This window comes from Momordica charantia (assembly GCF_013281855.1).
Source record: "Momordica charantia cultivar OHB3-1 chromosome 8 unlocalized genomic scaffold, Mcharantia_2.0 BLBB01000008.1, whole genome shotgun sequence".
Taxonomy (NCBI): Eukaryota; Viridiplantae; Streptophyta; class Magnoliopsida; order Cucurbitales; family Cucurbitaceae; genus Momordica; species Momordica charantia.
In genome coordinates this window covers 5,314,054-5,423,011 of record NW_028275166.1, presented here as the reverse complement: position 1 = coordinate 5,423,011, position 108,958 = coordinate 5,314,054, and the positions used below count along the sequence as shown (strand labels likewise).

Below are 108,958 nucleotides of genomic sequence, written 5' to 3'. Positions count from 1 at the left end.
CATTTGTTTATAAGTTGTAAGTTTTATTTGATAGAGTGAAAGTTTTAATACTAAAGTAAGACTGATCAACTAAATACCGTATTAACAAATTATGTCAAATGCTCGTAATAATTTGTAACTTTGATGGTTTGTAAATTGATTTATATTAGTATCAAACATGTTTTCTTTCCATTTTGTTCTATATTCCATCCTAACATACTTTTAGATGTAATTTTTAATTTTATGCTAAAATTTTCAAAAGTTATATTTTTGAATCATGGAGAGATTTTTTTATGGTTGTGGTTGGAATGCATTCTGTAAGCAATAATAGAAGGCAAAAGGAGGAGAATCTCAGACCATGTGGACATATATTACCAACAAAATAGGCTATTTTTGGGACAATAAGAAATATTCAACTCGAGAAATTATAAGAAAAGACATATTTATAATGGATAAATTACAAAATACATCTAACTTATATCAAGTAATTATTAGGAGGATATAAAATTTCCAATATGCTTCCAAGGGTTAGAGGATAGTTACACAGTGGTTGCTTCATTCAACATGTGAGGGTGGAAAATCGAACTCATAACCTCTTAGTTGAAGATATATGTCAACTACCGTTAAGCTATGCTCACTTTGACTCATTCAAAATGGGTTAGTACCCCATCTACCAAGTAAAATATGATATAGAAAATTTGAATTTATTAGAGAATATTTTATTGTTAGTTTATAGTATGTGTGTGTGTATATATATATATATTTATTGCAAATTATCTTTTATAGTTCTTTATAGCTTACACATGAAAATGGAGCCATGATGTTTTTTATTCTAGTCTAGCCCCCTACCCTATTTTCTAATTTGGAAAAATCTGGACTGTGGTTGGAGAATCTTCCTTGAAAATGAATTCTTGCATTGTATTAGCTTTTAATTATTTTTAAAGTAACTAATTAAATGTCATTAAATCTAATAAAGGGCACTTACAATTATAAAAAAAAAAAAATGAAGAACAATGGTACATTTACTATCCACGTTTAAGTTTTATAAATATAGCAAATTAAAAAAAAAATAAAGGTACTAATAATAAAATGTCAAATATACTACGAAGGTCAATATATACTATATACCTGCAATGTACTGATCTACCTTATTGATTTACCTTTCATCTATTATACTAATATAACTACGATATCTATATGCTGATATATCAATATATACTTCTGATATAACTATCTGATTCTAATATATCTCTGATATATCTGTAACATGTATGTATTGATGAAAGGTAAAATTGGAATTATAAAAATTTCAAAAATAAACCTTCAAATTTTTTTTGCTATAGTTGCAAAATAAAAAAAATATTGACATTCGTGTAGATATCGATAAACTTTTTGCCCTCATTGCAAATTTCCTATTTCATTGAACGATGTAGCAACAAATTTTTCTAAAGAATATATATTATTAATTTTTAAGCCTAATACCATTTATTAGATTTGAGGAGAAATATCAATTCGAATATATGAACTATTACAATCGAAACCTCTAAATTTTCAATTGAATGAATCAACCCCTGAAGTTTTACGATTAAACCCTTAATTAAATATTTTAAAATACATAAATCACCCCACCATCAAACTCTCAAATTATTAGAAAGACATCTATCTTCAAATCAAAATGTTGTGTGTTCGAATTTATTAAAAAAAAAATCTCGAAGTATAGAATTGTTTTTTTTATAAATTTTATAAAATTTCAAAAGTATAATATTAACCATTAAAAAGTTTTTGTTTTTAAATCAATTTTGAACTTAGGTATCGATTTAAGATGACAAAAAATTGAGGTAAAAAATTTGGATTTGATTATAAGAGCTTAGTTTGAATGTTTGATTAGAACAACACTTATAAATCAGGTTGTTTGTGCTTTTTTTTTTCGATTTGTAAGTGTTTAATTGCAACAATTTTGTAAGTTTAAGAGACAGCTGATTGATCATGATGTAATTGAAACAATTGTAATAGTTTATAAGTATTTTTATATTTTTCCCTAGATTTTATTATTGTATTCTTATTTTGCCCAATGACAACTACTTTTGTCCACAAATCTCCTATCATCAACTTTACTTAAATCAAAATTAGTCGTTCCAATATAATCACGTATGTTTTGGTCGATGTACTTTTGAAAACTAATCGTTTTGGTTAATGCGTTTGATTTTTTATTTGATTTTTTTCTATTACAAAACAAATACTAAAGTGATCGCTTTTTAAAAGTATATAGGGATTAAACTAGACATTTTGAATATACAAATTATAATAAACAAAAATAAAAAATATAGAGACAAAATCAGACATTTTAATAATATAATAATAAAAAAAAAACTAAAGTTAAGAGTTTAAGGACAAAAATAGTATTCAAACCTTAATAGCTGTTATAATATTTCCTTTTTATATGAATAGATCCTTACTCTAGGTTTAAGTCTCAATCCAATTATTGATTTCAAACACAAAAGAATGTTTGAATCCAATTATTAATAAATGTCTTTAACTCAAATAAAATTAGTAATCTCTTTCTTTTCTTTTCTTGTTTTCACAATATCAATCTCAACCATTTTTTCCTACTCAAATAATTTTTTTTTATCACTCATATTTCAAAATTTCAATTTTACCGTAAATACCATTTTCTTTCAGGAAAAATAATTAAAATAATAACAAATATCACAGAATTTGTTAGATAAAGGATAATGAACCAAAAAATAAACAAATATTTTTTACCATAAAATAATTAAATATCAAATAATATATAATAGTGAAAAAGTAAAACTGATTATTATCCTTAAATAAACTTGAAAATTCTATATACTGTGCGTGAAATATAATAAGATAAACAAATAAATTAAAACATAAGAATTATATATATATTAGTACATAAAATTTAAAACAATATAAAATCGACAAACGAGTTTTTATTGAAAAGAAAACTTCCAATTATATTTTATGTGATTACTTGATCTTTTCTAATGTGAAATGTTTTTGTCTATGGAGAGAGCTGGGAGGCTGCTATTTCATGCAATGGGTTGGGCCAAGATAGTAGATTTTTAGGCCCATGTTTCATTTGTCTGTTTTTTATTTTTATTTTTTTTTTAGAAATTTAAGTATTTGACAATTATTTATATTTTTTATTTTTTATTTTCAAATTTATTAAGAAATTCAAATTTTTGATAAGTTAATTGTTTCTCAATCAATAACAAAATTGTATAGAAATTTTAGAAACGATAAAAACAAACTTCTTGTTTAGGGTTCACGTTTTTAATTTGTTTCAACAGAAATAAATATTTTGTTTTATAATTCTTTAATTTATAAGTGTTGGAGGCCATGTAGTTATATTTTTTATTTTGTTAAAAAGAGAAAACAAAAAGAAGAAACGGGACGTTACCAAGTGGCTCCAATTTCTTATTTTTTATTTTCGTTTCTAATTTATTATAAAATATAAATAAAAATATAATTTTATCATTCTTAAATAGGGTCGAGTTCATAAAATTCTATTTTTCTTTTATTAAATAGGGGAACATCAACAGAAATTACCAAATGGGCCTAGAAAATCTTGAGTAGTGGCCCAAATTCATAGAATGGGCTTGGGCTCTGGCCCATTTCACTTCGTAATTGGGCATGCCGCCGCCCGGACCTGGAGGCTCCGGCGAAAACTTCATCGTCTTCCTCCCGAGTTTCCAATATTCCTTCTCCCAACAAAAATGAAGCAATTTCATTTCACGCTCGATCCATAAACCTAACAGCGGATTGAAAACCAGACGACGAACTTCTCTTCTCTTCTCGCCATGTCCATGTCTTCTCTCTCCGCCAGGCTCACCCTTCTAGCTCTTCTCTCTGCCTCCACTTTCTATTTCTTCTACAAGTCCCGCCGTCTCAGAAAGCTTAAACTCTCCTTAAACCCTACTGTCTGTTCACGTAGGGCCAAACTTTTTTTCATCTCCGAAACTGGCACCTCAAAGGCCCTAGCTCATCGCCTGCTCAACGTTTTGAACTCGAACGAGTTGGCGTTTGATCTTGTTGATCCTGAAGACTACGAGCCGGAAGATCTTTTTAAGGAGAGTTTAGTTTTGTTAGTTGCTTCTACCTGGGAAGATGGAGGGCCGCCTCCCCATGCTAAATTCTTCGCGAATTGGCTCTCCGAGAGCGCGGAGGATTTCAGAGTCGGTTCCTTGTTGCTTTCTGAGTGTAAATTTGGAGTGTTTGGCGTTGGGAGTCGGGCGTATGGGGATACGTTCAATGCGGTTGCGAGGGGTTTCTCCAAGCAGATGAGGGCATTGGGTGCGAAGGAGATATTGCCGGTTGGGGAAGGAGACGTTGACGGAGGTGATATAGATAAGTGTTTTGATGATTGGAGTCAGCAAGTGCTGAAGGTTTTGAAGGTTGATGCGGTGGGGAGTGGTACGGATTTATATTCTGCGATTGCTGGGGACAGCGATGCTGAAAGTGTTGAGGATGATGAAGAAGATGCCGACCTTGGGGCGGAGGACATTGTTGATCTTGAGGATATTGCGGGAAAGGCTCCTTCGAGAAAGTCGACGAATGTAGTTGAAACTAATGGGAAATTGAATGGGAAAAAAGAGATGGTGACCCCGGTGATTCGAGCGAGCTTAGAAAAGCAGGTAAGTTCGTTGGCTGTTTATCTGCATGTTGTTTCTCATGCTGAATTGATGAAGAAAGCGTTTGCGGAACATTATCTGTAATCATATTAGCGACTTTGTGATGTGACAATTTCTGAAATGGCTAGTGGATAATCAGTATCGGTACAAACGTGGATTGGCTTGATAATTTTTCCTTGCAACTGTTTTTGTTGGCGTGTGAGTAATTAGAGAATCCTTGCCTCTTTGCCTTGTGTTGTTTAATTGACTCTTTGAATGGCGTTATTTCTGCAGGGATATAAAATTATTGGCACACATAGCGGCGTGAAAATATGTAGATGGACAAAGTCTCAGCTTCGAGGACGAGGGGGTTGCTATAAACATTCATTTTATGGCATAGAAAGTCATCGGTAACGTCTCAAATTGCATTCTATTTTTTTCATGGTCATTAACTTGTAAGGTTACTCCTGATCGCCTTAGCCTTTTTGGTTTCTATTATTACTTTTTACTTTTTTTATCTTTTTTTATTTAATGGCAATGCCATAGAGCTTCCTCCATCCACAGTTCAGCTGGCATGCCACTTTGCTTTGGTAAAAAGAAATTTCTTTTCTTGAGGAGGTTTGATGATAGAGTATGAATAAATACTGGCTATGTGAATGGCAAAAATAAATATAAAGTGGCTTTCAAATGACGGGAAGTTGCTACCCAGTTCTAGGGCCATGGAAGTCCTTCTGGTTTCCTTTTTTTCTTTGGTGGCTGAGAAATTTTTATCAGATACTCTTTGCTTTTGCAAATTTAACATCCAGTTCTCAGCTAATTATACTTTGCAAGTCTTTATTGTTTCCCCAACATGACTCATATCTTAAATTTCCATAACATTAGCAGAAAGCTACATGTTTTCTTTTCTCTCCTCCCTGCCTTCTTTTTATGTAGTCATGATACGAAATGTGTGTTCCTAGATCCTTTTGGTCCGTCATTTGCATTGTGAATTCTTTAAGTTGTCTATTTACTTCCTTTCACTCAACAAGATCCAAAGCTCTCTATTGATTAGTGCTGATGTTTATATGAACTTTAATTTTGAGATGCAACAGATGCATGGAGGCAACTCCTAGTTTGGCCTGTGCCAACAAATGTGTTTTCTGCTGGAGGCATCACACAAATCCTGTTGGAAAGAGTTGGCAGTGGGAGATGGATGATCCATTGGATATTGTGAATTCTGCAATAGATTTACACACAAAAATGATCAAGCAAATGAAAGGGGTTCCTGGTTAGTACTCCTGTCTTGCACTGGCTGATTAATTTTGTTGAAGACTATCTTTTCTTGGATAGACTCGATTGTTCTCGTGATTTGATTAGTGTATAATCTGAATTTTTTTGGTGAATCATCAATATTATTACTTTTGATTGTTTCTCTTAAAACTTCTTGTGTTGTAGAAATGTGTTGCCACAAGTTTTGTGGCTAAATAGAGCCAAAAGTAGAGAACAGTTAGAGAACCAAAAGTAACCTGCATTTTTTAATACGAGTCTCCCTGAGAAAGTCTTAGAGGTGTTTTAAGGAATTTCAAATGATACATGGTCTGAGATTCTTGCTTATTTGGATGCTAAAGAATGTAAAATACGGCATTTTATTTTACCTTAGTTATCAACGAGAATCTCCCACCCATTGACAATGAGAAGTTTGTGAAGATGCTCGAAATGTAAGATTGTTGCTTTTGTTTTGCTGTAATCCATTAAAATGTAATCAATGAGCTGATCTTCATGTGAACTAATTTTGAAACACAATGACCAACGCTTGAATAGTTATGTACAAAACTTGCTTCATTATTAAACTAGTCATAAAGCTGATTTTAGTAGTTGAGATCTACTTGTATTGATAATATGAAATTTAAAAGGTCATGCATAATGCTAAAAATTAAAACTAATTTTACAAACATGAGTGCCTTAATGTGTACAAGCATATTTTCATTTGTTGGTTGTCAGGAATTTAGTCATGAAGCTACAGAGTCACGAATGCTTGTTATCTTGTTGATAAGTTATGTCTTTCTGCAGGTGTTACACAGGAGAAATTGGCAGAAGGCCTGTCTCCAAGACATTGTGCCTTATCACTTGTTGGTGAACCCATTATGTACCCAGAGATCAATACACTCGTTGATGAACTGCACAGAAGGCGGATTTCAACATTTCTAGTAACAAATGCTCAGTTTCCCGATAAAATAAAATCGCTGAAGCCAGTCACCCAGGTTTGCACGCTTCAAAAAAAAAATTCTTTTCTAAAAAACATCAAATTGTCAGGCTCATACTCTTGATAACTAGATTACCTATTTGAGTTCTATGACACATGCAGTTGTATGTAAGCGTAGATGCTGCGACAAAGGAGAGCCTGAAGGCAATTGATAGGCCACTTTTTGGGGACTTCTGGGAGCGATTCATTGTAAGTTTCCCACTCTCACCTCTTTCCTTGCCTGTCTCCTGAGCTTGATTTCATCAGAGTTAATGGGAAAACAAGGGTAAATCCTATAAATAAACATATTAGAGCAGAACTGTTTAGTCCCGCCTCAAAACTTCATTTACCTGAATCTTTTCACCCACACCGTGTACTCAATAATCAAATTCATTTGCCTTACAATCTTATTTACCTGCCAAAGTAAAATTAAACGACAAATATGTTTCAAGGGAGAAAAACCTGAAGGCGTTCCTTCTTGGATGAAGCGTAAACATTGCATGATGAAGAGAGCAGATATTTTTAGCAATTTTCCTTTTGCCAATAAAAATTTGATTAACTGGTGCACATATTCAGTTATATTATCGTGCCCCAAGCTTTCGTATAAAAGGCTCCAGCATCTAGCATCTGGCTTCAATTACTCATCTTGAGTAATGGCTTGTATCTAAAAGCATGTTCTCCTATTAATTTTCATCCTGCGGCTTGCTATCAATAATTAAGATAAATTATTTTTATTTTAATAATGTAATTAAAATTAAGGATTGCGAGAGAAGTTCAATGCATTTGATGTTTAATTGATTACTTTGGATGATTTGTGACTTGTGATGTGTTTGGTGAATGTGATTATATTGTTATAAAGGAGCACATCCTCTTCCTAGTGTTGGTTCTTCAATACAGTATTTTTAATAACAAGTTTGTAAGTAAAATCTTCATAGATTGTTCTTTCACATCATAGCTCTTCTAAATATTTTACATAGATAAAAAAGAAGATGACGCAATACACAACTTCATCACGTCATTGTTGGTTCTCATGTTGACAGCTAAAAGTCTTTTACACCTTGATGCTTTGTTACTGTTATCCTTAGTGGTTATACTTTTCTCCTTTTTCATGTAAAAACATTGATGACTTGCTACTTCGTTCTTACCTACGATAAGAATCCCAAAAGACATTCTACTTTATAGAGTACATTGCCAAAAAGGATAGATAAGAATTACATGTTTGTTACTTGGGGGAATCAAGACTCGGGTTTATTGTCATCACATTAGAACTTAAGTTCAGATTTTCATACTGAATCTTGCTGCAGCAAATTCTGTGGACCAGAGGTAAATACTCTGTGAACTACTGATTTATGTGCTTCCATAATGTTTCAGGATTCCTTGAAAGCTCTTAATGACAAGCAACAGCGAACAGTTTATCGACTGACATTGGTGAAAGGGTGGAACATTGAAGATATTGATGCATATTCAAATCTCTTCAGCATTGGTAGACCTGATTTTGTTGAAATCAAAGGCGTCACATATTGTGGATCGTGAGTATTTATTTTGTTTTATTGTGGGTTAGGTCGGGAGGATATTGTATTGAAAATTGTTGGAGCTTAACGACTCTAATATTCCTTTTGTAGATCTAATACTTCAAAGTTAACGATGGAGAATGTTCCTTGGCATTCTGATGTGAAGTCCTTTTCTGAGGCCTTGGCTGCAAAAAGCCAAGGGCAGTATGAAGTTGCTTGTGAGCATGTGCATTCATGTTGTGTTCTTTTGGCTAAAACTGACAAATTTAGGGTCAATGGCCAGTGGTTCACTTGGATAGATTATGAGAAGTTTCATGACCTGGTTCGTATTGGTGACGGCTAATTTCCCAGGAAACCTGAAATTTTTAACCCGCCTCCCATTAATTTTATCCTTTTCACAATTTCAGGTGGCCTCTGGAAAACCTTTTGATAGCAAGGACTACATGGCTCCAACGCCATCATGGGCTGTATATGGCTCTGATGAAGGTGGATTTGATCCTGATCAATCTCGGTATCGGAAGGAACGACATCATAGACCAAAACCCATGTCTTCATAGTTTTGAATGTCCTGGTCAGTTTTGTTTAATGGTTTAATCGATCTTTTTTTTTTTTTTTGACATTTGTAGTTTATACGACTCTCGTGTAAAACTGCCTCGCTTGGCACTTCTTATTTAAAAAAATAGCCTTGCTTGGCATCTATTCATATATACTTGTGTTAATTAATATATGTAGAGCACTCGAGCAAATTTGGAAACTGTTTCCTAGTTTTGGGAGGAAATAGTTTTTATACTAAAACTTCATTTCCCTGATTATTTCTTAGAATTGTTCTTGGGTGAGGACTGAAAAGTTATCCAAGAATTAAAGCAAGGTCTTGTTTTCCCTTTTCCTCTAGTTTAGTTATATGCTTAATGAATTATAGTTTTTTGGTATACTTATGCACAGTTGTGTTTATTTTGATAGATAGAAACGCTCGAGGGAATCCAAATCAATGTTATTAAATAATTAGGTTACTTAAAAGAATATAAGAGACACCGGTAGAGGTTCATACTTTTTGGGATTGTTTGTCTGTTGTCACCTGCAAGTTGCTCCCAAATTTGTGAATCTGCTCAACAGTTAATCTTTATTTGTTTTATGTTAATGTTTTTTGGAGGGCTGGGGGGTTGCTAACTTTCAAGAATCTTTCCAAAGTCACGTCGCCGTCCAGTTAAAGGTTGTCTAGCGGAAGATGAATAATTTTCAACTTCAGAAAGCTGGGACGGGCACAATGGCTGGACCCATCAGTAGCTATATAGTTAGTACGTGAGGATGGCAACGGGCCCTGCCATGTTGCCATCCGACTCTATCCTAAAATAATGATTGAACCTTCAATATTTACTTGATTCAACCTTCAGAATCAAAGAGTAAGTCCACTCAAATTAAGATTTGTGTTAGTACTTAGTAGTGGTAGTAGCTTCTAAGGTTTCTCTTGATATACAACTGGCCTTGTGGATGTTTTCCCTGCCATAAAATGTTAAGCAGATTCCTTATACAGGATTCTTCCCAATCTGACCTTGTCATTTGCAACTCTAATGGATCGATCGGGCTGGGTGGAATGAGTACCTGTATTGGTTGGAACTTGGAAGTCGGTAAGGCAGAGTCTTGAAATGTTTCACTCAGCACTAATGTCAGAACTCCAAAATTACTTTCATGAACGCAACTTTTTGAAGTCTGAATTCTTGATGACTTTCATGAACGTAACTTTTTGAAGTCTGAATTCTTGATGTACATCTTAACGTGTATCTCTTGCATTAAAGAATGATTTGTATTACACAGAGTCTTCAGTGCTATGGCTGTTGGTAAAGAACCCGAAGCCGGGGTAAATGATGGAGAGACAAGATCCTCATCTGCTGGTCATTGTCGCCAGGTAAATTTCTGTGGTCATATGTGATTGATTAGAGTTTGACTGGTGGATTGGATTGAGCTGTAATGGAATATGGTTTCTTCTATTACTTTGACGTTTGTTTTTAGGGAATCTAGACATTAAGAACCAAAAGATCAAGGATGTCCATGAATTTTGATATAATATGTGAAATTTACATGGGTTTGACTGGTGAGTTGAGCTAGAATTGGGAAATTGGGATTTATTACCCCTCCAATCATTCATTTTGGATTTATGATTTTTTTTCCCTCTCTCACCTCTCCGCCCTGTTTGTTGTCAATTAAATCTCGGTCATTTAATGCAACACTGGTCCAAAATTTATGACATCTTGACTTTTCCTTTTTGTAATTAAATATGGAAAAACTTATGCATTTTACTCTTGGATCATGCAAATCTTGTTTTCAATGGAGGGGTCACAAACTAGTTTTTTTTTCAAATTGGGTCATAAATCCAAAATGAATGATTAACCATCAATTTCAATTTTCTGAGGTTCTGTCTATGAATTGAGTGGATAATTATTTTGGTTCTTTTGTAGGATTTGTCCATAATTTTTTTTTTATATTCGATATCCTATTTTAGTTTATATATTCATACTTTTTTAGTCATTGCCATACACATATTTGTAAATTATTTAATAAAAATCTAACATATTCGTATCATTTATTTATCTACCTTACAAGTAGATATATCTAATAAAAATCTAACGTATTGTATCATTCAAATTAATGTTAAATAGTTAATAGAGAAAATTAATTGTAATGATTAAAATATTTTGTATACAAAGTTTAGGGATTAAAATATAGCCATCGAAATTGAGAAAATTAATTGATTAAAAAAATGTGAATTTAGGAACTAAGAAGGATGTCTAATTTTATAGAAATTTTCAACAAGGGTCTTATTTTAAATTAAAAAAATAATGGTCTTATGTCACCTATAAATCAACTATATTTATATTGAATTGATATCAAATAAGGATTTTCTTGTATTCATTTTTTTTTTCTCTTCCATTTGTATGCTAAACTAAATTTAACCACAAACTATTGATTTTTCTTCAATTTATTAGTTTTTAACTTAATTTATGTCCACTCTTCCCTGAGGTCATAGAATCAAATTCCCACATTTCACCATTGTTGTAATCATGAAAAAAAAAAAAAAAAAAAAAACTTGAGTCTGTGAAGTTGATGTTCTGTCTTGATAACCCAGGTAATACACACACACATATATATATATATATATATATTATAGCATAAATTTAATCTGTATTTTTTAAAATGTCACAATTTTTCATTTTTTTCAAATATAACATAGATTTGACTTTTCCCAGTGAGTTTTTCTATTTAAAAAAAGTTCAATTTAGATGGTAAAATTTCAAACTTTATGCCATTCAATTTATGTTATTTAAATAAATACTTTAAAAAAATACATATTGGTTTAGGTAAGAAATTTTAATGAGTTGGAAGTGCAGTTTCGTCAAAATTGGGTGTCTATCCAAATCCATGGTTTTCCATAGGTACCAAAAAAAATGGTGTTAGGTGAGTCCAAGGCTATTTGACATTCTCGTGAAACCGAGGTTGGTTGGATTTCTAGTAAAGTTTGCAAATTTAATATTATCATGTTTAGTTGGTCGTGTATATATATATATATATATATATATATATATATATGTTGCCTCTTTATTTTGTAGTGTTTTCTTCTGTGTATTTTCAATTTTTTAAAAAGTTGAATAATTGCATGTTTAGAGAAAAAAATTGTGTATTTTATCCTTAATGCTGTTGTTAATGCTAGTAGGGTGATGGTTAAAGTGAGGAGTTTGTTTTTTATTTATTAAATGTCAACTTTCTTTTTAGTATTAATCAAATGGAATGGAATTTTAGGAGTAACACATCCTCTTATTGTTATATGTCTTGTAAAAGTATTTTAACTTATTGTTATATGTCTTGTAGCAATTTAACAAAAATAAAATAGTAAAAGTGATAGAAAAAAAACAACCTAAAAGACGTGGAGATTCGAACCTACAACCTTTAACAAATTTTACTAATACTTTGACCAATTGAGCTATGCTCAAGTTGGCATTACAAGAATGTTATTTTTAAAAATATTATAGAAATTTGAATTTATGGCAGTGAAGAATTGAGGTTATCCTATGCTGCAATTTCATGATTATATCTGATAACAGATTGGTGGACCCCACATAGCCATATTATAAATAGGAAGGGAATCTGTGACGTTTGAGTAGAGAGGAGAGGTGCATAGATGAATCGGTACAACATCTGAATGAGAGGGGTCTTAAGATCATGGAAGCATGATTAACAAAGGTTTAAAAGAATATAGTCACTATCTATAATAAAGCGTACACGTTCCTTTCTAGTGACTCAACCATAAGAACTCTAAAGTTAAGTGTGCTTGGATTGGACCGATATTGAGTCGGGTCATCTCCTAGTTGATTTACTAGGAAATATGTGAGTGAGGACAAACTAACCTTGAGAGCATGTTTGGGAATGATTTTGATGGAGTAATTTTATTGAAAGAGATCAAATGATTTTGTAAAAGTGATTTCTATATTATTTGTTTTTCAATTAATTTTGAATGATTAAGATTTTATTTCAAAATTGATTTTAGAATCACGAAATTAATAATATATATATTTTTAAAATAATTTATCAAGTAATTATGATGAAAAAAGCCTGATATATATAACTAAATAATCAATCTCAATCATTTTAGAAAAGGAGACAAATTTTAGAGAGAAAAATAAACTTAAAAATAGACTGGGACTAAAAATTTAGATAGAGTACACAAATTTGAGGGATAACCTATAAAATTAAAGATAAATAAAGTTAGAGAAAAAACAAAATTTTTCAAACATAAAGGTGAATTTGAAATTTATAACTATTTTAAAAACTAATTTTTTATTAATTATTTGATCAAAATAATCGCTTAGAAAATCATCTCTGAAGTGATTGACTAAGTATCATTAAGAGAGATTTTGAATTTTTAAAAAATCACTTTAAGAATCATTGTCAAACATGTGCTTCTAACCTCAAAATCATTCTCAAGAATATCCTATACATGCTATAAAAATTTTGAAAAGTATTTTTAATAAGATAAAACCAAATTGTCGAGGCGCGCTGGTCTGGATACTCGTAGAAAAAAAATCACAAACTCACCATGCCTTAAATGATTAGTAAAAGATTAAAAATTAAACTAATTTTGTAATGGGTGACTTATAGCATAACAATTAAAAACACAAGGACCATAATTTTAAAAAAGAATAAAAAAAAATTAAAGCTTTATTTAATAATAACCACTTTATTTCTTGTTTTTTATTTAAACAAAATTAAGCTTTATTAAAACTCTTTTTTCAAAATCTAAATCAAAATTTAAAAACTAAATAAGAAAGTAATTTTCTAAAACCCGTTTCTTTAAAATTTGGCTTTTCCACTCGAGAAGTAAATGAAAAAAAAATAAAAAAAAATAAACCAAAACTAAAATTAATTTGGATATTTTTGGCGTTGTTAAGTTAAGTAAGAAGACAATATGGAGTGTAAAACGACCTGTCGTTTCCGTTCGGCCGACTTCGGTCCTTGGAAAAGCAATTGATTGAAATTCCCATCAATCCATCGTCCATCGTCCCTTTCAAATTTCCCATTTCAACTCATTGTCTCTTCCACTTTTTCTGAGACTAAAGAAAAATTAGTAGTGGATTGGATAACCCTTTCCTTCCCAGTTCCTACTTCTAATTTTTCGCTTTCTCTTTCTCTTCCTCTTCTTGTCAATAAACAGTGGTTGCCCAGTTGGTTTTAGAGGCAGATAGAGATGGTTTTGATTCAAGAATCTCTGGATTTTGTGGGGTTTTTTTTGGGTCTCTGATTTTTTTTGGTTTTCTTTGATGGGTAAGAAGAAGACCCAGAAGACGAAGGAGATTGCAGTGGCTATAGCGGAAACCTCCACCTCCAAATCCGATCATGGCGCCGCACAATCGGTGCAGCGCAGAAAGAGGGGCAGACCTCGCAAGGTCGTCGATGAAGCACAAACCGAAGAGAAGAACGAGGAACTTCCGCCGCCGGAAGTTGCAGAAACACCGCCGGAGAAGAAAGCTAGAACCACCGGAGATGAGCAGCCGACGCCGCCGCCGCCTGCCGTGGAAGGAGGTGAAAAAGAAGAACCCAAATCAGGGGACGCTTCGAGAAGCAGAGGAAGGCGGAAGAACAAACCCAGAAAGAGTAGCTAACCATTACTGGGTTTCCATTTCTTTTTTACCTTCTTCTTCTTCTTCTTCGATTAGAAATCTGAAAAGGCCTCGAGAAAAATCTCTGGTTATTTTTTTGTGGGTTTTGTTCAGAAAGAATCGTTTCGTCGTCGATCGCAAGATAAAAGGGGAAACGGAATTGTATTGATGGGGGATTTCAGTATTCGTTCTGGTTTTTGTGTTCATCTGGGTGATCATTCAGATTTCAAATCCAAAGAATTTGCAAATCTGGATTGGGAAAATTCATTTCAGTTTCCGAAGTTAAATTCAAATTTGTGTGTGGGGTTCCTCCCAAATCCTTGTATTCACTCTCTTCCCTTCATAACTTACTCAAAAACTGCAAAACAGAAACCAAAAAAAAAAAAAAAAAAAACAAAACTAAGATTGAGTTTATCACACAATTTTTAGAGGTTCGGGGTGATTGAGGGGAATGAGTTGAATCGGTGTGTGGAGGGGGCGAGTTGGGCGGAGCTGGTGATTTTGTGGCGCGTGAGGGGCACGTTCCAATAACCAGCTATGGAATATTAATTAGGTTTTACTGTTGCATTGACTGCGGATTTGGCACACTTGAAAGGCGCGTGGAGTTCACGGTGTTCTTTGGCGAGTGGTACAAAATAAATGCATGCCAAAGACTGAGGGCGGACGTCGTATTGTGGACTATGGGGCTAGTGGTTCTCTTCCTCCTTCCTTTAGTAATAATTTTTTATCCAATTTCTTTCCACTTTCAAAAAATTTTAAATTATATTTTTTTAAATAAATAAATATTTATTTTGGGACAATTTTGTCCTTCAAATACCTATTCGAAGCTTCATTCTCTCCCTCCCAAGTCACCCCTCGATTTCTCCTTTTTTTTTTCTTTTTCATTTCTTCCAAACTATTTTATATTTATCGTTATAAATTCCACTTTTCTCAAATTAATAGAAATTTTCTCTATGTATAGCTTTGTCTCTTGTTTCTATTAATTAATTTTAAAATTACAACTTATTTTAATTATTAATTAATTAATAATTTCTAAAGTTTTGTAATTTTTTATTTTCTATAACTACATAAAAGAAAAAACTCTTTTTCCTAACTTTTTTCTCATTAAAACGTGATCTTCTTTTCTCTTTCGGTACGTTTTCTCCTTTAGTTTGTCTTGTATTTTCATATATTTTAATTATATTGTCTTATTTAACGTTTTTTTCAATGCAATGTTAATAATTGTTATTTCAAACAACACTTGATTACCTAATACCTACAATATATAGGTAATTTATTAAAAAGTTTAAGAGATGACTTGCTTGAAGTTTTTTTTTTTAATTATCTTTTTCAATGAATCAAATAAGAAATCAAAACAAAATTCTATTTCATTGTATGTGTTAGGAATAAAAAGGGATGAAAAATTCATGAATATATGGTTTTTTTAGGAAAAATATTAAGTATCAAAGAAGAATATGTGTTAAGGTGTTTATTTTGCTTGTTGTATTTTACTTATGAAAAATTTTCAAATAATTGACAATTCTCATTTTTTTTAGACACACCGGATTAGTGGATAATGAGAATTATTGGAACTTCAAATTTATGAGATAAATATGAAAAATATATAAAAAAAAAACAATTATGAGATAAACTTTGAGAGATAAAAGAGTCAAATTATATTAAAAATTTTAACTATGTAATTACTTTTTATATTTTTAAACTTTAAAATAAAATTATGAAATTTCACGTGCACTGCATGCAGAGTGCTCAAATAAACAAACTCTTTGATGAGCTGATTTTTTTTATTACAACACGTGGGAGGAAATTCGAATTCATAACCTCTTGGTTGGAGGTATATGTCAATTAAGACTAAACTATGCTCAGACATTCAATGAGCTGAATTTAAGTAATGAGAATTTAGGGATCCGCATCGAAATCGCCCCTCGCAAATGAATTGGGGGAGGAATCTAAGAGCAAGCCATCACCATAAAATTGGCCAAGAAGAAAGTGTATATTACCTAATTTTTTTTTCTAAAATTCATTCCATAACATAAATTTAATAATATATTTTTACAATAGTATAAATTTATTTTCTTAAAATTATTTTACGGATATGTTTTGTAAAATTTTGATCTTTCAAAATACATCATTTTTTATACTATTTATGTATTTGCTTTTCTAATTTTTTTTCTTTTGGAGAAATAGAAAATACTCTTAAACATTAATTTTTTATAAAAAAAAAAACAGAAAATTCGATTTTTTTTTCATATATACCAACAACAAATTTTTACATTAAGAATTTCCATAATATCTATTTTTGTATTAAACATTGCAATCACGCTTCTCTGCAGGATTAGTTTAGGTTTAAATTTAATTTTCTCCTAGAAATTTTTAGATTATTTATTTTTTAATTTTAACTCTTAAAATATATATTATAATCATTCAACTTCAAAAGAAAAAAAAAATCATGTTGCGTACCATATTTGTTGATGCACTGAATAATGTAATTTTATTTTGTTATTCTTCTAATTAATTTGGTTATCTTCTTCTTACTCTTTTTTTTAAAATGTTTGATGCAATTGAATGGTTTTTTTTTAATAATTTATAAGCTTAAAAATCTAATATTTGTATTATTATAAAAAACATTTTGGAAAATAAGAAGATTAGAGAAATATATAGAGAAAAAAAGATCCACAAGTAATGTGTTTAGATCTAACAACTTACCCAAATTTGTACTTATATTGAAACTAGAAAGGATGTCAAGTAGTAAAAGAGATCAAAGATGTGATTAAAATATTTTTTATCTTGAAGTTACTTGAAAACAAAAGGAAAATATAAATAGGAGAGTAATTTGATTAGTATGATAAAAATCAGGAAGATCCAACTATTTTATTAAACAAAATTTGACTTGAAGAAAGAGAAAAATTCATTCAAACTCCTATAACAATTCCCAAAATCCTCTAACAAACAAATAAGTCTCTATAAAACCCTCAAAACCTAAGCCATATTATTCAACTTCACAAGCATTTCTACTTCTTTCCATCCTTAAAAATATAATGGCACTCCAATGTCTCAAACTCTTCCTCTTCACTCTCTTCCTCACCTCCATGGCAAGAAACACGGTATCCATACGCGATCTCCACTCCCACACAAGTCACTCTCATCCCCATCCCCATTTCATTTCCCTCATGAGCATCTTCAAGACTCACGAAAGGGGCGACGGCGACACTATATAGAAGGAATCCACAACTTAAAGCTTTACCTTGGTTACTTAACCAATCTTCCAACATATGCCCACAACACTTTCGACGACCCTTTAGAATCAGCCCTCAAAATATACCAAAAAAACTAGCACCTCAATGCCACCGGCATTTTGGACGTCGAGACGCTAACACTATTGTCGATGCCCCGTTGTGGGCATCCCAACATTGTAAACCCCGATTACGTCATTTCCCCCGGAAGGCCCAAATGGCCACCCACCAAATACCACCTCTCCTACGCATTCATCAACGACTTCCCTCCAAACTTCAAGGAGCCAGTACAATGCTCTTTAAACACATGGACGTGAAAATCAGCTTCGAGAGACGGGACCATGGCGATGGGGTGCCTTTTTGTGGGCCCATTTTGGCGCACTCTTTCTTCCCAACGGATGGGAGACTTCACTTCAATGTGGACCAAAATTGGGCGTGGGGGGTTGTGACTGGTTCAGTGGATGTGCAGACAGTGGTTCTGCATGAACTTGGACATATTTGCCTACATTTGTCCAGGAACCACCAAGTGCATGAGTAAGGATGATATTGATTTATATAGCAGTTAGGTAGTTAATTATTAATCCTGCAACTAAATTCATCTTAGCTTAAGTAAGGTATTTTGCATTATATATATATTTAGAGAGATGTGTATGTATAATGCGCAGAGAGGTAGTAGTTGTTAGTTGAGTAGTTAGAATTTGTAATTTTGTTATTGGTTTCCGCCTGTTTACAGTTTGTTTCTTAACGAGGTGGTATGAACATTCTCAAAGAAACATTTTAACATGATAAAACTCATTTAGTTTAATTTAACAGATTTTAGCATACGTTGAGAATGGTTTTAGCAAAACAAATTTAATGATACGTTACACTCAAGAACGTTCTCATAGTCCAAATATTTTTCAAGTGATTTTGAATGAAAATTTCTCAAATTTTAATGCAGAAACAAAAGGTGAAATAGTAAAAACAAATTTAAATTTTAAAATAATAGCCATTTTAAAAAACTAATTTTCTTTTTTTCCTTTACCACAAATGGATTGACGGGAACCATTTTCAAAATCACTTTAGAATTATTGTCAAATATATCATTATTTTAAAATGATGTGATTTTGACATGAGTGAGAGTGATTCCAGGCATATTAAAATCATTTCCAAATATACCATTACTGTATTTCACATGTCATTTTCTTTTTTATCATTTAAATGATATATTGGTTCATCAAATATGCTAATAGATAGCCTAAGATTTAGTTAATAGCTTTCCGATGTTTGTTTTTATGGTGTTTGCAAAGAATATTAATAGAAAATTAATAATATTTACCATTATTCTTAATGACATGTTTACCACTAATTTTAGTAAAGTAAAATATTTTCAAATAAATGCTTCCCATTAAAAGTTTTCTTATTATAAGACATGATTTTATTGTTTAAGCTATGGGCGATGAAGGCTGGAATATCTTTTAAAAGTGATTTGATTTTGGAAGATTTTCACAAACTCCCACACCCTCCTTATCCAACCGACCTATAAACTATAAAGGACAATTCATTTAATAAAACCACTTGAAAGGATCAAATTTTGGCTATCAAGTCAACATTAAGCAATCCATATTTCAATAAAGTTTTCCATAGTTTTGACCCAATAATTGACTATGACAATGACATTTTGCTTTAAATTGGCTTCCATTTAGACTATCAAGTATGATGACCTACGGTAAAAAATATCATTATTTATTTATGTCAGTTCCATAATAAGCAAGATATATTATTGTTCTCGCTTATCATCAAATATTTTTCAACTCTGATAATTTAATATCTATACTAAATACGAGTTAAATTATGGGTAAATTCTTAAACTTTAAAAGTGTATAATAAATGAAAAAAAAAACTTGCATGCCATTTACCAAAATAGCCCTACAACTAAAAGAATAGTGGGCCATGTTATACGGCCCATGGGCTTTCCTAAGATCGGAAAGCCCATGCATGTGGCCCAGAATGATGAACAACGGTCCAAGGCAACGCAACGCCACTAATTGCGCACATGTTCCGGTCACGGTCACCACTCTTACAGCGTCAACGCTAATGGCTTGGGCCAATCCGTACTCCTTGCAATGGATAAGATCGCTCTCACTCCAATATAACCTCCATTATTTCTTTTCTTCAGATTTAATTCTTTTTCTCTGGGTTTTTTTTTTTCTTTTGTCAATTTTCTTGGGGGGTAAAACGAGTGGTTTTCGTTCTCACTCCCAAACGCTTCCCACAAGCTTCTGGATTTTCCAACTTTCTTTTTCGTGTAGACCCACTTCAATGCCTCAACTCAATTTGGGAAAAATAAGGAGAAATTTGGCCAGTAATTGTTTCTCAGCGAGAGGTTTGCCATTGGGAGAACGAGGGACCCGATAGTGGTTTATGTGGAGGGTAGTGGCCCGGAATCAGAAGCTTTAATCGCGTAGCTTGAAAGCGATTTGAGAACACTCTCTGTACAAGACCTTCTGGCGGAGGGGGATTGCGATAAATATCAGTCCTTATCGAGATTTTGAATGTTGGATTTTCTGTGTGAATCTATTTTCTAAGCATTTATCCAACCGTGAAAATTTGGTTTTGATTTCCCTTTTATTTGTGGTTCAGACCAAAAGTTTCTCGGCTGGTCGTGTCTCGTGTGATGTGGGTATGTTCCATTTGCTGGAGGCCGGCAGGTTCTTGGAGAAGGCAGTTATTGCAGAAGTATTGATCTGAGAGGTTTTACCAGGTGAGTAACGAGTTCAATTTGTTGAAATTTAGCCAACACGAGATCTGGGTCTTCCCCTTTTCATTAGAACTATTTGGATTTGTTAATTTGTGAGGTGGAAATTCATGGTTGGATGGATTCGCTTTCTGCTAACGGCTTCTCTGTTTCCAATTCTGGAGGTGTTTCATTGTATTTTATTAGTTAATCTATCTTCCAATTCGGTGAATTTTTGTTGCATTAACATCCCCAGATTATAATTATGCTACTGAAGGAGTTCTTACCGTATGATTTCATAGTCTGCTCTGCTTCTTCTCTCTTCATTTGGATACTTGGATCACATTCAACTGATCGGTTTGCCTATTGATTTGAGTTTGGCTGAAATGTAACTTCTTTCAGTTTTGATTTTGACTCTAATTTTCCCCTTAATTAAAGGGTTTCTATTCTTGGAAATTAGTTTACTATTTATGAACTTGATTACCTGTCTTGCGAACATTGGTCTGCTCTGTTTTGGATGTATGCAACTGCATACAGTTCTGATCGTATGGGATTCTGAAACTATCTATTTTCTTTTCTTTACTTTGAGAAAAAGATCAATTTTTGTCTTCTTTCGATGATATTTAATATATATGTTTTGGGGTTGAAGTGTGAAACAGCCCAGGTTAACTTTTTGATCGAGTTATGAAATATTCCTCTCATGTCGTCACCAATTCGATAAGTTTAGGTGGGGATTGAGCTTCTTTAACCATGGAGGGTGCTGTTGAGACACTACCAAAAGTTGAAGCGATCGATAATGAACTTCAGCTTGCTAGATTCTCACGACACCAGCCTCGTGTTAAAGTGTACTCGTCATCCTGGCTCGATATGAGAGTCTTCTATGTCAGAATCAGTAATTTCCAAGTGGACGGCTCAACGCCCGAGTTCCTCACGCTCAACCATATCCCTCTCAGCCCGGACACCCTCTTTGAAGTGAATGGTGTTAGAAGTAGCAGTCACTCAGAGGGAGTCTCTTCCTCTCTGAGGAGAGATAGGGCTGATAAGAAATCAGAAGAAGCTACTTTTGTGACTACTGATAGTATAAGGTTGAGTGGAAGTGTGAAATTTGAGGTGTATGACAAGGAAGATTTGATTCTTTCTGGGGTTTTGGAGATGTCGAATTGCAACGGTTTATTCGGGGAATCGAAAGGCAATGCCAAGAGGTGGAACATGAGCTGCAAGTCGAAGTTGGGTGCTGGCTTCTTGAAGGTAAAGCATATGATTGGAGCTGAAACCCCCGCTCCGATGATCGAGGTTTATGTAGCTGGTAGCTTTTTGGGAAATCCCATCATCTTGACCAAAACTTTGCGGCTAAGCTCCAGAAAGAAGCAGGGTTGGAAATCCATGTTGGACGCCATACCAGAGTCTGAGACACCTGAATCTAACGAAGATCAATTTCCAGAACATGATTTACAGGTACATCACTGATCTCTGGTCAGCCCCATGAGGTTTTAATACCCTGTGAGTTATTTACACGTGATATCGCAAATTCAAATAGTCGTCTCATGATTAGTTCGTTTTGTTTGTTTTTGTTCTGATTACTTACATGAAATAGGCTATTTAAATTCCCGATCCAAGTTCTATATGAGGATAAACTACACACAAAAGGACCTTAATTAGATTATATGCTTGATGATGCTATCCAAATCTCTAAAAAACTTGAGAATTTGGTTACACCTATTTGTTTCTTGGTAGTATCTGCTACTTTTTCATTTTCGTACTCGAAAAGGTAAATTTAACTGCAGTGACTGAGTTAGTAGCTTTTGGATTAATCTTCATTTTCTGCCTACCTTTTTAATGTTCATATTCTTTTCTGCCTGACTGAGTCTCTTATAATTCTTTATAAATTTTCCAAGCCTGCATCCTCTTGATGGATCATCTGCATATTGGCACTTGTCTAAATTATTTGGTTTCGGAGATTGATGTACTGTCCCTTGATTTCCTTCACTCTGATTCCGATCGAGCTGTTGAGTTTAACTTTCTTCTTAGTTTCAATCGCTCTCGACGCATTGCAACTAAGACTATTTGATCATGTGGTTGGTTGGCTTGATATACTCTCAGTCATCAAATATACATTTCAATCCTTGTAGGCCACAGAATACATAAGATACAAACAGGACGTCATCGATGACGACTACTACGACAGCAACATGTACTGGAAGAGGCGAGAGTATTTGGAAAATGAAGATGGTGAACTTTCCTGGTTCAATACAGGCGTGAGAGTCGGTGTCGGTATAGGGCTTGGTGTTTGTTTAGGAATCGGCGTAGGAGTAGGCTTGCTCGTCCGTACCTACCGAGCGACTACTCGGAACTTTGCAAGACGGCTCACTTGATTTGACAAAGAAACTTGTATAGCTAAAATTTTGATTGTGGAAACATGGATGTTTAAAGAGAGAGTGATGGAGCATTACTAGTTTGTCAATGGAGAGGAATGGTGAGATGATAGATCATTTTAAGCCTTGTATAGTAGTGTGATTATGGTGAATTGAAGCAGAAAAATATATCTTTCCTTCCTTTTTATTTCTGTTTTGGGCCATACTTTTTCTTCGTCCGCTCAATTAAACTAACAAATACTGTAATTAATCGAGAATTTGATATCCTCCCTCTTAATTATTCACTAAAACTAATCATTTATTCTGAATCTTAATTTGATAAAGCTCTATTTTCATCCATTAATCCACTCATTAATTAATTAACATTACTGTAGTGTTAGTATTTTCATATAAATTAACGCTTTATTGGTCGTGACCTTGTTTTGGTTTGTTCGCCACGTAGAAGCAAATCTATTTAACATTAGATAAACAAAATGGTTACGATTTCTAACTTTATGAATCAAATGTGCTTTAGAAAGTTTTTATACATCCAACCTTTAAGGTAGGTTGTTAATGTGTCAGAACAAGTAATATGATAAAAGTATTAAGAAAATTGAATAAACGAGGAGCGGAGAGAGAGGGATAAAGATTCATCGTTAGTCACGATAACACCTTTAAAAAATATTCATGTAATTTGACCTATTAAAAAATGTAAAATCCATCATATATGTTATTTTAATTTAACTAATTTTCGATATTGCCCATCGTAATGAATTTTGTTTTTAATTTCATATTGAATCTTTTCGTATGATTTTTTCATTCTTTTTTTTTAATGTTTCAACAATGGTATTAGTTTAAATATTAAAAATTTCAAACTTTAAAGTGCAGTTAGCTACTCTTGTTAATATGAAGATACGAATATGTCATGGGTAAAATCCTACCTCCCACATGGTTACATCTTACTGGACACAAAGGCCATGAGCCTTGCCCAATTACAAATAAATTTAAGGGATAGAGGCCTACCACTGGCAGCAGAAAAATGATTTCGCTACCCGACAATCTTCTAATGATACTCTCTAACTGATAATACGGTCAAGATACATCATCAGGTATCTTCGCCATAAAAGGAGAACAAAAACTAAGTACGCTAACTTCTAGCATACAAATCTATTGCTCTCCTACCCAATTCACTCTAGCTTAAACACTGACTTAGATGTTTAAAGGTGTTAGAGCGAATACTACATCGTGTTGAGTTTGGTTGATTAAATGTAATCCATAAGGTGAGAGTATCATATAATCACCCAAGATCTCGCCAACTCATATTGATCAGATTTCGACATCAATAGTAAATAAATAACCTATTTAATTTAAGTTTTGTTCAAAAAAATGGGGAAATATGAACATTTTTATAGCAGTTGGGGTGATTTTGATAAATTGTATTCCAAGTAGAGGCGGAAAAATATAAAATTCAAATAAATAGAGGATTTATATGTGGTGTACGGAATTCTCTAACATCTTCCGTTGTCGTCCAGCGGTTAGGATATCTGGCTTTCACCCAGGAGACCCGGGTTCGATTCCCGGCAACGGAAATTTTTTTCTTTGATTATTGGTCATTTTGTGTATATATGTTTAATTACTATATTGTTTTGGTCGAATTATAACTGAACCTTCCGTTGTCGTCTAGTGAATAATACATTTGGCGTTACACTAGGAGATCTAAGTTTGATTCTCTGGAAATGGAAAAATTTTTATTTTGATTATAGGCCATTTTGTTTACATACATATAAGCATTTAATTTTTCAACTCATTAAACAAATATTCCGTTGTCGTCCAGCGGTTAGGATATCTGGCTTTCACCCAGGAGACCCGGGTTCGATTCCCGGCAACGGAATTTCTTTTTTTCCACGTATTTTGCATCCAGGTTAGAATACCTTCCACCTTCTTCATCCTTTTTGCAGTCAGATTTCCAGCTTGGGATCGAACCTGCCGTTTGTTTTTTTGTTTTCTTTTTCTTGTAATCGTATATCTTTATACATTCCAATCCTTTTTTCCCTTTTCCTTTCTGAATCCATGCTAAATCGAAACTTTTATTTCGATAATTGTAGGAAGAAGTTCAGTTTCGTTGAATGTTGTGCTCCATTTTGGATTTTGCATACAGCGTAGTGGTCGAATCTTGTGCGAAGAAGAGAAAACAATCTCGATTTTATATTTTCTGTAGCTAGGTCTGTTTCTGAAATTGCGAAAGTAACGTCTGTTGTAGGTGATTTTGCTTGTTTGAAATGGCTTCCTCTGCTCTAATCTCCGACTCCGAGGCATGGAAGAACCTGAAGGTACTTGGATTTATTAGAGTGAAGTTTAATTTAAGTACTTGGATGTATTACCATAATGCTGAAGCTTATCTTATTCGCAGGCCCATCTGCGTGATTTGATGAGTGATGCTGCCCGATGCAAATCCATGATGGTGTATGTTGATCATAGCTTTTTTGGTTTCCCTGGATCTTTTAATTTATATTCATACCATTTTATGATGAACCCATAAGTTAGATTATTGAATGTGATTATGCTTAGCATTTGATGATGCTATGTTTTTGTTTGTGAGCATGATGGGTTACTGTTCTTGACACCATTGGAAAGCTATTCAAGTTGGCAGAGGTGGGATTTGCTCTTTGTTATTACGGATGGATGGGAATTGTTGTTCTCTAATAACTTTTGGCATTTTGTTCAATTCAGGTGGCCAATCTGAAGGAAAATAGTTTTCATTTCTAATCCGTGCAAATAATTTTGTTGAATCAATAGTAATGATCCAGTAGTTTTCTATTCTTCAGGAAGCAAATGTTGGCGTTTTAACTCATATGCCTTATTTGTGCATGAAAAAGTATACAAGTTCCTCTCTGCTTTGTTCTAGAGTGTCTAAACTTTGTATCATCAGTCTTTAACATTGGAAAATAAAAGAAGATAATCATGTCTAACTGTTTTGCACAGCCAGATGCCATCCTTCTATCGTGAAAATCATATGTATTGAGAAACTCTGGACGAATTTTGTATTTCTCCCTCCCCCCATTTGTGGGGGAAACTCATCGCGTTCATCTCAAAAATATAACTTGAACATCAACGTTTTTATAGACACCGGAACAATTGCGCAATGAGAATGTTCCAGAGCATCTTATTTCCCACTAGGTGACACACTTTGATGTTAACTTGTGTCATCTATTCCTGTTCTTCAGCTGGTCTTCTCTCAGCATCCTTCTTCCATCACTGAATGCTTACAACATTGGTCAGGTATGCCATCAGATAAACTTTTTACTTCATTTTTAAAATACCCTCTTTCGAAGTTTCTCCCTTCAACCTACTCGTACTTTTGATGCTACGACTGATTATATTTAATCCCCAGTTGCTGGCGATCTATGAGCATAGAATTGCTGTAGAAGGCTTTGTTTGGGGCATCAATTCTTTTGACTAGTGGGGGTTGAATTGGGAAAGGTATATACTTTTCCAGTAGATTATTCCCCTCCCCCACGTCACATGAAAAATTCAACAAAAATAGGACTGTAACATGTTCTTGTTTTTTTTTTTTTCCTTGAGCGGCCGAGTCCAGTAATACTAATATATCTCATGTCTGAATGCAGCCTCTTGCTACCCAGGTCCGAAAGCAACTTAACGCATCCCGAACAAAGGGAGGATCAATTGAAGGCTTTAATTTCAGTACAACATTGCTGAAGAGATATCTAGAGGTATGATTATCCCAACAAAGTGGTGGATGAGTTTTGGTTGTGAATTTTACTCTTGATGCTTGTAAATGAAGCACTTGAATGCTCTGCATCTATAGGCTTTTATGATTTTGTTGGTTATCTTGTTTTGCAGGCAAGTTCGGATGTTCCATCTGATCTTCCTGCTCTTCTACCCAGAACTGAACCTGCTTCTGGCCAAGAGTTCTGATATTGAATAACATAAACCGATTATGTATTTTCCTTAAGTTTATGCTAAGAGTGACTATTTCTTCCCCGAGAAAATCTTCGATGTTGTGCAATGTGTACAATTGCGGTGCCCCCTCTTCCGTCATACTGATCTTCCTCTTTAAGTCGGAAATGGATGAACTTATTTATTTTTTTATTTTTTGGATAAATGGGAGTCGGAACTATGCTCCCCTATAAAGTGATTCTGGGTGAGAAAGGTTTTTGAATAGTTGATTTTCCTTTAAGCTTTCGTCGTCATTGCCTGTAGGATTACTTCAGTCTTTTTGAATTATCTACATTCACAACAAAGGTTGTTCTGGATGAGAAAAGTTTCGGAGTTGATCTTCACGTTGCTTACACTTCGCATTACAGTTTAGAAATGCTAAGTACTTTGTGTGCGTGTTTTTCTTCACTTTTTTTTTTCTTTTTGGAAGAGATTTTCTTATCTTCTATTTGATTATTAGAAAAGTTCAACCAACAGAGAGATGTTAAAACGAAGCGCGGTATGGTATCTGAATTCTGTTCTTACCATACGAAATAGTTTTTTATAAGTGCTTTTATCAGCAAAATTACAAAGCTCTCGACGTGGTATTCATAAGATATCTATGTAATTCAACATTATTGAAGATTGTGGACGAGGTGCATTGGATAGAAACTAATTGGTAAAGTTTCTGACTGATTAAAAATGGCTCAATGCAATGCTCTTAGTATGGTATTCAAATTTCTTGAGCAACTAAGAAATGGCATTTCCTCCATTTTTAACAGACTGTTGCTTATTTTTGTTTCTGGTTTTGTCATTTGTTTAAAATTTGCAATCTCAGATACAAAACGAAGTTCTTTTTCCTAATCTGATAATCATATATTCAACAAAACCAAGCCACTTCGACCCCACAGAAATGCAGGTTTGATCGAAGTGTGACAAAAAATGGGAAACGAACCGGAAATTCTCCATTCCCGAGAAGCTAGAGATCTCTCAAACTCCTGTAGAGCCGAAGCCACCTTCACCTCTGGCAGTCGAATCCAAATCCTCAACCTCCAGCACCTCCGGAGTTACTATTTTCTCAAGAATCAGTTGTGCAATCCTGTCGCCCGCTTTCACTTCAAAATCTACATCAGAGTGGTTGAACAGAATCACTCCTACGGGACCTCTGTAATCAGCATCTATCACGCCCGCACCAACATCAATCGCATGCTTCAGAGCTAAGCCCGAACGCGGCGCTTCAAAATCACCAAATCCTCAGTAACGTTGAAGAAAGTTTGAGACGTGAAAGATGGACGCGTAAATAAAGGAAGAAACAATACCAATCCGAGCGTAAGTTCCTTCTGGTATCGCGATGCTCAAATCAGTCGGAACCAGGACTTTTCCTCTCGCAGGAACTTTCGTCTCTGTCGCACTGCAATAAGATACGAAACAAATCTAAGAAACTATCGCTAACCAAACTTCACTGCACCAGTTCATGGAAGTGACAGAGTCTCTAATTGATCACCTGGAAAGATCGTAACCAGCGGAGAGAGCGGAGGCTCGCGATGGCAGCACGGCTTTCTCAGACAGCTTCTTCACCCTGAGAAGCGTTGATAAACTGCTGATTTTCTCTGATTCGCCGTTCTCGTGAGCGAGCTTAGGGACCTTGGGCGACGGTTCATTGACTTCTGAGCTGCAGTTCTGCGCCATTGTTAGGGTTTGAGAGAGAATGAAGCCGCAGAGAGAATTCAATCTGAAATTTATGTGGATTGGCGGATAGTTGGAAGCAAGTGAAACTGATTTAAATAGAGGAAGACCAGAGATAAATGCTCCACGGTCGATAATGGCGCCAAATTTTCCCGCCATTTTACGACGACGCTGTAATGGAGGGGAGCGAAGCGAATCGAAATCCTCTGGTCTTCTTCTTCTTTAAAGTTTGAAACTTGGTTTGGGCCTTTAATTGGGCTCGATTAATGGTTTGGTTATTTGGGCTGCTGCCTGAATTTCTTGGTTTATTTTGGGCCTAACGATCTTCAGCCCAATTTTAATTTGCCCGATGGGATTTAGAAAAAAGGAAAATAAAATCTTTGTTTCGAAATTTTACTCCAGTGCTGTCTTGCAATGAATTGTTACATGAAATTAAATCACCGAGGTTATTTTAGAAAACACAAATAAAATAAATACTTCAAATATTCATGAAGATGGTTCCAAAAAAGACTTTGAAACTTTCCTTTCTATAAAATCTTCAAGATATGCTTTGTCAAATCCCCTTTAATTCAAGTGTACTTCAATATTTGTTGGGAGAATTAGTTGATGTAATGGAAATTCAACATTGAGCTATCCAATCAATTTGGCTGTCTAATTTATTGTCATGTCAGTAAATTAGCACTGGATACATGTTTTATCCATTAATATTAATAGTATTGGCTATAGATAAACATAATTCAGCATGCACAAATTTTAAAATATCAAGACATTATATACATTATAACCTTGTAAATCATATATAACAACAATTCAATAACTTCAAGAATTAGGTGTTGCAAATTATTTGCTTTCTAACACTGTTTCTAGAAGGAAAAGTGAGGTGTATTCTTATTTCAACTTCATCATTGTGTACATGTATGTATATATGTATATTACTCTGGTATTCTATTTGAGATCACGCATGCAGAGCTCTACCGCGGAAGAAAAGTTATTAAAAGCTGTATTAAAAGCTGTATTGATAAACTCTAAATTAAATTGCAAATTTGGTAATGAATTTTGATAACTGTATTTGTTTGATTTGTAAGGATTAAAATATTTCAATTATGTCACTATATTTTGTGTTTTTCAGGTAACAAGTTGTGTTTTTAATAGGGTGAGAGATTAAACTCACGACTTATTTGTTGTAAATATATGCCATTTATTGTCTTTATTATTATTTAAATGTTGAGTGACATGTCTACTAAACTAATGAGTAGCGATTTTGTTTAGTTTTACCTAATACAATATAAACAACTAAATAAAACATCGTTGTTCACATATACCAAATCACGACATTTTAGTTAATAATTATACAACCATACTAGTTAAACTCAAAATAAATAATTCATAAATGGAATTTAAACTTTTGAAAGAGTTAACATAAATAATTAAACCTCACGAGTCAATCTAACATGTGGAGGTAGGATTTTAAACCCATGGTATTTTGGTTAGAAAATCATTCGAATCAATTGAGTTCAAATTATCTTGTGCACTTTGATATTAGTCCAAATATACGTATATTAGTTCAGGCGCACATAAGTTGTTTCCGAGTAACACGGAATAAATTCATTATTTAACTTAATAATTTAACTAAGATTTCAAAGTTAAAAAGAGAAAAAGAAAAAAAAAAGTAAAAAAAGAAAAGAACTTCAGTACTCTCAGTCTCAGTCCACTTCTCGTTTCAATTTCACCTTAACCCGCGCCTACAAGTGCGCAGAGCGCACGCGCCATTCCATTACACTCTTCCCATTCCCACCAAAGCAAACAATCAAAATTCACTTTATCCACATCCCCCTCCGTTTCATCAACTCGTCTGAACTCCACGCGCCAGTGCCAATCCCACGTAGAAGCGTGCGCATCACGCTCCTCCACGGCGACAGTAAAACGGAGAGAAGGGACACTATCATAGAAGAGAAGAGTACTCAATCAGTCGTGGGCCGACGTGTCGTTCCGTTCCCCACTTTTAACCTAACGCCGTTTCCACATTTTCGTTTTCTCTACAGTTTTATTTATCGCTCTTCATCTCTCGTGTGTTTATATTCCCCCCGTAACCCCATTTCTCGACTCTCACCTCGTCCTAAGCGCAATCATCACCGAAGGAAGAAAAGAAAAGGGTTTTCTTTGTTCTCCCGCTCTCTCTCTATCTCTCTCTCTTCTTTCTCTGCAACTCCCTTCGATCGTCCATGGCCGGCCGCTTCGACTTCGGTTCCCGTCCCAATCTCTCCGTCACCAGTCCTCTCCATGCCCCCAATGGTATTTCTCTTCCCTTCTCTCCACTTACTGGAAGCTCCGCCGCTCCTTTTTTTGGGGGTTTTTGCTCTTTAAGCTTAACCTAGCTCAGGGTTTTTGCTGGCTCGCTGTTTGCGCTTTAATGTTGTATCTGGGTGTGGCCGCGTCGGACTGTGCTGATACTTGTCGTTCTTGTAGTTAGGGTTTTTGGGGTATCTCGATTCTGGGTTTCGAATTTTTGGGTTGCATTATTGATTTTACATGCGGGTTTTTGTTTTTGTCTTGCTGGCCAGCGAACGATTAAGTTCGGATTTCAGTGTCTGCCTATTGTGGCCCTTGGTTGTAGATTTCCTCCCTGTTTTTTGTTTTTTGTTTTTTTGAATTTCTGTTTCATGAGTCTAATGAAATGTTGTGGGGCTGGGAGTATTACCCGAGTTATTTGTGTTTGTTTATTGGAGTGGGAAGTACTGTCTTTCTAAAGCTATTCGAGGGTACACGATCAGAAAGCTTTTGAATTTATTCACTTGGTTTCTAGATGAAAGCTTGGATTCTTTCTGCACATCGCCAATCCTATTCGTGCGTGTTTTCTAAAGGATCCGACAATTTTTGCTTCCATGCATGTTATTCATACAAGTTGGGATAATAAAATGCCGGACTGAAGATTGGTGTTCTTCGACGTGAATTCTGGAAAACAAAAATTAATCATGATGAGATACGCTTGTGTGTATGAATACTGCTATATGTGGCGGGATTAAGTTTCAGCTGGAATTAGGCCTTTATGACGTCATGTTATTTTTTGACAATACTGAGAAATAATATATATGTTATGATATTGAGATATTGAATTCTTTGAGTTCACGCATTATTTGGGTATGAAATAAACGTTTGTAGTAAACAGTGGCTTATGCTTATACCTGTCTCCAATTGTTCTGCCACTCTTTTGCTGCATTTGCTGGAAGCTTGTAGTCTGATTTTCACATCACCTGTAGATTTTTTCAACTTATTCATTTGTAATGATGTCATATTGAAGCTCTACTGTCAATTATAGCAATACTGCTGGTGTCCAACAAAATGGTCCGTAGTGATTAACTTAAATGCAATAATGTCGGTACAAGTGCCTGCAGCCATTCGGTCCTTCTCCATAAGAAGACCATACTAATGTTGGCCCATGGGTGACTATTTTTACCGAATAAAAGATTTGTTTTTTATTTTTTGCATGTGAGAAAATGATTTAGATGGAAGTTGGATGAATCTACAGTTATCGCTCTTACATGAAATCTTTGTGTAAGGCCCTTAGGGATAAGTTAGATTGCTCTGGGGTTGAATTCTGTGGATCAATTCAAACTTCAAATCTTGTTATTTTAAATGGCATGACTATTTCTGCATAGCAATTACTAATCAGAATGATGTTTATAAAATAAGAAAAAATATTTAGGTTTCGGATTTACTGATTTTTAATATTTTAATGCAGATGTTCAAGGATCTGAAAATCCAATTCCTCTTTCGCCACAGTGGCTTCTGCCTAAGCCAGGGGAGAGTAAGCATGGAATTGGAACTGGGGTATGTTGGTTGAACCTTGGCCCCACAATTCTCCCAGTTATATAGTGATGTAAACTGTAATTCATTCCCTATTAGTCCTGATGTATCCCTGGTTCTTCTTAAATTTTCACATACAGGAAAACCATTTCAGTAATCCACCTGCTTTTCGAAACCGCATGGACATGATGAAGGCATCAGAGAATTATGAGGATACGAATGATATGCAAAAGAAAAAAGAGGTTTTTAGGCCATCCTTGGCTGATGCTGAAATTGGTAGGCGTGACCGTTGGCATGATGAAGAAAGAGAAAATAATTCTTCAATGCGCAAAGATCGTTGGAGGGATGGTGAGAAAGAGCTAGGTGATAGCCGCAAGATGGACCGTTGGGTTGAAGACTCATCCACAAGAGTATTTAGAGAATCTCGTCGAGGCCCTTCAGAACGTTGGTCTGATTTGAGCAATAGGGATAATGTTCATTATGATCAACGACGTGAGAGCAAATGGAATACACGTTGGGGCCCTGATGACAAGGAGACTGAAGGCTTTCGTGAGAAGCGGGTGGACTCTGGAAGGGATGGTGATTTGCATCCTGATAAAAATTTATCTCATGTGTCCAATTATGGGAAAAATGACAGGGATGGTGATCATTATCGCCCCTGGAGGTCTAGTGCTTCCCAAGGTCGAGGTAAGGGAGAACCCCCTCACCATCAAACCCAAACACCAGTCAAACAAGTTCCTGCATTTTCCCATCGTGGACGTGCAGACAACATTCCTCCAACCTTCTCTTTAGGTCGAGGAATCATTAGTTCTGGTGTAAGCTCTACAAATAATATTTATTCATCTTCTAATTCTCTTGGAGCTTCCTCGGAGAAATCTGGAAGGGATCCTTACCACTACAAATATAGCAGGACAAAATTGCTTGATGTATACAGGACTACCAATCTTACATTGGAGCCATCCCTAAAAGATGGATTTGTTCCGGTGCCTTCCCTTACTCTGGAAGAACCATTGGAGCCTCTTGCTCTTTGTGCGCCGAGTACAGAGGAAATGGTAAAATACTGTTATATACTGTTGTGTTTAAGTATACTGGTTGTTAAGCTGTTTGATTGACAACTCTCTCTCTCTTTTTTTTTTTTTGAACTTTTAGACTTTCTTGAAGGGGATTGATAAAGGGGAAATCATTAGCAGCGGTGCACCACAAGTATCAAAGGATGGTCGAAACTCATCAGAATTTATGCAGACAAGACGAGCCAAACTTGGTGTTTCACCTTCCCCAGGTTCAAAATACTTCCTCTTAACTGTTAGAATTTGGCACTGGGTTCTGTTTTCTCATCAGAAAGAATTTTATCTGAGCAGGCAGTAGAGAGGATTTACCTCATGGCTTTGATGATTACAATGATGATAAGGATGATAGTACCACTAAACCTGGTCACATAAACTATTCAGAGCTCTCTACCGAGAGGCAGATGCCTCCTTATCACAGGCCCCAGTCAAAAATAGAAACCATTCAGGAACATATGGCACATGCTAGTGGCAAGTTTAAATCTGAAGGTAAGCTACTCCTTAACTGGAGGGAAACAATGTTCAGAATTTTACACTTGCTACCTATAGTTTGATGTGGGCATAACTGTAAGAAGTGTCGTCTTAGTTTCTCTTAGTTGAAGTCATATCTCATCAGATTGTTTTAGATCCATTGAAGTAACAATCTTTGTAGAGGCAGGTTTTCCAGAGCTCATTTTGGGACTACCTTTTGTATACTTTCATTCTACGCTTGAATAGTTTTCCATTTGTAGTAAAAGAAGAAGAAAGGATTGAAGAAATGGCTGGAAACTTATTCAGTTGTCATTACATTAAAATTTCTATTTTGCAGTTGGTATTACTAATCTGGGGATATCTTGCGACATTTCTTTCTTTAACTTTTAAATGTTGTATCTTGCCCCTGGTTTTTCATTTTTTATTTTTTTTTTGGTTTTGGCTGATATGTATGTATCTGATCAGGAGTGTAATCCTTGTTTTTCAAATTACAAATTTTTGCACGAACTGTTGTTTCTTTTATTGCTGAGGATGTTTATACAAGGCTTGTATTTGTGCAGCTTTCAGAGAAGATGACAATGCTATCAGAAAAGCAGATGAGGTGCCTGTCAATAGGGAATCAAGTGTTAAGGGGGGTGCCACTGTTCATCCCGGCAGTGCATGGGATGCCTCATCGCTTGAGCAACCCCTGAATACATCCGTGCCTGATTGGAGAGATAATCATAATAATATTGGATCAGGAACTCCTGACAAGGGTTGGTTACAACCTCCAAAGAATCTTAATGATGGGTGGGGAAGTAACACAGCTACTCCATCTTATCCGAAGGACAATCCCAAATGGCAGACCGGGGAAGAATCTATCATTAGAAGGCAGCTTTCGGGGATTTTGGACAAGGAACAACTAGCAAGGAAAACTATTCAATCTGCTCCAGAGGATATGCAACTTCATTACATTGATCCTTCTGGTGCAATTCAAGGCCCATTTAGTGGAGCTGACATTATTCAGTGGTTCGAGGGTGGGTATTTTGGCTTAGATTTACCTGTCCGTCCGGTAAGTGCACCAAATGACTTGCCATTTTCAGCACTTGGTGATGTCATGCCTCATTTACGGTCTAAAGCCAAGCCACCACCAGGATTCAGTGGACCAAAACAGAATGAATTTGGAGATGCATTAGGTAACACTAGTTATGGTAGCTTGGGAAAGCTTCATACTGGTTTAAATGAGATTGATACTTTGAGGAATGAGACAACGCATAAACATGGCTCAACAGTAGAAGCTGAAAACAGATTTTTGGAGTCACTCATGTCTGGTAATTTAGGTTCTTCACCTCTCGAGAAGAGTGCCTTTTCTGAAGGTCTGTTTTTGTATGTGAATAAGAAAATTGTTATATCACTTTCCTTTAAAGTTCTTTTGCACTGATAATTCTTGTTCTAGTTTCATAGTGGAATCTAAATTGATTGTTTTTCTCATTTTGTTGGTGTGTCAGGATATTTTGGAAATAATCCTAATAATTTGCCTTCCTTGGGAATAGACAATGGAAACAACCTTTTCCTGTTGGCCAAAAGAATGGAACTTGAACGGCAAAGGTCTCTGAACAACCCTTATGCATTTTGGCCTGGAATAGATGCTACGGCGAAGGTCTCTAAACCAGATGTTGGCCTAGACGATCCAATTCAGCAAGCAAAACTCTTGTCTTCAATCATGGACCATTCTCGTCAAACTTCTCATTCTCAGAGTGCTGACATGTCAGCCATTCTACAAGGCTTGTCTGACAAAGCACCACCTGGCATTAATGATGTTGCTGCGTGGTCCAAATTTGCTTCACAGTGTGCTTCCGATCCTCTACAAAGTAAACTCGACTTGCACCATGATCTTAACTTGTCTTCGCAGGCACCTTTTGGTTTCCAACAACAGAGATTACAGCCACAGCCGTCCCTGACCAATTTACTTGCTCAAGCTACTGATAATCCGACCTTAACTCCAGATAAGTTTCTTTCTTCCAGCTTATCTCAAGATCCACAACTGATAAGTAAATTGCAGCAACAGCACCTGTTGCAGTTGCATTCTCAAGTGCCTTTTTCTGCACAACAAATGTCGTTGCTGGACAAACTTTTATTACTCAAGCAGCAGCAGAAACAAGAGGAGCAACAACAGTTATTACAGCAACAGCAGTTACTCTCTCAGGTTCTCTCAGAGCATCAGTCACGTCAGCATTTTGGTGATCCATCTTTTGGACAGTTACAGGGTGCTCCTATACCTATTGGAAATGCATCTATTGATCCATCTCAAGTCCAGCTATCACGAGAGAAGTTTCAGATTGGTTCACAGAAGCCCTTAAATGTTGCAACTACCTTTGGAAATATGCCTCTGCAAGTTACCCAAGGAGCCAGTTACAATGTTAATCCGGAAGATCCGTCCCTTGCTCTTCCACATCAAATGTTTGGAAATGTTATCCAGCAGAAGAGTTGGAATGCTGCTCTCCCTGAACAGTTTAATGATACTCATCCAAAAGATATGTTGCCAGGATCCAAAGTTGGTGAGGGTCCAACCTTGCCTGGGATGATTAGCAAATCAAGCGAGGATGTGAATCTTGTGCCACATTCTTCTGACAACAACACTAATAAAGTTTTAGAGAAGGCATCAGAGGATGTACCTAGTCTGGATGCCACTGTCACATCTCTTGCATCTGATGCTACTATAGAACCTCTTCCTCTCAAGACTGCTGAAGTCTCCGTTGCCATACCACCAGTAGAAGTTCGTATTAGTGAAATTTCCATTCCTGAGAGTGTACCTGTTTTGAAGGTTCAAGAAGCTAGTATGCCTGTGGAAAAGCTGGGAAGGGATGTAGTATGCAAGGATGAGACCTTGGAGACAGAATTGAAAAATGTTGAAGTACAAGAACCTAGAAAATCTTCTGATAAGAAGACCAAGAAACAAAAATCTTCAAAGTTGCTTTCCTCCGACCAGGCCAAGGACTCTAAGAATTCTGCTATTCAGCAATCAAAGCAATCAAAAAGTGGGAAACCAGAACTTAATGATTTGAAATTGAAGGCAGATAGTGTTGTGGGAAAATCAAGTGATACATCTTCCTCGCCTCGGAAGATTAGGGATGCAGATGCCAAAATTGCAGTGGTGGATAGTCAACCATTTCAAAGCTCTGCATCTGCTGTAAATTCCTGGAACGATGCTGAAACTGTTCAAGTGAAAGATGACTCCAGACTAACTGGGTCTGATTCTGTGCCTAACTCACAAAGTCAATCTGGTCAAAGAGCTTGGAAAACTGCTACAAGTTTCAGGGCAAAGTCGTTATTGGAAATTCAGGAGGAAGAACAGAAGATGGCACATACAGAACCTGCTGTATCAGAGATTTCAATTTCTGTCAACTCTACAAGTTTATCAACCCCTTGGGCTGGGATCGTGAGCAATTTGGACCCAAAAGCTTCTAGAGAAATTCATAAAGACTTTGTGAATTCCGAACCAAGTGAGAAACATGAAAGCTTGTTGAATTCAAGGAGTAGGAAGAGCCAATTGCATGATTTGCTGGCGGAAGATGATATGGAGAAGTCTGGTGGTGTAGGTGATGTTCGTGTTTCTGATTCTGTTCAGATTGCATCTTCTCCTCAGGTTATGACCACACAAGCAGAATCTACAGATGACAATTTTATCGAGGCAAAAGAAACCAAAAAAAGCCGCAAGAAGTCTGCCAAGGCTAAGGGTGTTGGAACCAAGGCCTCTGCTTCAGCCCCTTCTGCTGATGTGCCTGTTGCTTCGAGTCCTGTTGAGAAAGGGAAAATCTCCCGCCAGACACAGCAGGAGAAGGATGCAACGCCTGCCATTCCTTCTGGGCCTTCTTTTGGTGATTTTGTTCTATGGAAGGGAGAAGCTGCTAACGTGGCCCCTGCTCCAGCATGGTCCAGTGACTCTGGTAAGGTCCACAAGCCCACATCTCTGAGAGATATTCAAAAGGAGCAAGGAAGAAAACTCTCGTCTGCTCAGCATTCTCATCAAATCCCTACTCCCCAAAAGGCCCAGCCAACTCAGGTTGGTCGTAGCAGCAGCACCAGTACTCCTTCCTGGGCTCTTTCTGCGTCTTCCCCATCTAAGGCTGCATCCCCCCTTCAGAATATTCCTTCTCAATCAAAATATGGAGGCGATGATGACCTATTTTGGGGGCCCATCGAGTCAAAGCAAGAAAATCAGCAGTATGATTTTACTCTGTCCAAATTTACTTACTTTTTATCAGTTTTAGTGCTACTGATGACCTATTAATGCTGAATCTCCTAGTACTTGGTTAAGTTTGAACTTCTCTCTTTTTTTACTCGCATCTTCTGGGTTAGGGTTTTAATTTTGCTTGGTGACTGTCGTAGTTTTTTTTATTTTTATTTATTTAAATTTTAGCTGCCATTGCTGCGATATAATTCTGGATTTGAAGGGAACTAAAGTTATGTTTTTGTTTTTAGGGTTGATGTTCGTCAAGGGAGTCACAGCAGTTGGGGAAATAGAAACACCCCATCAAAAGCAGCAGCAGCTTCGACTGGGTTGTTAAGCCGACAAAAATCTTCTGGTGGCAAAGCTGACTATCCTTCATCCTCGCCTGCACAGTCAACTCAGAAAGGCAAACAAGATCCAATTACTAAGCATTCAGGTTTGTTTTTTATGGTTTGTGATCCTTTTTTTTTACCTGAAGGAAACGAGGTAGGGTTTCATTTTTATTTTTCCTCGTTGCTTTTCCCTGTCACAAACTTCTTTTTTATTAAGATGTTTTCATCTCCATGCAGAAGCTATGGGCTTCCGAGATTGGTGTGAGAGTGAATGTGTAAGGCTCATTGGGACTAAAGGTATGTTCGCTGGCCTTCTAGAAGAGACATCTTGCTTGTGAATGCGAGTCCTATGAGGCATGGATGCTCATGGTTTGCATTATTTTGATATTTAACATAAGTTTTAGATCACTCTCACAAAGTGGCGTTTGGACATGACAAAATATTTGAGAAAAATAAGAATTTTTTATCATGAAAATATTTAAATGTATAAAAACCTGAAAATATTTTAATAATGTATGGACTATTATGCCTTCGCTCTGGTCTATGGACCTTGTTAATTTTTGTATTCTCTCTCTTTTTCTGGTTATTCGACATCAAGAATTGCTTTATTATTTTTTCGCTGATGGAGTCTCAACTTTTTGCTTGTTCTAGACACAAGTTTCCTGGAATTCTGTTTGAAGCAATCAAGATCGGAGGCAGAGCTGCTTTTGATAGAGAACCTTGGATCATTTGATCCTGACCATGAGTTCATCGATCAGTTCCTCAATTACAAGGAGTTGCTCCCTGCAGACGTTCTTGATATCGCGTTTCAAAGGCGGAATGATAGGAAGGTGTCTGAAATAGCCACCCGGGACATGAATTCTGGGAGTGCTGGTGGAGATCTGGACCCTGATGTCCCTGTTGGGTCTGCAAAGGGCGGAGGAAAGAAGAAGGGAAAGAAAGGGAAGAAGGTTAGTCCATCAGTTTTGGGTTTCAATGTAGTTAGTAACCGAATCATGATGGGTGAGATTCAGACGGTTGAAGATTAAGAGTGTGAAGGAGAGAGAGTGAGAGAGAGAGGCTTTGGAGGCAAATGTAAATACATGACATCCAACTTTCTGTAAATGGATTTTTTGTACCTCAACCCCCCCCCCCCCCCCCCCCAAAAAAAAACCATCACATAGATGCGGCAGCAGCAGCAGCAGTGACTATTTTGTCTGTCTGCTCGACGATTTTGACAATTAACTGTCTGTATTCCTAGGTTTGTTGTTATTGGGTCTGTCCAAACATTTTTGAGCTGGATTTAACCTAACCGAGGTAATTTATTCTTGTGTTTCACTTTCTTTGTTCGTCCCTTTTCTGGAGTTTGGTATTCATTGGCATTTCGCAGTTGGCCTCCAGAGGCCCATTGATCATGTTGATGTAGTGTGCTGCAATGCCGCCCGGTATGTGCTCATGTTTGGATTTACAAGTTCAATTTTTAAACTTATATGCACATTTTGAATTTTGATTTGTGAGCTGGGCTGGCGCTGCCCCCATTATTTCGACTTTGAACTTACAAGCCTTTGCAGGCTTGAATAACTGACCTGCCCCATCAGCTCTTTAGACTTGCCTCTGCCTCTGCCTCTGCCTCATGCTATGCCATTTTTGTAGGATGTTATTGGGTCAACCGAGTTAGGAAAAATGGCGCAACGTTAATAGCCTAGTCTAACTAGTGTTGCGAGGGGCTTGGTGCCGATGCTATATTGAATAGTGTTAGAAGATTCTGTACAGGTGCTCGGTGCCGAGGCTATATTGGATAGTGTTAGATTCTGTTCAGAGCCTTGCTTAGGGTATTGTCTAGTTAATACTAGTTGCATTGCTGTAATATTTTTTTTAGGCTAGTTTGTGACCCATTGTGATTTTTATTTATTTTAGAAAATCAGTGCAAGGAAGTAATTTGTTTTTGGACATTAGATTAAAAAATAATAGTTTGAAAGTTTATTTTGTAATTGACAAGACTCATCAATTTGTTTGTTTTTTTTTCCTTGAATGTTGTTAAAGAGTAATGAAATTAAGTTGAACTCAGAAGGTATATGTCTTTGCTGAGTAATTTTTTCATAGGAAAATTTTAAAGTCGGTCGACTAAATAACTTTTAACTAGTGGATCTCTATCATTCAAATCGAACATAGTTTAAGTGGTTAAGGCATCTATCTCTGATCAAGAAGTCATGAGTCCGAACCCCCACCCCACATGTTGTATAAAAAAAATTATATAATTCACTCATTATTTTACTTGGCAGGTCTAACTTAATTTTAAAATTGGAGACGGAGTGAAATTAGGTATATTAATTATATTAATGATACATCTAAAATGAAGTATATCATTAATATATTTGATACATCACTAAAAACGTTTAATAAAAAAATATTATCAATGAAATATATCATTAGTGCAATTAATATATATTAACTATACCAATGATATATTAGTTATATAACTAACACACCTAATATCATATTCATATGTATCATCAATGTGTTTTATACTAAATATATAAATCATATCACTATATATCAAAGAAAAAGTTAAGAATAACAAAGGAAAAAAAAAACCAAAAAATTAGATTTTAAAATCTTTGCCATATTTGCAAAACTAAGAAGGTATATTTACAAATGCTACCCATCAAAAATACCTTTTAAAATTTAATGGTATGGCTTAAAATTAGTGATGTAGAGTAGAATTAGAAATAATATTCTTCTCTACTTGGGCTGTTTATTTTGACTCATCCCTATTCTTAATTCAACCATTAAGATCTGAAAGTTGTAAAGTATGACAAATGGTAGAATGTGGCCAAAAGTAGTAGCTGCCACTTTAATAACCATTGAATAAAACACAAGAGAGAGAGAGACAGAAAAATAAAGTAGTTTCACTTTCACAGTTGATATTGGTAAATTTTGTACATTCCTTTGTTTTTTTTTTTTTAAATGTAGTATATAACTTTTTGAGTAAATAAATTCCCCCAAATAAACACAGCCCAACAGCTTACTCAGTTCATAGAGTTGGTTTTGAGCTCCTCAATCTGCACACCATAACCACATCAACTCAATTACAAAGTCATAGTAAATTTTTTGATTAAAAAGAAAACGAATTGGATGTTGTGGTGAAAATCATAATCTTCCAAACCCATCTCTATTCGAGTGTAGATGCAAGAAAATTATAAAGATTGCCGATTCGCCATTGCTACAGAAAAGGGAAAAAAAGAATTTTTAATGTGGACTAACCTTGGATTTAATCGGAATCGGATCGAGGTTCACAGATCGCAGAGACATCCTGGCGACCTCGAGAAGGGCAGCGTCTCGAACGGCGGGGACATCGCCGATCAAATCCTCGTACGCCGCCTCAAAAGCCTCCGACCAGAACCGCGGCAGGCGGGCGCCGCCGCCGTGCGTGTACAGATTCCACATGTGCCGCACCGCCCTCTCACGCTCCTCCACTTCCTACGATTTCATTCACCAAAAAAGAAAAAACCCTCAACAGCAGGAATCAAGATCAGGAAGCACAAGTAAAAAAATGGTTAAAAGATTACGAGAATGTCGAGATCGTGGAAGACGGGGCTGCGGGGGCGGTCGTAGAATCGGGCGAAATGGGCGGAGGGGGACCATTTGAGGGAGACGGAGCCGGTGAACATGGACCAGAAGGCGAGGAGGAGAATGGCAGCGAGCGCCCAGAATTTGTAGCGGGCCTTCTTGGAGAGGAAGAAGGAGTCCCCAGTGGGAGCGGCCATTGTCGGTGTCGGTGAGAGCTCGGATTTCATGGTGAGGGTTTCGGTTTACAGAGAGAAATTTTGGTTGGTGGGGTTCTGAATGTTCCACTTTCTGCAGAGGGGAATGATGAGAAATTAATGGAATGAATGGTTTGTTACAGTTACGGAGTGATGGGGCCATTGCCATGGCCATGGCCAGAGCTTCCAATGGGGAAGGGACCCACAATTGCAGTTAATGGGGAATCCAATTCAGAACCATGGCTGATGGCCGTTGATTTTGACTTCCATTTTCAGAGACGAGAGGGGCAGCCTTCAAATCTCATCACCTTCTTGTTGGACTAAAACAATGAACGAGAAAAAAAAAATTCAAAATTTATCCCTAAATTTCAATTTTCAGAGCAGCCTTTTAATTTCATCACATTGTATCTAAACTTGGGCAGTGTTGTAATTTTTATTTTCTATTCAAATTTTGTTTTTTTAATTCACCAACTAATTTTTAACCAGAAAAAAAAAAGGTAAAAGCCTCTATAAGAAACTAGTTAATTTAACCGGTTATAATTTTTAATATATGTTTAAAAAAAATGAGTATTCATACCAAATAAATTAAAGAAAATACTTGGCTCCTCGAGGAATCTTGTCCACACCACCATTTAATATTTAATGATGAGTTGTCAAATATTAAATGGTAGTGTGGACAAGATTTCTTCTTATTAGTGAGGAGCCAATTATTTTCCATAAATTAATATGATATGTAAATATTTATTATGGTTTAGTTTTCAATATTACTTAATGTTTATAGATCAATCTAAGCATAGATCAACTTTGTTAAAATATATATTTTCGATGAAAATATTATGACTTCAAATTTTCATCTCATATATTATTGTATTAGAAAAATATTAATGATTCTCAGTTGAATAACTAAAGGCTTTGTGTCTAGTCAGAATGCTCCTAACTAATGCACGCAAGGTGTTAGCATAGTGACCAGAGTTTTAGAGGTCGTGAGGTTCTTTCTTTTTGGTGCGTATTCTATCCTAGTAATAATTTAGTCCTAAACTTTAATTTGTAACGATTTAGTCACTATACTCTCAAATTTATAACAATTGAATTTCTGAAATGAAATATGTAACAATTTAATACATGTAGTCTAAAATTTGTAACAATAGTGAAAATGTTTTTAAAATTTAATATAATTTCCTATATATATATAAATTTTCTTTTATACATTTAGATGGATAAAATAATGAGAGACTAAATGTATTAATAAACTATAAAGACTAAATCAATACATAATAAATAAAAATCTGACACCTAATTTTAATGAGATTTTTCATAATTTGGACAAAATTGTTGCAAATTTTAAACTACAAGAATTAAATTGAAAATTTAGAGACTAAATTATTATCCATTAAAAACTAACTAAAGTTGAAATAATAAATTGTTACTTCAATCAAATACATGGCCAAAAATATTTTTTTGACCTATATATTACAAACTATTTTGCACCCAAACATATTACTAGTAATGCGACATTTCTCTCTCATTGTAATCAACAATTTTTTCATTCCAAATATCCCCAACCTTAATGTTCATAAGATTCAAATAACCGAGTTTCAAATGCATATTACAAAATAGACTTTTATGTCTATTAAACGAGCAGACAAATAATAATTTGAGACCTAGGCTGGCAATTGCTTTGACCTTTCTAATTTGACCGTTGATGTTGAACAGAAGCACTCTACACTGTCGAAGTGATGGGAGCTACCTGATACGGTTGGCTTATTTTAATGGTGTTAGGACGAAGGAGATCCATTTTCTTGCCCTCCAGATTACCAATGAGCAATAAACAAACGTAATCAAATTAAATAAGAGCACTCTTAAATTGATTTCTACAGTTGAAAAGGCCTGCCTAAACCAATCTCAAACATTCAAAAGTGCATTGCAACAGCAGCAAACGTGCCAATTTAAAATGCTAAAGATGCCAGAATGAACGGATAAAGAAAAAAGATATCAGAGTGATATACATGATTTTGATTTGATTTGATTTGAGGAGAAGAGAACAATGAAAATTTATTTCAAAACACCAGATGATACAATATCTCATTTCCTCGGGCAGAATCGAATCAAATCGCTGCACTCTCTTTTAAATGTAACATGGGAATTTACAAGTAAAAATCTTAAAAGAGAACGATTCAATATAAGTTTGTATACAAGAAAGTTTTTCGAAGTTACTTGACTGCTTCATACTTTTCAGGACTGGCTTCCACAAAAGACTCGACGTGGTCCTCAATCAGCCTCACTTCACAAAGCTTTCCACCAGCTTCATCAGCAAATGTAATCTTCCTCTTTATCTTCTGGATTGCACTTGGAGAAGCAGTTGAACCGTTCTCAGTTGTTTTCTGCAATTAATTATTTGTCGGTTAGGGGAAGAAAAATCAGGCCTCAAATGGGTGTTTTCCTTCTGTTTTTCTTACAAGATTATGGTGAGGAACTAACCATTATTTTACAAAAGCGGTTGCAGTCCCTTGACATCATGGAAAGCCATTTCTTCGCACTTGCTTCTGCTTTGGTTGCATCAGAAATGGCTGTTCTCACCTGCCAAAATACAGAATAATATATGAGAGGACAGCAAACACCTTTATATGAGAGAACCAATTCCATGGACAAAGTCACTATAATGTCACTTTTAAGTCTAACTATAAAATATTTCTACCGATTATAAGTTGCATGGAAGTTCACATGCTAATTGCCAATATACCAGAATCCAAGTGACAATTATAGGATAAATTCATTCTGCATAATGTGTATTACCTGAGGGGCAAGTTCCCCACAAAACCTCCCCCATGACCAAAGTCCCACAAGTTGTTACAAGAATGATTAGTGTCAATTTTCTCCAAGTAAAAATTGCCAAAGCCAATTGCATGACTTGGTTAAACACATGGCATGCAGGATGGAAACTAACATCTACATACATCCTATGTAACACTAAGGGAAACGGGGGAAAAGGATAAAAAGCTTAATTAAACACACCATTTATATGCAAATGAATACCAAATGCAATTAATAATCAAGACTCTCCAAAGATCACATCCAATTATTTTACACAGTAGGTTTGTCGGACATCAAGAGTGTAAGGGAACATGGAAAAATTCAATTTCTCAACATTCTAAGAAAGCTAAAGCAAGTTTTCCCCATATGAGGCTGACTGCAATTAAACAAAAGTTTAAGTTCAGTACTACTGGGAAGGCATTTTCAATAAGGTAATTAACGATAATGAAGTTAAGTTCTCATATACGTTAAGTTACCTCATCCGTGTTAAATTTGAAACCTGTAGCCTTGTTGCCTTCGACATGAAGTCTGTCTTCCACAATTGCTTTCATTGACTTTAACTGATTTGTAAGTTTCAGGGCAATACTCTCTATGTCCTGCATCTGTCTTTGTGTGAACGCAATGGCATTGTCTGAACAACTTTGGACAGCAGTGCTCCTCGTTCTACCATGGGGAACCTTAGTGTTGCTTGTCGAGTGGAGACTTCTCTTCTTTGATTTCCTTATATTTTGCTCATGAAATATATCGGAATAGACTCTCTTCATCTGGTCGCACTCTTCAGCTGTGCCAACCTTGTAATTTGCTTGCTTGAAATATGGTTTGCCACCACATGCTAAAATGAAAAGAGAACAATTAGGCAAAAAAAACCCGGGGATGGGGGGAGGCGTACTTCCAAACTATAAGGCTTGTTATAATTATATTCTTAGAATTTCACTATGATTTAAAAAACATTTTAAAAAGAAAGTATAAATAAAAAATTATCAAAGGAGCCCTCAATTTTTTCTTTTCATGCATTAGTGCCAATGCTCCCCTGGTAAAACAAGTTTTGAATTACATTATTATTTTTCTTTCACATATGATGAAAACAGCACAGCCAAAAGAGGCGACGAGACTTGCAAAGCTTTTAACTAGTTCATAGTTTTACTCTGAGTCCTCATCCCCTTTAAGAACTGTGCTAAACTTGGCTTTTTTTAGTTCAAGAAAATGCTCGGTTTCACATTCTATTTAATATGGGGTTATTAACTAGCATATTGAGGCATTAAAACCCTTTTTTATATTATACAAACAATTAGATAAAATTATTATTAAAAAAAAGGTTTAAAATGAGATTTCCATGCCACATTCACGACTAACTAATGTTTAACTCTAGAAACTTACTTTTGCATTCTTTATCATGTAACCGCATAGACTTCATAGCCTTGGACAATCTTTCCTGAGATGTTGGAGATATGGTCTGAAAGTGAAAGCAGAAGAATATAAACAACCTCCGCATAATTTAAACCAAATACTACATCAATTAAATTCAACTTACAGTTCTAGTTGATAGCAGCCTTGTTGGATGACGTTTTGGTTCTTCAAATTGATTAAACTTGTCCATAGAATCATCGAGATGAAAATCTGGTGAAGTATTTCTTTCTGAATCAGAAAAATTGGAGATTTGCGGTTCTATCTCCTGAGCTGGACATTTGCCAATAGATATCAAATGCTGATCAGGGCTTAAGTTACCATCACTGGTAGAACTTGTTGAAATACTTTTTTCATGATCAGGGCTTAAGTTACAATCAGTGGTAGATTTTGTTGAAATACTTTCTCCATGATCAGCTCTTAAGTCACAATCACTGGTAGCTTCAGTTGAAATGCCTTTTCTTTCATGATCAAGTTCCAACGTATCTTTGTAACCATTCTCGGTTAAACATACTTCAGCTCCGAAACTCATCTCTGGGAGTTGGAGGCTATTCAGATTAGTCATTCCATGCAAATGATTGAGGACTTCACCATTATTCAGACATATGGTCTCGTGTGTAAGGGATTTACCTTCTGAAATATAAGTGTCAGTGCACTGCTCCTCAGTCGGGGATATTTCTTCTGACATATCTTCACAATTATTCTGACATATGGCCTCGTGTGTTATGGATTTACCTTGTGAAATATAAGTGCCAGAGCACTGTTCCTCAGTCAGGGAAATTTCTTCCGACATGCTATCATTGGATAGACACCTTGGGGCATATCGTCCCTCCATGCTCTCCGATGCAGGAAAATCTGAATAATTGGGTTTCTGTATCTCCAGGTTATCTTTTTTCATCCACTCAGTGTTTGATTCTCCTACCATCTGAAGAAATTCGGGGTCATCACCTACCAAATATTCATGACATGCACTGTTTAGAACACAATACTCAGCTTCTTTGTTAGATGTTGTGGACCCTCGATTCAAAAACAATTCATCAGCTCCAATAGGCTCGGAACTCAGACACAAGTTTACATTTTCATCACAAAGTAGAGACAACTCAGAACTCAGACACGAGTTTACATTTTCATCACAAAGAAGAGACAGGTCATCGATAATGTAGTTTGTGTTTTGGATTTCTGTCACATCAGTTTCAGGAGTTTCAACTTTAACGTCTACAGGGATGGGTAGGTCTGCACTCGATGGAAGGAGATCTTGATCACTATTGATTGGATCAGAATTTCCAGTTATTTGGCTGCACTGTGAACTAGTAGATATTCTGCTTCCATTACATTTGGTTTTCAATTTTTTGCGTCTTGAAAGTTTGGATTTCCAGACGCTAAGAGCTACATTAAGATCACTATCATCATCCTCATCAGATAACAAGCATGAACGTTCTAGTTCTTGTTTAGAGCATGTCCTCAGCTTTTCCTTACTTGAGTCAACAGATTTTGACTGCCTCGACTTTCTTTTCTTGCAGCCTTCCATAATTTGCTGTATAGTCATACTATCAACTTCTACGTCACTCTTTTGTCCATCGGTATCACCTCCACTGCCAGAATCAGAAACTGTGGGCTCATCTTTGAATAATTTTCTTTCTGCATAGAAATCTTCGGTTTCCACCTTGAACTTGTAACCCTCGGGAATATTTTCTTCCAACCTTTCTCTCAACAATTGTGTTGGGAGTGAGTTTTGATCTTTTTCGTCTATAAATTCATATACGTCAGTAAGCTTCTTAAACACTACTGCAGGCTTTCCACGGGAATTGATGTTTAGAACTTTTGTCATAAGACCACCTTTAATGGCATGGATATAATGAAAATGATTGTAACTTCTTAACTCCATTGGATGAGTATAACTCTTCTCCTTTTGGAACCAAAATAATGCTTCTGCTGCGGTGAAAAAACTTATTAAGCAATGAAAGCAATAAATTCATCAAGACAACATGATTCCAAACAAAGTGGATAAATTTGAGGATCAAATAATGAAGTTCTATCATCCGTAAAATTATATTGATTCAGATTAAAGAAAAATTTCAAAAAAACTGCCCCAAAAAGAAAAATCAAGGAACATTAGAAGAACTCATGCACGTCCAATATAGTTCAGAACCTTTGAACTTCGGCGGAGAAAGAAATGTCCGTGGCAGGGTAACTAGCAAGTGCGTGAAAATTACCAAAGTGTCCCTTAATAAAGAAAATTTGTTGTTCATAAAACTATTGAACATCCCAAGCAGATCCTCCACATTAACATTTTTTTCTTCTGAGATACCACGTTATCATTCGTAATTGGCTTTACTTGTACATGCCAAATTATTAAACCCATATCCCGAAATCAACATTACTTGACCAATTGAGTAGTTCCTCTTTTTAAAGGGAAAAAAGCCTCATTTTTACTACAATAAACAGCGTCGACTTAACCATGGCCCGTGTATACCCGCCCTCGTAGTGCCATAGCCATTACACAAACATATTCAGATCTATCCAGAAGCTTGAAACTTAGCCAGATTCGATTATAATAAACATTATAAACTACTCAGCCAACTAAACTTCCAGCGCAACTCCAGAGATCCGTTCAAAACCCTAGATCCCAAAAGGAACTGATAAACTAAATTGAAAAATCAGCTAGAAAGGAACCAATTCAACTCGAGATAAAAGATATATAGACACATAAATATTTGTAGATGTGGTCACAACATTGAGCTGCATCGATTTAGACAGCAGTAGAAGACTAGTGAGAGATGAGATGGACTAACCGGTGATAGGAATATCTGATTCGCCGGCGGCGAGGCGGAGAAACGACGAAGGCGGCAAGGGATCTGCGAGGGAAGGCGAAGCAGGGAGAGCAGTGGGAGAAAAAAGGCGGGAGAGATCTAGGGCTAGTTCGCCGAAGAGAAGAGATATTAGAGCGGGTCTGAGGTTTGGCGCCAATTGGTTTGGCGGGAAATCGAGCTTTTTATAGCGTGAGGAAGATCCGGCCGGTTCTCTAAAACCCGTTATTTTAAATCTGGCCGTTGATTTTGTCGATTGATTTGATCGTGATCCGCATCTTTATATTATTTCACCAGAGAAATAAAATGCGCGCCTTGACTTGTTGACTTCAAAACCAGACTGAGACTCAGAGCTGGAGAGTGCATTCGAAACGAGTTTTTAAAAATTACATTTTTTTTTTCTGAAAACGTAAAAATAAATAAATGGAAAATATAAATGAAATAGTCATCAAACCAAACAAACCCCTAATTACCATTTTAGTCTTTATAAGTTTATATTTTGTTCCTAATTTGATTATTGTAATTTAAAACTTTTCAATTTAATCCATATAATTTAGTTAATCTCTCGAAACAACAGTAGATTATATTTATTAAATTTGTAGCGCATTTTCTTTAGATGTCATATCATATTGTCTTTACTGAGAGAGACAGATCTACACACTGGACATAAGGACTCAAGTCTCCCTCAACTTTTAAATGCTTAGTATTGTTACCTAATAGTAAACCTATTTTTTCAAGAACGCACGTTGACATAGTGGATCACGAGGCCAAGCCCCCTATAATTAGGGTATGTATCTTCCCACATGTGCTTTTTGTTAAAAATTTATACTTACCATATATATATTTCTACTTATTATATATAAAATATATATAACTATTTTATTTATTTACAAAATAAATAAAAATTTTCTTTATATAAATATAAATATATCAAGTTTAAAAATAAAAAAAAAACATTTACTAGGTATATTAAGATCCTCAACAAAAATTCTAGATTTGCCACGTTTAAAGAAAACATGTAATGTAAGATATTTGTCTACTTTTGGTGATATCATGGATGTTTTAAAACAATAGAGATTGGTTAAAACCATGCATAAATCTATAAGAGATAAGACCGTAAATTGATGTAAAAATGTTCGTTGTTTTACTTCTAGTTTATCCTTCTAAGATAAATGTGTTGGTCTGAGACAATTTAGCCAAAGTTAATATCGAACCGATCAATCCAACTTGAGAATAGTATAACATTTTTTCTCTTTAAATGTTAGGTCATCATTTCTCTACCATATCTAAAAAACACGTTACATAAAATAATTATCTACTTTTTAGTGATGTTTTTAGGACATATTTTATAATATGCAAACTAAATTGAAAATTTTAAAATTGAAAAAAAAATGTTAAAACTATTGCATAATCTATATGAGTTAAACTTGTAATTTAACATAAAACGTTCATTGTCTTTAGAGTAAATGTGTTGGTTTGAGATGACTTTTAACCAGGGTTTGGAATTGAACTGCAACCTATCAAAATTGAGAGGAGTAAATCAAGCTTGATTTACTCGATTCATATTGACTACCAAATAGAGGGTTGATGCTAAAATATCTATAAAGATAAAGTAAAAGAGAGAGGGAGGGACGAAGGAGCATGTACTATATTTTCTATGTCATATACAGTGTACTATTTTTTATGTGTCCTGTGAAATGTTTTCCTTTTTATCTATATGGTGATTTATTAGAAGTATCTACATCACAACCAAAGAATATTAATCTTGAACAAGGGTCATTTAATTTTATACCACAACTTGCCGAAGCGTAACAAACTTTTTATAGCTTCTAAAAATTATACATAAATAACTATACAATACAATTATCAATTTGGCCCTAAATAAACTATAATCCTCTGCCTAAAAAAAATCATACTCGTTGATTTAATATGATCCAATACTCATGATGTTCTTGAATGACAAATGACACATGGCAAAAGAAGACGATAGCATTAATGTCAAGCAGCATTGAGACAACTAACATGGCAAAAGATGTCCTTATACCCTGTTTTATTAATCTATTCCACTACCCATCAACTTTATTAGCCATGTTGGTACCTTCTAATCCAACCTGGCAAAAGAATCCATGATATTAATATGGGGATATAGATACTCCTTTCGGTCACTGGTTATCACATTAGCATGTTAAAAATGTGGGACCGTCATATTCTTAGTGTTAACAAATAGAGTATGGTACTCCCGTAGTACTATAATATAATTATTTTATATATCAATCCTTACGTTTCTTATTACTGATGGGTGACAGCTAGGCAAATGATCAAGAAACTCAATGCCACTATTTTCGAGCTATTTGGAATTGATGCAACGTGCATAAATACCCAACAAACATATTTAAATTTTAGAACAATGACAAACATAAAATAAATATTTATGAAAATATTAAATTTGGATTTCTATTCTTAGATTTTGCTTAAAAAAACTTATATACTTACTTTTAAGTCAGTAATTTGTACTATAACAATCTATACGAGAAAATAATTCATTTCATTTAAAGAAAAAACTTCAAACATTAAATGTTACATGCTAATTGAAACAAATTTCTGGGTCTTAGATGTTTGGCTTTATTTTAACAACGTAACCAATTAATTTTTTTAGTACAACGATATATTGGGGTGGAGAATTCGAATACAAATCGAAAATACATACATTAACTAATTAAGCTAGGTTCGAGTTGGCAATATCAATTATATTGAAGACTGAAAAAGAAAATATATATATATATATATGTAGCAAGTTTAAAATTTAAATATAAAATAATAATAATATAACTATTAAGAATAAACATTTAACTTGAGCTAGTTTTGGTTAACAGGAACCTAATTCAGTAGTAGAGATCTAATATTATTCTTAAAATCAATAATTACAGTAAATACTAACACGTGCAAAATAAAATCAACGTTTTTAAAAATTACAATTAGATCTACATAGGCATTGTTAGATTAGATCTGTCGAATTTCGAAACGTCTCTAACATTGTAACATCACCGAGAGCTGACAATTACTTTAAATATTATATTTATTGGAAAAAATGAATGGACTGAAATGGTAATTTAACATTTTAATATAACATAAAATACAATTCGAATTTTCCAAAGGAAAACATTGATGCCACGTGTATATCTCGCGATAGAGGAGGAAACAGGCGAAGACCGGAATTTGACCAAAGTAAACCGCTCGCCTTTCTCACTCCTCCATCGAAATTGGTCGGAAGAAGAAATTTGACTGAACAACGTGATTTCCTCTAAAATCACGACCCTTTTCAAAAAGCCCTAGCTTTCCGTAAACACCCGCCTCAGATTTTGTATTACAGTCGAACAAATTATCTTCAATCTGTAGTAACTTCTATGTTCTTACAGATTCATCGTAACAACAAAAAGGAAAACCAAGGTATTTTTATATTTTCTGGCGAAACACTCGTGACCCAGATCCGAACGGAATCAGAGATCCCCGATTTAAGTATTCTGTGGATGGCGAGTTGTTGAAGAGCTTCTCCCAGCTTCTTGAATGGCGAATCCCCGGAAAGGCAAGCTCCTTTTGATCTATTTTCTATTCGTTTTTGGTGTTCCCCATGTTTCTAGGGTTTTTGTATGTAGTTCCAGCTCCTTTGAGCAGAATCAACCTGAAAGCGAAAGCGAAAGCGAGGTCCCTTTTGAAATTAGGCAGCGTGATTTACTGAAAAATCTCGAGGAGTTAGTGAGAAACCTTAGCGATGTAGTTTCTAAGTTGGAGATGAGATTATCTGATATTCCTACGGAGGTAATTAGAGATAAGAAACCGAATACTGATGCTTCGAGACGGGTAGTACCTGAGGTGGTTAGTTTAGGCGGTAGGAAAGAAGATGGTCTGAATGATGGTGGAGATGGCGGTTTGGAGAGTAAGATTCGAGATGGGGATAGAACGAGAGCCGTTTCAGTGACCAAATATAGCCCATTTTGGTCGGAGAGGTTCCACTTTTTGTCGGCTGTGAAACTGGACTCTGATGCTACTTGTATTAATGTATTGCCATTTAGGGATTTTGAGGGGCATAGTAAGTATGTTGTGGTGGGGGATGAGAAAGGGAGAGTTTACGTCTTTACGAGAAATGGGGATGTTGCGGTTGAGCTTCGTACGAAGTCTGAATCGCCGATCATGACGATGCTTTCATATATGTCTATTTATAAGAATGAAACCCTTCTGGTTACCGGGCACAAGAATGGGGCAATCTTGATGCATCGGATTTGGGAGAGATCGAATGGGGAGGAGTCACATTCACTTTTTATGGAACATGTTGTGGAATTTGTGGCGACTGATGGTAGGGAAGACGAATCGCCAATTTCCATCTTGGAAGTGCATCATGTTGGGAGAACCAGGTACATTCTATCTTCAGATGTCAGGGGAAAAATCAAGGTTTTTAGAGAGAATGGGACAGTTTATGGTTCTGTCATGCCGGAGAGTAAGCCAATAGCATTCTTGAAGCAGAGGCTTTTGTTCTTGACAGAAAGTGGTGCTGGCTCGTTGGATTTGAGAAGCATGAAACTTAGGGAGTCTGAATGTGAGGGGTTGAATTATTCTCTTGCTCGGAATTATGTGTTTGATGCCACAGAACGATCTAAAGCATATGGTTTTACATCGACTGGTGACTTAATTCATGTTTTGTTGTTGGGAGATATAATGAACTTCAAATGCAGGGTTAGATCTAAAAGGAAGTTTGAGCTTGATGAACCACTTGTCTTTCAGGCAATTAAGGGTTATTTGCTTGTGATCAGCAATGAGAAGGTTCACATTTTCAATGTATCATCTCAGCATTACGCTAGAGTCGGTGCACCTAGACCTCTGTTTTCTGCTGCTGTGGATGAGATCAGGTCATCTTTCCTGAATTACCAGAATTTGGATTTAGAGTCTGAAGGAAAGTTTGTACCCTTAATATCTAGTGACCGTGAAAAGCTTGTGGTTCTTGGACTCGGGGGTGGATATGTAGGCATGTATCGCTCCAATCTTCCAATTTTTAAAGGGGAGTTCAATACAATGCTGTGGACAAGCCCTGTTCTGTTTTTCATACTCTTTCTCTTTGGAGCTTGGCATTTCTTTGCCAAGAAGAAGGAGGCGCTCACTTCATGGGGACCTGATGATCCATTTACTGCGACTTCGCCTACTACTGGAGCTCCACTGGGAACTGGAACCAGTGAGCGATCATCTTTCATAGACACTCCTTCAAGGAGTACTGATATGATGGATCTCAGAGGTGGCAGCGGCCTGAGAGGACCACCACGACGTTATGGTTCTCCTACCGGGTATCCCGGTGGGGCAACAAATTCCTTTAGGCCACCTACGACAAGTGACCATAACTCAAGACCAGCTGCAGTTGATCCGAATTATAGAGCAGCGTCCGAGCTAAAATTCAGGGGCTCCCCTTTAGAACCTCCAGGATTTCCAAAACGAAGGGAGCCTCTATTTGCAAACAATCAGGTGGTGGATGAAAGCAGTTAAAAGAAAAGTAGGTATCAGCTAGAAATCTTTGCTTCAAAGAGTTTCAAGTTCCTGAATCCTGATTACTTTTTCCTTTTTCCCGATTGCTTGTTTGCTGGTCGGTATGAATGGTTTGATCTCGCTATATATCTGTATCTCTGTTTTGTAGTTGCATGCAAAGGAATAGAAAGAAAAAAAAAAGTGAAATAATGCAAGTTTTGTTTTGACATTTTTGTCTCCTTTGGATCGATTGTTTAACATGGTATTCACATGGTATCAAAGAATGAACATCGAGTAGAAATAGAAAGAATCATAAGTCTACAAATATTGTAGCGACCTGTATAATGTTCTTCTAGCTGAGTGTAAAGTGTAGCCTATCAACAACCTTGGGAACAGTGACACGGATCGGGTTTGGTCGATTTGGATGGGTTTCACCAACTTAATTTTTCTTTGTGGTATGATTTTTGTGAACATTATAGGCAATGATAGGATTCTGAGGTCAAAGAGCAGCAGGAGAGACCCACAGGCTTTAGGAAGAGTATTATTGCAAAGAGGAGAAAAAAGGGATCCATGTTGAAGTTTAAGCAACTCGAAAAGTTAATCAAAATTGCGATGATTATCTGTCAGTCTCCTCTTGTTTCTCCTTTTGATCACTGTGAAAAAATCTCTCCCTATTATGAATTATGATGCATTGCCTTTCTGCTTTTGCTTGCATTTTAACACTTGTAATTTCTTGGGCTTTTGGTTGGATGGTTTTGGAGTTTCTTGCTTTTTCTTTCAGCTGTTCTAAATTATTCCCAGCCTGGGATGCATCAAAGAGTAAGGGCTTGTTCAACAACTGCCGTTACAGTTCTTTTTTTTTTTTTAATTAAGAATTAGTTACATAATTGTTCTTTAAAAGTTTGTTTTCTCATGTTTTATTCTTTTTTTGGATCCTGAATTTTCTAGTTTCATTCATTTTGAAAATTCATATATTAAAATAGCATAATTTTGAAAATTTTGGAGGTCGAAACAGATTTGAATTTTTTTTTCTTTTTGTCAAACTTTTGGATGTGTTATTTTCTCATAGATCACTTGATCAGGACAAACAAATGTTGTTATATTTTTTTTTTTTTGTGATTTTAATATTTGTAATAAATTAATATTTATAGGTCTAGAGTAAAAGTGCATCTTTAAAAACTCGACAAGAGTGAGTTATTAATGAAAACTCAAGGCGAAAAGAATCTTGTTCTGAAAATTGTTTCTTGAAATAAATATTTTGGAAGACACAAGTTGTTTAAACATCTATGCTCAAATGATGATTATTATTATTTTTTATTTTTACAATCAACCAAACATTATCAAGTTGAAATAAAATTTTAGTTTTAGTAGTCATGAATGAATGCTAAAACTAAATTATTTTCGGTAATGAATATTTAGGAACTAAAAGCTACTTTTTTTTTTTAGGATAGGTGAGGTGATAAGATTCAAATTTATAATCTTTTACTCAGAGAAATATGTCCATTGAGATCATGTTAAAGTTATAATTTTAAAATTCTCTATAATTTATTCTATAAATTTTGAAAATTTAAATACTCTATGCATAAAAAGCAAAATATAAAATTTTTCTATTTATTATGAAATTTTTTGCTACAAATTTTTGGCACTCCACCCTTATGCTATAAGAATTAGAAGGGAATGATTTTAAATTCCAGAATTTCAATAAAATAATCTGAAGTTCCTAACTGATTTGAACCAATAAATTTTAGTGGATTTCCAATCAATAAATGAACAAAATCTTTCGTTAGGATGCTGGAAGAAAATAAAATAAAAGAAAGCATTTTTTTTTTTGGAACAAAATGAAATTTCAAATAAGATTGGATTTTTTTTTAATTATTATTCAAACCAAACACGGGAAATAATTTTTAAATCATCTTAATTTACAAATAATTACTCTGTATGATATTTCTACCCTCTTTGCTATGACCACCCTAAGTAAAAATTTTAAATGTTGCAATTTCTTATGAAAGTTAATCTCTACCTCGGCATAACAACACGGCCTTATAATATATCCCGTCGAATACATAATTAAATTGGTTTGAAAAATCTTAACACAAATTCTATACACAACGAACTGGGGCGGCATAGATAATTGTCCTCTCTTATATACACATGATCATTCGTTTCCCTAGCCAATGTGGAACTTTGTTTGCAATCACGTTACAAACCCAACACCAAGTACCTTCTAATAAAAGCTATTATAATCACATTCCTCTCCTAAAACCTCGTCAATTACATTTCCATTCATTATTCAATTTTTTAACAACCATTTTACAATGTTTATCATTCCTGGCTCATCTATTAATCATAATCATACGGCCTAGGGAAAGTTACACTTTTAATTAATTGTTTGAAAATTTTACTCTTTCTTTGTTTATTTGTACTATCAATAATTATTTTTATGATAAAAAATTATATAACTTTTATTGGTAGATGTGATTTTATTATAAAATATTACAAAGTTATATTTAATGTATCAATTATTTAATTTTAATTATTAAAGTTAGTATAACTTAGTGATAATTGGTACCTATCTCTATCCAATAGGTCGTTAGTTTTATTTGTTGGGTTGTAAAAGAGGACAATTATCTCCATTGGTATGAGGTGGGGTGAAACCAAAAGCAAAGCAAGTAAACTCTAACATTACGCTACCTTCAGATAAAACAAAGAACCGAACTAAAGGAGCACTCAAATAATAGAAGTTTAATAAAATTTGTTAAAGTAAAATTCATTATTATCAATAGTACAGAAATAAATATTAGTACATCTTTTAATTAATTGGTATTTGTAATTAGCTACAAATAATAAAATAGTATTCTTAATAATTATTATATATATGATTTCTATCTCGATTCCTTAAAATTTTGGTAAACACATCTATAGATTTCTTGTTTCGATTCCATAGAATTTAGAGTAAATAATACCTAATAATGAACAGTCTCACCCATTTTCATTCTAATCTTGGATAATTAAACATCACCTAAAGTAAAACTAATTAATCTGTAAAAATGCCCATTTTGTCCTTTGGTACTGTTTTGTTTTTCCTCTTTTTTGAAGTCTAAAAAAATTATGGTTTGTGGAGTTTGGTGGCAGCCACTGATTGGCTGCTAGTATGCACTTGCCGGAAATTAATATTACTTTCGTACATAAAAAATTACTATTAACTGCGCACTTTCCACCATTGCCATTGTCACTTTTCAGTTACAATTTCCAATAAATCCAAAACAATTTTCATGAATACTTAAAAAGAACGAACCTCTTTCTATAAATATTATTAGTTTGGAAACCAATAATTTTAAATGCATATTAGCATTCATCTTTACAAATAAAAATATGAAGAAATAAATAATCTATTTATATTGTGGACTTACAGTTCCAACTGGTCCAACGTTACACTAAGATAAGTATTATAATTTTTAGTTTATGTTCCATTTTATATATTTTTACCCACTATTTTTTGTATTTTCTAAGATTTCAATGGAAATAAAGTCCAAGCAAATCAATGAACAAAAATCCAGCCAAGCATATTGTTGGCCTTCTCCAAAGATTAAGCTTAATGTGGTACAATGTCTCTATTTTATATTCTATTAAACACGTGAGAATATTTTTTTAACAATTCTTCAGATAAAAGTTTAAGAATAATGGTAAGTATTACAATATTTATTTAAGATTAAAGATGAATTAATTGGAACTGAAACTGTACAACAAAATAAAAATTGAGTACAAAATTTAGGATGTAAAAGTCGTTTTTCCCCATAATATAATATTTAATAGAATCTTGATGACAAGTCCAAATTGGAACATCGCCCTACAAATAGTAAAATAACAATATTTAAATACATATGGTGGATTCATCTAAATACTACCATTAATAAAAATTCGATAGTTTTTATTTTATTAAATAATATATATATATATGTATATGTATATTTTTTTACCTTTTCTTTCCCTTGTGAACAGTTTAATTGTATTTAGTAGAAAAATGAGAAACTTTTTTAGTACCATATGTGGAGTAGAGGTTCAAATACATGATATTTTAGTTGAAAATACATATTTTAAATAGTTGAGTCATAGTATTAAATATTTGTCAACGCATAGACATTTCTATTGACATTTTCATATATTCATGAATTCGACATCGACACGAAGGGCAAATCAATATTTTTATCATACTACAAAAAGTTCAACAAAATATGAAAATATCACTAATATATACATAATATTAATATTAATAATTTCTAACTTGTTTAGAAATAGAAAAATACTAATTATTGATTGAAATATTTTATTCTTTAATTTATACATAAATATCTATCAAACATCGATATTTAATAAATATTTTTATTGACATTTATATTAAATTAAGACCTCGATATTTTTATTGACAAAAATAATCGTTGAATCTAATTTAGGTTAGTCCAGAAAAACGAGAGTTGACCGATAAATACCTAAATATTTAGAAGGTCAGAAAAGTTAAGAAAAGAAAGAAAAATGTCGAAAAAGCCCCTGAGGCTAGAGGTGTTTTATTATGATTGTAACTTTTGAAAAATAGGTGATGTCTATTTTCCGTAGCTGTCCTCACACCCAAATCCAGATAAAGGCCCCCACAAAAAACAACAGACAAAAAAGGATATTTAACTTTTTGAGTAGGGAGTTTTTATAACATGCACTCAAACCTACACTACTGGATCTGCAACCCTTTTCTTTTTTTTTTAAATCAAAACCCCTCGATTTCTCATGTGTACACGTGATGGGGTTATGCCATGACACCTGTCGGCATTTCGTACTGTAACGTACAACATTTCTAAATCATTTGCCCCGAATTGTCCCCGTGACCGCCTTTTATTACCGAACCCACCCTTGCCGCATGCTTGCGGGAGAGACCAAATTGCCCCGACGGTTGGGTGGATTCTGCCCCTGTCGCGAGGTGGAAGGTGGCCAAATAGGGGTATAATCGTCTTTTGGCAGAACGGTTTAAGAAAATCGAATAAAATAAATTTCACTAGACGACAAGCACCGGCTGGGGTAGTCCCACTTGGCCCGACAAAAATCATAAACCCGCAGATCCGGACACGTGGCACAACACATTAGCAGACAAAAAGATCAGACTTCCCGTGGGGCCCACGGCATATCCTCCCCCAACCAGGGTTAGAAAATGTAACCATGGTTAGCGCGCCGCTTTTAATCTTTTCATTTTTTTTAATTGACCAAAAAAGAAAAAATAAAATAAACCCACAAATTTAAATTTCTGTCTCTTTCTTCAACCCCCATCTCTTTCTCTCTCTTCTTCCTCGAGTGTGAACTGTGCAGTGGCCGTCTCCTTACAGGACCACGACTTTCCGGCCACCGGTCGAATCACCGGATTCATTTTAACTTCAAACTCGAACCAGATAATGCTCTGTACATCTCTACGTACTCTGGTTTTCTTTTTTATGCGGCTATAAATATTTTCTTAAATCGGAAAAAAGTTAGGGCTCGAAATCATCTTCGATGGTAGCGGCAGAGAACAATTCTTCACCGGCGGCGCTTTCCACTCCTTCCGGGGACGAAGCTGCGGTATCTTCATCGCCGGGAGTTCAAATCGAGATCGTCGGCGCCGTGGCTCCGCCGAAGAAGAAGAGGAATCTTCCCGGCATGCCAGATCCGGACGCGGAGGTGATCGCTCTATCGCCGAAATCGCTTCTGGCGACGAACCGCTTCGTGTGCGAGATCTGCAACAAAGGATTCCAGCGAGACCAGAATCTGCAGCTCCACCGGCGCGGCCACAACTTGCCTTGGAAGCTCCGCCAGCGGACGAGCCAAGAGATTCGGAAACGAGTGTACGTTTGTCCGGAGGCGTCTTGCGTTCACCACAATCCGGCGAGGGCGCTGGGCGATCTAACCGGCATCAAAAAGCACTTCTCGAGGAAGCACGGCGAGAAGAAGTGGAAGTGCGAGCGGTGCTCCAAGAAGTACGCCGTGCAATCGGATTGGAAGGCGCACATGAAAACCTGTGGAACCAGAGAGTACAAATGCGATTGCGGAACTTTGTTTTCTAGGTATTCTCAAATTAATTCTCTCTTTCAAGTTTCAACTTCATTTCTGTTCCAATTTCTTAATATTTGTTATTGATTTAAAGGAGGGATAGCTTCATCACGCATCGGGCGTTCTGCGATGCTTTGGCGGAGGAGAGCGGTCGGTCCCAGCCACGAACGAGATTGTCGTTCGTAAGCTCGGATTCCAATGCACTGGCCGCCGCCGCGTCAGCCGCCGCTGTTGCTTCTTCGCCGCCTCCACCGCCCCTCACGCCATTGGCTACTGTACTATCTCCTGCTTTGTCCATTCAAAGCTCAGGTATATTAAATGCTCACTGATTCATCCTATGCTTCTATCTATGTATATATGTTATTCTATTTTTTTAATTTCTTGATTTGGAAAAAGTAATATTGCCAAAGAAGGGTTGTCTGCAACTGGAAACTTCAGGGGTTCTTTTTGAAGTTGGACTATTGTTTGACCTGATCACCAAAATTTATATTATGTTGAATTGAAGCAGCCTCTCCTCTTGGCTTTATGCTTCATTGGGCTGCTCCTTTAATTTGTCTGCTCGTCAAGATTTTGTTCTTTTGTGGGATGGGATTGGCTGTTTTCAGAAATTTAATTAACTTTTTCTTGGACTAATTGTTTGCAATGATCAATTAAAAAATTATCACAAGAAAAAACAGATGGAGAAAAAGGGTCTTTCATTAAATCATTACGTCTCTTTTTTACCCAATGAACCCTAAATAAACCTTGGGATGGGACAGTGAAGTCCCTTTTTTGTCTATTGAAATTTTAAAGTATTTTTCTACAATTTTGATATATATTAATAAGCTTAGTTCTTGAAGCCTGGTGACATGCCTGAAGTTTCAATTTTTGTGTTTAATGAGTTGAAATGGTCTCATTTATGGAACCTTTGTATTGAAAATTTAAAAATTCTTTAGACACAGCCTGTCACACATTTGATTCCAAAATTTGTTCAACATTCTGTAATGTATGGGAAATTCGTCATATGGATTTTATGGTTGCAGAGCAACCGGACAACCCGATCGGACCTCCGCCTTTAACACCGGCAGTCACAAGCATAACTTCGGCCACCTCCAACGTAACCGACCCGATCAACGGCGGTGGAATCGGTGGCCGTACAAGCATTTTTGCCGGTGTTTTTGCGTCTTCTCCTGCCGTCATTTCCAATGCTGATCCCAATCCACCCCAGCCAATCACCTCCGGCAGCCACCCGGACTGGGTCGATAATCCCCCGTCCACCGCCACCGCTATCACCATTGTTGAGCCCACATCGCTCACTCTCTCGACGTCCCTCTTCCTCTCCTGCAGAAGCTCGGGCTCGTCCATCTTCCAGGACCATCCAACACATTACTTGCCATCGCCGCAGCTGCAGCCACAGCCCGCAGCCATGTCCGCAACCGCGCTGCTGCAGAAGGCTGCCCAAATGGGTGTAACGGGCTCGAACGCCTCTTTGTTTCGTGGCTTTGGGCTGTCAATGTCGTCATCTCACGGCCAAGACACGGCCGCCGCCGCCGCCGCCGCCGGCATCTCCATGACGGCTGGACTCGGGCTAGGACTCAACTCCGATTTAACAGACCTTATGATGGGCCAATCCGCAGCGTTTGGAACCGAGCCCACCACGCGGGATCTGCTTGGACTTGGCATTGGCGGTTCTGCTCTATTCACGTCCTTTGGCGGCGGTAGCTGTGACGTGGATGCTGCTTCACCTTACGGCGGCGGCGGGTCCGGTTGATGAACTTGACTGTGGCCTCTGGATTATATATTTGGTCATATATTATATAGGAAGTGTTGTTTATTTTGGTGTACAGAAAACGCATGCAGCTAGCTGGTTACCACTTGGGTAGTACAATTTGCAAAAAGAGAAATTGTACATTTTTTTTTTAACTTTGTTAGTTTGTTTAAATAATGTTACGGATGATTCTTAATTTTGCTCCATATGTTTTCAAATAATGTTGTATTTCGATTCTCTGGTTTCGTAAAATGCTCTTCCATTGTTCTTATTGAATTTTGGGGAAATTTTAATTTGTTACTCCTTGTATCAATTTTCACACACAAAATTAGATCTCGGGATATGTGTCTCACAAATATTAGAATCATACTTCCACAAATATTTATCATATGCACGATATAACAATATTTGATTTTGGATTTATTTTGCTTTCAAATGATCAAAATGTTTGAATTAAGCATGTAGATATTTATGTAGTCTATGTGTTTTGTTAAATTTGTGACATAAAAATATTGGTATATAAACTCAATCTGTGATTTATAAAAATAAGTCTACAGGGACATTAAATAATTCTTGAAATCAATAAATCATAGGCTAGAATAAATAATAATTCAAGATACTAAAGTTATCATTTTCTTCATAAATGTAATATATACAAATTTAATTGAAGAGTCAAAATCAGCCCTTATTTATGACTGAAAGGGTTCACACACAAGCCCAATTGTCTCACATCTCTCGCTTTCTCCTCTCTCTCTCTAACAAGTAACACAAGTTTCTGTGGAAGTTAAGAAAAAAGGGGCAAATTTAGGTTAAGTTAAGTTGGTCCCTTTGGAATGGTCGAAATCTCTTGGTGTATGTGGTCCAAATATAATAAATTTGTGTATCAATTTAGTTAACTCAATAATTAAAAAAAAAAGAAAAAGAAAAAAAAAGACGTAGCACATGTTTGTTTTTCTTTTTTTTAGTTCAACCAACCATATATATATTTTTTGAAAAGATACGAATTGAACTATTGACGATACGAATATCGCAATAGCTAGGTGTGTTTACCTTATTGTGTTATTTTTGGATTGGTTGTGACCATTATTTTTGTTGTGGGTAAAACTTTTAAAATAGCATATTATATATTTACTTGGAAATGATTCTACTAGTTTAACATGGTTCGTTTAGATATTTAATTTGTTTCACTACTTCTAACAACTTGATCACTATATATATCGAGGTTAAACGATTTGAATAAGCTTTCTAGTTAAAAATCTTATCGTATCAGTCAAGTAAGAAAATGCTAGCTAGCACGAAGTCTAGGCAGCTAATTGATGTCCTTGGCCAAAGTGTAAGACTTGAAATGTTACCCTAAGCATACCTATTATAGCAACTTGAAGTAAAGATCAATCAGAAAGCTACATTATTCAGTGAATCTAGGTACTTTTAGTAGAGATCTTATCGAGTGTACGAGGCTGAATAATGTCACATTAGGCATCACTTAGTCATGGTAACTAAAGGTGTAGCCAATTACGTGACACCACACCCTAAAACTTGTCCTAATTAAAAAGTCACGTCCATTAAAAGATTTGAGACTATGTGGTGTGTGTTTAGTGTGACGACCTTACCAAACGATTTACAACTAGTAGTAAATCACATTATGATTTGCTTATTCTTAATTGTATTGATTCACCTTAATAAAAAGAGGTAGATATGTAAGTTCTTCAATATATCAAAACTTTATCAAATTCAATACTGGGAACATGAACCTACTTAACCCATTAAAACAAAATTAACGTTTAGTTTCTCTTATTTTTACTCATCATTCAAATGCACACACTTTAACGTTATTTACTTCGAATATATTGACGTGCACTTGATTAACCAAATCAATTATGTAACAAAAATTGTGCAACAATACTCATATTCTCTTTTATATTTAACATCAGAGATCAATCACTAGAATTAATGAATTCAAGGTATAATGAAGAGATTAAATTTTTTTTTCTTTTAAAAATCAGGGCAGAAATGAAACAAAGTTAATATAATTGAATCCTAGAATTTATTATAGAATTATATATACTTTCACTCACTAAAAACAACTTAGAAAGACAGTCCCTGTGGAACAAAGATTGAGCGGTAGACTGGTCCGATAAGTGGGGTCAGCTCCCCACGTGGTATTTAATGTGCTGAGCTGGCACCAACATCACTTTGACGTGTGGGGTCAAGTTCACTTATTATGGTGGGTCCGCTATTTCCACGTGGCAATATTTGCTGCATTATGGGCTTGCTCAGCTACGTCAGAGAATAACACGTGGTGTTCGGCAGGCTTACGGCGTCGTTTTTGTTTTCTGAGCCTTAGCATTGGTCAATGTCAACCAGATGACGTGGAAGGCATCTGGCAGCCTTCCAAGTTCTAAGTGGGGCTTGGTTATCATTTACCAATTTTTTTATCTTTACTTTTTATTGGTTTTTGTCTTGTCTTCTGAAAATTATAATCTCATTAAATACACATTTTAAAATTTTCTCAGTCTTTCTTGAAAATATTTACATTAGTATAAAATAAATTTATATTTTCAAATAAATAAAAGGCTTGAAATTATATAAAAATAACATAATCCAAATTAAAAAAATTATAAATTTAAATTTTCCTCCTATAAATTATATATATATATATAAATAAGAATAATAAAAATTAATTCAACATAAGAATAATAAAAATTAATAACTCAACAAAGTCAATAGAGTAACAAAAAAATACAAAAAATATAATTCTAATAAATGTAGTATTGATGCCAAGTAATTGAATATTATCCCTACTCTTAAAAAAATGATATTATCCCTCAAAGATAAAAATTTCTTATGTTAGAACACAAATCTACCAAATTTGATCAACAAGTCATAAATGATATTCCAGCTTGAATAGATGGAGAGATCAACGAACAAACAGTTCAATTATTAGATCTTATTTTAGTCCATAAAATTTTACATTAGTTACATTTTAAAATCATAGCACTTAAATTTAAACTTTGTATAAACAACTATTTAGATTATTACTGAATCTTTTTTTATGGTCAACTAATGCAGCAGTCTATGATTGTTACAAACTCTATATATGTAGTATGGTTTTCTAATAACATTTCTATAAGTTTATGTTTTGTATGCATTTCACGGCGACAATTTGTAATTGTTGCAAGTATATAGTGATTTTACAGTAATACCTACATATTGAATGTGATTTTTTAATATTTGTTTAGACAAGACGGTAATGATCTTCCCCTAGTGAAATTCCTTATCGTTCATCACAAAATATTTCTAGATCTCAATACACCAAATGCTATGTAGCTATTAAGAAGCACACTCTAAAAAATATAATATCTACTCTGACCGCACCATAATGCAATTGTGACCTATCTGTCTTTATTAGCGAACTCCTCTCTTTTCCTATTGTGTTAATGTGTAAATCAACGACCACCATACCTCTAGATCTATAAAAGCCTATAAGGAGTGAAATTGTTTTTATTTAAAATTGAAAGAAAAGATTAAAATTTTTTTTTGGAAGTAAAAAAATAAAAATAAGATTATATTATATTAAGCTACCAAAAGAAAAATAATTGAATTACATAAATAAAAAGGTTGAAATTCTCTCTCTCTCTCTTAGAAATTATAAGAAAATATTAAACAAAAATGTAGGGAACAGAAGGGATTTTTTTAATATTGCTAATATAACAATTTATTTTTTAAAAATAATGCTAATTCAATTTATTCTAAAAATAACATTTTAGAAATTCCTCTGCTACTAAGTTAACTAAGCCCACTTTAGCACTAGGTTAACGCTTTTTAAATAATAATTATTTTATTTGAAGAGAAGAAAGTTTTTTATAAGTAAAATTTATTTAAAAGGAAAAACGATTACAATATAACATTCTATTTACTAAAAAAAATTAAAAAAATGAAAGCATGGAGATTTAAACTTAAAATTTCAAGATTAGTAGGAAAATGATTATTATTGTTAAAAAAGGTATATATCGTCTCTTAGCTTGATGAGAGACGACGACCTACCAGTTTGTTTATTTTTTATTTTTATTATTCAATTTAGAAACGGGAATTTGGAAAATGTTAGTTTTTGGAATAAATTTCGAATTAGCATTATTTTAAAACAAATTGTAAATATTAGCAATATTAAAAAAAAAAGTTGAAATAGAGAAAGAGTACCGAGTACCGGGCCTGAATATTAACAAAAACTCACCCCCGTGATTCCGGTTCGATCCGCCGTTCCTCCGCAGTCGGAGGAAGCGGGCAGCAGCCATGGACGGAGCTCCGTCGCGGCGGAGGGGAAAGTGAAAGAAAAAGTTGAAGGAAGCTGTGGTTGCTTTTTCATGTGAAGATCAGCGAGTTGAAAATTGAAATTATTCGATAAAAAAAAAGAGAGTTGAAAATTAATGACATGTCGTTTCGTCTGTGTGAAAAAATCCGACGTGTAGTTAGTTAGGGAGATGGAAGGGAAAGCCACGAGATGTCGATGAAGATCATAAATTAATTTCATGACAGTAATTCAACTTTGCCTTTTTTTTGTTTTCTTGTGAATTTTCTCTTTAGATTAAATTATAAGTTTGCACTGTAAGATTGAAAGTTTAGTGATCATTAGACAAAATAAAAACTGTCACGTGTTATTTTGTTGGAAAAAGTTCACCGACAAAAAAAATTGTTTGAATATATATTTTTTTTTACTGATTTAAGATGTATTGTTGCGTACAAAAAAGTGTAATTCCTGGTATGATGGATTATAATTAAATTTTTTTAATTAAGAATAAGTCATTATTTTGCTTACTTTGTAATCATTTTTATTTTTGAAGTTAAATTATACCAAAATGACCTTCAACCAACTAACAGATATTTGTTCTGTCTATGAAAAAAAAAATAAGAAAAAGAAAAAACGTAACAAATATTTGTAGTTGATCTCAAATTTTCCATCAGTGTTTTAATAGATTCAATTTTACTTTCAAAACGATTGATAGAGGTTTGAGTAAACTTTAAGGCCAACTAAATTTTACAAAGTAACCCTTGACGTACAATTTTACCTTTTTTTTTTAAAAAAAAAGAAAAATTAAACTTTAAACATTTAAAATGTTAAATAATGTATTAAAATTAAAACCAAGTATGTAAGTCAAGGTTTTTTATATATATATATATAATTTATCAGTTAAAAAAATTGTATAATGTAGCCTACGTTTTAAAAGAGTTAAATTATGCAACATATAACTATGTAGTTTTAATTACGATTGTTTCCTTGTAGTTTTTTAGCAAAATTTTAAAAATAAAAAATTAAAATTAAAAGACTGTGTGTGTGTGTGTATATATATATATTCAAAAGATGACTTGTATCGGGAAAATGTTTTTAAAAAATATCAACACAAATAAATACACATGTGAAATTATTTATAAGCTTAAATTTTTAAAATATCACAAAAAATAAAATGATTATCAAATAAAATTCTAGACGGTAAGAAATTCATATCAACAAAAAATTAATTTATAAAGTACAAATTAAAACTTCTCAAAAAAATAAAAATAACTCACTTAACATTGGTGTAAAAATAGAAATCTCATTTTCGGTGTTGTGCGAAATAATTTCTTAGAAATAAATATAAAAGGAGATAAATCCCAAAAAAAATGTGAGACCCATATATTCAAGAGTGATCACATCACATATCACTAATGTTTTATCAAGTCAAATCCTACTGTTTTATCATTTAGTTATTATATAAAAAATTTATTTCAACCTAGTTGGACCAGTTAAAGATAGGTTTGTAAAAAAATGATTTTATAGTATGAAAATATTAATTTATCACCCATTTACAAAATAGTTCTCAATATTAAAAGTTTATTTATTAATATTCTATTAGTTGCCTTTGAATAATTATTGAGAATAATTATTGAAACATTATTTCAAAATTCATTGACTAGGATTCACTCATTGTTAAATCCATAGCATTATTAATGCTGGACTTTAAAGACACTTGAATTTTAAAATATTGTTTAGCTAAATTGCTTTGTAATCCCTCTATTTTGATATTAGTTTCAATCTAATATGTCAATATTTATTATTATCCTCCTTGTCATATTTACTAATTGAATAATATGTATCAAGTTATTTATGGTTGCATTAGATAACAAGTCACTAAAATTCAATGTGCCCTGAAACAACATTTTTCTTAGCTATTTTTCTATTTTTCAGTAAAAAATTCATAATTTTTTCACCCAATCATACCCAAGTTGTTAAAATGAAATGCACAGTTATAAAACTAATTTTAAATATTTTGAAGTAAGCCGTTAAATATGATTTCTATTACTCATAAGTTGGTAACAAATGTTTTATCAACCTACGGTGTATTACCTGAACTTCGTATTCATAACCATATATTTCGGATGAAATATTCATGAGTCGGTAATAAATATCTTATCAATATCAACCAACCCATCATCCAGATTGGCAAACAAAATTTTCATCCAGATTGGCAAACAAAATTTAAAATTTTGATGATAAAATATGATTACTGCAATAAAATAGAACTGAAATTGAATAAGAATAAGAAGAGAATGATTGGTTATAAAGGGGATTGGGGAAGGCAATGCACGTGGTGGGAAGAGGGAAGCCATTGGAAAGGGTAAAATAATGAGACAAGTTTCACTGTATTGTCTTTATCTCTCAATCAAACTGTGTCTCTCCCATTCCCCTCGTATTAATCTGGTTTTGCTTCATAATTCCTATTTTCCCCTTCCAATCCCAGTAGCATAATTCTTCCAGCAACAGCTGAGATTCACAGAGGCCGAGAGGCGGCCAAACGGGGTTAATTAGCCTTGTTCGGTCCCTCTCTTTCTTCTGTTTTTCCCTCTGCCTTTTCGCTTCTTAACCTTTCTGGGTTTCGCTTTTAATGCCCGCCCCCTTCGACCCTGTTGCCTCTTTCTGATGCCCCGTATCGGATCTTCTTGAATCTGTGAGTTTTCCTTTTTTTGGTTGCATTTTCGTTGTTTTTTGTGATGTTTGTGAGCTCTTTTTGCTGTCTTGATTTGTGTGGTCATTGAATTGTTTGGACTTTTCTGGGTTGATGGAGATTTATAACTTTGAGGGCGAATGGTTAAGAACTTGTGGGGCTTTCAGAAGCGTGCTTTCTCGATTTTGGGTTTTGGGTTTTTTGCTACTGAATCTTTGAATTCGTGTCCGCTGGTTCCTTGTCTGGATTTTTGATGTTTGGGTCAGTAATGTGCTAACAAAAAGCAGGGTTTCCCCTTTTTGTTGTTCTTTAACGCGGCAGGAAGATGGATTTGGCTATTAATGCTGCCCACTTCCGAGTTTCCTTTTCTGCTTTGGTTATTGTCATTCAGATCTGAATTTAGTTTTACCAAATATTTTTTCCTTTTCAATCCCTAACTGTTAGGGTTTGATGGCAAAGTTGAAGAATGTACTGCACCAAGTGCGTAATGATTGATTGTTTTAATTGTTGATTTCCTGATTCACACTTACTCATTGGAAATCTTCCATTGATGTTGCTCCTTTAAGTTGAACAACCTAGTTCTTCTACTTGACTATGGGGAATATGTCTGGAAAAGTTCATGACTTGGGAGAAAACAGTTCTAATTTTGGAGGCAGGATGTTTTTGCCTGGATAGTGTCAACCGCATGAAAATCCTAGCTTGTAGAGGAGTGTTGGTAATTAATGGTTTGGTGCTTGATGGTTGGTTGGGGAACTTAGCTGGCTAGATATAAATGCACTGCAACTCTGTTTTCTATTTCAATTTATATCTAGTTTGGATTTTCTCGAACTGGGTTTAATCAAAATGTTGGATCTTTTGATCTATAGATTGGCCTGACCTGTGTTTTGAACTAAAACATTAAGCATATAAGCTGTTCCTGTTAATGTCTTGAAACTGGTTGTTAGATCTATTTAGATATGTTGGGATAACTGAAGTGAAAGCCCTTATTTATTCGAGTTATCTGCCTCCTCTTGAATAGTGGGAGAATGGAACTATCATCTCTTCTTAATATAGTAAAGAATTAAAAGTATTAAATGAACGAGGAAGTCATGATAATGGTTGGGCTACCTGGAAATGTTTTGTTTGTTTTATTTTTTATAATTTTTCTTTAAAAAATTGTGATAAAATTTCTTGTAAAGATGGAGGTTAAGTGATTGAAATCATTATTTGCAAGTATGTGATTTTTAAACTGAACAACAAGTCCAGTTTTTTTTTTTTTTAAAAAAAAACAGGCCAACATGGAAACAAATTAAGGAAAAGGACGAGATCTTTTTTAAAAATAATTATCCAAGCACGTCATCACTAACTTTTTATTCTAAGCAATAAAAAAATGTTTTTAAACTCAGCTCCCAAACAATAGTCTTAATTCTCTTCCAATTTGCTACAAAAAGGAATTCTTTAACTTTCCTATGATTTGCCCCTAAAGACAGTTCCACTCGGATTCTGCTAACTTGTTTAAGTTTTGTTGCCTTCTGTTGCTCTTCTTTTTTCTTTTGTGCATTCAAAATTCTGATAGACCTAATATTCTTCAGATTTGATGAACTTATAAGTTAATGAACGTCCTAATTCATCCATGGCATAATGGTTGAATAAGAGATAGAGAATAATCATTAGGTTGAAACTGGCTGCCTTTGTTTGAGGTATGAGGAAAGTCTTAACTCTTGGAGCACATCTTCCTTCATTCTCCTTTTGCTTTCATTAGTTGGATGTACGATATTGGCCTCTCTCTTTGTCTTCCCGAGAGGATTGATGTATGGCTAATGGAAGTGTTAAGAGGTGGGCTTTTAGAGGAGGAAGCCAAAATTTTGTTGGAATAGTGTACAACTTAAGAATAACGATATAGTGAGTAACCATTCACATAGAAAACAAACACTCTCGAAACCCAAAATTCCAAAACTATCAATCCTAATGATTTGGCATGAACTTGAGCACTAACAATACACTTAAGAATCCTAATGTTCTGCTAGAGCTCTCTTATGGTGCATTTGGAAGGAAAGAAATCGAAGGGTTTTTCACAACAAACCCTCCTCACATCAATTTTTTTTGGAATAGTGTACAACTTAATGCCTCCTTGTGGTGTCTCAATCACAAATTTTTCTTTTTTTTTTTGCAACTGTAGTTTAGCCATGATTGCCCAAGATGGGAAGGCTATACCCTTTACTAGTTCTTTTGGTAGGGGTTCTCTTTACCCCTGCCCTTGAGGTTGTTTTTTCTTTTTCATCAATACATCTTTTGTTTCATATAAAAAAAAACATCATTAGGTTGAAACTTACATTTACTTACTAAAATATTAATTCAAACCCCCCCCCCCCCCCCCATGTTTATAAGTGAACCATATGTATCTGTTGGAATGATATATAACTTATGAGTTGATTGACACAATTTATGCTACAAGATTCTAGTATGAGATAGCAGTAAATTGGATTGGGGAGTTCTTATCACTTGAATGACACAGGTAAAAGCTTGATTGCTAGAGCTAAGGATTGTTCTTACAAATCATCTTTTTTAGACCTAAGGATCAGGGTTCATAAACTCTTTAAAATTGGAACCTATTTTGTGCTAGATGATAAATATCCTGTAAGTTCTTTAGACAATCAAATGCTGTGGTGTTGATTGATTAGATGATATTCTCAGTTTTGGTTGTAGTGCAAGAGATTCTCAAATAATAGGCAAAAGGTCATCATCAACCTTCCGATGATATCATCATGCATCTATCATTGTTTATGGACATCCCTATATTGGTTATTTATTCTGATTCTTTTCATTTAACAGGTTGCGGACGGGCATCAACTGAATTCTGGTTTTTTCTCGTTTGTCGACAAAATGAAAATAAAGCTTGGATCCAAGAAAGGATGGAAATCCATTGTCCCTCTACGTAAAGGAAAATCATCATCTCCCTCTTTTTGTCTATTTTCCAAATCTAAGTCAGTTAACTGTGGTCCAGGCAAAACACCAGTTTATCTAAACGTGTATGATTTAACCCCTATGAATGGCTATGTCTATTGGGCAGGGCTTGGTATCTTTCACTCTGGTGTAGAAGGTAATGTCACAAACTTATTATCTTCTGCAACTCCAAAACCAGTTGTGAATCTGAAAATAGAAAGTTAGTAATTCACCTTGTGATTCAAATTGTTTTCTGAGAGAAAAATGAATGCATTGTGCAGTCCATGGTGTAGAATATGCATTTGGAGCTCATGACTACCCGACCAGTGGCGTTTTTGAGGTCGAACCTCGACAATGCCCAGGCTTCAAGTTTAGGAGGTCAATATTGATTGGCTCAACCTGCCTTGATCCTCGTCAAGTCAGGGAGTTCATGGAGCACCGCTCTTCGAGCTACTACGGCGATACGTATCACCTGATTGTGAAGAACTGCAATCATTTCTGCAAGGATGTCTGCCATCAGCTGACTGGGAAATCAATTCCAAAATGGGTGAACCGGCTGGCTAAAATAGGTACCTTTTCTACCTCATTCCCTCTGAAAAGCGATTTTTCTAGCTGAATCCAATCATGTGAATGCTCATTCTATTGATTTAGTCATAAGGTATAAGAACCTAACATCTAACATCATATACTGTTGCAACATACATCCATTGTCAAAAAGTCTCAAGTCTCTGATTGGTTTGGTTGGCTGGCTAACATATTAACCTTATAAAGTAGTGCCACTTGCTTTTGAACCATTGTGGTGTTATGACATATGTGCTTTTCATGTTCACCAAAAGATTGACTTGAAGGATGGATCAACATTTCAGGCTCCGTCTGCAATTGCATACTTCCCGATTCCCTAAGAATATCTGCCGTAAAACACGACCCCGCATTCGTGCCGTTAGAGACCGAGAAGACGAAGCTAACGAATAGCTTCAGTTGCTTGTCGTCTATCTCAATGCGGCAGAAGCAGCTGTCTTCATCTTCATTGTTTCTACAGTCGCCATTGAAAGGGTGGGATTTGAAAAAGTCCGACAGTGAAACCCCATGCCTCAAAGGATAGGTGAGAAAATTTGTTTGTTCTAAATATCTTTTCTGGGAAGAAGGAAATTTATCTTTTCTATTCCACATAATTTGTTGGGAGATGCTTGCCGAGTAGATGTTGGCAAAATCTCTGTTAGATGACAAACCACTAGCCTTGCAGTGTAAATGTACCTCTGTTTCTGGATCGTTTCAATGAATTGAATGGTCCTTACCATGCTGCCTCTCTCATTTAAAAGCGGAAAATACTTGCTTACACATACATCAATCGATAGGAGCTCCTACTGACGTTTTGAGTGGCGTATTTTTATTAGTCTATTTCTAACGTTTAATAGATAAGTAGATTCTACTAAAATTTTTTAGTCAATAAAAATATGCCACATCAAAAAGTTAATTAGGGCTGTTAATGTAGGCAATTACTATTCTTTAAAAATTATATCTTTTCTTTAAAAAAAAAAAGAAAAAAGTAAGGGACAAAATGCATTCTTGGTTCATGAAATTTAGGAGTATGTGTCTATTTTATCTTAAAGTTTGTAAATTGGTTCTAAATGAGCCTAACATGCTTTAACCTTGTTGAATAACGTTAAGATGATGTGACTTGTTGATTTGATGATGATTGAACTTTCCATCTTCTTTCTTCTTCCTCCTCTCTCCTTTGGACAAGGTTACTCCTATATCCATTTTATCGTAAAAATAATATTAAATTAATATATTTTGTCAAATCAACCGTCTATTAACTTAACTGCCACATCATCTTACTAGTCAACTAATAGTCCAAAAATGTTAGGGATCATTTAGAACCATTTTACAAAATTTCAAGAATCAAAAGTGTATTTTGTCTTAATTTTAATTAAAAAGTTAGTGTTATGAATGTAGATGACTGTATTTATTTAGTCTTTACATTTTAAAAGAAAAATCATTAAGCCCGTGGACTTTTAATTGTAATTCTATTTAGTCATTATCGTTAAGCATTAACATTGTTTACGAGATGATAACAACATATATTGGTTGATTTAGCATGGTATAACTTAGGGATGGTTGGAGGAAATGTGCACCTAAACCCTAAACCTAGGGTGGGACAGTCTACGAAATGATTTTGATACGTTACATGTATCATTTAATTTTGATTTTTTTTAATACAACATGTGGGGGTGAGAATTCGAACTCACAATTTTTTGATCGAATGTGTTAGCCAATTGAATTAAGCTCAAGTTGACATTATTTTATTTTATTTAATTGTCCATTTTCTTATGTCATTTGTGATATCGAAACTTTAAATAATTTTTCAGTATTGTCTTTACGAATTCTTAGATGAGTCGAAAATGGTTTTGATCTGTTAATTCGAATAGCAATGAATGGAAGTTTCAAGGGTTTGCTTTCGCCACAAAATGAAGTGATGAACAATAGACAAACATTATTTATGATTGTATTATCCAAATTATTTATTGTGAAAAGTAAACCTATAATTTCCATATATTCTAGTGAAAGCATCCATTAAAAAAAAAAAAAAGTCTCATTTAACATTTTATCAGCTTCAACAATGGAACACCTTTTTTTTTTCCCGAATATGTAGGCTTAAACAAAGTTTTTTTTTTAAAGGCTTACAAATTTCTGACCTTCTAGATCTACTCTTTTCTTAGACTTCACAACTCAAATGTGTAGAGAGATTTTTTCTTCAAGTTAAAAGTCAATAAATTATAACTCTAGATATGGCAAGTTGTAATTTTTATCCGATTCTTAATTTCATCAAAATACATTTAAACTTGAATAAGTGTTGCAATTCTCACCATATACTTCAAAAAGTGTTGTAAAATTTACCTGATTTTTATTGGAAGAATTATTGAAAAAAAGTAATCTCATGTGTGTCCAATAAATTACAAATTATATATTTGGTACGAAATTGAACGTTTTATTTATTGGTCAATTTTGTGCCATAATCAAATTTAGTTTTGTGCAAAGCTTTATTTTTATTAAATCAGTGAGCTTTTGAGTTTTCTATATATATATATATATATATATACACATATATAATTATTACAAACAGTTTAACTAATCAATTTTATAGAATACCTAACAGTTTTTCCTAATAAATTACAGAAAAAAAATACTTTATATCCACATCTGATATTTATCTCTGAGACTTTTAGCATCCCTAGGCAAAAGTGAGAAACATCCAAATTCAATGCGAATGTGCTGTGATTGAACTTGAACATGAGAGCCATGGAATTGTAGTATGGGCCGAAATGATTCCAAAAGCCACGAGGTTTGAGAGATTGTGATAAGGTAAATATATTTTCTTGATTTTCAACCTATCATTTCATTTACTGCTCTCTGCTCTCTACCTTTTTTGTAAACAATAACAATAGTATTCATTGTAGAGAGTATCTATAAAAGAAAAAGAAAATTAACCGAATCAAGTACGATATCCCTACTGAAGAAAAAGGGTCAAAACCCGACCCGACGAAGATATTCGCAAAGGCAGCAGCTTTGCCCCTTGTCTTGTGACACAAGCTCTGAGATTCACACGTGAATCTGAATCCTCAGCAAGATTGAAGATCCTAAATATGAAGAGATAGATTCACACGAATGAACGAACGAACAAACGCGACTCAGCGAAATTCAAAATCCCGAGAAAAAATCATACAAACAAGTTTATTCGAGCCGAGATTAGTTAATGAATGCTTGCACATGGTGAGGGTGGTGGTGGTGATGGTGATGGTGATGGTGTTTTCCATATAATTATCATCTACAAGAATTTACAGAAGATGACATCCCAAATTAGCATTGGCGTGGTATACCTGCAGGAACACCAAAGAGACACCTCAGATTAATAGCTGTTTACGCTTTGATTTCTCAAGGCAATTTGACATGTTCAAATTTGTCAACTCTTTCTATTTTTCATTCCCAAAGTAAACATTATAGTCCAGACATCATCGACATTTTACATCATGCTCAGACCAACGGAAACTCACCACCAAATAGAAAGCTCTACTCGAATATTACGTTCATTATATAAGTACAGGCCAAGAAACGCACTCTAGTACTAGTATCTAGCTTAGATGGGTGGGTGGTACGTAACTTCCCCCCATCATAACAGTGCATAAACCTGGACAAACTTAAACTAAACTCGAACTATTTAATTCAGTCGTCTTTCTGATGCAAAACACTACGCATGTTATTATTACCATTCAGGGCAGCAAGATAAACACGCTTCTCCGCGAGCCCAATATCTGAAAGCAGCAAATTTCCCTGCAGATAAGAACATTCACCATAACTTCCAGCACATCGCACTCAAACAGGTGAAATATTTTGAAGGAATTTAGTTTAGTTCAAGCTTTGGTAATTTGTGATTGCATATAAAACTATCTTGAAAGACCAATCAACCAGAAAGGTCTCAAAGTTTTCCTTATCGTCCTTATCACCTTTTGAGAGGCATGCTTATAATCTTTGTGGTTGCAATTTTCTTACTCGTAATATCATTCTGATAATAATACACTGAATTCACTCTCCTAAATGAATATAGTACAACGAAGGAGAAAGCATACCTCTTTGGCCATCAACCTTCTGACATTATTAGCATAAAGTTTCGGATCATCCTTTTCTTCTTGTGATGGGATGTAGACAGGCAATCTTATTACCTCCAAGTGATTTACGAATTGACAGAGAAGAAGCAGAAAATGACGGACCTGCCAATAATTCAAATACATCTCAAAATTAACAAAATAAGAAGTTGTAAACACTAATGAGTTGGTCCAGCGGTCCAAGGTACAAGCAACAGACTCTTCCACTATTGTTAAGATTGAGTAATTATCGTGAGGGGTGTTAGTTAACAGATAAGTTAGACCAAACACCCATTTATCCACCCACCACCAAACCAAAAGAAGAGTTGAGTTAAAACATGTTTATTTATCATATAAATGTTCGAATTACCAATTTGAACTTGCAATTTCATTTAAAATTCATTGAAGTACTTAATTTCTTTCAGGCTCTTGAAGTTTATGAATCCATGACAATTTAAGGACGAACTTCCTACACCATCATACCAGACTCTTGTAGTAGCTCACAAGAAACAGTCATCAGAATGTAGGCCATGTGAAAATCACAATAAAAATAATTTACAGACAACATCAAATGGATAACGTATGACTTTCATTTATCCTCTTATAAATATATTAGGAAGAAAACTGGAAAGGGCAAAGTATAGTAAAATAGGAGGCCTCACTCCTGTTATTGATTCCCAGGCCAAGCCAAATCTCTGATATGGATATCTTAAAATAAATGGAAGCACTGGAGCTTTGGACAAAAATGCACCCGTTTTAAATGGCAGGAGAAACTCCCCGTTGGTAGTTGTTCCTTCTGTAGAAGAAATAATAACACATTAAACAACTTGGACAATAAACAAACACAAGCACAAATCCTTGATGAGTCATCAGATAACTTTACCCATGTTCACATTTTTTCTTTGCTACTTAATAAAACATGAAAATTATTATTACCTTGAAAACGTTACTTTCATGATAATTATTACTACTCGGTCCTGACCTTTGACGAAGGAAGCAGCAATTTGGCCGTATTATAAAAATGTACACTCTTTAGGCACTGTTCAATAACCATGATTCAACTTAGTGCATCTTTATCTAACTTGTCATATATCGAAAAGGAAGATATTGGAGAATTCTTTTTATATTTTATCGCTCTTAAATTAAAATATTCTAAACATGTTTTTTTTAATATCCGTGAGTGTTCGGGTCAACTTGCACACACCCCACTAATCTCATAGAACAACAGTCTGACCCTGCTACATTTGGTTGTCAAGAAAAACATAGGAAATTGATTCCTAGGTGGGTAGCCACAAATATTTACGTCATGCTCATTAATTTTACATGTCAAATTTCTAAATGAGACCTACATCCGACTCATTCCAAGAAGTCAGATGCCAAAAGAGTGAGACTTTTGCCCCAGCAATCTTATCCCCTGCTACACAAGATTATAGCCACAGTTTTGCCAGAAAAGCTCAAAAAAGTTCTACCCTCCATTTCTTCTTCCTAGCTTGCTTTGATCCAAGAGAGCCAAATTAATGATGCTTGTTTAGATGCTAAAGAGCTTATTCATTATCATTTTAAGAATAAAAAATAGGGCCTTGTTTTCAGATTGACCTTGAAAAGCTTTTGACAAAATTGATTGAACTTCCTCTTTGCAATTTTGGACGCCAAAATGTTTTGATAAGAAATGGAGGAAATGGATTCTTCGGGGCATCCCTGGTGCAAAGGCAAACAAAGTCAACACATTCTTGCTTCTAAGTTCTAGAGGTATTAGACAAAGTTACTCCCATATCCCCCATTCCCTTTGGTACTTGCTGTGCCTGCTGATCTCTCCAGAGGCATTCAAAAGGCTACATTGAGGGACTTAATCTGGGAAACAATGCTGTTGAAATTTCTCACCTACAATTTGTTGATGATGCCATCTTCTTTTACTCCCTCTCCATTAAACAAGTGCATAACCTCTTGAATATCACCCAAACTTTTTAGGAGGCTGAGGGTCTAAACAGAAACCTCTCTATAACAAAGCACACTGGCATAAATTGTTCGCAAGTTTGATAGGCGAAAGAAAACTTCCTCTTTCTAAGGGAGGTAGCCTCCCAAGCATCCTCCCAAATCTTCAAACCTTACCCTACTACACGTTCCTCCTCAAGATGCCAAGCACTAGTAGAAGGATCCTAAAGAACTATTGAGAAGGAGTCGCAAATAATGGTGGCTTCCAACTTATTCTTTGTTGCAAAGTCAGCCTACCTATCTCTCAAGGGGCCTCAAAATTGGAAATATTTAAAGCAAGAATTTAGCCCTCTTCTCTAAATGACTGTGGAGATTCCCCTGGAGGAAAGCTCTCCTTGGCACAAAAAAATTGCTCTAAAGTAAGCAACTGATCGACATGGTTGGAGAACTTCTTCTCCCCCTACACTTAATATAGGGGCTGGTGGAGCTACTTTGGAAAACTTCAAGGAGGCTTTTCTCCAATTGCCTCCTTTATCCTGTGCAATGACAACAAATTTGAATTCTAGAAAGGTAGTTGGGTGGGCACCACTCTTTCAGCGTCTTTCCAAGACTTTAAAATCTCAATAAACAGCAAGAATCTCACCATCAACTGAATGTGGAACTACCAAATGGACTAAATCTTAGCCTTAGATAGAAGAAATTTTGATGATCTTGAAGTCCAAGAGTGGAACACTCTCAACAACCTTTTGACAGATTTCTCCCTCTCCTCGGGAGATGACTGGTACTGGGCTCCTTCTATAGCAAGTCTCTCTTTTTTTATTTTTTTTATTTCTGAAAAAACTAACCTTTCATTAAGAAGCATGAAAGAAAATACAACGGCATACTTATCTTATATCGGGCCACTTGGTGTATGTAGTTCCTCAGGTATCTACTCTATTAATACTTTCTTGCACTAGTTGACAAACATTTTGCACCTTCCCTAGTGAGGATTCTCCTTTGTTGTTCCATGTCATTTTTTTTTTTTTTTGATAAGAAACTTAGAGAAACTTTCATTAAGTTGTTGTTCCATGTCATTTAAACAATTAAATTGTTTGTCCATCATCAAAATAGATAAGTTGTTGTACTAAATAAAACTAAGAGTTGCATTTTAATGTTTTACATTACAACTGGTTGTTAAATAAAAGATCAATTTATTTGTTAGTTATATAAAGAGGTTAAAATCATTAAAAATATTAAATCTTAGAATGATATATATTATGATTTATGTTCACTAGGGAGTTACGTATCGTAGGGTACAATATAATTACCAAAAAAAAAAATAAAAAAAGTTAACTAGTTAACAGTTATTTGATACTTAAAAAAGACATTATAAATTAAATTGTATGTCAATTCTTAGAAAATTATATTCATTGACTCAAATCCACTAAAATATATTTCATTAAAAAGTAAATAAAATTAAAATTCTCAGCTAATAAACTAGTTTATACAGAAAGACCATACCTTGCTTAAATAACAAAATCAAGAGTTCTCAACTATCAAATTGAGAGAATTATCAATGGAGTATCATCTAAGCATTGTGACTCTCTTAATTTAAGTAGAACGCATAAATCAGGAAGAAACTGAATAACAGAGAACATGGTTAGAACACATGAAGAAACCTGGAAAAAGCATCATCATGGGAGCAGAGCTATTCTTCACAGCTTCTCGAATTCTTTCACTCACAACACCTATAAGCAACAGTGTGATTAATATCTGGAGACCAGATGCACAATTGCAGATAAATATTAGGTAAGAGCATTTCGTGGGACTAATGTCCTCAAGTGAACTCTGATGCAAGGATAATGTAGCATGCAATCAATTAAGCGCCAAAGTAATAGATGGGAATTTGCAGTAAGATTGTGTGAACAATGATGGTTTCATATGTTGTCTTAAAACCTATGAGCAGAAAAGAAAGCTAATGGTATGTGTATTACTAAATAAGTTTCAGAAAGCAACAACAATCAACAGAAATGATGAACAGATGAAAGCATGAAGTACCTGAAACACCCTTGGATTCAGATGTCTTCGACTCCCGTTGAACATAGACACAACCAAGGCACTTGCTGTCACAAACAACAGTAACTAAACTTATGTAAGACCTAAAAAACATTAAACAGGAATCATAAATTTTAAAGATAAGCCTGCGGTAAAAAAATTACATTGATTCAATGAAATAAAGATTTGGAAACCGAGTGTAGGTTTCAAGATGTGTAAAATAAATTAGCTAACCTGATAATACCAACTAGAGGAAGTTTAGCCACTGATCTCTTCAGCCAAAAGAAAAGGGAAACAAATCAAGAATCAGAAAAGCAGACCCAAAGATGAAAAATACCGTAAGGTCATACTGGCGTGCACCATATTAAGTCACACATTTTCTGAATAATTGTGACAAATAGTGTTTGAACAAACCTTAGCAACGAAGCTTGGAAATGAAGAAGACATATGATACAAAATATCCAAATATGATACATGGTTGCTGATAATAGCCCCGGGTCTTTCAGACTCTTGAGACTTCTCTTGACCCTCATCCTAAATATCAAAGAAGAGGCAAAAACAAACAACAGTGAACGCAAGAACAAACTTAAGGATCCAGAGGCTGAGTTACCCATTAACCGAAACATGCAAGAAAGCATAACAGAACAATGACCGAGTACCAACTTGGAAAAGATGACAGAAATTAGAGCACCTCGTTAGTTGACTTGTCCTCGTTGGGAGGGATTCGATAAACTTCCGAAATCCAATAAAACCCTAACACGAACAGCATGGCTCTGGACAGAAATCTTCCAGTCCACACAATCACGGACCTCCTCCATCCCGCCATGTGCGCGTAGTCCTCCTGCTCATCCGTCTCCCTATTGGGATCGTGAAATAGCGTACAGATTCGGCAAATCGCGTAGTAGAGAAACAACACACTCAGCCCAATAACCACTCGTATGGGAACGATGGTCAGGAGCGCCATTCCCAGCAGCAACTTCTCCGTCCAGGGAAGCTCCCCTCGGCCCATGGTGCCGTAAACATCTCGACGCACAAACGGCGGGAACTTGTGGTGAAGATCCTCGGAATCCTGTTCGGCGACGACGCTGGAGTCGGGCTCCAAGAGAGGGCGGTCGTCTTTGGCAGAGGGCTCATCGGAAGAGTTGGATTGGGGCGGGTCGAACCTCAATTGGTGGAGCTCAGACGCCATCTCCGTCCTCCAGAAACGCCAATCGATCACACCTTCAACACTAAGATCGCGTCGCCACGACCACTTTTTTGCCTCATTATTTTTAATGGAAAATCAAAATATATTACATTTAACTTTAAGTGAATAATAAGAAAATAGAAATATATTCGCTTTCTATGTCGATTGAATTTGACTATTTGATATTGATTGAGATGCTTTGCGCATCCGGCTTAATAAAAATATTAATGATATAAATTCATAAATTTATATAGAGTGAAATAATTTTAAATTTTTTTTTTTTTCTAAGATACCAACTACTCCCAAACAAACCACTTTTATCATCCATATTTTGAGATGATGTATTTTTTTTGTTCAAAAATTACAAGATGGGTATTCAATAATTTATCTTTACGATATTAGTAGATATCTTATCCAGCCAATCGGAGTTCACTCAATTGATTCATTGCCGACCAAAAAGTTGCGTTCGAACCCCACCTCTATATATTGTACTAAAATAATAGATATATTATCTACTAAACTATGGTAAAATACGTTGGTTGGATATGCTTATTCACATAATTTTATCATGTATTTGTTGTATTAAACCAAATATACTTTTGTCTAACGTTATAAAGTTAAAAAAAGAAAAAACTAAAGAAATCTTGAAATTTTAAAGTGAAAAGAATCCATCCAAAAACTTGGTTACAAGATTGGTGAAACAGCGAAGAGTTTATGTGGGCAACGCAACGAATGAAGGATGTACAGCGAGGAATCGTGATCTTACTGGAAAAATTAATTTTAAATGGTACGCCAAATATTTGTCAAATCTTGTCGGATGTGCCTACTATTAGAGCTTCAATCTGGTGCGGAAACGTCCACCGTAAGACCGCCAGCCTAACAGTGTCCTAGCCGTTTGATTTGGTATTGACTTACTTTTGACCCTACACTCCACTGCTGAGTCGCTGACCATGCCGTGTTTTTTGGCCGTGCTGAAGTAATAGCGGATTAAAGACATAAATTATCCATCAAGTTTGAATTTTCACCTTATATTTTGTTGAAGAAAATAATATTGAAGGTTAAGTTTGGACTCTGCCCCTTTATTTAGAATCAATAAGAGAAAAAATAATAAAATATTTATTGATAATAGACATTTAATCTTGCATTATCAATAAAAATTTGAAGTAGGATAATGTTAAATAAGTAATTTATGTTAAAATTCTACCAAATCGGATCATTTTAGTTGGGGAAAATTTTCTAGAAAAGCAATATTTGAAATCACCATAAAAAAAAAATATCTCTTTTGATCATTGTAGCTTTAGGATAAGTTTCAAGTAATATTCTTAAACTTCTAAAAGTTTCATTAAAGTGAAAATTCAAAAGTGATATAGTCACTCGTAAAATAGTAGTACACATAACATAGTTGACAAGTTTCAATTGAACCCCTCAACTTTAGGGTGAGTTTTAATTATGTCATTCTCGTTTCAAAAGTTACATCTTAACCTTTAAAATCTTAAAATTGTTTTAAAACAACCTCATTAGCTTCTCTATTAAAATTAAACAAAAATATAATGTGACAATTAGTTGAAAAATAAAGGTTACATATTATTGTATTTTGGTTGTGAGGTAAAGAGTTAAGGGTTTCAATCACATTTGAAATTGTCTCGATTAGAAGGGGAGACATATCTGCGAGGAAGTCACATATGGTGAGAAAATTCATGCATGACTATTAAGCTTCATATCTCACAAGAGGAAAATATATTTATGAGAGAAAAATTATGGAAGAGTGGAGTTGATTGAATGCATGAGTCTATCTAAGCTAGGAGAACAATAAAGAAAAACACCAACGAACAAAGGAAGGCGATTATACCCTCAAAAGTAAGAAAACTATCAAGAAAGATGGTCTTTAGGTTTAGTTGTCCTGATTTTCTTGGTTTGTCTCTTCCTCTCCTCCATTCATGCCCTAACATTAATTTTCGTCAATTGATTGATCGCGAGCTAGAGACCCGATATATTATATGTCTCTCGTGGTCTACCTATTCTAAAAGTTTTTCCTTTCCTCCCATCTTTTGACCGTGAGAAGAAGAAACAATATTTTACACTAATCTCCAAATCTGCTCTTGCCTCCCAAATTATATAGTGTCATTTCGAATGTGACTAAGTCACTTTGATTTTTATTTTTTTTTTGCAACTCACCATGAAGTGATATTTCCATCCCCATTTTAGGTGAGGAAGCCAATGATATGGTTGTTTTAAAACAACTTAAATGGTTCAAGGTTAAATTAAACTTTTTAAACGATAAGGATATAATTGAAAGGGACATAAATTAAATTTGAAAACAAGTCACTACCATATCACTTTTCCGACTTCATTTTAACGATAGAGTTGACGAAAGGTAATCTTAAAACAAGTTTAAAATTTAAGGGTAAAATGAAACTTTTGAAAGGTAGATAAACTTTTCTCTATGCTAACTGGTGGGTGCAGTCCAAAAAAATGGCCACTCTAACATAGGATTTTGAGAACCACCACATAACGTAGAGAAAGGTTTATCTATATAGAGAAAAATAATATTTGTACCCCTACATATTATGTATAAAAGACAGTATTGCACCCCAGAAGAGAAGGGGAAAGATGGCCTCCAAACTACCATGATCAGAAGGCTTTTCTTTTTTTTTTCTTTAATTATTCAAATTCATGTGATAACACAGACCACCAAATTCATTTGAAATTCGTTGAGATTTGAAATCACTCAAAAGCCTAGACAAACAAAGAGTCAATAAACTTTTAGAGTTGTCTAAAAATCTATGTACTTTAAAAAGTTCCAAATATGTCAACAAACTTCCAAGATTGTATACGAAGCTCCTGTTTTAACTTCATTAGATAAGCGATCATGCTACCAAAGGTTTCGAAATTTATTAGAAGTAGTCAACGCGTATACGTCTCAGATATAACTAATAGTTATTCCTTCCGTTGTACAAGGTTCAAATTTTCTATACCTCCACATTTCCAAACTACTTTTAAGCTTTAAGAACCGCATTTAGATAACATATAAAAGCTAAGGTTTGTTCACTTAAAATCATCGTTAGGTTTGTGAATTTAGAAATCTGAACAACTTGTGACAATACAATTTGACTGGGAGAGCTCAAAAGCTTTACAGAATATCCCATGTTTTACAAGAGTTGGAAATGAACAAAAACTGAGGAGCAGGGATTCCCAAGTCCCATTCATGTTCTAAGTTCAGCAAATTTCAGTGAATGAGCACAGAGAAAAGATCAAAGCCAGAATGAAGAAACAGAATTACTAATTTTTTTTATGATATATCTGAGGCAGAGATTTTAGTTGTTACACAGACATCTAATCTGCTGGCTGAGAAAGAAACCTGGATAATTTCTTAAATACTCAAGTATGATTTTACCAAATCAACCCAACCCCAAATATTTTAGTTTGTATGAGTCCATTATCTAAGAATGATTTGGTTCAATAAATTAACAAATCAAGCCATTAAATTAGATTTAACATGAGCCTTCCCCTGGGAGAAAATGGCAACTGCCAAATTAAACTGAAGAGAACAGGAATTTATGGTCAGGGTTCAAATGGTTGTGGAAAGTGGACACCAAGTACAGGTTTAACTGAACTCTGCAAGAATATAATTATGATCTAACATTCAACTTTCTGGTTTCTACAAACCTCAAACTGAAGGTGTAGAACAAAACACTATACTAAGAAAAAATTGACAGATTTCTCCATCTGAAAATGATGGACAGAACAGAAATCATCATAATACATTGACAGATTGAGATTTCATCCTCAAACACAGAGAGCTCTCAGTTCTTTTAGAATAAAATTCTCCCTGCTATGCTTATTATCCTTGACATGTATATGTATAGTTGTGAGCTATATTTATTTCCAAATGAACTGTGTACGTATCCTAAATGGATAGAGATTCTAGCCTTGTTAAATTGAAAGTTATTTCAGCATGATATCCAATTCTTATGAGTGCTAATCAATGCAGAGAGAAGGCCAGCACAAGAAATTAGAAGGGGACCTGAAAGCCGGCCATTCCCATCTCGAATGTCCGCCAGAGCCATGAATCCATCGGCGAAATCTTGAACAATGGAAAGCTCCTTCATCAACTTCTTCTCCCGCAACTTCTTCATCTTCTCTTCCTCTTCCAGATGTCCATTCCCCCTAGTCACTGCGATCTCAATACTCGCTCTCAAACACGCCTCGTCGTCGATTATCCGATTCAAATCCCTAATTTTCAACGAAATACTACCAATATACCCGATAAATTCAGCCCACGCACTGATCTTCTGCAAGCTACTGGAGTAACGTTTGTCAATCAAACCGGATTTAGCCAACCAAACAAACTGTTCGACAAAGTAATAAAACCCCTCTCCGCCATAGGCAACGACGGCGAGGACAATTTCTTGAGTGGATTCGAAATGCGAATTTCTCAGAGCGTTCAAGTCCTGGACGAACTTTCCGAGGCGGAAGGCCTTCCGACTCACGCCGACGGTGGACTCAAAGCTCTTGAGACGGTCCGTCAGAGCGAGGGATTCGGGAACAGCAGAAGAGGAGAGGATGATCTTCGTGGCGTACCGGGAAATCTTCAGAAGCTTGTCAACACCGTCTCTCTTTGCAAGGTAAGCTTCGAGATGATTCAAGAAGTCTCTGTGTTTCTCGGCTGAGGACGCCGGAGGTTTGGAAGCCATGGCGGTTGAGCGGCGGAGAGAATGGGGGCGGGGAAATTTCTCCCACTTGACCGGATACACAGTTATTTCACAAGAGCGTCTTGAGATTGAGAATCAATATCATTCCCGAAACGACGACGTTTTCGTTGGTTTCTGTTATTGGTATAGTTATGAGTGCCTTCAGATTCGCCGAGGGCTAGGAAATCTGTCCTTTTACTTATTCTAAGATTACGGGGAAATGCAAAAACCAAACATTAATTTTGTTTACTTTAAATTATAGCTTTTACATTAAAAATAATAATAATAACCATTAAAACTATACTCTTAAAACTGACGGGTGATTATAATTAAACTCTATCATGTGGCGAACACAAAAAGTTAGAAAATAGCTGATGGTGACATTGAATCCTAATCCTAAATGTAGGTGAGTTATTTGAACGAGCTATGAATTGAAGTAACAAATTCAATTATAATTCTTAAATGATTCGACTAGTGACAATTGATGTTAAAAAACAGTCTATATCAATATAATGCAACCTCACAGTATTGGTTAACAAGTATGGATACGTATTATAAATTCTCATTAGTTTAGAAGGCTAGAAGTTTGAATCTTTTGTCTCTGAAAAACTCAAATCATAGAGATAAACTTAGTATTACTTTAAAATTAGTGGAGCCCAAACTCAGGCCTACTACGATATTGAATGAGGTTCGACCCTCGGGAGCTACATTGAGACTTGAATCCTCGACCCAAAATAACAGCTCAACCTAGCCAAGCCAATCAATTTTGGATCTATTTAATAATAATTAACGTAAGCATGAAATATGTATATGATTTATTTATAAATAAATTACTTATTTAAACTTCAACCCAAAACCTTCCGCCACACCCAACCCTAAGGGCAAGTGAAGTACAATGAATGCTTATTGTTGTTTTTTCCAAAAAAAAAAAAAAAAAAAAAAATCATGAAGGCTTACACAAAGGCAACTATGTCATTTTTTAAGGAGAAAAAAAACGTGCACTTTGTTTTATGGATAAGGAATTCTTCTCCTACATTTTATATAGAGTAGCAAAAACCGTGGAAAATAATATAGTTCAATTGATAAAAGACATATATCATAGGATAAAAAGTTGTAAGTCTCAATTTATACCCAACTGAACTTAAAAAAAAGTTTACCAAGATATTAATTGTTGGGAATTGTGCAAACTTATTACCTTACTTACACACTGTCAAAGCAACAAAGCCTCGAATTTGATGCTGTTAATCTAATCACTAAGATTAAAAACTTCCAATCACGTTGAATCGTGCTTTTTTTAGATTCCATAAGCAAATAGCATATGAAAAGTGGATAGTTGGCGTCACGATTTATTAAAAAGGAAAAAAAAAAAAACTCGCTCTCACCATATAGTGCCAAATTAATGGTCATTTTGTAGAAATAGAATGCCACGTCATCATTTAGCCAACAACAAACAATTACAATTCAAATTTTAGAGGGTAAATAAAAACTCGTCATATAATATAACCCAAAATATAATCATGTTGAAACTCTTCAGCAAGCTCCCACGTGGGGAACTGTGTGGTGTGCAAGATAGAAATAATAATGTTGAGGAAGACAAACCCATGCTCGGTCAGCTTGAGTTCTGTAGCCAAGAGATGAAAGAACAAAACTTTCTTGTCTTCTATTACATTATCAGATGTATTAATTTAAGGCGTGTGGTTGAACATGGAGCTTGTCGGGCTCTGCCATCAAGCACAACCAACCAGCTCCATGGCCCCCACACCCACCACAGTTCCATCCAATGCCAAAATGCAAGCAAATGAAAGAAAACAAAGCAGATAATTTAATTGCAATAGAGTTTGGATGAGAAAAAAACAGAGCCAATATGTGATCATTTTTTCAGTGTCTTGTAAAGATGGCAAAATATCAACAACAGCCTTTGATCATATGATACATCTATCTACATATAGTAATTGATTTTCTTGAAACATCTCAGAAACTTGGGACTTTCTAGAATCATGTCTTGTAATAAACAACAAACTAGGAAAATCATTGCCTCAAATGAAGTGAATGAAGCTCCCTCCCCCCCACCACAAAGACACTGTATAAAGTTTTAACTTAATAGTATTGAATGGAATGAGGCATGATATTCCCAGATAGACCATGAATCAAAAGAGGATTTCTTACTGCTGTTATGTTTGTAGATAGTTTCTTCTTTCGGTTGACTATATTTTTAGATTCGGGTCTTACCGCTACCGAGTGTGAGTTCTAAATCCTCCAATCCAACTTCATGTATCTTCTCCCCTTCCCAGGGCTTAACCTTGCAGCCCAAGAACTCGAATTCATTTCCTCTCCCGCTTTCTTTGATGAAATCACTGTGCAGAACATGCTGATTGGCAGGTTTCACAAGGTTGAACGTGGGGGACGTTGGCACTGTCGATGCAGAAGGCGCATAGGCGCGAAGAAGTGCCCATGGACTGGAATCATTGGTGGATGATTCAGACTCATCGCATTCGTGGATTGTGGCAGGAGTATGGAGCTGAGGGCGAGTCGGGCTAGCTGGAGCAGATACAGCAAAGAAAGGATAATTTAAGGAGGACAAGGATTCTTTAGCAGTGACCTCCCAGTTGGGGAATGGCTGGGGAGTCCTTGAGGCTGGGGATGAAAGGGGAGGGGTCACAGGAGCACTGTTTGAGATTCTAAGAGGAGGAAGAGATATGGGAATCGCTTGGCGAAGATACGGAATGAGGTTCGATGGATTGTTGGCATCGAAACGGGACGGGCTTGGAAAAGAGGAGGAGGAGGGGCTGACTTGGTAGGATGGGATTGGGCTAGGGAATGAAGACGACAATGGGCTTGGATTCTGGGAAGAGTAGGGGGTAATTTTGGCGGAAGTCCCAACAATATCGAGCGGGGGTGGCTTGCATCCCTGTAATGAAACACAAAACCATATATCATATCATTCTAGTGACAACCAAACCAGAATTGATCAGAATACACCACGCCGCTAAGCTCAAATGAATTCACAGATTTAAACCTAAACCTCACACTTCTCACTAAAATCAAGTTAATTACACAAACAGAATCCAAATTGCGGATTCATGATGCACAGAAAGCAATTAAAATGAACAGAGCAAGATTCCAGATCGATTCCAATGAAACCGCAAGAGGATAGATCAAATTAGAAAACAATAGAGACAAGAGGAAGTGCATAAATAGCCGCATTTCAGATCTACGAGAGCATTCCAAATCGAACATTCCGATAACCGATAAAAACGAAAGGGAGGAAGGAAAAGCGAAAAGTCACCTTCCGATAAGTGGTTCCGTCTTCTTCGACGGTCCAACCAGCTTCAGCACAGAGAGCTTTAAGGACCTCGTTATTGTCACAATGTTTAGGCAAATTGAAGTTGCCCTGAGCCCTAAGTCCGGAGTAAATTTTAGCGGCGATGGCTCTCCTCCGGCGCTCTCTGGTGCGGTTATTCTCCCGCTCCCTCCAGGAGGGCTTCCGCCTGCAAGTGGAGGCAGAAGTGGCGCCATCGGAGGTCATTTTTCCGGCGATCCGCAGCGAGAATGGCGTGAGGAGGCGAAGAATCACGGGAAATGCGCAGCGAAAACGGCAGTGGAGTTGGATTTATGGAGAAGAAGCGGTGATGGAGGGTGGGGTATAAAAGTACACGGAACGGAAGAAATGGAAAATTTTACAGTGGAAGAGAAAGAAGAAGTAGAAGACTTGGGTTTGTTTGATTGTCTCGTCGTTTGACTTTGGGACCCGCACGATTAAAATGGTAGGCCCCGAGATCGGACGGTGATTATTCGTGCACGTTAGTCCACCACAAACACGCGTGATTGGGGGTTATTGGGGGTTTTTTTCTTTAATTGTATATATTATATTTTTTTAATGTAAACGATCTTTATGACCAAATAATTACGACCGGGTGGGGCCCTAACTGACATGACACCCTTCGAATCTCATGAACCTGTCCACTGTGAAACGCAATTTTATATTAATTCAATCAAAACAAAACTAACCTTGCTGCATTTATTATGCCATATAAAGTGAAAAAAAAAACGGAGATATGCTTATAAGGGTATTTTTTTAATTTAAACTAACTTAATCCTTAAATTTTAAAGAATTTTCAATCACTTTAATACAACAAATGTAGAAATGGTAGATTGAACCTCAACCTCCACGAAAGAAATAAAAAAAATAAAATATATAAACCGCTAAACTAAGCTCATATTACCTAAATAATTTGAATAGAACATCCCTATTATAATATTTTCCTATTTAATCTCTCATTATTGATTAATATTAAAATCACGTAACTATTACTTAATGAATAAAAAGTCATTATGATTGAGGAAACTTTCTAGTTCCTCCTCTACATTTTTAAAAAATTGTTAATATTTCAAATTCTCTTCTCTGGGATAACATTTTATTCTATTCTAAATTTATGTCATTTCACTTAATATTATGTCGTGCCATGTAAATTTATCCCACATTCATCAGTAATGGGAGATATAAATAAAATGAATAATTGTTAGAACATAAAAGACTAAATAAAATTTGAGGATAAAGAACACACATATTCAACATTCAAAAGATTTAACCTTTTTAGTATTATAATTCAGAAGAGACGATTTAAAACCTCTTTAGTTAGCTTATTAAAAATTAACTAAAAGATGGGTGCGACGTATATAAACAAACTCACCACTCTTCCTTTCCCCCCAACTTTGCGCACTTGATTAATGATATAAAATACTTTATCGTTCCATAATTTACTGTATTATTTTTATTATTATTATTATTTTTTTTTTAAACAAACTACTACTGCTTCTGTAATCATCGTATTAAATCATGTTATTTTCATAATCAAAATTATTATGTTACAATAATTTTGTCCCCCCATGAATAAAAACCTCAAGTTCTCTTATTATCCACAACAGAAGCAGAGAGAAGCAAAATATCAAAGATAAAATATTACCGGGGAAATTTTAAATTTCAAATTTTTTTATCTTTTTCCAAAAAACATATACATGTAACAAGAAAGAAAAAAAAAAGTAGTGGGAGTAAAAATATTATTCTAAAATAGAACCCATAACATGAAAGATAGAGCAGCATCCTGTGGTGAGGAGTAAATGGAAATAAGAGAGGGAGAATTAAGTGTTAATTTGTAGAGCCCATGTGCAAGCAAATTGGAGCTACATAAAATAGAAAGACGTGAAAGGGGAAAAAGTGTGTAGAAACTTACGTGAAATGCGGTTATCCACAAGTTAAATGAGGCACGAGACTGGGTCCCTCTGTTACATTCATGCTTAATCTGTTCTATTCTAATACACGCTACGCAGAAGACCAACGCATGTGGCCGCCCGATATGACTTTCGAAAGTGACACACCACTTGAATTCCACGCCACAAGCCTCCCAAACCCCACCCCCTTCATCAACATAGATGCATGAATCTCCATATCATGCAACTAAAGAATTCAGTTCTATGGGGGGAGAGTTGCAGTTGCAGAGCTTACACAGAAACTATTGCAATTGCATGGCTATATCCTTGTGAAGTGTTTGGATTCCTGGAAGTGAAGGGGCTCGTTCCCCCAAGAAAGCCATCCGGGATTCATCTCTCGAGCGAACAGTTCGATGCACCGGCCTGGCTTCGGCCCCGGAACATACTTCTGGAGAAGCTCTGGGTACAAAGCGGGACGGTAGAACAGATAAAGGTGAATTTCATTCCACGTGAGAACAAAGAAAGCAGTGTTGATAGTGATACCTCCAATTGGTGGCTTCCTTGAGTAATCACCAGTAATGCTAATGATGACTTGATCTTTAGGTACACTTTGCTCCAAAACTTTCAGGTCTTCCACATCCTTAACTCACAAGAAATTTAAAGCAATCAACATTAAATGGCACTAACCACTGGGAAAAACTTACCTGCTTTCCACCCATAAAAGATAAAACTGGTAACACCGTAATTTAAGTTCGAAATATACAGGTAACCTATAAATTTAGTTCAAATACTTTGACCAAATGTATCTATTCAGTCCCTAAATCTTAAAAACTTTAATTACGCCATTAAACTTTGGATTATAGTTTTTATGTAGTCACTAATTTTCATTGGCATAGTTGAAACTCTCAAATATTAATGAATAAAAAGACACGATGATCATAAATTTATAATCTAACCAAAATATATACAAATTATTTTTTGTTCTCTTAGAGGGCACAACACAGAAAGATGCTTCCAGTAGGTAGGTAAGTTTTTCCCTTAATCAAATTAAGATTTTTTTTCATCAGCCAATGTCTCGATACCTCACCGTAACAATAGCCCAAGAGAAGGCATTCATACGGCCTGTGATGGAAGAGATCTAGATCACCAATCAATGAACCATCTCCTTTGACCTGTAATTTCAAAAGATATAAAGAAGGCCAGAAGAACAAGGAGAGAGAGGCAGAGAAGAGAAAGATAGACCTTCAACCAGTAATAAGTGGAAATATGTTTGACTCCCCATGCAGGGAACAGTTCCACATCAATAAAACGATGGAACTTTTCTCTGTTAGTCACCCATAAGGCGACCAGTGCTCCTTTTCTATGAGAAAGTTTCTTGATAGGCAGAGCTAAGAAGTACCGATTGGGCAATGTAGGATACCTATGTTGATGAAATGGGAAAGCGTTAATTTCTGAAAAGTACTGACAGATTAAACAATAGCGGCAAGAAGGTATAGCACAACCATCTAAGGATGAATGATTGCAATGAGATTCTAATAACAAGCATATAGAAAAAAGACCGTAAACTGAATGCTCCAATCAAAATTTTCCGAACCATTGACACTATCCCAATAGGTTCGCTCAAATGCTAACTTGAGCCCATGGACAAGAACACCCAGCAAACATAATCAGTTGCAAGATACTTCAACATCACTGAAAATGGCACTAGAAGTATAATCAATTTGCTAATCCCAATCTATGAACTATAATCAATTTCTTTAAACTCAACATAGGTAAATTAAATCAAATATTTCAAAATCTTAAAATTCATTTACTCAATCTATGTTTATTATTGGCTAAAGTGCTACTAAATTTATATACTTCCACAAATCCCCCATTGTTCTAAGACAACATAAGTAGATGTTCTTATACCAAGTACCAACAGTCTTTTCCCTTCCTTCCTTGTGAACCCTTAAAGCAAACAACCTCCAAAAAAAAAAAAAAAAAACACACAAGGTAACATCCTTATACAGATATACATCTGAAACTATCCCCAAAGTGTCTTTTTTTTTTTATAACCAAGAGTCGAAATTTTTCTCCCCTAAACTAGGGGCGCCCGCGCCTGCCCCATGTTTGGACCTTGGAGATATCAAAGATTTTTTGTGTTAAGCTCACCTATAGGTTCAAATTTGATACCTTTATGACCAAAAGACCCCGAACCCTTGCCAACGAGACTATCCTTGGGGGCGAAACTATCCCCTAGTATGATTAGCTATCCCAATTATCTAACAGAAAGTACTTTACACTAATCCTAAATGCATAGGAAATCTACAGTCCCATCTGAGAAAGGCTTGGTGATTCTAAAATGATACAGAAATGAATAGATGAATACACGATAGCATACTTCGATTTTTTGTTGTGCACTTCCGTTTTCCCATGGTGGATCGACAACAATAAGACTGAAGCCACAGCTAGCTGTAGCTGCATAACAACCAAAAATGTTATCAGACTTTGCTGATGACGAGAATAAATATAAACTTACTGCGAGAACAAAGCATATAATAAACTATTCTTCTAAACCAACATTCAGCCTAACAATCAATTTCTCTACAAAAATCCTGAATAACAATCTAACAAATAAGGGATGTAGGATTAACTAGAGACCACATGTTAGAGACCTTGTTAGAGACAGGAGGTCTGACTACTTAAGGTAATGTTAAGAATGGTATTTGGTAGCAGCAGTAACTTAACTAAAGATCAACTGAAATGTCAATGAAACCTTGCATATTTGAAATTCTAAATCGTTTTGAACATAGACGTAAAACTAAAAGTATAAAACATGGAAACAAGACATGCAGCCCTTACCAGGAATAAGGTTGTGAACCTGCCTCAAATCAGACTTGTACATGGAAACAAGAGAAATAATATCCTGTAAGACAAACTTAGAACTAAACCTAACAAATTTTGAAATGAAAACATCTGAAATATCCAAATGAGAAGTACAAATCAATGCTTGTTTGACATCTGAAAATAGTTGGAGGATTTTTCTTCCTTAAACAGCAATAATAAATAAAGGATAATAAATAACACTAATTTAAGGATGCCAAAGGGAAAATGAAACTTCTTGAGTTCGTTTCTTCATTAATGAATGACCCCTGAAATAAAAAATGGAAAGATGTTAACAAAGTGACACCATACCATATAGAAGCAACTTTCACGAGGCAATATATACTGATGATCAAGAAATTCAGCTTCCACCTCATCACGTGTTTCATTGACAACCAGGTTATTAAATAATGAAGCTACTCTAAGCTCGAAAGAGGATTCTGAAGCATAATGGAAGCACATAAATTGTCAGGAATTTATAAACATTCATACAACCAATAAGCAGGCAGAGCCAAGAACTGAAGACTATGTCTAAAAATCATATATATATAACTTTCCCTTTAATTTTTAGAATGAAAAAGATTATATTAAAAGAAGAAGTTAGAATCTAAAATTTTGCCCCTTAAAGAAAACTTAAGACTGTATGCCCACAAAATTTAAAAGATTTGACATCAGTCACACTCACACGTCGCAGGAACTTAGCCAAATTAACCGAGACATAGAAACCACTAATCAAGAACTGAACATAAATGAAGGATAAGATGACAAGATTTTCCCCTGGTCGCAACTTGAAACCACCACCAATAAACTAACTTATCTAACTCCAACCTCCAGGGAATTTTATATCTTCCTTTAGGCACTATAGAATCTTACATCTTATCAGCATGGAGTAGCCAAGCATACATATGGGCAATAGAAGAAAATAAATTTCCTTAACACAAAGTTAGTGTAATCCAACTACTATGGAAATGTAATAGGATAAATATAATAACCCCTCCAAATATCTGCCGAATCACAAGACCAACCTCCAACTTCAATTGACTGGTCGGATTCAGGGCGTTTAAGAGTTATCTCATATAAGGGAGCTTGCCAAACCTGCCCGTGTTCAATCAATGATTGATTGTCTTTGGGAAATTCTAACCATCTGCTTCCCACTGAAGAACCAACATCGCGGTTTAAACTGCTCATTACCCCCAACAGATCAGTAGCTTGCAATAACAATTCGTGCGCCTTTAGTAACAAAGGCTTTGCCAGCTGCAGCACGAGAACATCATTCACTATTGCCATTTCAAGAATACAGAGAAGGGATAGTTGGCCATCGAGAACCGGTTCATACTTGTCAGAATAATTTTAAAAAATATATGTCTAAACATTTGATAGAAAGTTTAACAACGATTTCATTTGTGAAATCAAATTAAACAAGTTAGCCCTGACCAAAGTAGAATCATGGAAACCTGGTGGCGTTGATCGGCCGCACGTTCTTTCTCGTTTAGAGAGTGGGGTTTCTTTTCCTTCCTCTTTCTCTTCTTTGCAGAAGATAAACAGTCCCCGTTTCCGAAACCCTTCCTTTCGAAATCAAAGAATCGTTGGTAGTAACCAGAAGGAGAAACCCTAAACCGTGAGTACGAACGATTCAGAACACGAACTGGGTCTACGAATATGAAATTCGAATTCTCAAACTGATAAATTCCAGATTCCATAAATCCAGAGAGTTCATCCCTTGCTAAGCAATGCTCCATTTTCCCGCGTCTCAGTGTAATGGCTCAAAATCACTGAGATATGCACCCTCAAACGAATGTTGGTTAAATTAGAAGTACGTACTTTAAAGTTTCAAATATAGTTAAAGTTTAAACTTCAAAGGAATATCTAATAGCCAATATGTATATGAATTCTAAAAACTCAATAATAAATCCCTCAAGTTTAGAATTTGTCTGGATCTCCGAAACTTAAAAAAAAAAAAATTGCCATAAATCACCGCTCATTTTTCATTTACCAACTTTTAATTTTGTCTTTAATTAATATTTTTGAATGGTAAGACTAACTCAATAATAATTAACACTTGTCTGACCAATAAATCATGAATTCAAATCTCCAACTTTTATTTGTTATATTAAAAAAATTATTTGAACTATGAAAAAAATCGAATAATCAAATTAGCTACCGTCTATAATATCATATAATATATATATTAAAAACATATAATACCACGTACAAGACTACATTGTGTTCTATAATACAATAACCTTTTTAGAAAGAATATTTTCATAATTGTTAAATAGAGTTAGAGTATTCATCTAGATAGCTAATAAAGGCAATCTATAACACCTCTGACAAAATTCAAGAGGACTCCAAAAAGGACATGTTTTTTTTGGGGGGGGGACAAAATCACGTTTGTTATTATCTAAATTACTTTATTTTCTATCGGTCATGTTTAACCAATTAAATAATTGATTTCAATAAAGTTTAAAATCACTTAAAGATATTTTGAAAGAATTAGTTATACTTAAAGTCTATTTTTTCAAAATCACTGTCTCACCCCAAAACACATCATACTTTTATATATATATATGTATAGTTTCTATAATAGTTCAGTTTTTTCCTCCGACTATTTATATCAGATAAATTTATTTTTATTAAAAAAGCGTTCTAAATATTTTAAGTATTCGTTTTACAATAATTGTTTTACTATTTGTACGGTACAAAATAATATCATGCCCAATAATCTATTATAGTTTAATTTTCAATGTTACTCAATTTAAATATTAATATTAAATACATCCAAAACTATTCTAAACTTAATTTTAGTCCGTTATATCAATTTTTACCGTACACTTTTAACTTAATATTGTTTCAATTATAATGGTCTTTATTGTTAACATTAATCATTAATGTTGTACTAAAAAAATATTATTGATTAATGGCGATGTGTCGCACTAACTAACCTCTCTCACTTATACCTGGCTTTTTTTTCGTGTCTACCATTTATTTTAATGCAACTAACCTATTGTTTTTGTCATGTCATATAAAATTACCACTTGTTTATCCAAGTAATGAAATTACCACTTGTTTATCCAATTAACTTGTTACATCAATATTGGTGTTGTACACCGCATACTTACTATTAAAGAAATTAATAAACTAATAGATATAATACCAATCTTAGACTTAAATTTGTAATTTAACTAGCTAAAATATTAATTCTAGATACATGTTTGTTTTTTTAGTATAAGTAGCTCGCATTAGTTCAAGTATATGTTTTTAATCTCTATATGATTAGGTTATCTTTTCAATTTGTCAAAACAATTTCAGTTTAATTCATTATACTTCAACATATTTTTAATAATATTCTTCACATCAGTGAATTTTTTATTTCTTTAAGACAATACATCAATATGAGTGCTAAAATTGGTTGATGGTAACCTCACACAACATGATACACAATTTAAATGAGAAGAAAATTCAGACCAAGAGTTTATTCTTCCTCCTCAAAAGTTCTGAAAAGTTGTTTTTTTTTTTCCTCGTAATTATTACTCTAAACTTCCCCAATCTCAATTTTAACATCTACCAACATAAAGAAAATATAATAATTAAATAAATTAAAAATAAGGAATAAATGGAAGCTTTTTAAGATTATACTTTTTTTTAATATTATACTTTTTAACTTTGATTCATTTTGGTTTATGTACTTTGAAATGTTCGTTTTTTGTCCCTGTACTGTTTATGTCTAATCTTTCTACTTTTTAAATTAATGTGTATTTTCAAAAAATATCACAATTTTGTTTTTTTCTAATATGCCATAATCTTTTACTTTTCATAATATCCTATACACACATTTAAGTTAAACTTTTATTAAACTATGCTAATTATGTAATTTTTTTACTAAATTGATTTGAAAAAATATATTTATTTTATGTTATCTCTCCAAATATTCTTAAGTATCTTTCATAGGTAACGATATGATATTATATGCTTTTTATATATACTTTGGAGATGTTATTCCTCACATGTATATTCATGACCAAACTCCAAGCTGATTGGTTGGGTAAATTTAATTCCTAAACAAGTGGAAATCAATATAAATGGAGAAGAAACAACACTGGGTTTGAACACAGAACCTCCCACTCTGATATTATGTTAAAGATGAATAAAAAAACACTCAACTCAAAAACTTAAATTGATTGGTTAGGTAAATTTAATTTTTTATGGATATCTAACAACTTGCAAATCGAATTATGAGAGTTGTCTAAGTAACAAAGGCATTCAAATAAAAATGTCTATTTCTTTTTCTTTCTTGTTTGTCAAAATTTTGAAAAAAAAAAAAAAACTTGACCTCTTTTCTCCTTGCGCACCCTCGAAAAAACCGGAGAATATGAACCGGTGGACAGTGAGCCGAGCCGACCGCGCCAACGTCTTATCTTATGGAACAGAAGTAAAGAAAGTTCTGGAATGAACTGGAATGTCCGAGGAGGTACCAGATTTTTAGGTTTCCATTTTTACGACGCTTTTTCTTTAACTATATTACCGATTTACCCCGATCCGTGTGGTTTCCGTGTCAAGGGGAAGACCTTTAAGAGGAATAAATAAGGTTAAAATTTAAAATACCATTTTCGTCTTGAATTTTGGGACTTATCTATTTTAGTCACGGTATTTCGAAGGTCCAAATTTAGTTTCAATACTTTAAAATAAATCTTTTCATTCGTCCCCCTCCTTAATTTATGGCTAACTTTTTTCTTAGATAAAAATTGAAAGGGTGTTTAGGATAGGGAGTTGCTAAATTTGAACTGCTTTAATTTGAAGTTGTTTAATATAGGGAGTTAATTAATCTGTGTTTGTGAGTTGGATCCCTGCCATCACATGTTTTACTAAAAAAAATTAATATGTGTTTAATATAAAATAAGGAAAAAATAGAAAAGAAAAATGGGTAGAGAGAGAAAGAGCATAAAAAATAGAGAAAATAGATTTGAAGCCTACTTAAAAAAAATAGAGATAGAAAATAGTGAATCTCCGCTAAATTTTTTACATGTAATCTTTGGAGAATTAAGAACAAAAATTTCTCTCTTATTTTTATTATTCTTTGGTAAAAGTTAGTCAAAAATAATAATAAGAATAAAAGCTATATTGATTTGGGGAGAGCGCAAAGTAAAGTTGGAGATTATGTCAATGTCGTCTTAGTTGTCGATTGTGCAAGAGAGCTGATAAATTGACCTACCATAATAAAATCAAAAGATGACTCATATTTCAAAATTCATGCACTATGCACAATAATTAAAAAGGTTATATTTCACATAGCGATAAAATATAAATATCGATCAATTTGAACTTAGTTCAACTGGTCAAGATATTTATCTTCAACTAATTAAGAAATCGTAAGTTCAAAATATTTCAAATCATCGTCCTCATGTTTTACATAAGATTGTACTTTGTGTGTATTATTGTACAAAATGTATTGTCTTGCTTATGTCTAATAGTCTAACCATATAAATTTGTCGATATATATATATATATATATATATATATATATATATATATATATATATATATATATATATATATATATATATATATATCTTAGTAAATTAAAAAAAAAAAGTTTCATGTATTCTTAGAAAAAAGAAATTTAGAAACAAATTTATGTTTTTCAAAATCTAATTTTTTTTTCTTCTAATGTTCAATTTTTCTTCTAATAAATTTTTTCTCACTATAAAATATTTTACTGCCTAAACTTATCTCTCTAGACAATTTATCTTTCTCTTAATTTTCATCTCGAAAATATTTACTATTATTCTTCTCCCTCTCCAAAATCTTTATTTCTCTATCTAAAAACTTATTATTTCTCTCAACATTTCTCATTTTCAAAATTCGCATTGTATAACTTTCTTTCATCTTTGTGGTATATTTTTTTCTAAGAAATATATCTTCAACTTTGTTCTAAATCAATTTTCTTTCACGATTTTATATTTTTGTACTTAACTTTTCGTTCACTAAATTTTTTTAAAACTTTTCTTTTATTTCAGCAAAATATAATATTTCTAAATTTTCTCATTCAAAGGTTTTTTTTATCTCTATAAATTTTTATTTTCATATATCTACATTAGAGATGACGAAATTTATTGTAAGGTCGAGTTCTCGCTCTAAGAACAGATAATGTCTTTCTCATCACGTCCCATTCTCGATTCTATTTTTAAATAATGAATATATATTTTATTAACTATTTTGCTAAATTATGAATAAAATATTAAATATTTTGTAAATTAATTATCTATACTATTAAATAATAATTATGGAGTAAAATAGATATAAATGGTATATCTTTATTACTTTTTATTTTTTAAAATCTAAAAATAATTAAAATCAATTATTGAATCAATAAATTTTCTCATGAAAATCTTCATCTCCAAACGGGGATTCTTGAACCTCGACCTTGATTCCCATAATCGAGATGAGAATTAAAAGTTTTTGCGATGACGAAGATGAAAGAGAACATCCCGATTCCTATCATCATACTGTTGTCATCTTTATTTTACATAGATTTTTCTCTTAATAGTATATACTTTCAAAGTTTCTAACTTTTTAAAAACAGGAAGGAAAAATGATTATCAGATGATTTTCCATCTTTCAAAAACGAAAACAAGAAGAAAAAAAAAAAAAAAATCAAATATATATTTTTCAAAATGTTATTACTTAGTTAGTACATGGATAGCTATTTATTTGGGTCAACAAGAGTAAACGAAGCAATTTGCGAACCACGCGCGAAGGGAGACGTGATGCCTTTTCCTTTCCAGTCCTCCGCTTGCTTAGCGCGAGCCGCGATGGAGAGACTGAGAAGTGAGAAGTGAGAAGTGAGAAGTGAGAAGTGGGTGGAAATTAGTAAAATCAACGACTGAGCTCACACCAACTCACGAATCAACATGTTCATGACGATCACTGCTCGCAAAACTCTTAATTGTGTGCGGAATTTAATGGGGTTTAGTGTAACCATGGTTGGGTTTTGAGTTTTGACGGTCTCTAATATCTGATCCATTTCCACATTCAAAAGCCTATAAATACTCCCTTCCTCCGCGGACTTCACACGCCATTAAGCAACACAAACGAGGAGACTTCGCTCAGTAGCTTCCTCTGGTCGACGGTCTTCGAGGTCAGAATTCTCTTATCCACCCCCATGCCCATTATGTGAATATTCCAATTCATGCCCCCAATTCTCTCTGCTTTACTAGATTTTCCGATGCTGTGGGGGTTTTTTTTACTTTTCTTCTATTCTTTATGTTCCACCCCCTCGTTTCTTTGTTGCATTTCCTGTTTGGATGGTGAGAATTGGAGGATCGAGTGGAGGGGTGAGTTTATTTCTTACGTTTACTTGGGTGAGATTGTTGATCGGCTAACTCGTTGTTAAATGTTAGTGTTAACCGATACCTGATCTGGGTTTTGTGAATTGTTGCTATTATCCAGGTTCCCCTGGTTTCTAATTGTCTTTTCCAGTACTATGCTTTTCGTTTGAATGGTAATGGTAACTTTTTCTTGTTGATCTTTCTGTTATATTGAGCTGTGAGTTAAAAGTTTTTGCCTTCATCTTGTCCATCCACCTCCGACAACTGTTGGATGGAAAGATTGGTATCAGATCTGATTTTCTCACGTTCGAGCTTGTTACAGTTCTTTTTTCATTTATAGAGTGATATTTTGACCTTGCCTCGCCTTCCTTTTTGTTTGCTGATCAATCAATATATATGTTTGTAATATTTATTGTTAGTTCCAATGATTAATTGCTTAATTCTAACCAATGATTTAAATCATGTGTTTGCACAAAAAGATGTGTCATACTTGTATAAAGTTATGTACCAGTGTGGCTTGATCAAGTGTGCATCGTCATTTTATTATTTGTTCGCGTAAGAAGATTTCTTTTGCATATAGATGATCAACTTATATAGTCTATATTGGATTAATTTTCTTTGTGTTTGACTTGAGTTTCTTTTTGTGATAGCCTTTGAGAACGCCTCTTGAGAAAATTAGACCAGACTTCTGTCTTCTCCTTGGTATTGGCATCCATGACTCCTTCCACAGTTGCCTCTCCGGCTATACTTGATTTATTCTGCGCTGACGAGGAGGTTTTTTTAGCAATAAGGAAAATATCGAGTGGATGCCCTTTGCCGCAAAATGTTTATGGAGGAGATATAGATCCCTACCGGATTAAACCCTCAAATTTACCTGGTAATCCTGATGTTTTCCTTGTCACAAAAATTCATGTTTCGAATTTCTCGATCTTTCTCACAAAATTCGGTGTTGGGAATTCTGAATAGGATGGTGTTATTTAGATACCTGAATAATATGACCAGAGTCGCAATACAACTAAGGTTGACTAACAATATATATTGATGAATCTATATCAAGATTTTGCTGCTGTTGTATTATATATCATATGTCAACCACACCACATATTTGTTAGGCTTAACAAACTTTTTGTGCAATGGGCATCAGCTTCTAGTTGATTTTTGTGGCATCAGTGGAAACTGAACCAGTTTTTACATGTTGTTGAAAAGGGAGGTCTACTTATCTTTTGGTCTTCAGAATGTTGTCTGATTATGGATGGACATTAGCAAAGTTTAGATCCAGGAGGATTTCCAAATTGAAATAAAATTAGTTTCAAAGAAAATTGTTGCTTTTGCACATTACATGGTTTATTGACCAGGTGCAACGTGATGAAACTCTTGTGTTAGAGTAAAGAATTATAAATTTACTGCATAAGACCAGCTTGTTTAATTACAAGGAAGCTTAGGTATTTTTTATGTTCAGGTGACATTTGGTATTACGTAAAGTGCAATGGGAGTACCATTGGTCACTGGAAGCGGAAAGGCGAGGATCGTAAAGTGTATTTGAACTCTCCCTTCACTGGATGGGTAACCACTTATGAATTTTCTGAAGATCAAGCAGCTCATGAGCATAAAATGGTCTGGGTTATGGAAAAGTACTGGATGAGTGGGACGGACCTGTGTGAAAACAGCAAGCAAAAGGTATGCTCTGAAATCAATTTGCCAAGAAGTTTATGAACTGACATTTCCCTTTATTTTTTTTTTCTATCCATCCTGCCAGTCAATTGCTTGTTTGGTTGGGAAACATGCAGGAAACTAGCTCGCTTTGCAAAGTCTTTCTTGTATATGAACAAGTTCAAAACCATGAAAAGATTCAGATAAGCGACTCCGATATTACTTCGAAGTCGGAAGCCATCAACCCAAATCATCAGCTGGTTGTCCCAGATGCTTCGAATAATATGACAAATAATGGGTCCACAAGCAAGTCTAAGGTAGTAGTCATTATACCCCTCAATTTTGATTCACATTCATTTCTTTCTATAAGTTTGATATGAAGCTGTGTTTTTAAAACCGTTTGGCGCCCTCTTATTTACCTTTTTAGGATAGTAACCGTCACTAGAATCTGATCGCTCCATCTTCTCTGCTTTCCTTTTCTACTTGGTACAGGGTCGCAAGTGGTGTTTCTATTTTCAGTTAATGACTACTTAATGTTTTGTAGATAAGTGGAGATGACAAGATGGTAGAATTGCCAGTTGCAGGGAAACCCTTGGATTATCATTCAGAAGAGATGGATTATCTTTCTCGAGGCGACTTCTTGGAATTGATTGATTTGGATGACCCAGCATCGCCATCATCAAGTTCTGATAGTTCTAGTTGCTTGACCATGTCATCAGATGAAATGTTTGACGCAATGGCTCTACTACAAGACCTAGAATGTGACATTAACCCTGAAACGATACAAAGAGACGCGGCCTGCATCGGATCCTCTGTACCCTCCAAACTAAAGAAGGAGGTGGTGCATCGACGGCCTTCAGGTTTTTCGATTTCTTTCTCTTTTCCTTCTGTTGGTTACCTTCCATTTTATGACTCCTATTAATCAAGAATAATCTGCTTAGAATTTGAAGGCAGAACAGAACGTTCAGCTTTATGGTTATCTGAATTATCCTGGAATGTGCTGTTCTTTGGTTTGTACTTTGTACTTCAAAGAATCAACATTAATAGGGAGAATCATTCGTGAATAGTCATTTTATGCCCCAGCTGTTAATACTTCTCTTTATTGATGTCCCTGCCCTTTTGTTTGTCAATAAGAGCCTCTCACCTGCACATTCGAGTTGGTATTTAGACATAAACATAAAATTTTACCTCATGCTTTCAACCGTAGATTCACTGTTCCGAAATGTGTTTTCACATGTTGGTTGATATTTAGATGTAAACATATCTTCCCCTCGTGCATCCCACTGGATCTCTCATGTTATATGATATTTAGATGTAAACAGCGCGAAATCCGTAACTATTTCACCTTTTTTACATAAGCAGAATCCTTTGTGATCGTTAAGAGAAGCGAATCACCGGCTGAAGAGAATCCCAAAACCAATTCCACCGTGGTCGTTTCAAGCCCTCCAATTGAGGGCTTAAAAGAACCAGACATGAAACAACTCCGAAGCCAAAGTGAGAAAGCAGGCTATGGATTGGAAGGTGCATCATCATCATCAAGTTCCCTCAGCAAGACGGTGTCAAATGGTCAAGAAACAGCCATGGATGGAGGGAAGAAGACCAGCGTTGGCCGAGTGAAGAAGAAGAAGACTTCGAAAAAGTATCTTTGCTTCTTTCCATTTTAGATCTTCTTGATCTTCTTCTCACACGTATAGCAGAGAGCAGTGAAAGTAAGTTAAATAATGGCATTAGAGTAACATTGGGTTTTTAGCAAATTGTACTGAATCATTAAAGTCTTAGAAAACATACCATAAATTTGTCTTGTGTGATTAAATGTAGTTTTTTCATTTATAATGTGTAACGTTAGGAGTTAGGAACAGGGTTTTTGTAGAGATTATGGTCTTGTAGTTGTAGGTGATATGACTTCTTTCTTAGAAGACATAACATTTGGAAGTGTTTCACAAGGCTTCATTCATAACTTATTCAAATCCATGTAATGTAATGAAATCTTATAGGCCTGGTTACCTTTGTTAATAAATTCATGTTGTTTGTCAAGTTGTGAGTTTGGCAGCTTTCTTAAGATCACTTTTTTTTATTATAGTTTTCTCAAAAGTGTTCTAAAATTTTTAAATTTACTTTGATAATGCAATTTCAAACACTTTGAGATATACTCGATCATTTTGCTATAGCATTTCTTATTTTAGGAAAATGGGACCTAACTATAGTAGGTAGGGAAAATGAGACACATTTGGGTATGTTCGTTAGTGAAACATATTTTATAAATTTCATGATGTTGGGATTTGTAAGTTTGATTTTCTTAGAATTAAAATTTTACTTCCATGTCATATGTTACAACTTTTTGTTACTAGAGCATAAATTTGAATTTATTTGATTTGGATTATGCTGTTTTTTGAATTTTAAAGTTTTATATTATATTTAAAAATACATCTTTATTTTAGGTTCTTTATGCAAATGTCTATAAAAACAATTTACATTGCTCGATGTCACTTTGCTTGTTAAGTCCATTCCTATCCCGAACACCATATTCTAGTGCGTCCACACAAGAGGTAACTTAATTTGTGTTAAATAGTTAAAAGTTTTGAAATTTTCACTATTAAGTATTAATATTCATGGGGTCATGTGAGATCCTTAACGTAACTCTCAAGATGGACAAGATGTTCGTTTGAGCTTTTGGGATCTAATATTATATCAATATTTGCAGCTTTGATACCAAGTGTTGAATGAATTAACACAATAGGAAACAGACAATCGCTTGAAGAAAGATACTTTTATTAAGAAAGTAGAAATATGGACACTCTTAATGGAAGACTATCTCACACTCTCTAACTTTCCTATCTTTCTTCACTCACTTCTCTTGATTCATTCTCTACACTCTTTCACTTGATTCACATGAACATCTCTCCTATTTATAGGAAAAAGATCCTTGGAGCCCAAGCAAAAAGAACTTTCTAGATTCCTCTCAAATCTTAAAATCCTTTGGAACCCAAGGGAAAGTCTAAGATATTTCTAGATCCTTTTCTTTAGATATTTATTTACAATCTTCAAGAATAATCTAGAAAGACTAACTATTACCCATAAGAGAAATGTGTAGAAACTTCCAAGAAGCTTCTAGATAGTTAGTGTGGTATTTCAACAGCCCATGTCTATTATAAACTAGGTCCCATCTTTTTTCAACGTGGGATCGGACTTCACTTTTTGTGTCAATATCATTTTGAGACACATAATAATTTACTTGTACTAAAAATAATTGAATTTTTTCCCCTAATTATGTGCGTCTCGACATTTAAAGCTGCTCAATGAATCAGCGTTTGAACATTTGAATTAGTTTTCAATTTTCAAAGGAATTCCTTAGTGTTTTTTTTTTAAAATTTTTTTATAATAACTGAAGTTGTTATTTATTATTAATAATGATAGTTAATCAATGTTTTTGAAATTTTCTAATAATATTTTATGATGAAAATTGTGCAGCAAACCGAAGGACGTGACGTGAGGGAACCAACTTTGGGTCTGGGCTGGCTGAGTTGCAGTGGGCTGGACTAATCCCAACGAACCTAGCGAAGCCCATTAGTAGTGTTTACTCCACATTATGAACTTTTAAGATATTATTTTTATATTTTTAAATGGGCCTTTTATTTCCTTTTTAGTACTTTTCAGGTCCAAATTTATACCCTAAACATGCCCATTAAACACCCATTTCATATTATCAGTATTCTAAAACTTCTTCCTGCATTTCAAATTCAAACATCAAAATCATTTAATGTAAAAAAAATATATTCCTCCACCTTAAACTCAAAATAAAATTTTGGGAAGATCAACAAAACCAACTAAACCGAATCAATTCAATCAATTTATCAGTTTTATCAATCCATTTTTTTTAGTGGTTTTAGCGTCATTTTTTTTGCCAGAAATCAACCTACTTACACGGTTCTCAAGCTCGTAGTCACCCTTCTGGCATATTATAATTTTCTAGACTTTAACGTCGTATCGAACAAATTGATATGCATGAATATATTTTAAAAGGTTTAAATACTCTTTTGGTCATCGTATTTTCGAACTTGGTTGATGTACTTTCAAAACATCTATTTTTGTCTTTACATTTTTAATTTTTGCTTGTTTAGTCCATATGCATTCAAGATATCTGTTGACTTATACTTTTTAAAAAAAATGACTATTTTAGTTCATTTATTTTAATCAAAACATTTTTACCTCCTAAAGTTTTTGAAATGTGGCCAAAAAAATTTATATTAAATGTTTTTAATTTTGTATAAAATTTGTATCAATATTTTGAAAGGAAAAAAGTGGTCATTTTCTAAAAAATTTAGGGATCAAATTTGATGTTTTAAAAAATTCGAGACTAAATGATAATTAAAAAAAATAGTATTTAAAACTACGAATAAACGGTTCTCTTCCATGGTTGGACATTGAATTTCACAAATCAGTGTGACTTCCTCCTTTAGATTATTCGAAAAGCTTATATTATAATATTTACAGTTGTCTTTTATTGCTGATGTGACTTATCTCAGACAAAATTTTCTGTCCCTATACCATACTATTTCTTACTATTTAAATAAAAGAAATGATTTTTTTAAATTTAGTTAAATTAATTTAAATTTCTATTGTTAATCTGAATGAGAGTTTGCCGTAATTTCAATGTTCTGAAAAGTAATAATGTATTCAATTCCTTGGATTTTGAAATTCTGCAAATTCATTCACTTCAATCTCAAACACATATAATTCAAAAAAAAAAAAAAAGGACACACATTCGATTCAAAGTTCTCTTCTTTCTTTGCTATTTTTTCTTTATCTTTTGTTTTTCAAACCCAAAGAAAAAGAAAGTTGGTAATTATCACGAGACAATGGGTTTAAATTGAAATTGCGAAGAGAAATAGAAGTATTAGTTTCTTCATTTTGAATTATCTTTATCTATCGAATTTGAAGGATTGAATAGCTCTTATTTAAGAAATTTAAAAGAAGAATATCTTATTGACACTACGTTTGACAAAAGATAAATACGCATAAGGTACTCTATAAAACCATATTTTTTGTCATGTTTTACATACTACTTAAATTCTGACTAGCATTGCACCAATATGTAATCTTTTTATTTTGCTGGTTTCATCAAATTCATTTTCTTCTATAAAATTAGCGCATGATAAT

General features: G+C 34.6%; 16 protein-coding genes, 2 non-coding genes and 1 pseudogene across 54 annotated transcripts; 12 read left to right on the top strand and 7 right to left on the bottom strand.

Moving 5' to 3' along the window:
* Positions 1 to 3,676: 3,676 nt before the first annotated feature.
* Positions 3,677 to 10,450, top strand: LOC111014045 (flavodoxin family protein / radical SAM domain-containing protein). Of its 4 annotated transcripts, none has more exons than XR_002601790.2 (11): positions 3,677 to 4,637; positions 4,908 to 5,023; positions 5,705 to 5,880; positions 6,663 to 6,853; positions 6,958 to 7,044; positions 8,206 to 8,363; positions 8,457 to 8,667; positions 8,753 to 8,916; positions 9,534 to 9,745; positions 9,877 to 9,970; positions 10,158 to 10,450. XR_002601790.2 is itself a non-coding variant. In XM_022288646.2 (8 exons), exons 1-8 carry the CDS (start codon positions 3,804 to 3,806, stop codon positions 8,900 to 8,902), a joined length of 1,923 nt encoding a protein of 640 aa, XP_022144338.1. In that variant the 5' UTR covers positions 3,677 to 3,803; the 3' UTR covers positions 8,903 to 9,157. The 4 variants fall into 4 exon arrangements, 1 of the variants encoding a protein (XP_022144338.1); XR_002601789.2 differs by having other exon boundaries at positions 9,496 to 9,745; XR_002601788.2 differs by lacking the exon at positions 9,534 to 9,745.
* Positions 10,451 to 13,866: 3,416 nt separating this feature from the next.
* LOC148209420 (uncharacterized) lies at positions 13,867 to 14,820 on the top strand. The gene has a single exon (XM_088127187.1). The coding sequence runs from the start codon at positions 14,153 to 14,155 to the stop codon at positions 14,492 to 14,494; it is 342 nt and encodes a 113-aa protein (XP_087983313.1). The 5' UTR covers positions 13,867 to 14,152; the 3' UTR covers positions 14,495 to 14,820.
* A 2,717-nt stretch (positions 14,821 to 17,537) lies between these two features.
* LOC148209419 (metalloendoproteinase 1-like) lies at positions 17,538 to 18,259 on the top strand (annotated as a pseudogene).
* A 1,633-nt stretch (positions 18,260 to 19,892) lies between these two features.
* LOC111014038 (uncharacterized protein At1g01500) lies at positions 19,893 to 22,996 on the top strand. 6 transcript variants are annotated; one of them, XM_022288639.2, is made up of 4 exons: positions 19,893 to 20,257; positions 20,344 to 20,464; positions 21,165 to 21,892; positions 22,567 to 22,996. In XM_022288639.2, the coding sequence occupies exons 3-4, from the start codon at positions 21,188 to 21,190 to the stop codon at positions 22,807 to 22,809; spliced, it is 948 nt and encodes a 315-aa protein (XP_022144331.1). In that variant the 5' UTR covers positions 19,893 to 20,257; positions 20,344 to 20,464; positions 21,165 to 21,187; the 3' UTR covers positions 22,810 to 22,996. The 6 variants fall into 6 exon arrangements, with proteins under 6 accessions (XP_022144331.1, XP_022144329.1, XP_022144328.1 ...); XM_022288637.2 differs by having other exon boundaries at positions 21,097 to 21,892; XM_022288636.2 differs by having other exon boundaries at positions 21,087 to 21,892.
* Positions 22,997 to 24,305: 1,309 nt separating this feature from the next.
* Positions 24,306 to 24,377, top strand: TRNAE-UUC (transfer RNA glutamic acid (anticodon UUC)). The gene has a single exon. It is a non-coding gene; the product is annotated as a tRNA-Glu (tRNA).
* A 230-nt stretch (positions 24,378 to 24,607) lies between these two features.
* Positions 24,608 to 24,679, top strand: TRNAE-UUC (transfer RNA glutamic acid (anticodon UUC)). Its single transcript has one exon. It is a non-coding gene; the product is annotated as a tRNA-Glu (tRNA).
* LOC111013894 (Sugar isomerase (SIS) family protein) lies at positions 24,643 to 26,970 on the top strand. Of its 15 annotated transcripts, none has more exons than XM_088128291.1 (7): positions 24,643 to 24,709; positions 24,894 to 24,963; positions 25,049 to 25,118; positions 25,199 to 25,251; positions 26,013 to 26,067; positions 26,415 to 26,519; positions 26,650 to 26,970. In XM_088128291.1, exons 3-7 carry the CDS (start codon positions 25,068 to 25,070, stop codon positions 26,722 to 26,724), a joined length of 339 nt encoding a protein of 112 aa, XP_087984417.1. In that variant the 5' UTR covers positions 24,643 to 24,709; positions 24,894 to 24,963; positions 25,049 to 25,067; the 3' UTR covers positions 26,725 to 26,970. The 15 variants fall into 15 exon arrangements, 8 of the variants coding, with proteins under 8 accessions (XP_087984417.1, XP_022144136.1, XP_022144131.1 ...); XM_088128290.1 differs by lacking the exon at positions 24,643 to 24,709 and adding an exon at positions 24,713 to 24,802; XR_015793269.1 differs by lacking the exon at positions 24,643 to 24,709 and adding an exon at positions 26,180 to 26,268 and having other exon boundaries at positions 24,727 to 24,963; positions 25,912 to 26,067; positions 26,650 to 26,684.
* A 461-nt stretch (positions 26,971 to 27,431) lies between these two features.
* On the bottom strand, positions 27,432 to 28,605 carry DUT1 (DUTP-PYROPHOSPHATASE-LIKE 1). The gene is made up of 3 exons (XM_022288591.2): positions 28,229 to 28,605; positions 28,044 to 28,135; positions 27,432 to 27,959 (listed from the first exon to the last, which is right to left on the bottom strand). The coding sequence occupies exons 1-3, from the start codon at positions 28,567 to 28,569 to the stop codon at positions 27,715 to 27,717; spliced, it is 678 nt and encodes a 225-aa protein (XP_022144283.1). The 5' UTR covers positions 28,570 to 28,605; the 3' UTR covers positions 27,432 to 27,714.
* Positions 28,606 to 30,499: 1,894 nt separating this feature from the next.
* Positions 30,500 to 39,608, top strand: LOC111014032 (GYF domain-containing protein). Of its 4 annotated transcripts, none has more exons than XM_088127330.1 (10): positions 30,500 to 30,702; positions 32,150 to 32,238; positions 32,355 to 33,266; positions 33,364 to 33,493; positions 33,573 to 33,767; positions 34,310 to 35,059; positions 35,282 to 37,952; positions 38,211 to 38,395; positions 38,529 to 38,588; positions 38,943 to 39,608. In XM_088127330.1, the coding sequence occupies exons 1-10, from the start codon at positions 30,633 to 30,635 to the stop codon at positions 39,317 to 39,319; spliced, it is 5,439 nt and encodes a 1,812-aa protein (XP_087983456.1). In that variant the 5' UTR covers positions 30,500 to 30,632; the 3' UTR covers positions 39,320 to 39,608. The 4 variants fall into 4 exon arrangements, with proteins under 4 accessions (XP_087983456.1, XP_087983455.1, XP_087983454.1 ...); XM_088127329.1 differs by having other exon boundaries at positions 35,237 to 37,952; XM_088127328.1 differs by having other exon boundaries at positions 34,310 to 35,104.
* Positions 39,609 to 41,159: 1,551 nt separating this feature from the next.
* On the bottom strand, positions 41,160 to 42,371 carry LOC111014014 (uncharacterized). The gene is made up of 3 exons (XM_022288608.2): positions 41,840 to 42,371; positions 41,535 to 41,750; positions 41,160 to 41,332 (listed from the first exon to the last, which is right to left on the bottom strand). Exons 1-3 carry the CDS (start codon positions 42,065 to 42,067, stop codon positions 41,300 to 41,302), a joined length of 477 nt encoding a protein of 158 aa, XP_022144300.1. The 5' UTR covers positions 42,068 to 42,371; the 3' UTR covers positions 41,160 to 41,299.
* Positions 42,372 to 44,011: 1,640 nt separating this feature from the next.
* On the bottom strand, positions 44,012 to 49,208 carry LOC111014058 (uncharacterized). Of its 3 annotated transcripts, XM_022288661.2 has the most exons (7): positions 49,042 to 49,208; positions 46,880 to 48,178; positions 46,377 to 46,783; positions 46,223 to 46,298; positions 45,322 to 45,677; positions 44,513 to 44,611; positions 44,012 to 44,415 (listed from the first exon to the last, which is right to left on the bottom strand). In XM_022288661.2, exons 2-7 carry the CDS (start codon positions 48,132 to 48,134, stop codon positions 44,245 to 44,247), a joined length of 2,364 nt encoding a protein of 787 aa, XP_022144353.1. In that variant the 5' UTR covers positions 48,135 to 48,178; positions 49,042 to 49,208; the 3' UTR covers positions 44,012 to 44,244. The 3 variants fall into 3 exon arrangements, with proteins under 3 accessions (XP_022144353.1, XP_087984410.1, XP_087984409.1); XM_088128284.1 differs by having other exon boundaries at positions 46,377 to 48,181; XM_088128283.1 differs by having other exon boundaries at positions 46,377 to 48,178.
* A 3,070-nt stretch (positions 49,209 to 52,278) lies between these two features.
* On the top strand, positions 52,279 to 54,790 carry LOC111013986 (putative membrane protein At1g75140). The gene has a single exon (XM_022288566.2). It carries the CDS (start codon positions 52,621 to 52,623, stop codon positions 54,580 to 54,582), a length of 1,962 nt encoding a protein of 653 aa, XP_022144258.1. The 5' UTR covers positions 52,279 to 52,620; the 3' UTR covers positions 54,583 to 54,790.
* A 4,993-nt stretch (positions 54,791 to 59,783) lies between these two features.
* On the top strand, positions 59,784 to 62,608 carry LOC111013899 (zinc finger protein GAI-ASSOCIATED FACTOR 1). The gene is made up of 3 exons (XM_022288449.2): positions 59,784 to 60,638; positions 60,719 to 60,933; positions 61,647 to 62,608. The coding sequence occupies exons 1-3, from the start codon at positions 60,091 to 60,093 to the stop codon at positions 62,372 to 62,374; spliced, it is 1,491 nt and encodes a 496-aa protein (XP_022144141.2). The 5' UTR covers positions 59,784 to 60,090; the 3' UTR covers positions 62,375 to 62,608.
* Positions 62,609 to 69,011: 6,403 nt separating this feature from the next.
* On the top strand, positions 69,012 to 73,567 carry LOC111014061 (PPPDE putative thiol peptidase family protein). Its single transcript, XM_022288664.2, has 4 exons — positions 69,012 to 69,351; positions 72,160 to 72,427; positions 72,552 to 72,839; positions 73,137 to 73,567. The coding sequence occupies exons 2-4, from the start codon at positions 72,211 to 72,213 to the stop codon at positions 73,370 to 73,372; spliced, it is 741 nt and encodes a 246-aa protein (XP_022144356.1). The 5' UTR covers positions 69,012 to 69,351; positions 72,160 to 72,210; the 3' UTR covers positions 73,373 to 73,567.
* Positions 73,568 to 75,629: 2,062 nt separating this feature from the next.
* LOC111013964 (Phospholipid/glycerol acyltransferase family protein) lies at positions 75,630 to 82,177 on the bottom strand. 4 transcript variants are annotated; one of them, XR_015792917.1, is made up of 10 exons: positions 81,568 to 82,176; positions 81,291 to 81,410; positions 81,111 to 81,148; positions 80,880 to 80,944; positions 80,501 to 80,569; positions 77,573 to 77,706; positions 76,896 to 77,036; positions 76,536 to 76,599; positions 75,995 to 76,148; positions 75,630 to 75,908 (listed from the first exon to the last, which is right to left on the bottom strand). XR_015792917.1 is itself a non-coding variant. In XM_022288534.2 (9 exons), the coding sequence occupies exons 1-9, from the start codon at positions 82,063 to 82,065 to the stop codon at positions 76,129 to 76,131; spliced, it is 1,149 nt and encodes a 382-aa protein (XP_022144226.1). In that variant the 5' UTR covers positions 82,066 to 82,176; the 3' UTR covers positions 75,630 to 76,128. The 4 variants fall into 4 exon arrangements, 3 of the variants coding, with proteins under 3 accessions (XP_022144226.1, XP_087983961.1, XP_022144225.1); XM_022288534.2 differs by having other exon boundaries at positions 75,630 to 76,148; XM_088127835.1 differs by lacking the exons at positions 75,630 to 75,908; positions 75,995 to 76,148 and having other exon boundaries at positions 76,220 to 76,599; positions 81,291 to 81,412; positions 81,588 to 82,177.
* Positions 82,178 to 85,665: 3,488 nt separating this feature from the next.
* PEX11A (peroxin 11A) lies at positions 85,666 to 86,916 on the bottom strand. The gene has a single exon (XM_022288485.2). The coding sequence runs from the start codon at positions 86,754 to 86,756 to the stop codon at positions 86,013 to 86,015; it is 744 nt and encodes a 247-aa protein (XP_022144177.1). The 5' UTR covers positions 86,757 to 86,916; the 3' UTR covers positions 85,666 to 86,012.
* A 1,680-nt stretch (positions 86,917 to 88,596) lies between these two features.
* LOC111013950 (protein BRASSINAZOLE-RESISTANT 1) lies at positions 88,597 to 90,433 on the bottom strand. The gene is made up of 2 exons (XM_022288507.2): positions 90,040 to 90,433; positions 88,597 to 89,661 (listed from the first exon to the last, which is right to left on the bottom strand). Exons 1-2 carry the CDS (start codon positions 90,277 to 90,279, stop codon positions 88,966 to 88,968), a joined length of 936 nt encoding a protein of 311 aa, XP_022144199.2. The 5' UTR covers positions 90,280 to 90,433; the 3' UTR covers positions 88,597 to 88,965.
* A 1,439-nt stretch (positions 90,434 to 91,872) lies between these two features.
* Positions 91,873 to 96,670, bottom strand: LOC111013949 (Methyltransferase MT-A70 family protein). Of its 5 annotated transcripts, none has more exons than XM_088127511.1 (9): positions 96,281 to 96,666; positions 95,819 to 96,080; positions 95,139 to 95,245; positions 94,806 to 94,839; positions 94,349 to 94,415; positions 93,204 to 93,384; positions 93,044 to 93,133; positions 92,505 to 92,601; positions 91,873 to 92,420 (listed from the first exon to the last, which is right to left on the bottom strand). In XM_088127511.1, exons 1-9 carry the CDS (start codon positions 96,563 to 96,565, stop codon positions 92,281 to 92,283), a joined length of 1,263 nt encoding a protein of 420 aa, XP_087983637.1. In that variant the 5' UTR covers positions 96,566 to 96,666; the 3' UTR covers positions 91,873 to 92,280. The 5 variants fall into 5 exon arrangements, 4 of the variants coding, with proteins under 4 accessions (XP_087983637.1, XP_087983636.1, XP_087983634.1 ...); XM_088127510.1 differs by having other exon boundaries at positions 93,204 to 93,385; positions 94,350 to 94,421; positions 95,139 to 95,266; positions 95,852 to 96,080; positions 96,281 to 96,664; XM_088127508.1 differs by lacking the exon at positions 94,806 to 94,839 and having other exon boundaries at positions 93,204 to 93,381; positions 94,333 to 94,421; positions 95,139 to 95,266; positions 95,852 to 96,080; positions 96,281 to 96,665.
* Positions 96,671 to 101,626: 4,956 nt separating this feature from the next.
* LOC111014002 (uncharacterized) lies at positions 101,627 to 105,835 on the top strand. 3 transcript variants are annotated; one of them, XM_022288587.2, is made up of 6 exons: positions 101,627 to 101,961; positions 102,802 to 103,028; positions 103,611 to 103,828; positions 103,939 to 104,121; positions 104,346 to 104,661; positions 105,164 to 105,835. In XM_022288587.2, exons 2-6 carry the CDS (start codon positions 102,866 to 102,868, stop codon positions 105,463 to 105,465), a joined length of 1,182 nt encoding a protein of 393 aa, XP_022144279.1. In that variant the 5' UTR covers positions 101,627 to 101,961; positions 102,802 to 102,865; the 3' UTR covers positions 105,466 to 105,835. The 3 variants fall into 3 exon arrangements, with proteins under 3 accessions (XP_022144279.1, XP_022144281.1, XP_022144280.1); XM_022288589.2 differs by having other exon boundaries at positions 101,638 to 101,961; positions 103,939 to 104,118; XM_022288588.2 differs by lacking the exon at positions 101,627 to 101,961 and adding an exon at positions 101,998 to 102,157.
* Positions 105,836 to 108,958: the final 3,123 nt, after the last annotated feature.

What these genes read in the sequence shown, in the direction of transcription:
- DUT1 (XM_022288591.2), bottom strand. Translation starts at nt 28,569, where the DNA reads ATGGCGGGAAAATTTGGCGCCATTATCGACCGTGGAGCATTTATCTCT. An exon ending in GCTGGTTACGATCTTTCCAG is followed by an intron (nt 28,136 to 28,228) that starts GTGATCAATTAG and finishes ATCTTATTGCAG; the next exon opens with TGCGACAGAGACGAAAGTTC. An exon ending in AGGAACTTACGCTCGGATTG is followed by an intron (nt 27,960 to 28,043) that starts GTATTGTTTCTT and finishes GTGATTTTGAAG; the next exon opens with CGCCGCGTTCGGGCTTAGCT.
- LOC111014058 (XM_088128284.1), bottom strand. Translation starts at nt 48,134, where the DNA reads ATGGAGTTAAGAAGTTACAATCATTTTCATTATATCCATGCCATTAAA. An exon ending in ACATGATAAAGAATGCAAAA is followed by an intron (nt 45,678 to 46,222) that starts GTAAGTTTCTAG and finishes TTTTCATTTTAG; the next exon opens with CATGTGGTGGCAAACCATAT. An exon ending in ACCGCTTTTGTAAAATAATG is followed by an intron (nt 44,416 to 44,512) that starts GTTAGTTCCTCA and finishes AATTAATTGCAG; the next exon opens with AAAACAACTGAGAACGGTTC.
- LOC111014014 (XM_022288608.2), bottom strand. Translation starts at nt 42,067, where the DNA reads ATGAAATCCGAGCTCTCACCGACACCGACAATGGCCGCTCCCACTGGG. An exon ending in TCCACGATCTCGACATTCTC is followed by an intron (nt 41,751 to 41,839) that starts GTAATCTTTTAA and finishes ATGAAATCGTAG; the next exon opens with GAAGTGGAGGAGCGTGAGAG. An exon ending in CGATTCCGATTAAATCCAAG is followed by an intron (nt 41,333 to 41,534) that starts GTTAGTCCACAT and finishes TATGGTGTGCAG; the next exon opens with ATTGAGGAGCTCAAAACCAA.
- LOC111014061 (XM_022288664.2), top strand. Translation starts at nt 72,211, where the DNA reads ATGAAAATAAAGCTTGGATCCAAGAAAGGATGGAAATCCATTGTCCCT. An exon ending in CTTTCACTCTGGTGTAGAAG is followed by an intron (nt 72,428 to 72,551) that starts GTAATGTCACAA and finishes TGCATTGTGCAG; the next exon opens with TCCATGGTGTAGAATATGCA. An exon ending in GAACCGGCTGGCTAAAATAG is followed by an intron (nt 72,840 to 73,136) that starts GTACCTTTTCTA and finishes TCAACATTTCAG; the next exon opens with GCTCCGTCTGCAATTGCATA.
- LOC111013986 (XM_022288566.2), top strand. Translation starts at nt 52,621, where the DNA reads ATGGCGAATCCCCGGAAAGGCAAGCTCCTTTTGATCTATTTTCTATTC.
- LOC111014045 (XM_022288646.2), top strand. Translation starts at nt 3,804, where the DNA reads ATGTCCATGTCTTCTCTCTCCGCCAGGCTCACCCTTCTAGCTCTTCTC. An exon ending in GCAAATGAAAGGGGTTCCTG is followed by an intron (nt 5,881 to 6,662) that starts GTTAGTACTCCT and finishes GTCTTTCTGCAG; the next exon opens with GTGTTACACAGGAGAAATTG. An exon ending in CGCTGAAGCCAGTCACCCAG is followed by an intron (nt 6,854 to 6,957) that starts GTTTGCACGCTT and finishes TGACACATGCAG; the next exon opens with TTGTATGTAAGCGTAGATGC.
- LOC148209420 (XM_088127187.1), top strand. Translation starts at nt 14,153, where the DNA reads ATGGGTAAGAAGAAGACCCAGAAGACGAAGGAGATTGCAGTGGCTATA.
- LOC111013950 (XM_022288507.2), bottom strand. Translation starts at nt 90,279, where the DNA reads ATGACCTCCGATGGCGCCACTTCTGCCTCCACTTGCAGGCGGAAGCCC. An exon ending in ACGGAACCACTTATCGGAAG is followed by an intron (nt 89,662 to 90,039) that starts GTGACTTTTCGC and finishes GTTTCATTACAG; the next exon opens with GGATGCAAGCCACCCCCGCT.
- LOC111013899 (XM_022288449.2), top strand. Translation starts at nt 60,091, where the DNA reads ATGGTAGCGGCAGAGAACAATTCTTCACCGGCGGCGCTTTCCACTCCT. An exon ending in TGCGGAACTTTGTTTTCTAG is followed by an intron (nt 60,639 to 60,718) that starts GTATTCTCAAAT and finishes ATTGATTTAAAG; the next exon opens with GAGGGATAGCTTCATCACGC. An exon ending in TTTGTCCATTCAAAGCTCAG is followed by an intron (nt 60,934 to 61,646) that starts GTATATTAAATG and finishes TTATGGTTGCAG; the next exon opens with AGCAACCGGACAACCCGATC.
- LOC111014038 (XM_022288639.2), top strand. Translation starts at nt 21,188, where the DNA reads ATGGAGGGTGCTGTTGAGACACTACCAAAAGTTGAAGCGATCGATAAT. An exon ending in TTCCAGAACATGATTTACAG is followed by an intron (nt 21,893 to 22,566) that starts GTACATCACTGA and finishes CAATCCTTGTAG; the next exon opens with GCCACAGAATACATAAGATA.
- LOC111013894 (XM_088128291.1), top strand. Translation starts at nt 25,068, where the DNA reads ATGGCTTCCTCTGCTCTAATCTCCGACTCCGAGGCATGGAAGAACCTG. An exon ending in CGATGCAAATCCATGATGGT is followed by an intron (nt 25,252 to 26,012) that starts GTATGTTGATCA and finishes CCTGTTCTTCAG; the next exon opens with CTGGTCTTCTCTCAGCATCC. An exon ending in TGCTGAAGAGATATCTAGAG is followed by an intron (nt 26,520 to 26,649) that starts GTATGATTATCC and finishes CTTGTTTTGCAG; the next exon opens with GCAAGTTCGGATGTTCCATC.
- LOC111013949 (XM_088127511.1), bottom strand. Translation starts at nt 96,565, where the DNA reads ATGGAGCATTGCTTAGCAAGGGATGAACTCTCTGGATTTATGGAATCT. An exon ending in GTGAAAGTTGCTTCTATATG is followed by an intron (nt 94,840 to 95,138) that starts GTATGGTGTCAC and finishes TCCATGTACAAG; the next exon opens with TCTGATTTGAGGCAGGTTCA. An exon ending in GGAAGTGCACAACAAAAAAT is followed by an intron (nt 93,385 to 94,348) that starts CGAAGTATGCTA and finishes ATTTCATCAACA; the next exon opens with TAGGTATCCTACATTGCCCA.
- PEX11A (XM_022288485.2), bottom strand. Translation starts at nt 86,756, where the DNA reads ATGGCTTCCAAACCTCCGGCGTCCTCAGCCGAGAAACACAGAGACTTC.
- LOC111014002 (XM_022288587.2), top strand. Translation starts at nt 102,866, where the DNA reads ATGACTCCTTCCACAGTTGCCTCTCCGGCTATACTTGATTTATTCTGC. An exon ending in TAAACCCTCAAATTTACCTG is followed by an intron (nt 103,029 to 103,610) that starts GTAATCCTGATG and finishes TTTTATGTTCAG; the next exon opens with GTGACATTTGGTATTACGTA. An exon ending in GGTGCATCGACGGCCTTCAG is followed by an intron (nt 104,662 to 105,163) that starts GTTTTTCGATTT and finishes TTACATAAGCAG; the next exon opens with AATCCTTTGTGATCGTTAAG.
- LOC111014032 (XM_022288629.2), top strand. Translation starts at nt 30,633, where the DNA reads ATGGCCGGCCGCTTCGACTTCGGTTCCCGTCCCAATCTCTCCGTCACC. An exon ending in TCCTCTCCATGCCCCCAATG is followed by an intron (nt 30,703 to 32,149) that starts GTATTTCTCTTC and finishes ATTTTAATGCAG; the next exon opens with ATGTTCAAGGATCTGAAAAT. An exon ending in TCAAAGCAAGAAAATCAGCA is followed by an intron (nt 37,953 to 38,210) that starts GTATGATTTTAC and finishes TTTTGTTTTTAG; the next exon opens with GGTTGATGTTCGTCAAGGGA.
- LOC111013964 (XM_022288533.2), bottom strand. Translation starts at nt 82,065, where the DNA reads ATGGCGTCTGAGCTCCACCAATTGAGGTTCGACCCGCCCCAATCCAAC. An exon ending in TTCCAAGCTTCGTTGCTAAG is followed by an intron (nt 81,149 to 81,290) that starts GTTTGTTCAAAC and finishes TTTTGGCTGAAG; the next exon opens with AGATCAGTGGCTAAACTTCC. An exon ending in CCTGGGAATCAATAACAGGA is followed by an intron (nt 77,037 to 77,572) that starts GTGAGGCCTCCT and finishes AATTATTGGCAG; the next exon opens with GTCCGTCATTTTCTGCTTCT.